This window comes from Convolutriloba macropyga, chromosome 4 (genome assembly GCF_964194025.1).
Source record: "Convolutriloba macropyga chromosome 4, txConMacr16.3, whole genome shotgun sequence".
NCBI lineage: Eukaryota > Metazoa > Xenacoelomorpha > Acoela > Convolutidae > Convolutriloba > Convolutriloba macropyga.
This window is the reverse complement of record NC_134471.1, coordinates 26,995,409-27,139,587: the sequence shown is the minus strand read 5'-3', so window position 1 is coordinate 27,139,587 and position 144,179 is coordinate 26,995,409. Positions and strand designations below refer to the sequence as shown.

At 36.4% G+C, this 144,179-nt stretch overlaps 2 protein-coding genes across 2 annotated transcripts; both read left to right on the top strand.

Moving 5' to 3' along the window:
• Nucleotides 1-28,344: 28,344 nt before the first annotated feature.
• Nucleotides 28,345-102,095, top strand: LOC142337565 (sister chromatid cohesion protein PDS5 homolog A-like). The gene is made up of 9 exons (XM_075386890.1): nucleotides 28,345-28,621; nucleotides 28,684-28,881; nucleotides 72,704-72,790; nucleotides 72,875-72,981; nucleotides 86,124-86,331; nucleotides 86,757-86,990; nucleotides 96,088-96,447; nucleotides 96,753-98,891; nucleotides 100,680-102,095. The coding sequence occupies exons 1-9, from the start codon at nucleotides 28,538-28,540 to the stop codon at nucleotides 101,856-101,858; spliced, it is 4,596 nt and encodes a 1,531-aa protein (XP_075243005.1). The 5' UTR covers nucleotides 28,345-28,537; the 3' UTR covers nucleotides 101,859-102,095.
• Nucleotides 102,096-126,784: 24,689 nt separating this feature from the next.
• LOC142337564 (protein MCM10 homolog) lies at nucleotides 126,785-140,134 on the top strand. The gene is made up of 3 exons (XM_075386889.1): nucleotides 126,785-127,457; nucleotides 130,624-131,857; nucleotides 139,705-140,134. The coding sequence occupies exons 1-3, from the start codon at nucleotides 126,800-126,802 to the stop codon at nucleotides 139,979-139,981; spliced, it is 2,169 nt and encodes a 722-aa protein (XP_075243004.1). The 5' UTR covers nucleotides 126,785-126,799; the 3' UTR covers nucleotides 139,982-140,134.
• Nucleotides 140,135-144,179: the final 4,045 nt, after the last annotated feature.

Genomic DNA, 144,179 nt, shown 5'->3' with positions numbered 1-144,179 from the left:
GTTCTGGTTTTGTCGCAGAATAGTTTCGTTGACTTTTGCAGAGCGTTTCGCTTGCGTATGCAATAACTCTTTTACCCCATTGTTGTCTTTGGGAAATAATTGCGCCAATGCTAAACAGAGACGCGTCGCTGGTTAACGTATAGGGATCCGTGCCATTCGGATAACCCAATATTGGTGCTTTCTGTAGTGCTTGTTATAGTTGTTCAACTGCTGACTCACACTCTTTGCTCCAAGAAAAAAGTTCTTTTTTGTTTAATAGCTTATAAAGCGGCTCTGCTATTTTTCCAAAATCTTGTATGAATCTTCTGTAAAAATGAACTAGTACTAATATTACTCTAAATTCTTTTTATTGTTCGCGGTCTTTTCATTTTACTGACTGCCGCTACTTTCTCCGGATTCACTTCTACGCCTTGATTTAACACAATGTCTCCCAGGAAATAATTTTTTCCTGAAAAAACCAACATTTTCAAAACCAACTTTTACTTTCAATCCAGCGTCTTCAAGTCGTCTAATTACGAGATCTAAACGGTTGAGATGCTCCTAAAAGCATCTACAGAAGATGATTATGTCATTCAGGTATACTAAAGCCAAATCATAGGGGATTCCTGCCATGATCAATTCCATTAAATTTTGGAGAGTTCTTGGCGCTGACGTCAAACCCATTGGTAGTCTCTTCCACCTGTAGAGTCCCATTGGAGTTACAAAAGCTGTCACGTTCTAAGACTTTTCAACCAACGCCATCTGAAAATATGCCTACGATAAATCGATATTGGAAAAGTAACATTTTCCGTCTATAGAGTCAATATTCATTTATTCTTGGTAGCGGCAAACTGGTTTTCTCGATTTGTTTGTTCAAACCTCTGTAATCTACAACTGGTCTGTAGCTGCCATATTTCTTTTTTCACCAATCTTGATGGTGCTGCATAATAGGAATGGGTTGGTTCAATTAATTTTCCATCCTCTAGATCTTCGACAATTTTTTTCATTGCTATTCTTTTATCAAAGCTTATACTGCAATAATTTCTTTTGAACGGCTGTGCATCTTTGTTGTGTTTAATTTGGTATTTAATTTTGTCACAATATCCTCAGTCTTTCAAGTTTCGGGATAAAACTTGTTGATGTCTCATGAACAATTCTTGTACTTTCTCTTTCTGCTTGTTATCCAGATTAGAACCTCCCAAATTTGCGTGTTTTCCCATTTGAAAAGTTTCCAATGGTTTTGGCTTATTTTGATATATGAAAATTCCATTCACAACTATGTTCTGTTTGTTTTCAAAATAAGTTCCTACTTTCGTGCTTTTATACACGGTCGCTGGTGCGTCCGTTAGATTTAAGACTTTTATCAAACTAGAACCATCTTTCATTGATATCGTATAGGCGGCTAAAAGCAAACCAATCTTTAGTTCAAAATCTTCAATTGCCTCCACTAATCCTTCCATTCCCGGAATTTCTCCTCCGTTTTCATCAGCTAATCTAATTCTCATTAGACTTTCGTTTTTACTCTGTATATAAGTGTTTTGTCCCGCAACTGCAAAAACCTGAACACTTTGCGTTTTCTCAGTGGTAAGCGGTATTGAAATTTTAAAGTGACTGCTGTATGGTTTCTCTTCGTGTATGTTCAATACACAATTAATGGTTTTCAGGAAATCAATTCCCAGCAGACATTCTATACCTTCGTCTGCCGTTATCACAAATTCTTGTTCAACCTCCGGTAGTCTTGGTTGCAACTGTACCAACAGCGTTACTCTTGCTATTATTTTGACAGCTGAGTTATTGGCTGTTAACACTCGTTTTGTGTTTGTTTGCACAATTCCCGGTTTGCCCCGTTTTTCGTATGTGGGCCAGCTCAAAAGCGATATACTACTTCCACTGTCTTTTAATCCAACGCATCTGTTCCCTTGAAGTATGATTTCTGCGTTTAGACATTTAATTGTAATTTTCGAACAAACTCTAATGACATTACAGTTCTCGTTGGTTTTTTTTTTGAAAGGCAGTTTCTTTTCAAGTGTTGGGAACTTCCACATAGGAAACAATTTCGACAATTCCTCGAAATGTGTCCTTCTTGTCCACAGGTTCTACACTTTAAACCCTGCCTGTTGTTCCTCCTAGACGGTTCATCTCTTCCGAAAGATCTGTCTCGGCGACTGGATCCTGGCGTTGGAAATTAGCGCCGATCGTTGAACCCACAATTTTGTTGCTGTCCTCTATCACGTCGTCGTCACCCCACCGTCACCGGGAATTGCTTCGCTCCCCAGATTGCTTTTGACGGTTTTCTCGCTGTTTGTCATCTACTGACAATTGGTTCACAAGCTTGGTGACGGCCTCCACTAAATCTTTTGTTTCATCCCGTCTAATTACCTCAGCTTTTGGTGTTTGCCCTTCCTCCTCTATTCTTGGTACAGCTTCTAGATGCAATGCTCGTTCCAAAACTGTTTCAAATTTCATATCCTTGCCGCCGATTTGCTTTCTGAGATCTAACCTCACCTGACTATGGTTGATTCCTTAAAGAAATCCTCTCAGAACGAGATGGTCCCTAATCTCCTGAGACTCCGTTGGGTAAGCTTTCAAAGCCAACTGCTTTAAATCTCCAAGGTTCCCTAGTCCATCTGGGCCTTTAGCTTTCCCAAGGGGCAGATTTTCGAGAGCTGTTTCGACTTCCGTTTGTGTGAAATGCATTTTGTCAATTTTCATCACGGCATATGGGTCGAATCTCTTTTGATAGAGCTCTTGAGTGACAAATATTTGAATTGACAAATACTTGAGCGTAAGTCTTTTACGTTTTTCTTCATATTACTTATGTATATATAGGATGTTTTTATTTACAATTTTGAATTGCGCTCAAAAGAAGTTTAGCAATTTTATTACTCCTGTTGGTCGTTTTTGTGCCATTTTTCGCCTGACTGATTTTCCATCTGACCCATTCGACTTTTTGTCCTCAAAAATGGGATGAATATAAAGCGCCCAGCGGGCATTCATCTCTCCTAGAGTCTTTCACCTCACTAGTCTCTAATCATAGGAATCATATAAACTGCTTTCGGGATATACATATGGTGTGAGGGCGATTCTTAGAGGTTAAGCCCCAACCCCTAATCAACCCTCCTCACTTCATCCCCCCATTCCCCACCCCTTGCACATCGTTCAGTTCTTTTCCACTTTTGTAGTTCCTCCAATAACTCAAAACGCGTCACGTAGCTGTCCAAGTCGTTTGAACCGGTAAACGCTTCTGGTAATAGCATGCTAGAGTTCAAGCCCATTGCCATTGCTTTTATCGTGCCCTTTTAAAACTTTGTTTAGTTGTTGAAAATAAAAGATTCCATAAAATAATTACCGAGTAGATCGTCACTGGTTGATACTTTCTAATTTTATCTTTGAGTTTCTATAACACTGTCTTACTTTAATGTTTAAAAACTTTTGTTTATAAAACTTAACGCTTATTTCAATATGGTGTTTCCTTTTTACTTATTTTTTTCTTTATTTCAACGAAATTTTAATTTACAGTCTTATAGATGACTGTCCCACCTAAATTTTCTTTATAATTTTTTTATGATATCAGCTGAACTCCGATTTTTCCTGTTTTATTGATGCTTATAACAATTTTTTTTCTAATTACGACAAAGATTATATTAGGTGCTTTAATTTTCTTTTACTTTCTCCTGCTTATTGTTACCTCATCAATTTTTTTTCGCTCTTTTGTTTGTTTTTTTTCTAATTAGAGGAAGTTTCAGAAAAAGCCAATATCTCAATTTCAGCGTACAAAACAACGCAATTGCTTTAATTGATTTTACAACGCAAATATCCTGCAGTATTTATTTGTTCCGATGGTTATGCCGCTCTTTATCTACAAATCAATTTCGCAACTAAGATCGAAAGAACGAAAATATTCCCAAGACAAACCAGACTAACGCAGTGGCGATCAGTTTCAATTACCAACGACAACAACTAGAGAAAAATCTTTATTTCTACTCACTTGGACTAACGCGGTCTTTCCACACAAACAATTTTCTCTCTTCACCGACGAGTAAAAGTTAGCCCCACGCGATTAAGCGATATACTATCTCCACTGTCTTTTAATCCAACGCATCTGTTGCCGTGAAGTATGATTTCTGCGTTTAGACATTTAATTGTGTTTTTCGAACAAACTCTAATGACATTACAGTTCTCGGTGTTTTTTTTTAAAAAGCAGTTTCTTTTCAAGTGTTGGGAACTTCCACATAGGAAACAATTTCGACAATTCCTCGAAATGTGTCCGTCTCGTCCACAAATTCTACACTTGAAACCCTGCCTATTGTTCCTCCTAGACGGTTCATCTCTTCCGAAAGATCTGTCTCGGCGACTAGATCCTGGCGTTGGAAATCAGCGCCGATCGTTGAACCCACAATTTTGTTGCTGTCCTCTATCACGTCTGTCGTCACCCCAACGTCACCGGGAATTGCTTCACTCCCCAGATTGCTTTTGACGGTTTTCTCGCGGTTTGTCATCTACTGACAATTGGTTCACAAGCTTGGTGACGGCCTCCACAAAATTTTTTGTTTCATCCCGTCTAATTACCTCAGCTTTTGGTGTTTGCCCTTCATCCTCTATTCTTGGTACAGCTTCTAGATGCAATGCTTGTTCCAAAACTGTTTCAATTTTCATATCCTTGCCACCGATTTGCTTTCTGAGATCTAACCTCACCTGACTATGGTTGATTCCTTAAAGAAATCCTCTCAGAACGAGATGGTCCCTAATCTCCTGAGACTCCGTTGGGTAAGCTTTCAAAGCCAACTGCTTTAAATCTCCAAGGTTCCCTAGTCCATCTGGGCCTTTAGCTTTCCCAAGGGGCAGATTTTCGAGAGCTGTTTCGACTTCCGTTTGTGTGAAATGCATTTTGTCAATTTTCATCACGGCATATGGGTCCAATCTCTTTTGATAGTGCTCTTGAGTGACAAATATTTGAATTGACAAATACTTGAGCGTAAGTCTTTTACGTTTTTCTTCATATTACTTATGTATATATAGGATGTTTTTATTTACAATTTTGAATTCCGCTCAAAAGAAGTTTAGCAATTTTATTACTCCTGTTGGTCGTTTTTGTGCCATTTTTCGCCTGACTGATTTTTCATCTGAACCATTCGACTTTTTGTCCTCAAAAACGGGATGAATATAAAGCGCCCAGCGGGCATTCATCTCTCCTAGAGCCTTTCACATCACTAGTCCCTAATCATAGGAATCATATAAACTGCTTTCGGGACATACGTAAGGTGTGAGGGCGATTCTTAGAGGTTAAGCCCCAACCCCTAATCAACCCCCCTCACTTCATCCCCCCATTCCCCACCCCTTGCACATCGTTCAGTTCTTTTCCACTTTTGTAGTTCCTCACATAGCTGTCCAAGTCGTTTGAACCGGTAAACGCTTCTGGTAATAGCATTCTAGAGGTCAAGCCCATTGCCATTTTAATGTTCTCCTGCTTTTATCGTGCCCTTTTAAAACTTTGTTTAGTTGTTGAAAATAAAAGATTCCAAAAAATAATTACCAAGTAGATCGTCAATTGTTGGTATTTTCTAATTTTATCTTTGAGTTTCTATAACACTGTCTTACTTTAATGTTTAAAAATTTTTGTTTATAAAACCTAACGCTTATTTCAATATGGTGTTTCCTTTTTACTTGTTTTTTTCTTTAATTCAACGAAATTCTAATTTACAGTCTTATAGATGACTGTCCCACCTAAATTTTCTTTATAATTTTATTATGATACTAGCTGAACTCCGATTTTTCCTCTTTTATTGATGCTTATAATAATTTTTTTATTCTAATTACGACAAAGATGATATTAGGTGCTTCAATTTGCTTTTACTTTCTCCTGCTTATTGTTACCTCATCAATTTTTTTTCGCTTTTTGTTTGTTTTTTTTTCTAATTAGAGGAAGTTTCAGAAAAAGTCAATATCTCAATTTCAGCGTACAAAACAACGCAATTGCTTTAATTGATTTTACAACGCAAATATCCTGCAGTGTTTATTTGTTCCGATGGTTATGCCGCTCTTTATCTACAAGTCCATTTCGCAACTAAGATCGAAAGAACAAAAATATTCCCAAGACAAACAAGACTAACGCAGTGGCGATCAGTCTCAATTACCAACGACAACAACTAGAGAAAAATCTTTATTTCTACTCACTTGGTCTGACGCGGTCTTTCCACACAAGCAATTTCCTCTCTTCACCGACGAGTAAAAGTTAGCCCCACGGGATTAAATTCTCACTTGTGAAAACTGATTTCATGCGACTGCTTCCGCTGTGACTTCTGCAACTGACTCCCACAAACATTGGTGGAGATTGGTGGAAATTAGTGATTTGTTATCCCAAATCTTTTGTTTTGTGTACTCTGGATTAAAGTGCTTTCTATTTGCGTCTTCATACCGAAAAGTTTGTTAAAGTTTTCAAAATGTTAAAATTTTTTTTAAATCTCTGTCGCCAGTGTAATATCCGTGCACTGTGTACGAATACAGGTTGGGTTGGGTGTTTTTCTAAAGCGCTTCAAACCTCGGGGTTACTGATGAAAATCCTCTAAGTCTAAGACTTTAATTCAGTTATGAAGATGTAAATATTCAAACGGTTCAATATAGCGTTAGAATTATTGATTGGAAATAATATAAGTTTCAAAAGATGAGAAGGTGTAAAGCTCTTAAGAGAAAAGCAGCTCAATTATATTAGGTTTAGTTTTGAATATGGTCTTTGGTTTCGGTCCTATCAATGGTTGATTGATCTTAGGTTAATTTTACCCATTTTAGTTAATCTCTTTGGGATTTTCTCATAGTTATTTTCTAACGTACGGTCCCTGTTGGTTGAACTAACAGATAACAGGTTTACTTGCCTGACGAATCCCGTTAAGAACAAGCATTCCTTGACGTCTCCTATCAAGATGAAATTCCGTGATGATTCCCATCATTATTCATGATGCTTTCTTTATATTGTTAAATTCCGGTTTACTCCTGGTAACCATCTCTTTTTGTTCTCCAATTTATTGTGAAATTTTCTAACTGTGCGTTCACTATGTATTTTATGAGTATGTCATACAATAAGTTCTATGGTTTACTACACTGCCTCAATCTTAGAAAATGTGAGTGTTTCACTCACTCACAAGCAAGAGTATCAAAGGTCCATTTTCGAGTTCATATATTCCTCTGCTTTTTCAATCCCACACTTGTCATAAATATTACAGGATTCCTCATCTTCCATATGAGGTTAATATAGACCGCAACTAACAGCTCTTTGGTGTCCCCTCTAACAGTTTTAACAAAATCGTCGACATATCTTTCTAAAACCTTTGTTTCGGACGAATGGTTAAAATCAGTTTTATCATTTTCACGGCATATTGAGCACATCCAGTTTTGGTTTTCCATGCTTTAAAAATTATGTGTTACTGATTTTGCGTGGAATCATCTATTGCAATTTTCAAACTCATCACCCCTGGTCCATGCTGTCACATGGTCTAAGCGATTGCGATAGGTGCTACTTTGTGCGTTGGTTTTGCATTTAGGTACCTGTAGTTTCAATTGTGGCACCCACGATTTCATCCAGAGGTTAGCCAAAATCACTACCAAGGACGCATCCATTGCCAACCCGTTTTTCTGGCAAAATCAACTTTCACTGCATTTGAAATGGACGTTTGTAACGGCTAATTCAAGCAGACGTTTCATTGTTGTTCTAGATATGTCTGGCTAATCGTCCCTGGCATAAAGTGATCGCAGGGCATTGTCATTGGCTTCCTTTACGAAAACGTTGATGTATAAATTTTTTGCTTCTAATGATAGGATTTGTTCATCTTTTTCAAGTTTTATTTGCCCCAGAATCTTTCGTGCGTCATTGGTGTTATTTTCAATGTTTGCGCTTTCAATTTTTTGGGAAAAGGGCGTTAGAAACTTGTTAATTTGATGGTAACAATTTCCTGAGATAGAGAGAACAGGTCTCAGAGAGGTTTCTTTTTTGTGAACCTTAGCTAATTCATACAACATTTCCGGTTGTGCTCTAGTGGACCTTGAAACTTCGTAAACCTTAACCGGTATCTTCTCTTTTTCCTCATAACCAAAAATTCTCTGTTTAGTTCTTTTTCATTTTTCATTAACAAATTATCAGAACTCTTTTCAAGCGTTCTGACCTGATTGCAATCTAGTACTTTTCCAGTTTTTCTGCGTACGTGCTCTTTTTCATAACACAGAAACCTACACCCTTGTAAAGAGGAAGAGCAATCAGTGGGTTGTCACATAATGTCAAATAATGGGTACCCATTAAACTGAGGCGGGGGTGGGGGAGGGCACAAACGGAAAATTTCCAAGGTTTCTTGTGTTCCTTCTTCTTGAGCTTACGCAAGTTTTGAATGTGACGCCCACTAGTTTTTTCATTAGTACTGTATTTAGCTGTATTCTTTCTTTGCAATAAATAAGAGTAACAATTACGAGAGTCAGCGCCCAGGGACAAGAATGTTTCCGGAGTTTCAGTTTTCTCAAAGAGTTTATTTCTGTTTAATAAGCTTTCTGCAAAGTGCACATAGACAAGACAATCTCCATGTGCACATAATTTCAGGATAGTAGTGTTTGGTGACTTCTGTTATCTTCTCTTTCCTGCTTGAGGCTGGTATAGAGTCGACACTTTGACCAATTTTTTGACCAATGAGGTTCGCAAGGTAGACGACTCTAGTCGAGAAATCGCTCTCCTGTTTCTGTCTCGAGATTCCTGGTCATGAAACGTCCTGTATCTCCCGTTCGTTTGTTCTGGTCATGTCAATAGAAGACTTGTATGAAATTTTGCCATTCAATGTCGTATCTGCCACTGACAATGTCCAGGAATGAAAATAGCACGTGGAGCTCATGATAGAGCGATAGAGGAAGGATATCTAGTCTGCGCAGTCTGTCTTTTTATGTCAGCTGTCCGGTGGATAAGATCCATTTCGTAGCTTTCATCAGGATTGGTTCAACCTTTTTTTGCAATCTTGTTTGTTTGGTTTCCAGAGAACTGATCTGTATGAGATGATTTGTACGATATAACTCCGATATAAATTTTTCTTGGCCTGGAACGCTGTTCTTTTTGCAACGTTCCTTTTGATGGTGAAGAAAGCTTTCAACGCCTTTTCGCAGCGGCGATTGGCGTCTGCTGTCCATGATCTTGTGGATCATGATTCCAAGGTCCTTTTTTTTCTGATTTTCCAAGCTCCCATCCATTTAATGTAACCTTGGCTTCTCCTTCTATACAGAGGACTTTGATTGACTGACTGTTGACTTTTGGGTGACTGTTGACTTTTGTTTCGTGAAGCCGTGCTGTTCAGGACGTATAACAATCCCAACTGCGCTGTACAATTTATCGAAAATTAAGGACTTCAGAGCTTTAAAAACACAAACTAAGGGCGAAACGAGGCAATAATTCGAGATGCATTGTTTGTCTGCGTCCCTGTAATGTAGAATGATGTTGCTAGTTTTCCCACTCGGCTGCAAACCTATGCTTGTTTGCGATTGTGTTAAAAAAACAAGCTTGAGAGAGACAGATAGAAATCGGGCTGTACGTTTGAGAAGCAGGTTCCTTAGTCCATCTGGGCCTTTAGCTTTCCCATGGGGCAGATTTTCGAGAGCTGTTTCCACTTCCGTTTGTGTAAAATGCATTTTATCATTCTTCATCACGGCATATGGGTCGAATCTCTTTTGATAGTGCTCATGAGTGACAAATATTTGAATTGACAAATACTTGAGCGTAAGTCTTATATGTTTCTCTTCATATTACTTATGTATATATGAGGATCATTTAATTTACAGTTTTGAATTGCGCTCAATTGAAGTTTAGCAATTTTATTACTCCTGTTGGTCGTTTTTGTGCAATTTTTCGACTGACTGATTTTTCATGTGACCCATTTGATTTTTTGTCCTCAAAAACGGGATGAATATAAAGCGCCCAGCGGGCATTCATCTCTCCTAGAACCTTTCACCTGACTAGTCTCTAATCATAGGAATCATATAAGCTGCTTTCGGGACATACTTATGATGTGAGGGCGATTCTTAGAGGTTAACCCCCCCTAATCCACCCCCCTCACTTCATCCCCCCATTCCCCCACCCCTTGCACATCGTTCAGTTCTTTTCCAATTTGTAGTTCCTCCAATAGGTCAAAACGCGTCACGTAGCTGTCCATGTCGTTTGAACCGGTAAGCGCTTCTGGTAATAGCATTCTAGAGGTCAAGCCCATTGCCATTTTAATGTTCTCCTGCTTTTATCGTGTCCTTTTAAATTTTTGTTTAGTTGTTGAAAATAAAAGATTCCATAAAATAATTACCAAGTAGATCGTCACTGGTTGGTATTTTCTAATTTTATCTTTGAGTTTCTATAGCACTGTCTTACTTTAATGTTTAAAAATTTTTGTTTATAAAACCTAACGCTTATTTCAATATGGTGTTTCCTTTTTACTTGTTTTTTTCTTTATTTCAACGAAATTCTAATTTACAGTCTTATAGATGACTGTCCCACCTAAATTTTTTATTATTATTTTAATATGATACTAGCTGAACTCCGATTTTTCTTGCTTTATTGACCTTTGTAACATATAGTTTTTCTAAATACGACAAGGATGATATTAGGTGTAATTTTTTTTCACTTTCTCCTGCTTATTGTTACCTCATCAACTTTTTTTTCGCTTTTTTGTTTGTTTTTTTCTAATTAGAGGTAGTTTCAGAAAAAGTCAAGATCTAACTCTCAGAGTACAAAACAAGGCAATTGCTTTAATTGATTTTACAACGCAAATATCCTGCAATATTTTTTTGTTCCGATAGTTATGCCGCTCGTTATCTTCATGTCAATTTCGCAAGTAAGATCGAAAGAAAAAATATATTCCCTAGACTAACAAGACTAACGCAGTGGCGATCAGTTTCAATTACCAACGTCAACAACTAGAGAAAACTCTTTATTTCTACTCATTTGGTAGGATGCGGTCTTTCCACGCAAGCATTTTTCCCTCCTCACCAACAAGTAAAACTTAGCCCCACGCGAGTAGATTCTCACTTGTGAAAACTGATTTCATGCGACTGATTCCGCTTTGACTTCTGCAACTGACTCCCAGAAACATTGGTGGAAATTATTGGAAATTGGTAATTTGTTATCCCAAAACTTGTGTTTTGTGTATTTATCTCGAGATTAATTCGATTCTCGAGTTCTCGGGATTAAAGTGCGTTTTATTTGCGTCTTCCTACCGAAAAGTTTGTTAAAGTTTTCAAAGTGTTAATTTTTTTTAAATCTCTGTCGCCAGTGTAATATCCTGCACTGTGTACGGTTACGGTTGGGTTGGGTGTTTCTATTAAGCACTTTAAACCTCGGGGTTACTGATGAAAATCCTCCAAGTCTAAGATTTCAATTTAATTATGAAGATGTAATTATTCAAACGGTTCAATTTAGAGTTAGAATTTTTGATTTAAAATACAATAAGTTTCAAATGATGAGAAGGTGTAAAGCTATTAAAAGAAAGGCGGCTCAATTATATGAGAATTAGTTTTGATTATGGTATTTGGTGTCGGTCATATCAATGGTTGATTAACCTAAGGTTATTTTTACCCATTTTCTTCGATCGCTTTGGAATTTTCTTCTAGTTATTTTCTAACTTACGGGTCCCTGTTAGTTAAACTAACAGATAACAAGTTTACTTGCCTGACGAATCCCGTCAAGAAGAAAAATTCCTTGATGTCTCCCGTCAAGATTAAATTCCGTGATGATTCCCATCATTATTCATGATGCTCTCTTTATATTGTTAAATTCCGGTTTACTCCTGGTAACCATCTCTTTTTGTTCTCCAATTTATTGTGAAATTTTCTAACTGTGCGTTCACTATGTATTTTATGAGTATGTCATACAATAAGTTCTATGGTTTATTACCTTGCCTCCCTCTTAGAAAATGTGAGTGTTACACTCACTCACAAGCAAGAGTATCAAAGGTCCATTTTCGAGTTCATATGTTCCTCTGCTTTTTCAATCCCGTACTTGTCATAAATATTACCGGCCTCCCCATCTTACATATAAGGTTAATACAGAAGTTAATGACCGCAACTAACAGCTCTTTATCGTCACCTCTAACTGTTCTCACAACATCGTCGACATATCTTTCTAAAACCTTTGTTTCGGACGAATGGTTAAGGTCATTCTTATCTTTTTCACGGCATAATGAGCACATCTATTATTGGTTTTCCATGCTATCAAATTATGTGTTACTGATTTGATGACATTTTGCGTGGAACCATCGATTGCAAATTTCACACTCAACACCCCTGGACCATGCTGTCACATGGTCTAAGCGATTGCGATAGGTGCTACTTTGTGCGTTGGTTTTGCATTTAGGTACCTGTAGTTTCAATTGTGGCACCCACGATTTCATCCAGAGGTTAGCCAAAATCACTGCCAACGACGCATCCATTGCTAACCCGTTTTTCTGGCAAAACCAACTTTCACTGCATTTGAAATGGACGTTTGTAACGGCTAATTCAAGTAGACGTCTCATTGCTGTTCTAGGAATGTCTGGCTAATCGTCCCTAGCATAAAGTGATCGCAGGGAATTGTCATTGGCTTCCTTTACAAAAAAGTTGGTGTATAAACTTTTTGCTTCTGATGATCGGATTTCTTCATATTTTTCATGTTTTATTTGCCCCAGAATCTTTCGTGCGTCATTGCTGTTATTTTCAATGATTGCTTGTTCAATTTTTTGGAAAAAGGGCGTTAGAACCTTGTTATGTTTATGGTAACATTTTCCCGAGATAGAGAGAACAGGTCTCATAGGGGTTTCTTCTTTTTTGTGAACCTTAGCTAATCCATACAACCTTTCCGGTTGTGCTCCAGTGGACCTTAAAGCTTCGTAAACTTTAACCGGTATCTTCCCGTTTTCCTCATATCCAAAAGTTCTTTGTTTAGTTCTTTTTAATTTTTCATTACGAAATTATCAGAAATCTTTTCAAGCGTTCTGACCTGATCGCAATCTAGTACTTCTTCCAGTTTTTCTGCGTACGTGCTCTTTTTCATAACACAAAAGCCTACACCCTACACCCGGAGTTTCAGTTTTCTCAAAGAGCTTGTTTATGTTTAATAAGATTTCTGCAAAGTGCAGATAGACAAGACAATCTCCATGTGCACATATTTTCAGGATAGTAAGATTAGGTGAAAAACCTTGTGTAGAATTCCGTTATCTTCCTTTTCCTGCTTGCGGCTGGTATAGAGTCGACATTTTGACCAACTTTTCGCCCAATAAGGTTCGCAAGGTAGACGCCTCTAGTCCAGAAATTGCTCTCCTTTTTCTGTCTCGAGAGATTCCTGGTCATGAAACATCTTGTATCTCCCGTTCTTTCGTTCTTTTGTTCTGGTCATGCCGTTAGTTGACTTGTATGGAATTTTGCCATTCAATGTCGTATCTGCCACTGACAATGTCCAGGAAAAAAAATAGCACGTGGAGCTCATGATAGAGCGATAGAGGAAGGATATCTAGTCTGCGCAATCTGTCTTTGTACGTCAGTTGTCCAGTGGATAAGATCAATTTCGTAGCTTTCATCTGGATTGGTTCAACTTTTTTCAGATCTTGTTTGTTTGGTTTCCAGAGAACTGACCTGTATGAGATGATTTGTACGATATAACACCGATATAGATCTTTCTTGGCCTGCCAGGCTCTTCTTCTTGCAACGTTCCTTTTGATGGTGAAGAAAGCTTTCAACTCCTTTTCGCAGCGGCGGTTGGTGTCTGATGTCCAGGTGAGATCCTTGTGGACCATGATTCCAAGGTCCTTTCTTTTTCTGACTTTCCAAGCTCCCATCCATTTAATGTAACCTTGGTTTCTCCTTTTATACAGAGGACTTCGCATTTGCTGACGTTTATTTTCAATAAAAATTCACTGCACCACTTCCAGATTTTAGCAGCATCAATTTGCATGGTGATGTTGTTTGTGCCAATGATTTTATAATCGTTGGCATATCCATAGCAATCAGACATAACGCATTGAGTCAGATCGTTGATGAAAAGAACAAAAAAGTAGGGGCCCTAGTACTGAGCCTTGTGGCACTCCACTTTGAACATCGAGCTCAGATGAAACTGAGTTTCCTATTCGTACTCTTTGTTTCCGTCCCTGCAGGTGGTTTTCAATCAACTCAAGAGCTCCTCTCCTTACACAATAGTTGTTTAAATTCTCAGTTAAATTTCCGTGGAAAACTTTATCAAAAGCTTTTTCAAAGTCCAAATAGACTGTTGCCAGAGTGTTTGCGTTCAGATTGTCAAAGAGTGTTCTTAGATAGAGAACCATTTAAGTGACTGTTGACTTTTGTTTCGTGAAACCGTGCTGTTCAGGACGTATAACACTCCCAACTGCGCTGTATAGTTTATCGAAAATTAAGGACTCCAGAACTTTAGAAACACAAGCTAAGAGCGAAACGAGGCAATAATTCGAGATGCATTGTTTGTCTACGTCCTTGTAATGTGGAGTGATGTTGCTAGTTTTCCCACTCGGCTGCACACCTATGCTTGTTTGCGATTGTGTTAAAAAAACAAGCTTGAGAGAGACAGATAGAAATCGGGCTGTACATTTGAGAAGCAGGTTCCCTAGTCCATCTGGGCCTTTAGCTTTCCCATGGGGCAGATTTTCGAGAGCTGTTTCCACTTCCGTTTGTGTAAAATGCATTTTATCATTTTTCATCACGGCATATGGGTCGAATCTCTTTTGATAGTGCTCATGAGTGACAAATATTTGAATTGACAAATACTTGAGCGTAAGTCTTATATGTTTCTCTTCATATTACTTTTGTATATACGAGGATCATTTAATTTACAGTTTTGAATTGCGCTCAATTGAAGTTTAGCAATTTTATTACTCCTGTTGGTCATTTTTGTGCAATTTTTCGACTGACTGATTTTTCATGTGACCCATTTGATTTTTTGTCCTCAAAAACGGGATGAATATAAAGCGCCCAGCGGGCATACATCTCTCCTAGAGCCTTTCACCTCACTAGTCTCTAATCATAGGAATCATATAAACTGCTGTGGGGACATACTTATGGTGTGAGGGCGATTCTTAGAGGTTAACCCCCTCTAATCAACCCCCCTCATTTCATACCCCAATCCCCCACCCCTTGCACATCGTTCAGTTCTTTTCCACTTTTGTAGTTCCGCTAATAGCTCAAAACGCGTCACGTTTTTTGAACGGGTAAAAGCTTCTGGTAATATCATTCTATAGGTCGAGCCCGTTGCATTTAACTGTTCTCCTGCTTTTATCGTGCCCTTTTAAAACTTTATTTAGTTGTTGAAAATTATAGTTGCCATAAAATAATTACCAAGTAGATCGTCACTGGTAGGTATTTTCTAATTTTATCTTTGAGTTTCTATAACACTCTCTTTACTTTAATGTTTAAAAACTTTTGTCTATAAAACCTAACGCTTATTTCAATATGGTGTTTCCTTTTTACTTGTTTTTTTCTTTATTTCAACGAAATTTTAATTTACAGTCCTATAGATGACTGTCGCACCTCAATTTTTTTTATGATTTTAATATAATACTAGCTGAACTCCGATTTTTCCTGTTTTATTAATTTTTATAACATATATTTGTTCTAATTACGACAAGGATGATATTAGGTGCTTTAATTTTTTTTTCACTTTCTCCTGCTTATTGTTTCCTCATCAACTTTTTTTCGCTTTTTTGTTTGTTTTTTTCTAATAAGAGGTGATTTCAGAAAAAGTCAAGATCTAACTCTCAGAGTACAAAACAACGCAATTGCCTTAATTGATTTTACAACGCAAATATCCTGCAATATTTTTTTGTTCCGATAGTTATGCCGCTCGTTATCTTCATGTCAATTTCGCAAGTAAGATTGAAAGAAAAAATATATTCCCTAGACTAACAAGACTAACGCAGTGGCGATCAGTTTCAATTACCAACGTCAACAACTAGAGAAAACTCTTTATTTCTACTCATTTGGTAGGATGCGGTCTTTCCACGCAAGCATTTTTCCCTCCTCACCAACAAGTAAAACTTAGCTCCACGCGAGTAAATTCTCACTTGTGAAAACTGATTTCAGGCGACTGATTCCGCTGTGACTTCTGCAACTGACTCCCACAAACATTGATGGAAATTATTGGAAATTGGTAATTTGTTATCCCAAATCTTGTGTTTTGTGTATTTATCTCGAGATTAATTCGATTCTCGAGTTCTTGGGATTAAAGTGCGTTTTATTTGCGTCTTCCTACCGAAAAGTTTGTTAAATTTTTCAGTGTTAATTTTTTTTAAATCTCTGTCGCCAGTGTAATATCCGTGCACTGTGTACAGTTAGGGCTTGGGTTGCGTGTTTTTCTTAAGCAATTGAAGCTTCGGGGTTACTGATGAAAATCCTCTAATTCTAAGATTTCAATTTAATTATGAAGATGCAATTATTCAAACGGTTCAATTTAGATTTAGAATTATTGATTGAAAATACAATAAGTTTCAAATGATGAGAAGGTGTAAAGCGAAAGTGGGCTCAATTATATGAGAATTAGTTCTGAATATGGTATTTGTTTCGGCCATATCAATCGTTCATTGATCTTAGGTTATTTTTACCCATTTTCTTTAATCTCTGTGGGATTTTCTCATATTTATTTTCTAACTTACGGGTCCCTGTTAGTTAAACTAACTGATAACAGGTTTACCTGCCTGACGAATCCCATCAAGAACAAACCTTTCTTGATGTCTGCCGTCAAGATTAAATTCCGTGATGATTCCCATCATTATTCATGATGTTTTCTTTATATTGTTAAATTCCGGTTTACTCTTAGTAACCATCTCCTTTTGGTTCTCCCATTTATTGTGAAAATTTCTAATTGTGCCTTCGCTATGTGTTTTATGAGTTTGCCATACAACAATTTCTATGGTTTACTACACTGCCTCCCTCTTAGAAAATGTGAGTGTTTCACCCACTCACAAGCAAGAGTATCAAAGGTCCATTTTCGAGTTCATATATTCCTCTGCTTTTTCAATCCCACAATTGTCATAAATATTACAGGCCTCCTCATCTTCCATATGAGATTAATACAGAGGTTAGTGACCGCAACTAACAGCTCTTTGGTGTCACCTCTAACAGTTCTCACAATATCATCGACATATCTTTCTAAAACCTTTGTTTCGGACGAATGGTTAAGGTCATTTTTATCATTTTCACGGCATAATCCAGTTAGCACATCCATTATTGTTTTTCCATGCTATTAAATTATGTGTTACTGATTTGATGACATTTTGTGTGGAACCATCTATTGCAAATTTCACACTCAACACCCCCGGACCATGCTGTCACATGGTCTTAGCGATTGTGACAGGTGCTATTTTGTGCGTTGGTTTTGCATCTAGGTTCCTGTAGTTTCAATTGTGGCTCCCACAATTTCATCCAGAGGTTAGCCCAAAATCACTGCCAAGGAGGCACCCATTGCCAACCTGTCTTTCTGGCAAAACCAACTTTCACTGCATTTGAAATGGACGTTTGTAACGGCTAATTCAAGCAGACGTCTCATTGTTGTTCTAGGTATGTCTGGCTAATCGTCCATGGCATAAAGTGATCGCAGGGCATTGTCATTGGCTTCCTTTACGAAAACGTTGATGTATAAACTTTTTGCATCCGATGATCGGATTTGTTCATCTTTTTCAAGTTTTATTTGCCCCAGAAACTTTCGTGCGTCATTGGTGTTATTTTCAATGTTTGCTCCTTCAGTCTTTGGAGAAAAGGCGTTAGAGAATTGTTAAGTTTATGTTAACAACTTCCCGGGATAGAGAGAACAGGTCTCAGAGGGGTTTCTTTTTTGTGAACCTTAGCTAATCCTTACAACCTTTCCGGTTGTGCTCCAGTGGACCTTAAAGCTTCGTAAACCTTAACCAGTGTCTTCCCTTTTTCATCATATCCATAAGTCCTTTGTTTAGTTCTTTTCCATTTTTTAATATTTTTTCGATATTATCACAACTCTTTTCAAGCTTTCTGACCTGATTTCAATCTAGTACTTTTTTCAGTTTTTCTGCGTACGGGCTCTTTTTCATAACACAAAAACCTACACCCTTATCAAAAGGAACACCAATCAGGGGTTGTCACATAAAGTCAAGTAAAGTGTGCCCGCTAAGCTGAGGCGGGGGGAGGGCACAAACGGAAAAGATCCAAGGTTTCTTGTATTCCTTCTTTTTGAGCTTACGCTACTTTTAAGTTTGACGCCCACTAGCTTTTGCGAAAGTTCTGTGTTTAACTGTATTATTTCTTTCAAATAATAATAATATTAACAGAATTTAGAGTCAGCGCCCAGGGGAAGGAATGTTTCCGGAGTTTCAGTTTTCTCAAAGAGTTTTATTTCAGTTTCATAAGATTTCTGCAAAGTGCACATAGACTAGGAAATCTCCATGTGCACATATTTTCAGGATAGTAAGATTCGGTGAAAAAACTTGGGTAGACTTCTGTTATCTTCTTTTTCCTGCTTGTGGCTGGTATAGAGTCGACACTTTGACCAACTTTTCGACCAATGAGGTTCGCAAGGTAGACGCCTCTAGTCGATAAATCGCTCTCCTGTTTCTGTCTCGAGAGATTCCTTGTCATGAAACGTCTTGTATCTCCCGTTCTTTTGTTCTGGTCATGCCTATAGGTGACTTGCATGGAATTTTGCCATTCAATGTCGTATCTGCCACTGACAATGTCCAGGAATAAAAATAGCACGTGGAGCTCATGATAGAGCGATAGAGGAAGGATATCTAGTCTGCGCAGTCTGTCTTTGTATGTCAGTTGTCCGATTGAGAGAGACAGATAGAGATCGGGCTGTACGTTTAATAGGCAGGTTCCCTATTCCATCTGGGCCTTTAGCTTTCCCAAGGGGCAGATTTTCGAGAGCTGTTTCGACTTCCGTTTTTGTGAAATGCATTTTGTCAATTTTCATCACGGCATATGGGTCCAATCTCTTTTGATAGTGCTCTTGAGTGACAAGTATTCGAATTGACAAATACTTGAGCGTAAGTCTTTTTTGTTTTTCTTCATATTACTTATGTATATATGAGGATGTTTTTATTTAAAATTTTGAATTGCGCTCAAAAGAAATTTAGCAAATTTATTACTCCTGTTGGTCGTTTTTTTTTTGCGATTTTTGGCCCGACTGATTTTTCATATGACCCATTTGACTTTTTGTCCTCAAAAACGGGATGAATATAGTAGTAGTAGTAGTAGTAGTAGTAGTAAAAGACTCAATTCCAAAACAGGAGTGAGGAGATCATTTAGTCCAGGCATCAGGAGAAATTAAGAGCGACAATTTTTACAAAAACATTTTACAAAATAAGAACAAGAGATATCAATGTTAAAATGAGTAAGTTTTTCAACTAGAAAAATATGTAATTTAGTACAAAATATGCCCAGCGGCATATCGAATTTAATAACATTTAGCTTTAGCAGTTCATTTGCACATCTGGTGGCCCTGACAAAAAAGTTATCTTCGGAGCAGAACTTCTTCGTTTTAGGCACGCTAAACAATCCAAGAGTCGAAGACCTTGTGTTGAAAGAACTACTTTGTGTTTCACTCTCCGCCTCGGCTTGTTTATTGATCATTTTCCAAAGTAGGACCATGTCCGACTCAATCTTCTGGTAGCAAACTGGTAAGAAAGAAAATCTTTGAAGTTTAGAAACATAGTCGCGATCAGAATTAATCCTCTGGTACGGTTGTACCATAATTTAGTTCTCATTTATTAAAATGTACTTAATTACTCTATATTTGTCCTTGTAAAACTAAAAGTCAATGTTCACATAATTATTAATTACCGCCGACTAAAAAGTCATTATTTCATACTGTTCACATCTCCCACTTTTACTCAACTATTCATTCTTTTGAATCTTCTTATTGAATTCAGTCGTTCGCAATCTAATCTCTTTTCCACTAGATAAAATCTTAGCGGATTGGAAGGAGAAATCCATCCTCATTTAATCTATCTACATTCGCACCCAATTCTAAAAGTAACAATCCATTTGACGTTGAAAACTTGGATTCGCACCTCGAATCCATACATCTAAATCTACCTGGATTCACAGCACGATTGTACCCTATAGTCAAGGTTATCACATGGCGCAGTCAGCTACAAAAGAACGCGCACTCTTGGGAATCGAGCCCTTTTGGGAAAAACCGACGTTGGAACCTCCACTGCAATGGGACAGATGGCAGGTCGTGTTAAAGTTAGCCATCATGGCTAAAGAAGGAATATCAATCGATACTCTTCTTGACAACCCCCCAGACAAGGTTACTCTACCTCCAAAATCCATCTACGAGGAGGACGTTCAAAACAGCACAGCTCAAAGCGAAAGAGACAGACGTACTAGGAAAGAACAGCTAAAAAACGCATGGCTTAACCGATGCCGGAAAGCAGAACTTGTCGGCATACTATGTGGGGAAAAGCCTTGGAAATACTGCGACAGTAAAGCAGTATCCCTAAAGTATCTCAGCCTGGGAGTTGAGGGGAGACGAATTTTTGGTTCACAGGAACCAAGTATTCAAATTGACAGAGTGATCATGAAAGTTCTTTGGGAATGCCTTGATGAAGTGTTCACCAAACAAAAGAATATTACATTTGACAGATATACATTCTTATCTCGAAAACAAATGAAAGGCGAACCAGTGGAAAAGTTCTACGGGTGCCTTCGAGAACTCTCCCTAAATTGTGATTTAGGAAGCCATGAGGAATCGATAATACGGGATGTGTTTATCGCTAACAAGCAAGATGGAGAAATCCAAAGAGAATTGCTAAAAGAAACACGAGAACCCAAAAAGGCTCTCGAAGTTGCGATCAGTATCGAAATGGGCATACAAACACAACTAAAAATCTCCGGAACCCCAACAACCAATTCAACTAACGAAGTTAATTCGATAAAAAATGTCCAAGGATCGTGGAATAGAAAACGACCATCTACAAATCAGTTCGCAAAACCGACAATCTGTCCAAATAGTGGATATGGTTGGACTCCCTCTCATAGACAAAATTGTCCCGCCCGTGGGAAAATATGTAAAAATTGTGGAATCTCTAACCATTTCGCTAAGGTTTGTCGAAAACCAAAACAAGCTAGCAAACCTAGATCTCGAGTAAATTATGTAGATGACTCAATTTCGGAAGCGGCTACAGTCGGCACCACGACATCAGTAACCGAACAAGTAAACAATATAAGCAAACCCTTACAACAAAAGAGCATATACGATGCCAATTACGATTCAGACTACGACGATTACGACGACAATTGTGTAGCGGCAATTTCATACAGAACTGACACCCGTGAGGTCGAACCTGTAAATTTAGACATTCGAGTTGGAAATACAAGCACGAAAGCATTGGTGGATTCAGGAAGTGTTTGTACAATCGTTAACAAAAGTCTGGCAGACAAAGTGGTATCGGAATGTAAAGATAGCTATTGGATACAGTCTCCTGAAATACACGATTTAAAAACTTTCTCAAATGACATAATCAAAATAATAGGTATAAGCAAGACATCAATAAAGTGTAACGACTGGATAGCCACAGATGTTGATGTAACTGTCGTTGAAGATGGTCACCGACCGATCATTGGACGAGACCTTTTCCCAAAACTAGGTTTCTCAGTAATTCAATAAAAACAAGTGGCAAACATTGATCAAAATCAATGCCCAATTAAGAGACAGATTTCTTTTGACTTTCCTGAACTCATCACTCGTGTTGGTAAATCTTTAAAACATTCAGTACAGTCTACATTTCATAGTGAATTTACACCTACTCATCAGAAAGGAAGACGAGTACCTATCAATTTACAACCATTAGTTAATATAGAACTTAAAAAATTAATTGATGAAAAACACATCATAAACTTAAACAGTTGCTCTGACAAAAATTTCATCTCACCCATAGTCATTCAAGTTAAAAGAGATAAAACAGTTAAATTAGCTCTAGATTCAAAAATTTTAAATAAGTCTATTCACAAAAACAAATATCAAATGCCAAATATTGATAATTTGATTGACACAATTCAGCAAAACTTAAATACATCCGCATCACAAGAAAAAGCATATTATTCCACACTGGATTTGAAGTACGCATACAGCCAACTTAAATTAGACCCGGAAATGGCCGGACATTGTAACTTTAATATTATTAGCGGTGAGAGAACGGGAACATATCGGTTCATTACAGGTTTCTACGGTTTAACTGATATGCCAGCAGCTTTCCAAAAAGTAATGGACTATACTTTCGTCGGACTAAAAATACTTACTGCTTTCTAGATGACATTATAGTGGTTAGCCGTGGGTCCAAAGAAGACCATTTAAATTTTGTCTATCAATGCTTTCAAAAATTAGATGAGGATAACCTACGAATCAACTTACCTAAATGTCATTTTGCAAAAACCGAAATAGAATGGTTGGGACATAAATTCAGTCAATCTGGAATAGCTCCACTTGAGTCAAAAACAGCGGCAATCGCATCACTAACAGCACCTAAAAATTTAAAACAACTCCGATCATTTTTAGGTTCTGTACACTACCTTGGTAAATTCATTCCTAATTTATCCCAATTATGTCATCCCCTTCGTCCATTATTAAAAAAGAACACAAAATTCATTTGGAACACGGAACATGACACATATTTCCAAGCAATTAAAAATAGAGTAGCAAACGCCACAGGAAACACACACTACAATCCTCACTTGGAAACGCGGATCAAATGCGATGCCTCTAGAGCAGGGTTAGGAGCAGCATCAGAACAACGTTCACCTACAGGTTGGCATACAGTTGCATTTGCATCTCGATTCCTTAACTCCAATGAGGAACGTTTTAGCATTAATGAACTTGAATTACTAGGTGTTGTGTGGTCCGTCGAATATTTCAAATATTATTTATTTGGCAAATCATTTACAATCATCACAGATCATCGAGCATTACTCTCAATCATGAAAGAACATAGATCAAATAATTTTTATAATAGTAGATTAACGCGATGGATTGATCGTCTTTTACCTTTTGACTTTAACATTGAACATATCCCTGGTGCAAAAATGGGGCTGGTAGATTATATTTCTCGTCAACCAAATCAGAAAGCAAAAATTACAAACAAATATGACGAGGAATTTGCGGTAGCAACAATTACCCGCATTCGTGACGCACTTGCACCAATTTATGTAAATACCACACCACAAACCTGCCAATCACAACACTTTAACAGCGTCATTAACACACATTCCACACGTGCCTCACATCCTCGCTCAACAAACTATTCCAAATTGCTTTCTGCCATTAATCGAAACACAAATCAGTTGCTTCTTAAATACTCTGCACACGCAGCACAATTGCAAACTCATTCTAATACCAGTACAAATCCAACTCAAATCCACTCACAATTAAATACAAAATCCAACCAGACTCATATCCACGTAATTGAAAACCACAAAATGAGTACTTCTCCTTCACACAGCCGAAACCCGCAAACTCCCCCTACTCACAGCCGAGTGACATTTCAATCCACTCCAAATTCAGGAACGACTCGATCCTCAAATGACGGACACCCTTCCCCTAGTGTAGAATTGTCCAAAGAAGAGGTGTTCGAGAACAACTTGACACAGTTGTTCACAAAAGGCTTTCTGGCAGTACTGACCAGCAAAGACGCAGTTCTGAAGGAGGTACGGGACTGCATACTCCAAGATGACCCCCAGAGATGCAAGGAAGTCAACCCGTACCTATTCTCGTACTGGCGAGACTTGCACGTCCGCTCGGGATGTGTTTGTGTGGACGAACGCGTTGCGATTCCACACTCTATTCAAGACGCGGTCTTGGAAAGCCTCCACTTAACGCATCCAGGAAGTTGGGGGATGATAACGCTTGGCCAATACGCGTTCTGGCCGTACATGCATCGTGAAATTCTAAATAAAGCGGCCACGTGCAAGCCTTGCACTGATATTGGTAAGAACCTTAAACCTGTTACTCCGGCGTCTAATTGGAAACCTTTATTGCCATGTACAGAGCCTAATGAAGAAATACAGATTGACTTTGGAGGTCCTATCACGAATGAAAAAGATCAAGATACATATTTCCTTGCATGTATAGATCATTTTTCCAAATATCCTTCTGTAGAAGTATTTGATAAAGCAAATGGACCAAATGTACTAAAATTTTTAGACGATTACATTCAAATTCACGGTGTTCCCCGAAATATTAGACTCGATCAAGCACGGTGTTTAATAGGTTATACAGTTAAAAACTTTTGCAAACAACATAATATTAACATACTACCTGCCCCTGTACACGATCATAGAGCCATAGGATTAGTGGAGCGTTTGATACAAACAATTAAAAGACGCTTAGGCTGCATGAAATTAGACAATAGAAACAAAACATTCACAATTAAAGAAGCAAAAAAGTCAATTGTATATCAATTACGTATATGTAAAGAAAAGACAACAAATGTAACACCTTTCCAAGCACATTTCGGACGAAAGCCAAACACACCACTAAGTAATATAAGTACAACACCTAAATCATCTAATCTGTCATATGAAAACATTCTTCACCACTATTTAGACGCCGATACTGTCCCTGTTGAGGACTACCTGGATGACAATGGATGGGTGACGGGAGACAGAAGCGACATTCTAATTGAAGAGGCAATGCAACGCGCACAAGTTGACGCCGGACGCCGCTACAACGGCGAACACAACAAATCTGTCTCTCGCTTCATATTACACCCAAAACTAAATAACCCCATCCCCAGATCGGAAAAGTCACTGGATTTGAAGCTCGCTCGCAAGGTGACTAAACGCTCAAAAAGAGACCTTCGCGGTCTTTGGGAAACACTGGCGCCAGGAAGTACGGTTGTTCGTACATCGGATACGACAACCGTCATCAAAGAACCAGGAGTACCCGAAGTTAGTGTTCGCTATAGCGATATCGCTAAATTCGGTACTCGCGCCGAACGGAACACAGAATTATGGCAATATGCGCAACGTCGACCCCTCCCATACGACAAAACCACGGAAGAAAAAATCGCGCAGCACACGAAGGATTTAAAGAAAAAGTTTCGTGGGGAGATCAAAATTCGACACCGCCCAACACAGTCAGATGCAGCATCAGGCGTGTCATCAGCAAATAGTAACATCTCAAAAGCAATGTTGGCAAGAAAACCACGAAAGCCACAGGCCGGAGGAAAACGGTCACGCAACACATCGGTGAGTCTGAACACATCAAATGCATCGTCTGTTGCTGCCCCTTCAGTAGCGTCTTCAACCACATCCCCATCAACTACTAGTACCAAACGAAACCGAGGAGCCCCAGAATATTACGGATTCGAAAGTTCGGTCAATTCGGTCAGTGACGACTCAACAGCTCCGGTTTCCAAGAAACCGAAACGAACAAATCCGGTGATTGAGACAATTCTGCAAGAAGAAGCTACACGGCCGCAAGTTCCTGATACAGACTATGAACTGACAATTGCAAGCCCCTCTGCACCACCACCAGTGGGAACTTGGTCTCCTGAAGAGTACAATTCGAAGACTACGCTCGGGAAGTTAGCATGAGTGTATTCGATGCGGAAAACCAAATTTAAACTAAAACTATTTCAAACTTTCATTGTTAATTTATTGAATTATTTCCAATCTGTAATTGATAAAATCATTTTGGAATTGCTCTGCTTTTCCATTAATTTTGTGTTTTTGTTCAATTTTAATTCTCCATGTGTGTTAGTTCTACATTCCTTTAATTTGATGTTGCATTTGTAACGCTAATTCGCGTATAATAAGTTGGATGGATTCGCATCACGTTTGTGCATTAATTTATATTGCGTGCATAAAATTTATTGCATATGTTGTCAGCTTCCGTTATGTTAATTTTCTCTTACATTCGAGACTCAATTACATTAATTTTACGGCACTTATTTGTTGCTACTCACTATGTATACTATTTATAATAGCCAGTACATATTTTATTATTATTCCAAATTTTAAACTGATGCAGTTTAAAATTTTTTCGCTCAGCGCAGGATATGTGGTACGGTTGTACCATAATTTAGTTCTCATTTATTAAAATGTACTTAATTATTCTATACTTGTCCTTGTAAAACTAAAAGTCAATGTTCACATAACTATAAATTACCGCCGACTAAAAAGTCATTATTTCATACTGTTCACATCTCCCACTTTTACTCAACTATTCATTCTTTTGAATCTTCTTATTGAATTCAGTCGTTCGCAATCTAATCTCTTTTCCACTAGATAAAATCTTAGCCGATTTGAAGGAGAAATCCATCCTCATTTAATCTATCTACTTTCGCACCGCGATTGTAGTCAATTCTAAAAGTAACAATCCATTTGACGTTGAAAACTTGGATTCGCACCTCGAATCCATACATCTAAATCTACGTGGATTCACAGCACGATTGTACCCTATGGTCAGGATTATCACAAATCCATCTGAAAACTCTTGATTGAAATTTCTCCAGCTTGCGCATATAGGTTATGGAAGGCTGCCTTACAGAACAACCATAAATAAGGATGGAGAGGACGAGGCTCTCATACAATAAAAGTTTCCTCCTTGCTGATATCGTGAAAGGCACGTTTCGCTTTATTAAATAGAAAATCTTTTTGCATTTAACTAATTTTGTATCAATATGACGTCGCCAGCTCAAATTACTCGATATGGTGAAGCCAAGGTCTTCAATATAGTCAATATAATCCAGTTCTGTCTCACCAAGTTTTAATACTTGCGAACGGTCAAAATTGAAAGATAAAATTTTACATTTGGACGGATGAAAATTCAAGCCATTTGAAACTGACCACTGCTGTAAGGCGTTAAGGTCCTGTTGTATAAGTTGTGACTCGCAGCATGTGAAAATTTTCAATTCATCAGCGTACAGAAAATACGATCCATGTGAGATTACATTTGGCATATCATTGATAAATAACAGAAAAAGAAGTGGCCCGATGACACTGCCTTGTGGTACACCAGATATCACATTACAGAAAGAAGAGAAAGTTTCATTCACTTTGACGCACTGTAAACGATCAGAAAGATAAGACTCAAAAAGTAACAAAAAACCAGGACAGAAGCCAAGAACTTGAAGTTTAGATAGCAATAAGTGATGAGGAACAGTGTCAAAGGCCTTCCTGATGTCAAAATAAACTGAAAGTGCAGGAGAGCTTATGTCTTGAGATTTATAAACAATATCTAAGTAATCAATCATTTGAGTTACAGTGCTCCTTAATTTCATGAATCCGTGTTGCTGTTTGCAAATTAGAAACTTCACCTTTGGATAAATAAAATCAAACAAAATACGTTCGAATACCAACGAAAGTTAACATAAAATACTTATTGGACGATAGTTCTCAACCAGGTTCAGTGGTCCCGTTTTATGAAAGGGCGTAATATACGATACCTTCCATAACGAAGGCCAGGTGCAATTTTTGGTAACCCAGTAAAAGAGTTGTTGAACTGCTGGAGATAAAATAGTTGCACACTCACGAAGAACGAATGAGGGAATATTATCAGCACCCATAGAGCTCGAATCATCACAGCGCAATAATAAGGTTCTTATCTCTGAAACCGTTACGTTGTCTATACACAACTCTGGCAAAAATTCATAAGATGCTGGCACATCGTATTTAATTTTCGGAGAAAAAACGGAATCAGAACACTTTGACTAAAACTTTCATGCAGATAAAAATACCAGTGCTCAGGATAGTCCAAAGTCTTGATATCGTTGAAACTTAAAAATTTGAACAAGTCAGAAAGATAAAAGTTGAAAGCTTGCGCATTGAATGACGAGCGTGAAAAACCTGATTTAAATTTACTAAAACCTGATTTAATAATTCCACCCACAACCCAGCTCTATAAAGCGCCCAGCGGGCATTCATTTCTCTTAGAGCCTTTCACCTCACTAGTCTCTAATTATGGGAATCATAGAAACTGCTTTGGAGACATACTTATGGTGTGACGGCGATTCTTAGAGGTTAACCCCCCCCCCCCCCCCACATCAACCCCCCTCACTTCATCCCCCCATTCCCCACCCCCTGCACATCGTTCAGGCCGTAACGGCTCGGTGCAGCCAAACACCCCCTCCCGCCGTCCCGCCCATCAACCCCCCTGCTGCGCTCACCTCACGCCCCTTCAATTAGGCTAGTGGGATCTATTCTGTTTCGGCCCCCAGTGTTTTTTATGCCCCCGACTTACAAATTATATGTTGAAATATAGCATGTTACTATGTGAAAAAATAGCACGTGCTCCTGGGGGGCGTAAAAATTATAAGCCCACTAAGCTGGGGGGGGGGGGCAACATAGAATAGATCCGGCTAATGCTACCCTCACTAAACCGTGGCTAGCTACTGACAACGCCAACCGCTCGCCGGTCGCTTGAGAGCAATTCACCCGACGTTGGTCGGTTATGTTTTTATCTCTTTTCCATCTCAATGCATGTGATTCACCGAAACTATTTTGGCGACATGATTTCATGATGTGAAGAGTGGTTCTGAGAGTTCTTACTATCCCCACATCTGCACATAATTCCACCCACAACCCAGCTCATTAGCTTTTGTTTTCAGGTATGGAGGGCAATGTTGTGTATCCTCCAAATGCTAAACACGTTGATGTAGAACAATCGAGCGCTGAGATTACCAAAAACCTAAAGGTTTGATATCAATGAGTGCTTATATCATTTTATTACTCATATTTATTCTAGTGTAACTTCAGGCGCTCAGTGAGCAGCTGCAAGATATGGATATTGCTAAAGACAACACTAAATATATGCCACTTGCCGAACACTTGGTGCAGTCTAAATTGGTTAGGCATGCTTCAAAAGACGTTAGATTATTAAATGCTTGCTGCCTTGCAGATCTTCTCCGGATTTGTGTTCCTCATAATCCAGTCAGCAGAGACGGGAGCCTAAAAGTAAGTTTACCTCTTTGAAAGAGTTTTGCGACTGGACATCTTAATGGCTTCTAGAAGTTGAGTTGTAACGACTATCAGAAAAATACTGCGCGTAAATATTACTGTAAAATGTAGAGCAGGCGGCGGGAAATATTTGTGCTGAATAGTTCAGATCAAAGCATTCATGTGTTAAGTAGCGAAACAATGTTGACAATCGGTGATCTAAGCACTGTGGTTAAGAGGAATCGTTCCTCCTTTGTATATGTATTTACTATTTTTCGGCTTAATGCACCGGCAAATAGTAAATACATATTTAGAAAGTATGAATTCGAAACAGTTTACAGTATATAGACAACCAGTTCGGCAATCTACACCCCGGATACTCTGTGGAGATATAAATTTTCCTAATAGAAATTGGGGCATAATGCAATCAGGTATCAAGAAGGAACAAATTGTTCTTTTTTTCCTTGCAATAATTACGCGTATAGTGCAAACCAACACTTACTGCTGCTTTTTACACAGACTTTGCTAAGGCTTTACAAAGTCCCATATGACATACTACTTAAAAAGCTAGCCTGGTATGGAATTGGACGTCGACTGCTAATCTTATTGCCAGTCACCAGTGTTATTCCCCAGATATCCAGTCTAAGGCCAGTTCTATTCCTCTACTTTAACAACGATCTCGCCAATGTGTTCAAAACTGCTATGCTTTTTTTTGCTGAACTGCAACTCCTCATTAATGAAGACGATAGCTGTTTTCACTAAGTTGCTCAATTGGAATTCAGCAAGCTATCTAAATGGGTCCTCGAAAACAAAATGGAACTATCTATCCCGAAGTGCGGGCTAATAATCCTCAAGTCCCCAGATGCCAACCCCATTGAAGAATTGAAGTAGTGGAATGAAACCGTCCAATCTACCAAATTTGTGTGACCCTGGTGTGTACTTCGACCAGAAATTAAATAGGAAGCTCTATATCCAAACAGAAATCAAGAAAGCGATGTCATCTTTGGCAATGATTAATAGGAATGTTTCGCCGAAGACTACAATGCTAACAAAACTTTGCTTGTACAAGTCAGCTATTCTCCCGACAATTGGTTTTGGTGTGGCATGTTGGTGGGACAGCAAAAGGAGTTCAAGGGTACTGGAAAATTTTCAAAAACTATTACAAGTTGATATCTATCCGTTCTTCTACCGATTACAAAGTAACTCCTTCACTCGGGACTCCCTCCTCTTCCAATGCTTACACAATTACTGCATCTGCTATTGCTATCAAAAATTGCCAGGTCTCCGGGGTCTGAATAGGTTGAAGCCTGCGCAAGAAAAGAGAACTGAGAAGACAAGCGCCAACACTTTCCACATACCCTACTTCAAAACACGCTCTACCTTAAATTGGATGGCGTTGCAATTAGCCTACCTGAAGAGATTTACATCAGTGATCCAGTGGACTTGAATATGGCTCTCCTGAAATACTTCACTGTGTTTTTCTGGGCACGTACAATGAGTCGATACCGTGCACTTGGCAGATCCTTTAGGACTGACCCAACTGCAAAGGGCAAAAAACAGCAATCTGATGCGTGGACGATTCGAGGCTAAGTAGTTGAGAAATTGTTGATGTTTTAAAAGCAGTAGAAATGTGGTTGAACAATACTATTCGAGAACTTTGTCTTTCTGAGTTCAAAATCATTCGTGCAGACGAGCAAAAGAATGAATATCGCGACACGGAGGAAAACCAAATCTTACTGCTGCTTTTAACACAGACTTTGCTAAGGCTTTACAACGTCCCAAATGGCATACTACTTATAAAGCTCTCTTGGTTTGAATTTGGATGTCGACTGCTGAAACTTCTTGAAAATTACATTACTGGACGAAAACAATTTGTAAAAGCGGATAGTATTCCTCTACTTTATCAACGATCTCGCCAATGTGTTCAAAACTTCTGTTTTTTTGCTGAACTGGAACTCCTCATCGATTAAGACGATAACTGTTTTAACTAAGTTGCTCAAATGGAATTCAGCAAGCTATCTAAGTGGGTCCTCGAAAACAAAATGGAACTATCTATCCCGAAGTGCGGGCTTATGATCCTCAAGTCCCCAGATGCCAAGCCCATTGAAGAATTAAAGTAGTCGAATCAAAACAGTCCAATCTAACAAACTTTTGTGACCCTCGTGTGTACTTCGACCAGAAATTAAATAGGAAGTTCTATATACAAACAGAAATCAAGAAAGCGATGTCATCTTTGGCAATGATTAATAGGAATGTTTCGCCGAAGACTACAATGCCAACAAAACTCTGCTTGTACAGTTCAGTTATTCTCCCGACAATCGGTTTTGGTTTGGCATGTTGGTGGGACAGCAAAAGGAGTTCAAGGGTACTGGAAAATTTTCAAAAACTATTACAAGTTGATATCTATCCGTTCTTCTACCGATTACAAAGTAACTCCTTCACTCGGGACTCCCTCCTCTTCCAATGCTTACACAATTACTGGATCTGCTATTGCTATCAAAAATTGCCAGGTCTCCGGGGTCTGAATAGGTTGAAGCCTGCGCAAGAAAAGAGAACTGAGAAGACAAGCGCCAACACTTTCCACATACCCTACTTCAAAACACGCTCTACCTTAAATTGGATGGCGTTGCAATTAGCCTACCTGAAGAGATTTACATCAGTGATCCAGTGGACTTGAATATGGCTCTCCTGAAATACTTCACTGTGTTTTTCTGGGCACGTACAATGAGTCGATACCGTGCACTTGGCAGATCCTTTAGGACTGACCCAACTGCAAAGGGCAAAAAACAGCAATCTGATGCGTGGACGATTCGAGGCTAAGTAGTTGAGAAATTGTTGATGTTTTAAAAGCAGTAGAAATGTGGTTGAACAATACTATTCGAGAACTTTGTCTTTCTGAGTTCAAAATCATTCGTGCAGACGAGCAAAAGAATGAATATCGCGACACGGAGGAAAACCAAATCTTACTGCTGCTTTTAACACAGACTTTGCTAAGGCTTTACAACGTCCCAAATGGCATACTACTTATAAAGCTCGCTTGGTTTGAATTTGGATGTCGACTGCTGAAACTTCTTGAAAATTACATTACTGGACGAAAACAATTTGTAAAAGCGGATAGTATTCCTCTACTTTATCAACGATCTCGCCAATGTGTTCAAAACTTCTGTTTTTTTGCTGAACTGGAACTACTCATCGATTAAGACGATAACTGTTTTAACTAAGTTGCTCAAATGGAATTCAGCAAGCTATCTAAGTGGGTCCTCGAAAACAAAATGGAACTATCTATCCCGAAGTGCGGGCTTATGATCCTCAAGTCCCCAGATGCCAAGCCCATTGAAGAATTAAAGTAGTCGAATCAAAACAGTCCAATCTAACAAACTTTTGTGACCCTCGTGTGTACTTCGACCAGAAATTAAATAGGAAGTTCTATATACAAACAGAAATCAAGAAAGCGATGTCATCTTTGGCAATGATTAATAGGAATGTTTCGCCGAAGACTACAATGCCAACAAAACTTTGCTTGTACAGTTCAGTTATTCTCCCGACAATCGGTTTTGGTTTGGCATGTTGGTGGGACAGCAAAAGGAGTTCAAGGGTACTGGAAAATTTCCAAAAACTATTACAAGTTGATATCTACCCGTTCTTCTACCGATTACAAAGTTACTCATTCACTCGGGACTCCTTCCTCTTCCAATGCTTACACAATTACTGGATCTGCTATTGCTATCAAAAATCGCCAGGTCTCCCGGGTCTGAATAGGTTGAAGCCTGCGCAAGAAAAGAGAACAGAGAAGACAAGCACCAACACTTTCCACATACCCTACTTCAAAACACGCTCTACCTTAAATTGGATGGCGTTGCAATTAGCCTACCTGAAGAGATTTACATCAGTGATCCAGTGGACTTGAATATGGCTCTCCTGAAATACTTCACTGTGTTTTTCTGGGCACGTACAATGAGTCGATACCGTGCACTTGGCAGATCTTGTACGACTAACCCAACTGCAAAGGGCAAAAAACAGCAATCAGATGCGTGGACGATTCGAGATTAAGTAGTTGAGAAATTGTTGATGTTTTAAAAGCAGTAGAAATGCGGTTGAACAACACTATTTGAGAATTTTAAATTACTGGACGAAAATAATTTGTAAAAGCGGATAATGGCCAATCAAGCTTATTGCCAGTCACCATTGTTGATCCCCAGATATCCAGTCGAAGGCCAGTTCATTTCCTCTACTTTATCAACGATCTCGCCAATGTGTTTAAAACTGCTATGCTTTTTTTTGCTGAACTGGAACTCCTCATCAGTGAAGACGATAACTGTTTTAACTAAGTTGCTCAAATGGAATTCAGCGAGCCATCTAATTGGGTCCTCGAAAACAAAATGGAACTATCTATCACGATGTGCGGGCTGATGATCCTCAAATCCCCAGATGCCAACCCCATTGAAGAATTGAAGTAGTCGAATGAAACCGTCCAATCTACCAAACTTTTGTGAGACTGGTGTGTACTTCGACCAAAAATTAAATAGGAAGTTCTATATACAAACAGAAATCAAGAAAGCGATGTCATCTTTGGTAATGATTAATAGGAATGTTTCGCCGAAGACTACAATGCCAACAAAACTTTGGTTGTACAATTCAGTTATTCTCCCGACAATTGGCTTTGGTTTGGCATGTTGGTGGGACAGCAAAAGGAGTTCAAGGGTACTGGAAAATTTTCAAAAACTATTACAAGTTGATATCTACCCGTTCTTCTACCGATTACAAAGTTACTCATTCACTCGGGACTCCTTCCTCTTCCAATGCTTACACAATTACTGGATCTGCTATTGCTATCAAAAATCGCCAGGTCTCCGGGGTCTGAATAGGTTGAAGCCTGCGCAAGAAAAGAGAACAGAGAAGACAAGCACCAACACTTTCCACATACCCTACTTCAAAAGACTCTCTACCTTAAATTGGATGGCGTTGCAACTAGCCTACCTGGAGAAATTTACATCAGTGATCCAATGGACTTGAATATGGCTCTCCTGAAATACTTCACTGTGTTTTTCTGGCCACGTACAATGAGTCGATACCGTGCACTTGTCAGATCTTGTACGACTGACCCAACTGCAAAGGGCAAAAAACAGCAATCTGATGCGTGGACGATTCGAGATTAAGTAGTTGAGAAATTGTTGATGTTTTAAAAGCAGTAGAAATGCGGTTGAACAACACTATTTGAGAACTTTACTTGACGAAAACAATTTGTAAAAGCGGATAATGGCCAATCAAGCTTATTGCCAGTCACCAGTGTTGATCCCCAGATATCCAGTCGAAGGCCAGTTCAATTCCTCTACTTTATCAACGATCTCGCCAATGTGTTTAAAACTGCTATGCTTTTTTTTGCTGAACTGGAACTCCTCATCAGTGAAGACGATAACTGTTTTAACTAAGTTGCTCAAATGGAATTCAGCGAGCCATCTAAATGGGTCCTCGAAAACAAAATGGAACTATCTATCCCGATGTGCGGGCTGATGATCCTCAAATCCCCAGATGCCAACCCCATTGAAGAATTGAAGTAGTTGAATGAAACCGTCCAATCTACCAAACTTTTGTGAGACTGGTGTGTACTTCGACCAGAAATTAAATAGGAAGTTCTATATACAAACAGAAATCAAGAAAGCGATGTCATTTTTCGGCAATGATTAATAGGAATGTTTCGCCGAAGACTACAATAGCAACAAAACTTTGCTTGTACAAGTCAGTTATTCTCCCGACAATTGGTTTTGGTTTGGCATGTTGGCGGGACAGCAAAAGGAGTTCAGGGTTACTGGAGAATTTTCAAAAACATTTTTTCAAGTTGATTTCTATCCGTTTTTCTACCGATTACAAAGTGAGACTCATTCACTTGGGACTCCCTCCTCTTCCATTGTTTACACAATTGTCTCCTATTGCTATAAAAAAATCACAAGGTTTCCGGGTTCTGAATAGGCTGAAGCCGGCGCTAGAAAAGAGAACTCGAGAAGATAAACGCCAAGACTTTCCTCATACCTACTTCAAAAGTCAGTTTGATCGCTTTAAAATTGTATGGCGTGGCAACTAAGCAACGACCTACCTGAAGAAATTTACATCAGTTAACCAGTGGGCTTGAATAAGGCTCTCCTGGAATACTTCACTGTGTTTTTCTGGCAACGTACAATGAGTCGATACCGTGCACTTGACGGATCCTGTGCGACTAGCCCAACTGCAAAGGGCAACAAACAGTAATTGATGCGTGGACGATTCGAGGCTAAGTAGCCGAGAAATTGTTGATGTTTTAAAAGCAGTATGTCACGCCCCTATTTCGTCCCTCATAGTTACGTGATGATATTCCTTAAAATATCCATAATTAAGTGCTTTATATTAATTAATATTCAGTTAGTTTCAAGGCCATATATAGCCAGTATTTCCATCTAGGCCTGTAACCTCTAATTTGTTTATGTTTACGAGAAACAACCGCAGATTGACAGTTTTACTAGCAAACACTTCAAGTGCCTAAAAGCCTCAATATTTACTTTTTTGAGTTTCTTGATGATAAATTCACATAATCAGTAAATAACTTCATGAGAGATTATGTACTTGGTGAAGTAATTATTCTGATAAAGTAGGTGCTAATACGGAATTGTATATGTACTGAACAAACACCAAGAGACGTACAAAAGCCGGAAATCGCCCTACTTGAAAATCAGTAAATATTTACGAAGGACCAATACAACTCAAGGCACAGTCCTGCGGAACCCACTATCAGCAGAACACCGGAGAACCAGCCTGACAATCAGTTGCCTATCATCTCATAAAACTCGATAAACTTGAGAAACTTCTTGTTAAAATTATTAAACAATTCTTGCTAAAATAATTAAAGATTGAACTGGAAATTCTCTTGAAAACCTCCAAGTTTGATAAACTTAGTTACAGAAGAAATAGCGACTAACTTAATACTAAAATGCAAGGCAAACTAGTGGATATATCACGCATCCTAACCGCTCAATAAAAGGCTATTACTAGCTAATTTTATTCAAAATATATCTGCTAAAAATCGTACTGTGAAACATCAAAATAAGTCCTTGTAAAATGGCAATTATCCAAGCTAATTACTCCTCATATAAACCTCAATAACACCACGAGGAACACTATTAAAAATCAGTGCGTAACATGGTGACAGGAGTTACTAACTGTTTCCCAGTTTAACGGACCGAAATTCCAAATAATTCTTTGATAAATTCGACATTTTCTTCCTTCTCCCCGACATTTTCTTCTTTCGCTTTTTCTTCATTACCTTAAGAGCCTCCAATCATCCAGAACCACATCCAGCACTTCCTTTCCGAGCAAGATGATAAAGTACAAAGCAGTAACGAAGGAAAGAATGGGTGGAAACTGTGTTTGTGTCTCTGTGGACTAAATGCAACGGCAATGCAAAAGTGTTTGAGTGCACAATAACTGGAACAAACTCAACCACAGCCGCCACAACGGACAAAAACAACACAGGGTATTTGCAAACGAGGATATTGTGAGTAAATGATTTTGTAAAATTAACTTTGGTGCTTTATTTATGTCAATTTATAAAGAACAAATTCTCCCCGCTATTAATAATTGCCGAGCTTCCCCCAATTTTGTTGAACATATTGAAAGAAATAACATCAATTATACCCATAACAGCAATAAAACACAAGCTCAGATAGTAAGCGCTTTTTCCTCTTCAGCTTATAAGTCCATCGTTATTTATGTGCTAGATAAAGATGATAAACGTGTAGCAATTTATTGGACAGCAAAAAGATTAAATCAGAAATCTCGCAAATTTGGCCTTATCCGTCACAAACTTCAATCTGATAGAGACATTAACCTTGACAACATCATCACTGATTATCAAATAACATCAGAATAAGCTAAATTACTGAAACCATCACTTAAATATTAACTAAAAGAGGGCAAAACAAAAGTTTAAACAAAAATAAAAAACAATTATATTTTATTTCCCCGCCCAGCTCCGGAGGTTAATGAATCAAACAGTGACTTCGGTCAATTATGCTGTTGCCTATCTGAGTGCAGCTTCCACAAGGCCTGTGCGGTCGTGGTCCCCACGAATTTTCCTAAACTAAGGGGCACTCTTTAGAGGTGAGACTTCGGCGGCCCATACGGCTTCAACGATATAAGTCTGACGATTCGACCGGAGCTTTAGGAATTGGTTTATAAGCAGCCCATCTTTATTATTTTCTGAACGAATGGTTTCAGTAGTTTCTTTTCTGATATTCTTGTGCTATTCATTTAACTGTTTTCATCTCTTAAAACCCCTAAATCTCTCCATTAAGTTAAGTTAAGTGTGCTATTTAATACTTTAGAACGAAAATAAGACTGATTGAACGAAAAGTATATAATCTAATTGGGTAAAAAGCAAAATGGCACACGCGCAGATCAACATCACGCCTTTTTCCGGATCAGAAACGGACAATTTTAGCGAGTTTGAACAACTAATAACAGGTGCAATCGGAGTCGCAGCAATCGCAAATGCACAACAAGCGAACTTTTTGCAATTACATTTAAAAGGAGATGCCTTGCGATACTTCTTGACCTTACCAGAGGCTACCCGACTAGTCTTTGAAGACAGTATAACAGCTCTAAGGAACAGATTCACGCAGGATGACTTGAGAGAGATCAGAATTATAAAGTTAGAGAATCAAAAGTTTAATCCAAAAACAGACACTGTTAAAAATTTCTTAGTAAAGTTAAGAACTGAAGCAAATAAAGCATATCCAGCACCTGAAATAGTAGTAGCGCCAGCTGGACATGGTGACCCAGAAGCTCGTAGATTTGAAAGAGAGACAGCAGCAAGAGATTCTGCCCTTCAGATGTCAGAAAACAGAAAAAACGAACAAATAAAGCGCTTCTTTATTAAGTCTATGCCAAATTGGCTTAAGCCTAAGCTCTTAGAAAGGCCAGATACAGATACCATTGATCAGTTATGCACCTTAGCTAGCCAACAAATTGCAATAAGGGAGATGTGTAATAGAGAAGAGTATTTTGACGACGGATTTAATGAAATAACGGAAACAAATACTGATAAAATGTTAAAAGCAATAGCTACTATTTCAAATAATCAGAAAGAACTTGAGCAGAAACTTGAGCAGAGAACAGCACCTAAAAATGAGCCATCAGAACAAGGCCCAGTTAATATTTTTACACCACATTATCCACAGCAAGTTTATAAACAAAGTTATAGACAAAATTTCCGCCCCCAATACCAAAATTATCGACCAAATTACCCTCAATATCAGTCTAATTACCGTCCAGTTCAGCAAAACTATCGGCCCCAGCAACAGTATGCCCCTCGTGCTAATAATTACCGAGAGTTTAGACCACAATTTAATGCCCCTAGACCGTTTCATTATAACGAACAGCCACAAACTCGTAATTATTGGACCGAACCTTCAGACAGTCCCCCATTTGTTCATCCAGCTTATGTCAATAGACCAGTTTACCGGTTCCCAACGAAAAATACCCCTCAAAACCTTCTTAGACAGGGTATAGTTTACGATAGTCCAGCACAAGAACGATATGGTATGCAAAAAGCAAAAGAATTTAGTCGTGCTGGTGCACTCCAAAGCAGAAATATGAGAGGTATGAATTTCCCATTTAATCAACAAAAAAACTAATAAAGCCACCCAACTTTAAAAAACAAAATAAAAATTATCAAAACTCAGTTAACCATTATAACGAAAGCACGTCTAGTCCTAGTTTAGATAAAGTAATAGAGCCAGTTTATATTAAAAGTAACAAAAAGCGTAGAAAACGCAAAAGTAATAATAATAAAAGTAAAGTTAATAATTCTGTGCAACTCCAAACGCAAGTACCTCAACCCGTACCAAAGCCAACACCACATGTTCAGCAATTATTCAGCATTGTCCCACTTTTAGGCAGAACATTGTCCTATGTTAAAGTTAAATTTAATGGAGAATTAGAAAGACGCGCACTAGTTGATACAGGAGCATTTGCAAATGTGATAAGTCGTGAGTTTTACAAGGAACTAATTAATAGAAATATCAGTTCAATAACAGAAATAGAAAAGCCAGATCTAGACAAAGTTAAAATGGCAAACGGCAACATAGTTAAAATTGATAAAGCAATTAAAATTACATTTAAATTGGGCACACAAACATTTACAGAAGATTTCCTTGTTTTAATTGTCACAACTCCTGTAATATTAGGCAACCCATTCTTCGTTAAACACAAAGTTAGCATCTGCCCAGGACAAAGTTACATTAAATTCCCTGATCAAACTCTGCAAATAAATGAAATAAAGCCAGAAAAGCAACCCAGAAGAGTTGTAAAACGTAAAAAATTCGGAGTTTATACACAGAAAAAGCAAGTCTTACAGCCAAATCAACAAGCAGTATTAGAATGCAAGCTTTATGATAAACTAGAATCATTCACTGACCTCTGTGGGGTAATAATTCCAAACGAAATATTTGAAAAAGACAGTGAAGTAATATTAACATCCTCTTTAAGTAAAGTTGCTGAAAATAACATCCTGTACATCTACGTCCTGAACATTACTGATCACCCAATTAACATAAATAAAGGCGAAGAAATAGCCAAATTCTCGTTCTTAACGTCTGATCAAGCAGAAAAGTTGTTAGAAGTAGATCCTCAATTAATAAATGTAGCAAAAATGAGTGTAAATTATTTAACAGAAATAAATCAATTAATTCAAGTTACAGACACCCCAAAAAGAAAGGCTCAACCAGCGAAACCAGCACCAGAATATGAAAAACTAGGGTTCCCAACGCCTGAAACGTGCCCAGATCCGACAAACTTGTCGCCTTTGCAGAGAGATATTTATGAGCAACTGCTAAAACTGCAAGAAATGGAGAAATTAGATCCAAAGGGTAATAATCAGGATAAAATAACATTTTTGAGCAAGTTTCCGTGGGAAAAATCAGCCCTCAATGATGAGCAAAAAGCAGTAGTAGGTGAACTACTAGTTGAATTCAGTGATATCTTTGCGAAACACAGATTTGACGTCGGATATAATACAGATTTAAAAATAAAGTTAACTCCAGAAAGAAGCATACCAATTTACGAACAAGGCCCTCCAACACCCGTCCATTTGAGAAATGAGCTACAAGTAGAGCTCGCACTACTGCATTATTACGGACTGATAACAACTTTGTCTCAATCAAGATATAGTAGTCCACTTTTCGCACAACGAAAGAATTCAGGAAGACTTAGACTATTAATTGACTTGAGAAAAGTAAACCCCTTGCTGAAAAATGACTACGTGAATACCAACTTCCCGATTTCCAACATGAGTGACGCAATAAATTACTTTGCCGGGAAAAAATTGTTCACAAAACTTGACTGTTCTCAAGCATATCACTGTGTGCAAATGGCAGACGATGTATCAGTGCAACTGCTAGCATTTAACTTTGCTTCGAGAACTTATGCTTATAAATGTCTTGCACAAGGATTGAATAAGTCAGTAACAGGATTCAGTTCCTTTATTAGACATTACTTGGACCCATGTTTAGCATCAGGAAACTGTACCCAGTTTATGGATGATATTGGAAATGCAGTAACAAATTTTGAACAATTGGTACCCTCTTTACGAGAAATTTTTACGTGTATACGTCAATCCGGAGTGAAACTGTCGCCCGAAAAGTGTGAAATAGCAACAGATACGATGAAATTCCTTGGAAATAACATCAGTGCAGAAGGAATATCACCAGAAAAATCAAAAATAACTAAATTTCTTGATAAATTCAAAATGCCAAAAACAACAAAGCAAGTAAAACGACTAATTGGCTTCACGCAATTCTTCCGTAATTACATACCTAATCTAGGTGAAAAACTAATGTCATTTTACAAGCTCCTGAAGAAGGATGCAGTAATAGAAACCACAGAAGAACATGTAAAGGCATTAGAAGTAATAAAGAAAGATTTAATGGAAGCAACGAATGTAACTTTGCGATTGCCAAAACCAGGTCTACAGTATGTAATTCTTTGTGATGCTAGTTACCACGGTGCAGGTTTTGTACTAATGGTGGAAGACTACGTAAACGAAACAGGAAAGAAAGAAAAGAAAACATACGCTCCCGTATCGTTTGGATCGCATTTGTTTAATGCTACGCAATTAAAGTTCTCAATTTATTACAAAGAGTTCCTAGCCTTGTACTATGCACTGGACTACTTTTCACACTACATTTGGGGATCAAGCAAACAAGTAATTATACTCACCGACAACAAAAGCCTTACACAATTCTTTCAGTCAAAAGTAATACCGCCATCTCTTTGGAATTGTTTAGACAGAATACTCGCCTTTAATATAGTAATTGCTCACATTCCTGGACGCGCTAATTACGCAGCGGATTTTCTCTCGCGAATGGAGAATGACAAATCAGCAACAATGTCTTTAAAGTTAACAGATAGAATTCCGGTTAAAGAAATAGAAATTGACACAGAAGCACAAAACCCTGATGTAGAACTAAATGTGTTATTTGATACTGAAGGCCTCGGTGACGAAATAAACGAAGACGAAGTTAACTTTCTTAAAAAACTAGGAGTTTATGAGGATTACAAAAAGCGACAAAATAATGTTCCAATCACAGAAATTCAAGGGCTATTAAAACTTAAACGAAAACACGAAATAAATTCAATTGAGTACCCAAATCCATTAGATGAGTTCCCAGACCTTACAGACAACTTAATTAGCCTTAACTTAGCAGATGAGCAGCAAAAAGATGCAGATATTAGAATGGTAATAAGCTGGATTCAACAAAACAATCAACAACCAGACTTAAAGTATGCTACAACCAACTTAAAAAAGTATCACAAACATTTAAATAGATTAATTCTTGAAGGGAATGTCTTATACAGGAATTTTTATGATGATACTGGAAAAGTACTTCATAAACAATTCTGTGTACCTAAGCATTTGTGGAAAGAGACTATATATAGGCTCCATAATTCACAAACAGCATGTCACTTAGGCATCAAAGCAACAATTCAGGAATTTAGAAAGCGATTTTATTATCCAGGCTTCACTGAACATTTCATTAGCTTCATCAAAAACTGCCTTACTTGTCTCCAATTGAACAGAGTACCAAAAAGCCATATTACACCAAAGCTACAACCAGTCAGTTCACTACAATCATATCCAGGAGATATGCTACAAATTGATTTAGTAGGCCCCTTAAAGTCATCGCAGTATAAGTATGTTTTGAGTGCAATAGATGTCTTCACAAAGTACCTATTCGCAGTTCCATTAACAAATGGATATGCTGACACAGTAGCCCGAGAACTAGTAAAGGTGTTCTTCCAACACAGCTACATTCCTCAAACAATACTTAGTGACTTAGGAACTAACTTTACTTCTGAATTAATGTCAGAACTAGCAAGTTTACTTGAAGTAAAGTTAAAACATGCCTCACTAAAGCACCCTCAGACTATCGGAGCAGTAGAACGATCTCACGGACCACTGAAACGAATTCTGAAACTTAATACAGAAGAACAATGGAAAGACTGGCATAAATATGTTCCTCTTGCAACCTTTATCTATAATACTTCATATCATTCAGCAACAAATTGTTGTCCTTCAACTCTATTCCATGGCAGAGAACCCATAAAACCCCTTGACATACGGTTCTCCAGAAAAGTAATGGATGCAGTAGCAGTAAATTCCGATTTTGTAAATGAACTGCAAGATGCCATGATGCAAAAGTTTGGAGAAAACAAAGAAAAATTAACAACTGCATACTTGAAGTACAAAAAGTATTATGATCAAAAAGCATCAGCAAAACCGATTTTGGAAAAATCATTCTGTTTACTTTTAAACCCTAAGCTATTAGAGCAATCAACAGTAATAGCTTCCCAAGTTCAGAAATGGCTACCGCTATATAAAGTGGAAAAAGTCCTTACTGATTCTAATTACATCATTCGAAAAGTAAATACGAATTACACCCAATGTGTTCATCGAATCAGATTGAAACCAATCCAACCAAATGAAACTCCTGAAGACCTCGAAGTCATCAACCCGGTAAACTTTCAACCAGATCCATCTAGAAGACAACACATGGAGCCAGAGCTTTTTGATAAACACATTCCAGAACTGATAAATGAACAAGAAAAGGAAACAAAACAAGCTACAAAAGAGAAACAAGATACAGTCAGAGTGACCATAAATGTTCCCCTAGGTGGACCATTAGCAGGACCAGCAGTAGCAGCACCTCCAGCAGCCCCACCAAGGGTAGTAGCACCAGCAGTTAGACCACGAACTGCCCCAGTCCATCTTCCAGTATTTGATTCCTCAAGTTCAGACGAAGCAATCCCAAATTTATTTGATGAAAATAGCAGTTCAGATGAAAATTTAGCTGACCTAAACCTGGACGCAGAACAAATTGCCCGAATACCAGTTAATCCGTTAATTGCTGACGAAATTAGACAGCAAGAACCAGAAGTTCGTGTTCCTCTTGTATCATCCTCATCAGACGATGAAATGTTTCTACCATCTCAACAGCCACAACCGTCAATAGTACCATTCGATATTGAATCGCCTCCAGAAACACACGAAGAACAATTTGCTTTAACTGATAGAAAAATAAGAGCCAGACCTTATAACCCAAAACGAAAACCAGAGAAAAGTTCATTCAAATCAACAGAATACCAACAGCGGAAAAATGTACGCGGATTTAAACGTGATAGAGAAATAATGTTGCATAAAGAAGATAGAACAAACCCTTACCTAACCAACAGAGTTAGAAGACCAGGCAGTCCTAGACCAAAAAATGCACGTGCCAGACTGGAACAAGAAGAAAAACGCGAAGCAATAAAAGCATCAGCACAAGCAGCACAACAGTCAACTACCCCAAGTAGAGAGACAAAATTAGATCAAGTAAGAGCTAGCATAGCAAAATATTCAGGGAAAAAGCCCAGCAGTTCCACAAACAAACCAGTAACCAGATCTCAAACAAAAAAATCTTCACCAGGCTCATCTAATCAAAATTTAAACCATTTTAGTCAAGAAATAAATGCAACATATCTAAGTTCTCCAACAGATATCTTATATTCACCACACTCTTTTGCACACTGTATATCATCAGATCTTGCAATGGCAAAGGGATTAGCCCGACAAGTCAAAAGCTGGTACCCAGCAGCCCCAAGTGCAATTAGAGTTAGATATCCACCTGATATTGGCTCAGTTTTAATCTACTTCGACCCCATTTCCGAACATTATATCTTCAGCTTAGTTACAAAATTCAGATACTATCACAAACCAACTTACGAATCTGTATTAGCAAGTCTCTATGAGCTGAGAGAAATAGTAATAGATGCAGGAATTTCACACTTAAGTCTTCCAAAACTCGCCAGTGGCTATGATAAATTAGATTTTAACATCATTTTTGAGCTTATATGTCAAGTCTTCGACCCTCTACCCATAACCATCTATATCCATTAGTATGTACAGACCCAGTACAGTCCAGCAGTACCCTTCATCCGCCCCAAAAGCCCAACAAGCCTGAGCAACTTAGCCCTAAAGCCCAAAAATTGCCAAAAAATAGAAAATTTTTGACCTCAAAATCCAGTTATTTTGATATATCTCCAAAACTACTTGTCCGAACCTGGATTAACCTATTGTTCTGAAAAGCCCTTATCCAGCAGAAGCGATTCCAGCTATTATTGACCCCATTCGACCCGTTCTAAGTACCAAAAACTTAGCCTAAAATTGACCCTTCCGAAAATCCTAGGTTCACTTCAGAAAAATAGTCATAAAATTGTGAAAAATGCCCTGATCACCCCAAAATTTTGCGCTGCAGCATTTTTCAAGCCGAGGAACCGACATGCAAATTTTGATGCGATTTGGAGAACTTTAAAAATTGAGTGACGCTGGAGCCCTCAGTTCTTGACACTTTTCGAATCCGCTCGAATTCAATGATAACTCCCACAAAAAACACCCAATTGACCCATTTTATAGCCCTAGACCATCCTACTGCTCACGCTTGACATCCCAGTACCCAAAAATCCCGTCAAAAATCAATAAAAGTTGAGTTATGACAAAAATACCGAACCCTACCAAAGTGTGCTAAAATTGATTAAAATGTAGTGTAAATTATATCCCAAAAACATGCTAAAATCTGTCCCAAATGCCTCCAGCAGCTACCCCCAGCTGCCACCCACATGGTACAACCTCAGACAACCGTTAAAACCCAATATTTCCAAGTATATGTTGAAAAATGATGAAAAAACGAAAATTGCGCTTCTGCTTCAATCCTCCGCTTCAAAATTTTTGTCATTTTATTCTCCACCTGACCCGATAAAAGCCACCTATACCCCCTACAACCCTAGTGCGACCCCCCACTAGCTTTGTAGTACCATAAAAACCAGTCCCAGCTCATCCCAGTATCAACCCTGAAGACTTAAACCCAAATAAGCTCTCAAAACGCCACAACTTTGTCAGGAAAAATTCAGTTATTTCCCATTAAAGTCAAAAATATTAACTTCTGACAAAAATTAACCATACCATCAGCACTCTCACATCTATATCTCTCAGAATATGCACTCCCAGGTCCCTAGTGCAAATACAAGCTGAGAAAAGACTGCCAATGTAACGAAAATCACAAAAAATCGAGTGTAATTTCAAGAAAAAGTGATCAAAAATGCATCTTAATACACAAATATGCCCAATTTTATTGTTAATACAGTTAGCCCCACTCATGAGCAGTCCAACCATAGCAATATCAATCATTTTGAACAAGTTTTTCATAACCTCATAGCCAATAACCTATCCCCTATCTGGGCCTTTCCAAAAAACCCAGGTTCACTGCAGCAAAAACGTTATAACTCGTGAAAAAATAGTCAAAACTGCCCAAATTTTTGCGCTGCAGGGTTTTTTGAGCCGATAAAGCGATTCACCAATTTTGAGCTCAATCGAAGCATTTTAAAAATTGAGTGACGCTGGGCCCTTCAATTTTGGAGACTTTTTGAAAATTCACGAACATGTTCATAAAATCCAAAATATTGATCGAAAACCTGATATTATTAGCTTAAAACATCCGCATGCTCAAGCTCTACACGCCCATATCAAAAATATTGAAAATTGTTCAGCAAAATGTTGAAATAATAGCAAAAAACTGAAGCCTACCAAACTCTTCTCAAATTCGTCAAAACAGAGCCAAATTTAGAATATAAAAATAGTATCAAATAGCCGAATTATGAGCCCATATCCAATATTCAGTCTCCCTAGTAGTTGTCTAAGCCTAATAATTCCATACAATCGCATAGAAATTCATAAATGTTGAAAAAAGTGAAAAAATTGAAAATTGCACATATTTCACAAAGTTTGGTCCGAAATTCTAAAGTGAAAAAGTCAACATATTATAGTCAAATCATGCACCAAACTGCACCAATAGTTGCCACCAACATAGTACTCACTAGTATGACACACAATTACTGTCAAAAATCAATTATCTTCAATCTATGTCAACTTATGCACCAAACATGACGCTTCACAAGTAAAAATTCAGTACACTTCACAGCAAAACTGGTATAAAACCTAAGTTAATCAACTCCAAACCTACGAAAATGCTACACCTGATAGCCACAGATATCAGTAACAACAGTTAGCACCTGATTTAGGCCACTAGAGAATCACCAGACTGACACATGTCTCGAAGAAGCTCAATTAGTGGAAAAATCATGCCTGAAAATTAGCATTTTGGACGCAAAAATCAATGTTCTGACCCGATAAATAGCTTCAAACCCTATAATTCAGTAACATACATTAGTACCAAGCACAGGCAATACCATTTTGACCATCCAATAGCAAAAATGTATGAACAGTGAAGACTTATTTAGACCGAAATTTGATGAGTCAAAAATAGCCAGGTTCAGATCACGAAAAAAGTCATAACTTTGCGAAAAATGCTTAAATTGCGCCAAATTTTTGCGCTGCAGGGTTTTTTAACCCCCTGAAACGATCTACCAAATTTGAGCCCAATCGGAGCAATTTAAAAGTTGAGTGACGCTGGAGCCCTCAATTTTTCGCATTTTTCGTTTTTTCAGACATTAGTAAAAAAGTTGACCAAAAAGTGTCCAAAAACCTGAATTTATTGCATAGGTATTCCCCATCGATGTCTACTGAGTGGGTCAAGCCAAAAAATTTGCCCAAAATTCAATAAAAATTGAAAAATTCACATATTTATCACACCAGCCCTCATGCGGAAAAATCACCAAAATTACGAAAAAATTACATGTGAAAATTAGTACCAAATACTCTTTCAAACCAGTTCAAATTACACAAAAGTGCTGCTAACAACCAGATTAAGTATCTAGAACCATTAGAACCAGTCTATGATCAATAATTGACAAGTAAATTAAAGTTAATGCCCAAAAATCAAAAAAGTCGTTATGTCACCAAAATTTCACTTTCACAAATATGTCATTATAAAGTCACACACTGCAATTAAAATGTTACCACACGCTCACACACTTCACAGCTGCTAGTCCCAACAGTCAAAACCAATTAACAAAGCTACAATTGACAAATAATAAGTAAAAACTCACCTATAGATGAAACTAAATTGCATGATGAATATAATTGCACCGACACTAGTCAATTCTCATCGGCGCTATCCTCAGCTACGGTACCACCACCACTAGTACACTGACCGGACTGACCCCTTGTCCTAGTTGAACGAGTCACGTACCGCTCAGCATCGTCCAACCTGTTTGAATGTCATTATAATAAACAAAAAGCCTCAAAATTATATGAAAAACGATAAATATTCACAAAAACAGTTAAATACTCACTTTGGAAAGTCCACAATTGGCTCACAATGGTACCGATACTCATTGTCGATGAATTTCCCGATGCACTGGATCAGTACAGCAGGAGCGGTGGTTTTAGCATTGATAGAATGCCTGTAACACACCCAACCGCCCCCCATTTCCTCAGTATACTGCCAATAAATATTGACGTTGCATCCCAGGAAAGAAGCCATTTCGACAAACTAAACAACAAAACCTCAAAGAGTACCTCCCAAGACATGCACATATCAAAATTAACAGTAATTACGACAAAACTTTACCCAGAACTCGGCCAACGACCCATTATCTTCACTCTCAGCAATCTCATACTCCGACACAAAGTACCCTAACTGGTCCTTTACAAGCTCAGAGAACCCAGGCGAACGCATCTTGGCCACAATAGCCAAGCGTAGAGCGCGAACATTATGCTTGGGAACCTTCTTGTCTGCAACAAACCAAACAAACGTGAATTAAAGTAACAAAACTTAGTGAAAATTGCGACAAAACACAACAAATACCTGACTTCCGACCAGTTAAAGTGTAGTACAGAGCACTGAGAGCACACAGACCACCAACTTCGGCCCTCACACCAGCCGCACCAAGCAACTTTGGAGTTTTGAATGACACTATGTCCACATGCTCAGCATAAATGTCATTGTAAAACTCGTACCCCAATTCGGCACACACATTTGCACGAAGATTTGCACGGAAAAAAGTGCAGTGCACCTCTTTGCCGAACATCTTCTTCACGAAACATGGCACACACTCACGATTAGCTCTAAACAATAAGCATACACCACTTCACAACTAGTAAAATACTACAAATACTACACAAACTAAAGAAAAACAAATAAAAATATAAATAATTATTATAAATATATGCAATTACCTTTCAACAGCGGCCTGCAATCCTCCCATTGACCGTGGAAAGAAGAACCCAGCAGCCTTCAGGCGATCGACTTGTGACCTCACACGAGTAATGTGCTTTGCAGAAGCACTAAAACCAACATGAAGCGAAGCCAACTCCTGAGACACCATCTGCTGAGTTGGAATTTCCTTCTCCTGAACTTGCATCTCGTTGCCCACCTTCACTTCCACTTTGTACATCAACACCTCCCGATGTACGGCCAATTCTGATGTTCCCATGTTCTTTGTCCCCAGTACCATATGTTCTGCTTTGTCCCGATAAGCTCGTCGCTCCTCAGATGACCGAACAAATGATGGATACATCCATTCAGACTGAGACAATGACTTGCTTCGCAAGAAAGTCAGAAAATCCTCATACTGGGCAACATCCATGATTCACAATAACTATCTGAAAGTTTCAAAATTGAGTCAAACTAGTTATTAAGCGAGCAGAAAACTAAAGTGTTAAGTCAAAAATGAACAATCACAGGAATGAAAACACAAACAGAACAATTTATGCAATAAATGCCAAGGACATTTAAATACCATGCTATAATGACCGCTAATAGTTAATAACACATGCCGCAAAACACACAACAACGCTCTGAACACACAATTACACCCTTCACTAGCATTCACTTATTTACTACGCCTCCCTAATCCTTCCTTTTGTCCCCTACTTATATCCTCAACCCCCCCCCCCCCACAAAACAAGTCTTGATATATTAATTACTACCATATTACTAGCACCATGTACGAAGTATATTAGTAGCACCAGTCAATATTACATGTAAAACTACAATATTACAGTCAGTCACAATAGTCCTTACACAGTCATATTAATATTACTATTACACAATATTACAACTATTAAAAGAGTTAAATAAAATAAAAATAAATAATAAGTCACACTGAATCTTCCTCGACAGCCTCCCCTGATCTTCCCACTTCCCTCCTCCTCCTTCAATTTGCCCACACTCCCAACAACCCAGATACTAATGATAATAATAAAAAGAATACTGATATAATAATAATCCACCACTCAGTCCCACCACCACTCCCATTATCAATAACTATATCATCTACTGCTGTCATATTGCACTTTGGATGTTTCAATCTTGACCAGTAAACAGCGTTCCTTCCAACAAACCTGGTCCCATTCACACAGCACCCAATAATTATGGCAGAAACAGTGATATTAAAGCACATGGTGCAATATTGTGGGCAAAATAATCTGAAAAACTCGAAAAAACATGTAAAGACTGCATAATTCGACCCCCCCAACCACTATCCCCATCATCACACACCCATCATTCAACCAAATAACCACACTTCAACATGTTTAAACACCATATTCAGTAGTAATATCAATAAATACACACATCAGCACACATCACCTAAAAGTAAAGTACACCTGAAATAAATAAACATCACATAAACAAGTGCCATATTGAGAAAACTAGATCTAGAAGCCCGAGTAAAGTAACTAAATGAGCAAATAAACACCGGAAGACCAAATAGAGCCAGTTGAAACACTCAGAAGAACCACATCAGTAGAAGATTGTCCTGAAACATAGTCGATATTATTGAAATATGAAAATGTTACTCACAATTGTGTTGAATCTCTTACTTTTCGGCGCCACTTTTGAAACTCCGATTAATACAGAAGCAGCTCTGGATAAAGAGATCATCTTCCACAAAGAAGGAAAGATTCTGATTACCGAAAAGTTCATAAATGTGGAATTTTTAGTACCGTTTCCTCGCTATAATTTCACTATCAGACAACAAGTAGAGACTCTACTTAGTGAACTCTCGAAAAAATGGATCACGCAATCGGAATTTTGCAACCTTACCCATAGCACTACTTACCGGAACCAAACAGCTGCCTTCAATGTTGATTGGCTTTACACGAAAATACTCAATGAAACCATAGAAGCCGAAATTGAAGTCCTTAAATTACGCAACGAGACTGAAAAACTCCTTACCAGAGTCGAAGAAGACCCTCACACTCGACAAAAACGAGCGGCCCCGCTTGCAATAGCAGCCGCAGTTGCTGGAATTGGACTCTTTGGTCCAGGAATCGCAATGTGTAGCGGAGGATGCGGTGGAATTACAGGAATTTTCGGATCTTGTCAGCGAACGTCCCAAAATGCTGAGAACATCGACAGATTAGCCAACAGTTTCAACAGCCTCAATGACTATGTAATGGAAATCGGCGCACAAACCGATGAGAAATTCTTCCTAGTTGCTGACGAACTTGCAAAGGTTTACAAAGTTCAAAACGAAATGCAAGAAAACCAGAACAGAAACTGGAAACTAGTAGAGGAACAGTTTGCAATTATAGATCATAATCTGAATGCACTAGCCACCTGTATGGAAATTCAATTATCACAGCAACAATTGAACTTTAACTTTGATACAGCAGCCTCATTACTTCTCACTCTTTATGCAGATATTAAAAGTTACAGAGCAGCCTTATATTCTTTTCGAATTAATGTTATAAACGCAATTCCTACTTTGCTTGACAAACGTCTTCCAATCTCTTTAGTGCCTCGTAAATCTTTGATAAAGATCCTTGATTCAGTCCATGATAGCCAAAAGAACGCCCCAGATCGTCTAACTTTGGCAATACCCATGACTGACATACTTTCGTACTACGATGCGAAATTAGTACAAGAGATTTCGACAGTTGAAGACGGACTTTTACTGACACTAGCCATTCCCCTAGCCTCTAGCCAGACAGTGTTCGAAGTTTATCGTGCAATAGTAATCCCTATGCCTCAGAAGGACTCCGTAGACGCCTTACGATATGTAATAGAGGGAGAGTACTTAGCAATCTCAGAAGGACAGATGGAAACCACAGTACTGACGAAAGCTCAGTATGACAACTGCCTTGGATCGCCGCGATACAGAATCTGTCATGAGTCAATGGAAACCCACCTAGGATTCTCCTCGTGTCTAGCAACCCTCAAGTTTCACCACACAATCTCAGCATTGAAAGTATGTGATACAGAGAAGGTTGTGTTACCCAACCCAGAACGAGCACAGAACCTCGGATATGGAATTTGGCTCCTCACATCAGCTTCAAGTGATTATACCCTTAGTGAGATTGGTACGGATGAAAATGGCCGACACATCAATGTTCCTCACAAAGGTTGTAACATCTGTTTAATCACATTAAAATGTGGACATACAATGTTCAGTGACAACATTAAGATTAGAGCTGATTTACAAAGTTGTCAGTACCTTCCAGCAACCAGAATTAATGTTAAGTTACCAGATCCACTTGCCCATTTAATTGATTCAGTGCCTAACATACATGAACTTCCGAAATATGACTCTCCCACCGAAGCAAATCTCGATTTATTGAAGAAAGTTAAAACGGAATTTATTTACTCGAACAGAAAATTATCAGCAGAGTCACTAGATGCCATAGCAAAGCCAATTACCACTGAAATGAAGACATTCAAGCCAGCACTAATTGATGAACTTGAATCTTACGTACCGATCAAACTTTCTCTTTCTTTAACCATCATTGTTTTTATCGGAAATCTAGCCCTACATATTCTCTTCATGTTCTTATACCATAAAGTAGCCTTTGTACGAAGAATGGTACCAAATTTCATGAAGCTCAACGGAACCAATGTACCGCTAAACCCAGTAGTTTCCGTGCCCAAACATCTAAAAGCAGATGTAGTCACAACTCTTGCCAAACAACTCAAGCAACCGCCAACAGTCATCTCTCCAGAAGAACTTGGAACCCTCAAACGACAACGACGTAATTCCATGCCTGCAACTTCTACCATATCACTCAACACCATGGACCGATTTAACACAGACGACGAACTGGACCATCAAGCTCAATCCCGAGAGGAGAGTATGCTTTAAGTTCTTGATAGTCTTATATAAGTTTGACAAGTATTATTCCTCCCACATATTATCTCTTCATTCATTAAGCTTAACTAATCAGTGCTTCATAAGTTCAAACTAGTACCCCAATTCACAACCTAAACCAGTGCTTTAAACCAACCCTCCAGTTTGACCATATGTGTCTCCTCCTCAAAAGTTTAGAGCCATTATTCACAGAAATAACCATGATTATTCCCAGTGCTAATTTCCGCTGTTCTTTTAACCGTCACTTTATCTATGTCTTCACTCTTTTCTTCTAAATTAGCGCATTTTATCTCCCCTAAATGTTTCTTTAAAGCCTTTAACCTTGTCTCAACCTTCTTCATTTTAAATTTATCTTAACTTAACCTTTATTTCTCTTAACTTCTTTAATTGTCTTTAACTTAAATGCTTTCGTTCCTAAACACTTTTCTAAGAAAACATAAATTGGGTGGCTCCAACAAAAATATGTTTATAATCTTACACTCGTGCAGATTATACGTTTTATAGAAAATTTGTAAAAACCCAGTTCCTTCTCAAAATTTTCATGGAAAATTTTCATAAAGTCCGGTAGTGTCACGCCCCTATTTCGTCCCTCATAGTTACGTGATGATATTCCTTAAAATATCCATAATTAAGTGCTTTATATTAATTAATATTCAGTTAGTTTCAAGGCCATATATAGCCAGTATTTCCATCTAGGCCTGTAACCTCTAATTTGTTTATGTTTACGAGAAACAACCGCAGATTGACAGTTTTACTAGCAAACACTTCAAGTGCCTAAAAGCCTCAATATTTACTTTTTTGAGTTTCTTGATGATAAATTCACATAATCAGTAAATAACTTCATGAGAGATTATGTACTTGGTGAAGTAATTATTCTGATAAAGTAGGTGCTAATACGGAATTGTATATGTACTGAACAAACACCAAGAGACGTACAAAAGCCGGAAATCGCCCTACTTGAAAATCAGTAAATATTTACGAAGGACCAATACAACTCAAGGCACAGTCCTGCGGAACCCACTATCAGCAGAACACCGGAGAACCAGCCTGACAATCAGTTGCCTATCATCTCATAAAACTCGATAAACTTGAGAAACTTCTTGTTAAAATTATTAAACAATTCTTGCTAAAATAATTAAAGATTGAACTGGAAATTCTCTTGAAAACCTCCAAGTTTGATAAACTTAGTTACAGAAGAAATAGCGACTAACTTAATACTAAAATGCAAGGCAAACTAGTGGATATATCACGCATCAATAAAAGGCTATTACTAGCTAATTTTATTCAAAGTATATCTGCTAAAAATCGTACTGTGAAACATCAAAATAAGTCCTTGTAAAATGGCAATTATCCAAGCTAATTACTCCTCATATAAACCTCAATAACACCACGAGGAACACTATTAAAAATCAGTGCGTAACACAGTAGAAATGTGGATGAGTAACACTAATCGAGAACTATGTCTTCCTGAGTTCAAAACCATTTGTGCAAACAGGCAAAAGAATGAATTTCGCCTCACGGAGGCGTGCCCATTGCTATCTGCCGAAACATCATACACAGTAAATTTGATTTCTAAGTGTTGCCCGAACACATCTTGTCTTGTGTGAAAATCGTTGAAATTGAAGCTGTTAAAACGTGCTATATCGCAACAATGTACAATCCGCCTGAAGGGAGTTTTTATCGATCATCCAAAATTGACATCCAAATAGCCCTCAACTTTATAATAAAGAATAATTGTCTAAATATTTTAGCTATCGCACAGAGCTGCAATTCGCAGATAATTTTGGCGCTATACAGGCGCTTACACAGACTTCACAGACAATTGTCTAAATGAAGTTCTTACCGGAGATTTCAATATGCCAGACACAGACTGGTACACAAACACGTAGAATATCGAATATGAGGACATCATACAATGTAATAGATTTGAAATCCCCACCCCTGCACAGCGTTCCACCCGTAATGTCGAATAACGAATGTGACATCATACCATATGTGATAGAATTCAATCGGAAACAAATAGTTTCTTCACAACAACAGGTTCTTCGCTAGATTTGGCTTAGGCTCAGGACGAAAACTTGGTTCTTAATGTCCTAAAAGAACAAACTGTTACAAGTTTCTCGACTACAAGCCCATTACCGAAATTGAGAGACAATCGCTTCAATTCCTACTGTTAATCGAACAGAAGTCATGTTTAATAATTGTAATGTATGGTTATTGAAAACTACCCAGGAGCAGAAACCAGTGTGATCCAAAAGAAGACAGATGTTATCCCCATGGATAAGCAGAAAAAACTCTTCATTTGTTGAATAAAATCAGAAATGTCGAAGATAAACAGTGGTGGTAACGTTAAAGTAAAACTTAATCGAAAAGTTTTATTCTCTGAGAAAGGACTGTTCAACAGCTCAGTGGAAGATAGAAACGAGCATGAAAAACACATTTGCCACTAGAAATCGATCAAGTGCCCGAAAAGTTGGTAGAATGATTACGTACCCCATCGCATAATAAATGAAAGTTCAAAGCAAGAAGCAACCATTTCAGAGCAGAGATTTTTAACAGCTACTTTTGCTCCGTAGTTAGAGATCGAAAAAATTGGATTTCGAAAAAATTGCTTCTCCCGGCAGCCCTTGTTATGGAAATGTCGAGCTGAAGATAAGTGACTGAGATGTCGTGCTGGACTCATGTCGATAAACGTTACCCAAAGCCGAGGACATGATCAAATCCACCACTCTTGTACAAGCAAACTTACAGACAGGTGGCTTCACCACTGAAAACGTCTTCCTTAGCGTGATGGCATTCAAATTCCATCCTGATGCCTATATACAGTGCGGGGGATCGAAGAGGCTTCAGACTACGACCTGTTACGCGTTTTGACATCGGTCAAAAGTCTTTTAAAAGTTGATATTCAGGATTTTCATACGTAGGTTCTTGAATTTTGTTAGCTGGCTCAAGTTTTGAGTTATTTTTCGGAGATCTGTTGTTTCACAAAGGCTTTTGATGAAATAATGCTTCTATCAAACTTATCAAAACTTGTTTTTCTTTATTAATAGCCGCCCTCATCTCAGCCGGCTATTATAGCGCTCCTATTTTTTTTACTTCGTCAAACTTTTTTTCGATTTACCCATTTTGCCGCTTTTTCGACATTTTGCGTGAAATCTTTTCTAATTGCTCTTGAACGCAGTTCATAGCAATTATTGTCAACGTGTGTGTCTTTTTTATGCAAATTTTTCGCTTGACAATTTTGCGCTTTTCCTCAAACATTCTTTGACTTCTCTAGTGACTTTTTCATGCTTTCGTTCATCATTTTTGAGTGATCTCTTGTGCTCCGAAGTAAAGCTTGTTGCTAATATAAATTCGGTTGCAGCGTAGGAAAATTAAGTGACTCGTAGCGCAGTTGTTAGTGCGGGTAGCCATAGATCGGGAGGTCAGTGGTTCGAATCCCGGTGGGGCAAGGTTTTTCGCAACCATAAAGAAAAATGACCATGAATTAAATTGCCTCGCCTGTCGTTCAAGAGCAATTCTTCCGACATTTGTCGGTTTATGTTTGACTTCTCTAGGCTAGTTTCACTCTTCTGTCATTCTGCTCAAAGTCCTCTTAAACAGCAGCTGCTCAGCAAAGCAATTCAAAATGAAGAGAGTCAGTATTAAAAAATCAAAGTCAGAAATAGAAACGGGATAAACCCATAAAGCCCTTTTTAGATGCCCGGTACTTGAACTTTGTTCTCATAAGTTTTAGTTACTATCTATAATGCTTATTGGTATTGATACTAGACCCTGTAGCCTCTCACTGAGACAGGAGTATGTTCAATTACGAAATGACATCAAAATAAATCGCTCTTAAAAATGTTTTCATACAAAAATCAATTTCTGTTGATATTTTCTTTTCTTTCAATCTCAATAGAGTTATGGGAATCAACGGCGGCTATTTTCCGGCAATCTGCCGGGCATGTTTCATGATTATGCCTCAATGAGCACTTAAGTTAGTGCACTTCATCTTTGCAGTTTATATCTTCTGATGTTCCTAAAAGGGTTCATTCGTGGAGCCCTCTCTCTTTGTTAAGGCGAGCCTTAAGTGCTCTTAGAGCCTTTCAGCTATGTTTCAGCTCAAACTGTTTTGGAGACTTATACTTATGGTGCGAAGGGCGGTCGTTAGAGGTTGAAGACACCCCCATTGTTGACCCCCACCCCATTGATGACCCCCCTCTATTGCCCCCACCCCATTGTTGACCCCCCCCACTATTGCGCCCACCCCCCACCGCGCTGTTGCCCCCATCCCACTGTTGCCCACCCCCTCCCTCCCAGCCCCCTTTGGCTACCTTCGAACAACTGATCGCTAAAAACACGCAATTTCATACTAATTTTAACAATTTTCAAATTTTTTGAAAATGTTTGTCATTTTTTTTAGTTCTTTCAGCCCTAGGTGTCAAGGAACCTCTAGGGTTTTATATTAGGTTACTGCATGCAATTTAAGCATTTTTTGGCAAAATGTGCAAATTTTTTTGAAATTGATTTTTCATTATTCATGCTTTCCAGACGTAGGGGCCAGAAAACGTCCTTAAGGGTTTGATAGTAAGTTAATGAAAAATTTTATTTGCTATTGAGTAGTTTTCAATCTTTTAGTATGACAAATTTTTAGCGATTTTTTTGATAACTTGCGTTTTTTTTCCAAATTTCCAATATTATGTTTCTCCAGCCTCAAGAGCCGAGGAACCTCCTCTAGGCTTCGACAATAGACTACTGTATAGTTTCTATAGTTTCTACATGTAATGGAATATTTTTCAAGATTTCTTGCTATTTTTTGTAAATTTTTTTTGACGTTTATTGTCATTATCGAGGTTTTTCAGCCTGGCAGGAAGTCTCCATTAGGGTTTGATAATAAGTTACTGGAAAATATTTTTTGGCCATGGATTAGTTTTCAACTTTTTTTTATCACAAATTTTATCAATTTTTTATCCATTTTGCAATTGTTTTTTCAAGTTTTTTGACATTTTTTTTAGGTTTCTCCAGCCTCCTGAGCCACATAATATCCTCCAGGGTTTGATTAAAGGTTACTGCATAGCTTCCAGATGTAATTGAGTGTTTTTCAAGATTTTAATATCAGCAATTTTTAAAATATGTGCAATCTTATCAAGTTTTTTGAATCTTTTTGATTTTTTTGTGGTTTTCGGCACCAGGGTCCTGGGGACATCCTCCAAGGTTTGGCGATGAGCTGTAACATAGTTTCTAGAGTTAATGGTTATCAATATTTTATTGACTCCAGCTCTAGCAATTTTTTGATAAAAATTATTTTTTACATTTTGAAGGTTTTTTATGTTCCAAGTTTATGGATCTTTACGAGTCAGTGAAACCCTTTAAAGCTTAAAATAGGGATACTGGATAGTCTCTTGAAATAATGGAATGTTTTCGAAGATTTTAATATCTTGAATTTTTTTCAAGGTTTTGTTGAAATTTGCAATTGTTTTCGAATTTTTTGTCCTTTTCTGAGTTTAACGATCATTACTGGTCATCGATGCTTTTCAAGTCTTGGGTTACTTGACATAACTCCAGAGACAAAAAATAGTTTGGAACATTTTCACTGCGAAATCTGGAAGCTTTTCTTTCTAATTTTGCAATATGTTGCAAATTTTTAAAATATCAATTTTTTATTTGATTTACTAACAAGGCTAGAAAACTAAAAATTGCAGAGTTGAATCAAAGTAAAAAGCTAGCTTCACTAATCCGTGGCTAGCTACTGACGAAGCCAACCGCTCGTCGGTCATTTGAGAGCAATTCGCCCGACGTTAGTCGGTTGGTTATGTTTGATATATATTAACGATTTGGAAGTTGAAGTTGGAATTGTCATGAACTCAAGAATCGCTGATAGATCTGAATAGTTTTTATGACGGGAGCTTTCAAAACTGCCAAATTTTTAACTTCGAAATTGTTCAATCACTGAATACAATATATCCAGAAAGCAAAATCTGCCCATTGATTACTATAAATTACTGTCATTTGCAAACGAATAATCCAGCCAAAGACGTAGGTTTAATTGTTAAAGACCATCATCTCGGCTGGCAGGAACACGTTGAATTCCGTATTTACGCATTTCAAAGGCCATGAACTCTTTCTTCTGACGCTGAAAGCACACAACCAATCTAATTTTACAACTAAGCAAATTCTGTCTTTTCCTATCGATATTGAGCCCAACATTGTTTTTTGCATCAGAATGTCGGGAGCTAAAGTGTCCCCATTTTCACGTATTTGAATCTTTGAATAAACGTTTCACGACAAGCAGCAGATAGCAATGAAGAAGGCAAACTTCCTCCTCTTTTGTTCAAAGTTTCGTTCGTGTTTCGGTAAAAACGTTTACGGTTGTAGGGTTTTGTAGGGAATGAAGAAGATCACTTTTTTCTTCCAAATATTTTTATTGACGCGATTATTGAAGTATTACACGCCAAATCTCTATGAATCAAAGTTCAGTGGTATCGCTTCCGAAAAATATGACGTTAATTTTTGGAAGTACTACGAACCGAGCTATCAATTGCGAAGCTCGGCAACTCAGTTTCTTATCGAACAGGATATCGAATAAACGCCCTCCAACAACAGACTTTTTGGATCCCTGTTAATTTGAATACCAGCTGTTAAATTATAGATGGATTTACTTTGATTATAACTGGAACGCAAATACCCTGTTCATGGATATTTATTTGCCTTTGCAAACGATGTGGTGCTAATCCCTTGGTGATTTAAATTTCGGGGGCTGAAATCCCCACGGAACAGCCCACGAAGCCATAACAATACATACGGACATGCAATTGCTAACTTGTAACCATGTCAATTATAGATGGATAAATTCAACGGGGGATGAAAATCCATTGACAATGCTACAAAACAGTTAAAAGGTTTTAGTGTTGGGGAATGAGAAGGAACGCATTTTCGCGGCTCTTTTGTTGGCGGTCAGGATAAATAAGTGTTTTAAATTTTGTTGGTTTATTAATAGCCGCAAAGCCATAGCTGAGGCTATTATTGTCCTTTCTTAATTTTTATTTCGTTGTCAAGAATTTTTTTACGACCATATGACGTCACACTCACTTCAAATTTGCTTTTCTGCCCATTCGTTCATACAATTTCAACGGAGTTGCGTGTCTGACGTCATTTTTCAACCCTAGTGGAGCCATTTTTTTCAGTTAAAGTATTTGGATTGTATTGGTGTGCTGTCTTACGATCATTTCACACTTTTCGGCTCTCTCACCTCAGTGAAAGTCAAATTAGAGAGGTAAATTTAGAGGGGTCATGCTGATGTAGTAAAGGGATTGAAAATCGAGTAGGTCTGAGGCGTGATTTTTTCCACAACTCGCTTTAAAGTGCAGCGAGTAATTGCATTTTGAACAAATTCTGTTTTTTAGAGAGTAATTTCGATTTTCGGGTGCATCAATTTGACTCCTGTTTTCAGTGTTTCTTGTCTTTCAGTGCTATTCAAATGATACATGTGTGTTTTATTTGCGCCTATTTGCAATCTTTTGAACTCATCAATGGGTAAGTGTAGCTTTTTACGACTTTGACAATATTTGTCATAAAATATTTGTGAATATTTGAAGTTTGCCCCCTTCATATTACTCATGTCCTATCTTCTAGTATCATTAATGACAAGTCTTGTTGGTTGCTAATAAGACATAAATGAACCTAATTTGAGATATGAGTTCGTAGCTTGCGCTTTTGGTGACGTGTATTTATTAAATTTTTTGTGGTCTCATCATATAATCGCATTAGGGCAATGGCTCATAGGTTTCTAGCAAAAATTTACGTTATCGATTTAATTTTTCATTGTATATCAATCGATTGCTCTGATTTTGACACTTATTCCTTTCATGAAATTTTGTCGGTTTTTTCATTTACGAGTTTTTATTTTCACTTTGTTGTCTTATCTCTACGTTTTATTAATGACAGGTCTCATAAGTTGCTAATTATGCTTAAATGGTTCGGGATAATCGTTAGAGGCCATAGTCATTGCTCTCTTTGAATTAAACGCTGTTCAATTTCAAAAATATTGGTGATTTTTTAAGTTTTTGCACGCATTCGTTGTACTCGTTGCTGTTTAGTCACTTTTTCTCAGTAATGGCAGGTCTCCTTGGTTGCTTATGAGGATGTTTTAGAATGAGAATTATATATGTTCGTACTAATTCTTTTGATGACGTTTATGCTGTTAATGATCAAAAGTAGAATCCAGTTCTTAGGTTTTTGCAAAAAATGGTATTTTGTCTTTTTATTTGGTCTCTTTTATGACAGGTGTCATTGGTTGCTAATGTGGAATGATTTTGACACTTTAAAAGTGAAAGTTGATTTTGAGTCTTGCATTTTTGTTTGACTGGCCTTTCATATATTTGGTTCTCAATGACATTTTTCATTGGCTTTTTAGTGCGGCGTGATTTTGCGCTCAATTCATTTTCTTCAAGTCTAGCTAAGTTTTTTATTGACTGAGACAACGTTTGTTTTCGAATTAATTTAACGTGAATGTGTGAATTTTCTCATTTCTTTAGTCTTGCCTCAGTTTTGAGTTGCCTGCCATTGATTCCCATTAATTTGATGTACTATGTACTCATTTCAAGGATGCGTAGGTTCAGTTATTTCAAAGTGTTAAAAGTATTCTGTTTTGCAAAACACTAGATCTTTGAAAACGAATTTTTAATGTTTCTAGTTTTTTTTTGTTAAAGTTTGCGCATGATCATGGGTTTTTTCCCTGATTTAGTTTAATTTTGCTGTAAAAATGGTAATTGTCAGGCCGATATTTTATTCAATTCTTCGGATTGTATTTCAGGGTTTTTCCTGCTATGTTTTGTTCATTCGTGTTAGTATATTTTTGGTCAAACGTGACTTATATCACTCGCGAAAATGACTTCCTCTTTCCGAAATTGACTGTTCTCCACTTCAATTCGAAGAGATAAGATTAAGTGAGTGCTTGTTACTCTAGTTGAAGGCTATTTTAGAGTTTAGAGCTGCTCTTATAAGCAGAATTAAGTTAAACAGATTCTTAATCAAAATTAAACATAGCATTTAAAAAAGTTTTTTTTGGTCCGTTTCTTTTACTTTTTGATAATCTTTTTTAAACTGCAGATCTACGAAGCTATTGCGGCTATTTTTTGGCAATCTGCCAGCTATGTTTGTTATAGCTCACCTAACACGTGCTAATGTAGTCAATATTCTTGACTTCAGAGATTCGCCATACCTGAATTCTTAGTTAAATTAGGTGTCGGCATACTGAGAATGAATAATTGCTTGCGATTGATACTAGGCTTACCATTTTATTGATTGCAGTTGTTTCGCAAAACCAAGTATTTGATTGCCAAGATGCACGATAATTGCAGCACTTGAGTGCTCAAAATTCTTGCCAATTTGAAGAAAAAAGATGATAGAAAAGCCTGGCATTATCTGGATCTTTTCAAACTGCATAATGTTAAAAGAGAATGCTGTTTTGATCATAAAACAAATAAAGTCATTTAATTTAGCTTATTCGAAGAGGGTTTTTACGTTTATTAAAGGGAATTTTGAGGGTAATAATTCAATTATTTGAAAAATTCACAATGGATTGATTTGTTTATCGACAGTCAATTAAATTGCAATCAGTTATTCCAATTCTCTATCCACCACTTTTCTGCGCAATTCTAGGACAGTAGATGGGAGGACTATGTCAACCCAATTTTTTTGGTTGTACCAATTTTTCTGTATCATTGCTCTCAAACGACGTTTTTACCAATTAAATTAGTCATGTTGAATTGAATTGAATTTGAATTTCACCATAACAGCAATAGAAATTATGGTAAATAGTAAGTATTACTGAATGGTGGGCATCCCAAAAAGGCTTACGTCTCATTGAGTGGGTAGCCCCCAGATATACTGAAGGAGACCTCAAGCATGTCAAAAAAATGAGGTCTTCGTGCGACTCGAAGAGGAAAATTGGTATTCCGAAGGTTTTCAAGCTGAAGCAAGTTTGTTTATGACTTGAAGTCGAGGACTTCTTTCTGATTGACCATTTACCTCCGTTTTTGAAATGTGGCAGCTACTCCTCCAACACCAATTGCCGAGCCCCCCACCCCATCTACGTACCCCCACAATAACTAAAAATAGTGTTCTTTAAGTTGACTCTTTCCGAAATTGACTTTTTTCCCTTTCAATTCGAAGCGAAAAGATCAAGTGAGTGCTTGTTACTCTAGTTGAAGGCTATTTTAGAGTTGCTATTATAAGCAGATTTAAGTTAAACAGATTCTTAATCAAAATTTAACATAGCATTTAAAAAAGTTTTTTTCGTCCGTTTCTTTTACTTTTTGATCATGTTTTTAAAACTGCAGATCTACGAAGCTATTGCGGCTATTTTTTGGCAATCTGCCAGCTATGTTTGTTATAGCTGACCTAACACGTGCTAATGTAGTCAATATTCTTGAATTCAGAGATTCGCCATACCTGATTTCTTAGTTAAATTAGGTGTCGTCATACTGAGAATGAATAATTGATTGCGATTGATACTATGCTTAACTATTTAATTGATTGCAGTTGGTTCGCAAAACCAAGTAGTTGATTGCCAAGATGCACGTTAATTGCAAGACTTGAGTGCTCAAAATTCTTGCCAATTTGAAAAAAAAGATGATAGAAAAGCATGGCATTATCTGGATCTTTTCAAACTGCGTAATGTTAAAAGAGAATGCTGTTTTGATCCTAAAACGAATAAAGTTATTTAATTTTGCTTATTCGAAGAGGGTTTTTACGTTTATTAAAGGGAAATATGAGGGTAATAATTCAATTATTTGAAAAATTCACAATGGATTGATTTGTTTATCGACAGTCAATTAAATTGCAATCAATTATTCCAATTCTCTATCCACCACTTTTCTGCGCAATCCTAGGACAGTAGATGGGAGGACTATATCAAACCATTTTTTTTGGTTGTACCAATTTTTCCGTATCATTGCTCTCAAACGACGTTTTTACCAATAAAATTATTCATGTTGAATTGAATTGAATTTGAATTTCACCATAACAGCAATAGAAATTATGGTAAATAGTAAGCATTAATGAATGGCGGGCATCCCAAAGAGGCTTACGTCTCATTGAGTGGGTAGCCCCCAGATATACTGAAGGAGGAGACCCCAAGCATGTAAAAAAATGAGGTCTTCGTACGATTCGAAGAGGAGTATTGGTATTCCGAAGGTTTTCAAGCTGATGCAAGTTTGTTTATGACTTGAAGTCAAGGACTTCTTTCTGATTGACCATTTACCTCCGTTTTCGAAATTTGGCAGCTACTCCTCCAACGCCAATTGCCGAGCCCCCCACCCCATCTACGTACCCCCACAATAACTAAAAATAGTGTTCTTTAAGTTGACTCTTTCCGAAATTGACTTTTTCCACGTCAATTCGAAACGAAAAGTTCAAGTGAGTGCTTGTTACTCTAGTTGAAGGCTATTTTAGAGCTGCTATTATAAGCAGAACTAAATTTAACAGATTCTTAATCAAAATTTAACATAGCATTTAAAAAAAGTTTTTTGGTCCGTTTCTTTTACATTTTGATCATCTTTTTAAAACTGCAGATCTACGAAGCTATTGCGGCTATTTTTTGGCAATCTGCCAGCTATGTTTGTTATAGCTGACCTAACACGTGCTAATGTAGTCAATATTCTTGAATTCAGAGATTCGCCATACCTGATTTCTTAGTTAAATTAGGTGTCGGCATCCCGAGAATGAATAATTGATTGCGATTGATACTATGCTTACCATTTAATTGATTGCAGTTGTTTTGGAAAACCAAGTAGTTGATTGCCAAGATGCACGTTAATTGCAAGACTTGAGTGCTCACAATTGTTTCCAATGTAAAGAAAAAGATGATAGAAAAGCATGGCATTATCTGGATCTTTTCAAACTGCATAATGTTTAAAGAGAATGCTAATTTGATCCTAAAACGAATAAAGTTATTTAAATTAGTTTATTCGAAGAGGGGTTTTACGTTTATAAAAGGGAAATATGAGGGTAATAATTCATTTATTTGAAAAATTCACAGTTGATTGATTTGTTTATCGACAGTCAATTAAATTGCAATCAATTATTCCAATTCTCTATCCACCACTTTTCTGCGCAATCCTAGGACAGTAGATGGGAGGACTATATCAAACCATTTTTTTTGGTTGTACAAATTTTTCCGTATCATTGCTCTCAAACGACGTTTTTACCAATTAAATCATTCATGTTGAATTGAATTGAATTTGAATTTCACCATAACAGCAATAGAAATTATGGTAAATAGTAAGCATTACTGAATGGCGGGAATCCCAAAGAGGCTTACGTCTCATTGAGTGGGTAGCCCCCAGATATAGTGAAGGAGACCTCAAGCATGTTAAAAGTGAGGTCTTCGTACGACTTGAAAAGGAGTATTGGTATTCCGAAGGTTTTGAAGCTGAAGCAAGTTTGTTTATGACTTGAAGTCAAGGACTTCTTTCTGATTGACCATTTACCTCCTTTTTCAAAATTTTGCAGCTACTCCTCCAACACCAATTGCCGAGCCCCCCACCCCATCTACGTACCCCCACAATAACTAAAAATAGTGTTCTTTAAGTTGACTCTTTCCGAAATTGACTTTTTTCCACTTCAATTCGAAGCGAAAAGTTCAAGTGAGTGCTTGTTACTCTAGTTGAAGGCTATTTTAGAGCTGCTATTATAAGCAGAATTAAGTTAAACAGATTCTTAATCGAAATTTAAAATAGCATATAAAAAAGTTTTTTGGTCCGTTTCTTTTACTTTTTGATCATCTTTTTAAAACTGCAGATCTACGAAGCTATTGCGGCTATTTTTTGGCAATCTGCCAGCTATGTTTGTTATAGCTGACCTAACTTGTGCTAATGTAGTCAATATTCTTGACTTCAGAGATTCGCCATACCTGAATTCTTAGTTAAATTAGGTGTCGGCATGCTGAGAATGAATAATTGATTGCGATTGATAGTATGCTTAACCTTTTAATTGATTGCAGTTGTTTTGCAAAACCAAGTAGTTGATTGCCAAGATGCACGTTAATTGCAAGACTTGAGTGCTCAAAAGTCTTTCCAATTTAAAGAAAAAGATGATAGAAAAGCATGGCATTATCTGGATCTTTTCAAACTGCATAATGTTAAAAGAGAATGCTAATTTGATCCTAAAACGAATAAAGTTATTTTAATTAGCTTAATCGAAGAGGGTTTTTACGTTTATTAAAGAGAAATATGAGGGTAATAATTCAATTATTTGAAAAATTCACAGTTGATTGATTTGTTTATCGACAGTCAATTAAATTGCAATCAATTATTCCAATTCTCTATCCACCACTTTTCTGCGCAATTCTAGGACAGTAGATGGGAGGACTATATCAAACCATTTTTTTGGTTGTACCAATTTTTCCGTATCATTGCTCTCAAACGACGTTTTTACCAATTAAATTAGTCATGTTGAATTGAATTGAATTTGAATTTCACCATAACAGCAATAGAAATTATGGTAAATAGTAAGCATTACTGAATGGCGGGCATCCCAAAGAGGCTTACGTCTCATTGAGTGGGTAGCCCCCAGATATACTGAAGGAGGAGACCCCAAGCATGTAAAAAAATGAGGTCTTCGTACGACTCGAAGAGGAGTATTGGTATTCCGAAGGTTTTCAAGCTGATGCAAGTTTGTTTATGACTTGAAGTCAAGGACTTCTTTCTGATTGACCATTTACCTCCGTTTTCGAAATTTGGCAGCTACTCCTCCAACGCCAATTGCCGAGCCCCCCACCCCATCTACGTACCCCCACAATAACTAAAAATAGTGTTCTTTAAGTTGACTCTTTGCGAAATTGACTTTTTCCACTTCAATTCGAAACGAAAAGTTCAAGTGAGTGCTTGTTACTCTAGTTGAAGGCTATTTTAGAGCTGCTATTATAAGCAGAACTAAATTTAACAGATTCTTAATCAAAATTTAACATAGCATTTAAAAAAAGTTTTTTGGTCCGTTTCTTTTACATTTTGATCATCTTTTTAAAACTGCAGATCTACGAAGCTATTGCGGCTATTTTTTGGCAATCTGCCAGCTATGTTTGTTATAGCTGACCTAACTTGTGCTAATGTAGTCATTATTCTTGACTTCAGAGATTCGCCATACCTGAATTCTTAGTTAAATTAGGTGTCGGCATACTGAGAATGAATAATTGATTGCGATTAATACTATGCTTAAACATTTAATTGATTGCAGTTGTTTTGCAAAACCAAGTAGTTGATTGCCAAGATGCACGTTAATTGCAAGAGTTGAGTGCTCAAAAATCTTGCCAATTAGAAGAAAAAAGATGATAGAAAAGCATGGCATTATCTGGATCTTTTCAAACTGCATAATGTTAAAAGAGAATGCTAATTTGATCATAAAACGAATAGAGTCATTTTAATTAGCTTATTCAGAGAGTGTTTTTACGTTTATTAAAGGGAAATATGAGGGTAATAATTCAATTATTTGAAAAATTCTCAATTGAATGATTTGTTTATCGACAGTCAATTAAATTGCAATCTATTATTCCAATTCTCTATCCACCACTTTTCTGCGCAATGCTAGGACAGTAGATGAGAGGACTATATCAAACCAATTTTTTGGTTGGACCAATTTTTTGTATCAATGCTCTCAAACGACGTTTTTACTGATAAAATTAGTCATGTTGAATTGATTTTGAATTTCACCATAACAGTAATAGAAATTATGGTAAATAGTAAGTATTACTGAATGGCGGGCATGCCAAAGAGGCTTATGTCTCATCGAGTGGGTAGCCCCCAGGTATACTGAAGGAGACATCACGCATGTCAAAAAATGAGGTCTTCTTACGACTCGAAGAGGAGTATTGGTTTTCCAAAGATTTTCAAGCTGAAGCAAGTTTGTTCGTAACTTAAAGTCAAGGACTTCTTTCTGATCGACTTTTTTCCTCCGTTTTCGAAATTCGGCAGCTACTCCCCCAACCCCAATTGCTGAGCCTCCCACCCCACCTACGTACCCCCACAATAACGAAAAATAGTGTTCTTTATGTGGACTCTTTCCGATATTGACTTTTCTCCTTTTCAATTCGAAGAGAAAAGATTAAGTGAGTGCTTGTTGCTCTAGTTGAAGGCTATTTTAGAGCTGCTATTATAAGCAGAATTAAGTTAAATAGATTCTTAATCGAAATTTAAAATAGCATTTAAAAAAGTTTTTTTTTGGTCCGTTTCTTTTACTTTTTGGTCATATTTTTAAAACTGCAGATCTACGAAGCTGTTGCGGCTATTTTTTGGCAATCTGCCAGCTATGTTTGTTATAGCTGACCTAACACGTGCTAATGTAGTCAATATTATTGACTTCAGAGATTCGCCATACCTGATTTCTGAGTTAAATTAGGTGTCGGCATACTGAAAATGAATAATTGATTGCGATTGATACTATGCTTACCGTTTAATTGATTGCAGTTGTTTCGCAAAACCAAGTAGTTGATTGCCAAGATGCACGTTAATTGCAAGATTTGAGTGCTCAAAATTCTTGCCAATTAGAAGAAAAAAGATGATAGAAAAGCATGGCATTATCTGGAGCTTTTCAAACTGCATAATGTTAAAAGAGAATGCTAATTTGATCATAAAACGAATAAAGTCATTTTAATTAGCTTATTCAGAGAGTGTTTTTACGTTTTTTAAAGGGAAATATGAGTGTAATATTTCAATTATTTGAAAAATTCTCAATTGAATGATTTGTTTATCGACAGTCAATTAAATTGCAATCAATTATTCCAATTCTCTATCCACCACTTTTCTGCGCAATGCTAGGACAGTAGATGAGAGGACTATATCAAACCATTTTTTTTGGTTGTACCAATTTTTCTGTATCATTGCTCTCAAACGACGTTTTTACCAATTAAATTAGTCATGTTGAATTGAATTGAATTTGAATTTCACCATAGCAGCAATAGAAATTATGGCGAATAGTAAGTATTACTGAATGGCGGGCATCCCAAAGAGACTTACGTCTCATTGAGTGGGTAGCCCCCAGATATACTGAAGGAGACCTCACGCATGTCAAAAAAATGAGGTCTTCGTACGACTCGAAGAGGAGTATTGGTATTCCAAAGGTTTTCAAGCTGAAGCAAGTTTGTTCATGACTTGAAGTCAAGGATATCTTTCTGATCGACCATTTACCTCTGTTTTCGAAATTTGGCAGCTACTCCTCCAACACCAATTGCCGAGCCCCCCACCCCATCTAAGTACCCCCACAATAACTAAAAATAGTGTTCTTTAAGTTGACGCTTTCCGAAATTGACTTTTCTCCATTTCAGTTCGAAGAGAAAAGATTAATTGTGTGCGTGTTACTCTAGTTGAAGGCTAATTTAGCATAGCATTTAAAAACATAGCCTTTAGAACATTTTTTTGGTCTGTTTCTTTTACTTTTTGGTCATCTTTTTAAAACTGCAGATCTACGAAGCTAATGCGGCTATTTTTTGGCAATCTGCCAGCTATGTTTGTTATAGCTGACCTTACACGTGCTAATGTAGTCAATATTCTTGACCTCAGAGATTCGCCATTCCTGATTTCTTAGTTAAATTAGGTGTCGGTATACTGAGAATGAATAATTGATTGCGATTGATACTATGCTTACCATTCAATTGATTGCAGTTGTTTCGCAAAACCAAGTAGATGATTGCCAAGATGCACGTTAATTGCAAGACTTGAGTGCTCAAAATTCTTGCCAATTAGAAGAAAAAAGATGATAGAAAAGCATGGCATTATCTGGAGCTTTTCAAACTGCATAATGTTAAAAGAGAATGCTAATTTGATCCTAAAACGAATAAAGTTATTTAAATTAGTTTATTCGAAGAGGGGTTTTACGTTTATTAAAGGGAAATATGAGGGTAATAATTCAATTATTTGAATAGTGTTCTTTAAGTTGACGCTTTCCGAAATTGACTTTTCTCCATTTCAATTCGAAGAGAAAAGATTAATTGTGTGCGTGTTACTCTAGTTGAAGGCTAATTTAGCATAGCATTTAAAAACATAGCCTTTAGAACATTTTTTTTGGTCTGTTTCTTTTACTTTTTGGTCATCTTTTTAAAACTGCAGATCTACAAAGCTAATGCGGCTATTTTTTGGCAATCTGCCAGCTATGTTTGTTATAGCTGACCTTACACGTGCTAATGTAGTCAATATTCTTGACCTCAGAGATTCGCCATTCCTGATTTCTTAGTTAAATTAGGTGTCGGTATACTGAGAATGAATAATTGATTGCGATTGATACTATGCTTACCATTCAATTGATTGCAGTTGTTTCGCAAAACCAAGTAGATGATTGCCAAGATGCACGTTAATTGCAAGACTTGAGTGCTCAAAATTCTTGCCAATTAGAAGAAAAAAGATGATAGAAAAGCATGGCATTATCTGGAGCTTTTCAAACTGCATAATGTTAAAAGAGAATGCTAATTTGATCCTAAAACGAATAAAGTTATTTTAATTAGCTTAATCGAAGAGGGTTTTTACGTTTATTAAAGGGAAATATGAGGGTAATAATTCAATTATTTGAAAAATTCACAATTGAATGATTTGTTTATCGACAGTCCATTAAGTTGCAATCAATTATTCCAATTCCCTATCCACCACTTTTCTGTGCAATGCTAGGACAGTAGTTGGGAGGACTATATCAAACCAATTTTTTTTGGTTGTACCAATTTTTCTGTATCATTGCTCTCAAACGACGTTTTTACCAATTAAATTAGTCATGTTGAATTGAATTGAATTTGAGTTTCACCATAACAGCAATAGAAATTATGGTAAATAGTGAGTATTACTGAATGGCGGGCATCCCAAAGAGGCTTAGGTCTCATTGAGTGGGTAGCCCCCAAAGAAGGAGACCTCACGCATGTCAAAAAAATGAGATCTTCGTATGACTCGAAGAGGTGTATTGGTATTCCAAAGGTTTTCAAGCTGAAGCAAGTTTGTTCCTGACATGATGTCAAGGACTTCTTTCTGATCGACCATTTACCTCCTTTTTCGAAATTTGGCAGCTACTCCTCCGACACCAATTGCCGAGCCCCCCACCCCATCTACGTACCCCCACAATAACTAAAAATAGTGTTCTTTAAGTTTTTTAATTGTTTTAATTTTTAATGGCCGGCCTCAGCTTCTCAGCCGGCTATTATAGCGCTCCTAATTTTTACGATACAAAGAATTTGACTTGCATCGGGGCGCTATCTTTAAGATCTGTTTACACATTTTCATGATTTTTGAAGTCAAATTGGAATAATGATTTTGGTCGCAACGGAACAGGAAGTGGAGCGAAGAAGTGAGTGGTTTATCGGCGTGAAATTTCTTTGCTCTATTTTTGAATTAGGGTGGCAAAATGGTGTTTGAACAAAAATTGGCTTTCTCGCTTGTGGTTTTTTGTTCACATGCGGCAATTTCACTTTGATTTTTACTGTTTTTATATTTTTTGGATCGGATTTTTTTCTAAATGGTTTTCTCTATCCATTCATAGTTCATTCCAGGCCTAGTTTTTTTGCTTGAACCAAATTTCAATTTCTCGCTGGTGGTTTGTTCACAATTTGATATGATTTTTTGGTTCTTTTTAAATGTTTTTGTCTGATTTTTTAGAAATGGTTTTTTGAATTCACTCATAATCCGTCTAGTTTTTTGCTTAGTCAATAAAAATTCTTTGAATTGTACGTCAGGACTTGTCCTGCTATGTTTTGTTTTGTTTTTTGACTTCGTTGAATAAAATTTTTTTGCTTTACCTTAGTTCTTGGCTTGTTCAACCTTTTGCGTGAATATTTTGACTTCTCTAGGCTAGTTTTGTTCTTCTCTCGTTCTGCTACAAGTGTTTTTAGACAGCAGTTGCTCAGCAAGGCAATTCAATTGCAAGGCAAAACAGTCTGTATCAAAAAACGAAATCAGAAAGAAACGGAAAAAACCCATAAAGCCTAATTTTAGTTGCCCGTTACTCGAACTTTGTTTTTAGTTACCATCTTTAATGCTCATTGGTATTGATACTAGCCCCTGTGTCGTCTATCTACGAAGAAAGAGTACGTTCAGCTCCAAAATGGACATCAAAATAGTTCGCAGCACTTTCAAATTGTTTGTACAAAAATCATTTTTTTCACTAGTTTTTTCTCTTCGTTCATTCCCAATCTTGGTTATGGGAATCAACCGTGTCTATTTTCCGGAAATCTGCCTGGTATGTTTCTTTTTGCTATTGCTGAATAGTGTAATGTTAGTTATATTGCATGACTCTTTGAGTCGTTTCCGATATTCTGTATTCTACCCCCTGTCTTTATGCGATTTTTCAATGGACCGATTTTTTGTCTGACCCATTTGACTTTTTGTCCTCAAAAACGAGATAAACAGTTAGCACCCAGAGGGCATTGAAAGGTCGAGGGCCTTCCTTGTCTCTAAGGCCGAGCGCTTTCCTAGTATGCGACTGACCGAAACTGTTTTTAAAGACAATTTCGTGGTATGAAGGGCGGTTTTCAATTTTGAAATTTTGACCCCCCACCCCACAGCCTCCCCCCACTACCCCCCCCCCGCTCGGCGGCCGGTTGAGAGCAATTCGCCCGAATTTAGTCGGCTATGATTTCGATCTATTGTCCGGTCACCTCTGCGCACTTACAGCGGAGGTTATTTGTTTCAGATCAATTCGTTAGGCAAGAGTTGGTTGTCTTATGGCTTTTGTTAATTTTAATCAATTCTAAAGTGGATATCGTTCATGTTTAACGTTATGGGTAGAAAGGTGAACCAATAATGTGAAAAAGACTTTTAAAATTGTCTTCCATAACTATAGTGCCGTTCACATCAAAGTAGGTAATTTAATTTTTCTTTTTCTATTTGATAGCTGAGGCTGTAGTTGATCTCATCTCCCTCTTATGATTCCGTAAAATAGGTCTGCATTCGTACAGTGGTTAGGAAATGTTTTGCTACTCCGTGACTATTGGTGGGTTGCTTTGCTCGCTTTGGCTGTGTCTCATGCAGATCAATTTTAAGGAGTTCCTAGTTGCTCTATCGTTAATTATTTATTGGTTGGTTCGTAGAGCTTTCAGTCATTAATCAGAGGTGAGAAGAAGACTTGGATGATTAAGGGTTAGTTTGTGCGTCATCAACCTTCAGACCGGCGTATATCAACTTCCTGTATTCAATTAAGAGGAAAGAGTCGGGTCAGGCGCGGATAGCTTCCGAGAATCGGTCATTTGGTTACTGTTAATCAAGTGAACTTGAACAGCTGTGTTTAGGAGTTGTTCTCTTTCTTCATTCGGGTGCTGAGGGGTTTGGAAGATGTGGAAGGCAGCAATTATCATCGATATTTCTACATTCTCGAGGTAACCAATCTCATCAACTATTTCGACTCGATTGTTTTTTAAATGGGGATCCTCTTCCTTTTTTTGAAAAAAATTATGTTCTAGAGCCTAGCAACGTGCAAATCCTTTCTGTTACTGGGGAAGCTGAGATCCGAGGAAACTGCAATCACGTTGACGGGAAAGTTGTTCAATTTATTCTTCCATGTTGTCAGGTTAGTTAGTACCTTGGGTTTCTGAAATTGGAAAGAATCTTTGAACGATTTGTTGCGATGATTTTTTGAACGTTGTGTCTTACGCAAAATTTTGGCTTGACCGATTTTTGACTTTTTGAGTGACTTTTACGCCCTTGCGTTTTGCGTGATCTAATAGTCTCTCTCATTCACAATTTCAAGCAGCTGAACTCAATTGGCGGCAAATCGATACTCAAAGTCAAATGAAAGTTGCGCCGAAACTGGTCCCATTTCTTCACCTTAAATCTTCATAGTGGTATATATTAACCTCTAATGAGCTTATTTGAAGCCCCTTGGTGAATTTTTTAGTCGCATTAGGGCTATACCCATCCCCCCCCCCCACTGAAGCAGGCTGTTGCTGGTAAATCAGTTGGTAAATCACGAGGGTAAATAAGTTGGTAAATCACGAGGGCAACAAAATGCAGAGCAGTTTTACGAGCTTCTGACTATGATTCAGCTAAACTTTTTTATAGCTGCGAAGTTGTGAGCTTAGCGGAGCTATATTGCGGTGCTCTGGGTTTTTTTACAATTCAAAGAACTTGAATTGTATTGGGGCGCTGTCTTTTTAAGATGTGTTCACAGTTTCATGATTTTTGAAGTCAAATTGGAGTAGTGATTTTGTTCACGACGAAACAGGAAGTGGAGCGAAAAAGCGAATTGTTTTGCGGCGTGAAAGTTCTTTGCTCTAATTTTAAAGTGGAGTGAGAAAACGGTGTTTGAACAAAAATTCGCTTTCTCGCTGGTGGTTGTTTTGTTCACATGTGGCAATTTCACTTTGATTTTAACTGTTTTTTCAATGTTTTGGATTGGATTTTCCTAGGTGGTTTTCCCAATCCATTCATAGTTCATTCTAGGTCTATTTTTTGTTTAGTCAATGAAAATTTTTTGAATTGTACTTCAGGACTTGTCCTGCTATGTTTTTTTTATTTCGTCGTCTCCATCGATGATTCCTGCGACCTGACAGCTTGGAATTGACTTTGATTTCTACTGCTCTGCAGTTAAAATTTGTGTGCGTGAAGTCATGTGTTCTGCTTTTAGGTCAATTGCGTGACTTACCTCACTCAAAAAATGACTTCTGAACTCGCTTAATGAACTTTAAACTGTATGAACATTTACTAGTTAATGGCCAATAGTGTGCATCTATGTAGTGCAAAAGGCATATGCACTAATTCTTGAGGATTAGAGTCTTGAGTTTTTGATTGCGAATAATTATTTTGGAAAAGCTCTTTTAGGGCTTTTTTCTTACAGAGCGTATGTGTCTCATAAAAATGACAGTCTGAATCTAATCCAAAAAGTCTGGTGATCTAATCCAAAATGTCTAGTGGTCTATTAAAGGACTGGCGGTTGATCTGTTTATCTTATTTCTTAAGTTGTTTCAATTCCTTGGAAAACCACAAGCGTCTATCGCGGCTATTTTTCAGCAATATGCTGGCTGTGTTCTGAGATTTTTTTCTGTTTTTCTTTCTTGTTTTTACCTACTTTTAAGTGCTATCAAACGATATTTCTAACAGTTATGCAGGCCTTGTTTATTCTTAATGTACTTTTTTTCGACATTTTTTTAAAAATGGTTTGCCTTTGTTTGGAAATGGTAATTGTTTGAATCAGAATCGGAGTAAAAGTGCTGCAAGTTCACGTCCCTGGGGCTAAAGAAACGCGAAGCTCAGTTGAAACGACAAAATGGTAAGTGAAAATTGGCATTTCTACCAATTTGTTACCTTTCTGTTGATATCTCAATATCAAACCAATTGAGGAGATATGTTCTGAAATGATGGTTGTAGCAATTATATTAGTCCTGGTGGTCTTTGTTAATGCGATTTCTCCACCGACCTTTCGTCTGATCGTTCTTTTTAGTTTAAGCATTTGGCTTTTCGTCTTCAAAAACGGGATAACTAGGTAGCACTCGCAGGGCAATAAAATCTCTGAGAGCCCTATGCTTTACTGTGATCTAAGAATGCGGTTCACTAAAACTGTTATGAGGAGGAGACAATTTCATCGTGTGAATTTCGTTTCTTAATCTTAAAAAATTGAACAAAAAATGAAACACCCTCAGTCATTTATTCCCCTTCAGTCACCCCCTCACCAACGCTCCCCCTGTTTCAGTCTCCTTGTCTCAATATTGCTTTTGGACTTTGAGACTATTCGTTTTCAAAATTTTAAATAACTTTTTAAGATAGCCCGCATTTTTTGATACTTTGGTTAATTGATACCTTGGTTGTATCGTCAAATTTTCCAATTGCTTTTTAATAAGTGATGTTGACGGTCTTTAAACTAAGGTATTTTAAAAATTACGTGGGCGATAATTCAGGGCTTGTCCTGTTGTTTTTTAATTACTCTCGAACGAAGTTCGTAGCAATTATTGTAAACGTGTTGGTCTTTTTTATGCAAATGTTTCGCTTGACCGTTTTTCAGTTTTCTGGAGCTTTCTTGGACGTCTCAAGTGACTTTTTCACGCTTTCATACTTCATTTTTGAATGATCTCTATTGTTCTCACTCGTAGTAATGCTTGTTGTTAAAATAAAATCAATTACAGCAAAGTTAAAATAAGGCCCAGTTAAAATAGCCCAGTGGGCAGTGCTTCTGGTGAGGGATCGGGAGGTCAATGGTTCGAATCCCGGCGTGGTTAACTCTTTTTGCGCCCATAAAGAAATTTGTCTAGGCTACGCCCCCTGAATTAAATTGCCTTGCCTGTCGTTCGAGAGTTCGTCCGACATTAGTCGGTTTATGTTTGTACTTCGTCAATCAGAAATATCATTATTACGTTATTACTTAATTTGACCTGATTTTATTCTCCGCTCATTCTACCCAAAGCGCTTTTAAACTGGAATGGTAAGACTGCTTTAGAAGCCCTTTATTTAAGTTTTGTTTTAATTAGAGTTAGCTACCAGGTCTAGTGTTTACTATAGTCGAAGCACTTAAAGTATTAAAAAATGGTGGTGTTACGCGTTTATTTTTCATCTTTTAGCTGGCTTGAAATTGGAAAACATTAGCGAGTTGGCGCGACTTCTGTTTTGGCTGCTTTTTTTGTGTTGCATTCGGATTGTTGTCTTTTTAAAGCTGTTGCTCAGGACTTTTCCTTATGTTTTATTATCTGTTCTAAATGTCCGAGGACAATGTATTCATGCCATTTTCAGGTGAAATGTTTCGTCTTCTTTTATGCTGTTTTTAATTGCTCACGATTGAGAAGCAATTGTTGTAAACGTGTGTCTTTTTTATGCAAATGTTTTGCTTGACCGTTTTTGCGCTTTTCTTCTAGGATAATCTTTGATTTTTCAAGTGACGTTTGCACGCTTCGTCCATTTTTTTCTTGATTTTGGAGTGATTTCAATTGCTCTCCTTCCGAAATAGTTTATTGTTCAAACAAAACCGATTGTTAGAGTGACGATGACAAGGCAAGGGTAGCCGAGTGAGTAATGCCTCTGTCGAGGTGACAGAATCGGAATCAGGAGGTCGGGGTTCGAACTCAAACTTAGTCTGTTGTTTTTGCGCCCATAAAGAAAATTTTATCTAGGCTACAGCCCCTGAATTAAATTGCCCCGCATGTCATTCGAGAGCAATTTGTCCGACGTCAGTCGGTTTATGTGTTGACAATTGCGAGCTTGGCTCTTTACTTTTGTTTAAACTTTAAGTGATTTTCCTCCCCAACTCTCAAATTCGTCTTTTGCTAACTTTAAATGGAGTGTTTCAGGTCACTGAAGACATATCTTTGTGCTGAAGGCTATTTGATAGCTGTTTTCAGCAGCAGAATCTGACCAAATTTGCTGAAAATGTTCATTCTGTTTCTTATAGATTTTTATTAGCCGCTGTCAGCCTCTCAACGGCTTTTGAGATTCCGTATTGCTGCTCTGTCTATTTTCGTGGGATGTTTACCGTGAGTCTGAGATTTCAAAACGTTATAGACACGTAACCCGCAGTGGGGATTAAGTTTCATTAGAGGCCCTCATCTACCTTAAGTAGTCTTTCAGATGCTGAGAGCACCGAACCAGATGGCTAAATACAAGTTAAAGGTTATTCAGCCCAAAATGGTTCAATTTTCCAGGTTTATGTCGTTGTCAGTTTTTAATAGCCGCACAGCGATAGCTGGGGCTATTATTGGCCTTCTCTTGGTTTTTTTACAATTCAAAGAATTTGAATTGTATTGGGGCGCTGTCTTTTTACGACTCGAAGAGGAGTATTGGAGAAGTCCTTTTTTTTTTTTAATCAATTTTATTGGAGTGAATTTTTAAGCGGGAAATGAAACGCGTGAAAAAATTTGGAGTGATTTGGTTGCTGAACAAAAGCGAAGAGCGGAGCGAAAAGAGAGTGGTTTTTTGTTCATACCGCTGTTTTTGAGAGAGCGAGAAATTGATGTGTGAAAAAATTTTCTCTGAGCGAGCGAAATTTTTTTGTTCACATGCGGCTTTTCAAAGCAGTTTTTTGCAATTTTTCTTGTTTATGAGGTCTGATTTTGATATTGTATTGGATTTGGGCTCGTTCTGAAAGGAATTGAAGGTTTCAAGTAGTTAATTGGAGTTTTATGCAAATTTCGAGGTTTTTGATCAGTTTTGCTGATTTTTCGACGAAATTTATTGTATTTTGGCCTTTTGTTTTGTTTTACTGCGTTAAGTGCAATTTGCATAGAAGCTCGTTGCTCAAAGAATATCAAGGATATAAATTGATTACAATTTTGTTGGTATAAAACATTTTTTTCTGAAGAAAAATGACAGAGAAATAGAAAATTTTTTAACCAATTTTTTAATTTTTTGCTTTTTTTCGTTCTTTTTTTCAATCGTAGACAATTTTTTTAGCTTGTTATGACTTGCCCATTATTTGCTCTTGAGCAATTCTTTGCTCTATTTGCTCAAAGTAACTTTATTTGGCGTTATTTTTTCTTGTAAGATTTAAAAAAACACCTTACTTTTTCTCGTTTTTTTTTTGTTCAATTTGGTTTTAAATGTCGTTTCTTTTCTTCCTCAACCTTTGATAGCATTTGGGGAGTTTTCTAGTGGAATTCAGTTGTTTTAGTTCTTTTGGATGTCTCTCATTTCGATTGATAATAGTTTTGAGTTGTTTTTGTTAAAGAAAATCGAGTAAATCAGAACAAATTTTGGCCACTTTTTGTCTTTTTTCTAATTTTTTTGCCTATTTCTTCCAATTTAATGTTTTTTTGTTTTTAAGTTATTCCCAATTAGAAGCATTTTTGTAGGTGTTGATTCTTTGATTTTGCACTTGAAGGCTTAGCAGGGCAGTTTTCATTTAAACAAATTATACAAAACTCTAATTCGTTAAAGAGTTTTTCTTAGTCTTTTTTTAGTTTGTTGTTCAACGTTTCTCTGCAACTACTAGGTGGGCGATTGATCAAGCCAAATTTATAACTAATTGATTTCTATGAGTTATGGATGGGAAGCTGCATGTTATCTTTTTGTAGAGAATTTTGAATTTTGTTTGGATTTTTAGAGAATATTATTTTTTGCTTTTGTTCTTTGTCAAGTTTCCACTTCTCCAGTCTTTTATTTGTGAATTGGTTACAATGTCTGTTGATTGGTAATATGCTTATGATGCATCTGATTAGTGAGAATAGCCTGATTTCTACTTCGAGTCGTTTCCGGAATTCTTCCGGCTATGTTTTTTTTTTTTTTAAGATCTGTTCACACATTTTCATGATTTTTGAAGTCAAATTGGAGTAGTGATTTTGGTCACGCCGAAACAGGAAGTGGAGCGAAAAAGCGAGTGGTTTTGCGGCGTGAATTTTTTTCGCTCTAATTTTAAAGTAGAGTGAGAAAACGGTGTTTGAACAAAAATTCGGTTTCTCGGTAGTGATTTTTTGTTCACATGCGGCAATTTCACTCTGATTTTGACGGTTTTTTCGATTTTTTGGATCTGATTTTTTTCTAAATGGTTTTCCCAATCCATTCACAGCTCTTTCTAGGCCTAGTTTTTTGTTTGAATTAAATTTTAATTTCTCGACAGTAGTTTTTTTGTTCACATGCGGCATTTTGACATTGATTTTTTGTTTTTTTTTATCTGATTTTTTTAAATGGTTTTCTCAATTCACTGATATTCCATTCTAGGTCTAGTTTTTTTTGTTTAGTCAATGAAAATTCTTTGAATTGTACGTCAGGACTTGTCCTGCTATGTTTTTTTATTTCGTCGTCATGATTTTTGTTGCGACCATATGACGTCACAGCCACTTTTTGTTCATTCGTTCATGCAATTTCAACTGAATTGCATGTGTGACGTCATTTTTCGCTCTTAGTGGAGCGAGTTTTTTTGTTCATGCGCGTGATTAAATTTTTGGTCACACTTGACTTACCTCACTCTCAAAAATGACTTCCTCACTTTGAAATTGACTTTTATTTACTTTAATTCAAAGAGATAAGGTCAAATGGGCGTGTGTCACTCTAAATGAAGGTTATTTGAGATCAGCGAATAGAGGCAGCAATAACTTATACAGATTTTTAATCAAAATATAACAGATCAGCCCTCAATGAAAAGACGAATTTTTTTGTCTGTCTTTTTTACTGTTTTTTTAGACTGCCGATCTACGAATCTATTGCGGCTATTTTCTGGCAGTCTGCCAGCTATGTTTTTATAGGTTTGTATTATTTTTTTCAAAGTTCATCAAGGTCTTTTGCAAGCCATAATTTTTTTTCATGTATGTTTTTGTGCTATCTGCATTGCAAACCTAAACACCCAAAATACTAGTGATTTTTGCAAATTTTTTAGTAAATTAAAAATTGTCATTTTTTGGGTTCATTGATATTTGAATTGCCTGTGAAATTTGAATTGCCAGAGAAATGAATGGCTGCGAAGATATTAATATCATGAATTGTAGCAACTTAATAAAATTTGCAAGTTATTTAATTTGAAAATATTTGTCATTATTCATTGTTTCAAACTTTAGAGGCCTTTAAACACCTTTTCAAAGCCTGTGCGTGAGTTAATGGGGTTTTAACTGGATAAAATTTGGTATTCAGGATATTATCTTCGAGAAGTTTAGCAATGCTTACATTTCTCTTTTTTATATGTTTGGGAGACTTTGACTGGCATTGTGCAATTCGGGTATAATAGTTTTCAGTCAATTCTTTGGGTTGTATTTCAGAACATTCCCTGCGTTTTAAATTTCGTTTTTTCCTTTCGATCAAGTTTTTTGTTTTACATAAGACACGACATTCTCGTTTGAATCCTGAGTTACCTCATTAATAGCCGCATCATCAATTCTAGGCGGCTATTATAGCGCTCCTAAATTTTTACAATCCAAGAATTGGATTGTATTGGTGCTCTGTCTTTTTTTACAATTCAAAGAATTTGAATTGTATTGGGGCGCTGTCTTTTTACGACTCGAAGAGGAGTATTGGAAAAGTCCTTTTTTTAATCAATTTTATTGGAGTGATTTTTGAAGCGGGAAATGAAACGCGTGAAAAAATTTGGAGTGATTTTGGTGCTGAACAAAAGTGAAGAGCGGAGCGAAAAGAAAGTGGTTTTTGTTCATACCGCTGTTTTTGAGAGAGCGAGAAATTGATGTTTGAAAAATTTTCTCTAAGCGAGCGAAATTTTTTTGTTCACGTGCGGCATTTTAAAGCAGTTTTTTTCATTTATTTTGGTTAAGAGGTTTCGTTATGATTGTTTATTAATTTTAGGCTGGTTTCGGTAGTGGTTAGAAGGTTTCTGGAAATTAATATGAATTTTAGATAATTCGGAGGTTTTTATTGTATTTTGCTGATTTTCGGGCTAATTTTTGCGTTTTTTTGACGATTATTTTGTTTTACTGGCTCAAATGGGTATTGAAGAAACCCCTTCTACTTGAGCGATTTTATGATAACAATTGGTTACAGTTTTGTGGGTAAGAATCATTTTTTTTGTTGAGAAATATGACAAGAAATAGCGAAAATTGGAACTATTTTTCTTAAGTTTCTTTGCCTATTATGACTTGACTCTTGTTTTGCGTGCATCTGGATACCCTATTGGCTGAAGGGAATTTTTATTTGGATTTATATGTTTTTTTAAATACTAAAAAGTAATTTAGTAATTTTTTCTAGTTTTTCAGTGAAAGTTGTTTTTAAGAGCTTTTTTTTCATAATTTAGCCTAAAGTATTTTTTTCAAAATTCACAGAAGTAGTTTTTGTAAGTACTAGTTGTTTTGGTGAAGTTATTTTGGCAGAGATTGTTTTTTTGGGATCTAAATTTATGACAAAATTTGATCAGATTTTTCATCATATTTTAACAGATTTGATTTTATTGTTTTTACTTTTTCGTTTCATGACTTTGTTTCAAGATAATCATAAATTAGTGAAGGCACGTTTTTTTGACGAGTAGTTGGATGGCGTTTAAATGGATTTTCACTTCGAGTCGTTTCCGGAATTCTTCCGGCTATGTTTTTCTTAAGATCTGTTCCCACATTTTCATGATTTCTGAAGTCAAATTGGAGTAGTGATTTTGGTCACGCCGAAACAGGAAGTGGAGCGAAAAAGCGAGTGGTTTTGCGGTGCTCTAAATTTAAACTAGAGTGAGAAAACGGTGTTTGAACAAAAATTCGCTTTCTCGCTAGTGTTTTTTTGTTCACATGCGGCAATTTCACTTTGATTTTTACTGTTTTTTCGATTTTTGGATCGGATTTTTTCTAAATGGTTTTTCCAATCCATTCATAGTCCGTTCTAGGCCTAGTTTTCTGTTTAGTCAATGAAAATTCTTTGAATTTTTTGTCAGGACTTGTCTTGCTATGTTTTTTTTATTTTTGTAAGATGTTTTCACACATTTTTTCATGACTTTGAGCTTTCAAAACGGGATAAACAGGTAAAGCTCAGCGGGCATCAAGTTTCATTAGAGTCCCTTAGCCGCGTTTAGTAGTTCTTCAAAAAGTTGTTAAAGTTGGTAAAGGTCTTTTGCAAGACGTAATTACTTTTTGTGGCCATTTCAAGAGCTATATGTATTGCTACACCAAACATAAACACGGTAATTTACTCTAATTTTTAAATTTTTTTCGAGTTTATTTGAATATTTTTGTGGTTTCAGCTCTTGGTGTAACAATAATAGGTTATTTTATAGATTCTAGGGTTAATGGAATGGTTATCAATTGCACGAATTTTACCATTTCTTTGGATAAAACTTGAAGTTTTTCCAATTTTCTGACATTAATTGTTATTATTCAAGTTTTCCAGCTCCAGGGGGCAAGAAGTCTTGTCTAGGATTTGCTAATAGTTTACTGCAAAACTTTTATTGGCCATGGCATAAGCCAATTTTTTGCAAATTTTTTAAAATTGTTGTCAATTTTCAGGTTTCTCGAACCTGAACAGCCAAAACATTTCCCTTAGGTTTTGATAAGAGGTTACTGCATGGTTTCTAGTGGTAATGGGGAATGTGTTTCAAGATTTTAGTATTACAAATTTTAGCGACTTTCAAATTGTAAGTTTTTCTTTGACTTCCTGAAATTTTAGTCTTTTTCCTCAGTGACCAGGGGTTTGCTGACATTGAGTTTGCTAGTATGTTACTGCAGAGTTTTTAGTGGCAACAAAATAGTTTTCTGTTTTTTTAGATTGCAAATATAAGTAATTTTTTAAATAAAGCTTGCAATTTAAATTTTTTTGATTGTTTTCAAATTTTGATTTTTTGTCATTTTCTGAGTTTAACTATTTTATTGGCCAACGAAATCTTTTAAATGTTGCAGATGAGTTACAAGACAGAACTCCACAGAGAAAAAATGAATTTGAACATTTTTTCCAGACACATTACCGAAAAATGTCTTTAAATTTTTCCTTTTCATTTGAAGCATTTTTCACATTTCTTTTCGAAGCAATTGTCATTTTTTTCGAGATTACCTACCTTTAGTGTCAAATTAATCTCTTTCAGGCCTTTTGCGTGTGTTAATGACTATATTGCATTGTGTGATAAATGGCCTTCAGGTTAAAAGCTTCAAGAGTTTTAGGAATAATTGTTTTTTGTTTAGTTTGATTCTTTTACTTTCGAGATTTCGTCTGTTTGGCTGGGATTGTTCAATTGATCTGCTGGTCAGATACATTAGGTCTGTTTTTCATTCAATTTCTTGGATTGTCTTTCAGGACTTGTCCTGCTATGTTTTTTTTTCAAGATGTGTTCAGACATTTTTTCAATGACTTTGATCTTTCAAAACGAGATAAACAGGTAAAGCCCAGCGGGCATTTAGTTTCATTAGAGGCCCAAAGTGGGTTTTAGTTATCTTTCAAGTTCTTAGAGTGGTGGAGCTGCTGGGATGGCCTTAATTCAAGGTTGAAAGGTCATTTTTAGGAGTTTTTGGGCTCAAAATGGTGCAATTTTTCATTTTTTTTGTAATTTTTTGAATTTCGGTTTGATTAGTCTTAGTTTGAAGTTTTTAAAAGTCGATGAAGGCCTTTTGGGAGACAAAATTACGCGTTATGACCATTTTATGAGCTATGTGATTTGGTACTACTAACACAAACACGCAAAATCATACTAATTTTTTCAATTTTTTTCAAGTTTTTTGAAAATTTTTGTCATTTTTTGAGTTTTTCCAGCTTCAAGGGCCTGGGAATCTCCTTTAAGGTTTGACAATAGGGTTCTGTTTATTTTCTTTGGATTGTTTTGAAAAAGGGATTGGTTTTCAACATTTTAATGTCTCGAACTTTAGAATTTTTTTGGATAAAATCTGCAATTTTTTTGAGGTTTCCTAAAGTTTTTGTCAATTTTTGATATTTGACCACTCTCAAGTGCCAGAAAACTTATTTCAAGGTCTGATAAAAAGTTACTGCATTGTTGTTAGTTTCAATTGATTTGTTTTGTTTTTTCAAAAGTTTAACCCCTCGAATTTTAGAATTTTTTTGGTAAAATTTGCTATTTTTTCCAGTTTTTTCAAAACATTTGTCTTTATTTCATTTTTCTTGTATCAGTAACCAGGTAACCTCATCCAGGGTTTGATAGCTTGTTATTAATTACTTGCTCTCGGCAATTGAATGGCTTTCAACATTTTAATAGAACGAATTTCTATTTTTTGAAATTTGAAATTATTTCTAAAAACTATTGCCTATCGATCTCTGAGCTAATGAATTTTTTAAGGCTTGGAATTGGGTTACTGAATAGCCTCTAGAGACACAGAAATGATTCCGAAGATATTAATATCACGATTTTTAGCACCATTTCTTTAAAATTTGCAATTGATTTCATTTTTTAAAAAAATTTTCGGTCATTGTCAAGTTAATCGATCTTCAAGGGGCAATGAATTTTTTCGGGTCTTCCAGATATAACACTGGACCGATCTCAGAAACAAAAATTGATTTTTAACATATTTTTGAAATAGGTATATTTAAAGGGATCAATTTTTGCCTTTGGGTTAAATGCTTAAGAGTTTTAGCAATGAGTATATTTTTGTTTAGTTTGTTTGATTAATTTAGTTTCTCATTTTTCTTGATGATTTTGTCTGTGTTTTGGCTGGTATTGTTCAGTTAATCTGCTGCTCAGGTAGAGTACTTATAATTTTTTTATTCAATTCTTTGGATTGTATTTCAGGACTTGTCCTGCTATGTTTTTTTTACTTCGTCTAACAGATTTTTGTTTCGTCTTACCGTGACTTCTTGGAATTGACTTTTTCAATGACTTACCTCACTCAAAAAAATGACTTCTGAGCTCACTTTTGAAACTTTAATTTTTATGAACATTTACTTAATAAAGGTCAATAGTGTGCATCTAATTAGTGCCAAACATATGCCCTAATTCTTGAATATTAGAGTCTTGAGTTTTTGATTCCGAATATTAATTTTGGGATCTTTTCCGTTTTTACCCCCCCCCCAAATATTGCACGTGCATATGGGGGGTGCAAATAATATGCGCCCACTAAACTAAGGGGGCACAAATGGAAAAGGTCCTAATTTTGAAAAGCCCTTTTAGGTCTTTCTCCTTATAGAGCTTATGTGTCTCATAAAAATGACAGTCCGAAGCTAACCCAAAAAGTCTAGTGGTCTATTAAAGGACTGGTGGTCGATCTGTCTATTTTATTTCTATAGTTGTTTCAATTCATGTAACGCCACAAGCGTCTATCGCGGCTATTTTCCGGCAATCTGCCGGCTATGTTTTTTTTGTTTCGCCTGAATGGGTTTTGAATTCTTTCACTCATTGAATTAGTGAATATGGCACAGGTCAAAAGAGCAAAATCAAAAGAAAGGGGTTAAACCGATAAAGCCGGCCCTTAAGTCAATGTGCATTAGGTTATCAAAGTTCATTACAGCCGTTGCCAGCTCTCATTAGCAGTAAGCTTACACTCTTTAGCAGTAAGCTCATTAGCCTTCACTTTAGAAGCTGAATTAAAAATACATTTGGAATCTAACTGAAACTGCACACCAATTTGGAGCTGTTTTTGACACTTCTTTCATCTCTTCTTTTCTTTTTCATTGCCGCCGTCAGCCTCTCAACAGCTATTATTTAAGCGCTCTCCTTTTTACAATTCAAAGAATTTGAATTGTATTGGGGCGCTGTCTTTTTTTTTAAGATCTGTTCACACATTTTCATGATTTTTGAAGTCAAATTGGAGTAGTGATTTTGGTCACGCCGAAACAGGAAATGGAGCGAAAAAGCGAGTGGTTTTGCGGCGTGAATTTTAAAGTAGAGTGAGAAAATGGTGTTTGAACAAAAATTCGGTTTCTCGGTAGTGGTTTTTTGTTCACATGCGGCAATTTCACTCTGATTTTTACTGTTTTTTCGATTTTTTGGATCAGATTTTTTTCTAAATGGTTTTCGCAATCCATTCAAAGCTCATTCTAGGCCTAGGTTTTTGTGTGAATTAAATTTTCATTTCTCGTTAGTGGTTTTTTGTTCACATGCGGCATTTTCACATTGATTTTCTGTTTTTCTTATTTTTTATCAGAATTTTTTAAAAATGGTTTTCTCAATTCACTCTTAGTCCATTCTAGGTCTGGTTTTTCTGTTTAGTCAATGAAAATTCTTTGAATTGTACGTCAGGACTTGTCCTGCTATGTTTTTTAATTCGCCTGAAGAAAAGTGATCTCTTTTTCCACGTGATGAAATTTAACACGATGCAATTCATAACGCTTTTTCATAAAGAAAACTGCCATATTTTGGATCAAGAGGAGTTGAGAAGAAGCGTAACTGAATAAAATAAGTTGAATGATTAAATGGTTATTTTTGATGCCTAATGTCAATTTCAGCGATGCTCATGTTGGAAAAGCACAGAGTCTTATGCTGGACATAATGAGTGGGCTGGTGAATGAGACGAATTGTATGGACAACGACCTGTTAGAGCTGATCTATCAACACATTCTGCCTCCCTTCAAACATCAAATGCCAGCCGCATACCTTCTCGCCTCCGATCTGTTGAGACTGACAGCAAACACTATTGAACCTCACGTTCTCAATGTAAGAAAAAATCAAACCGATCTCTCTTTGTACTCAGCTAATGTATCACACCTGTTTATCAGTAAATATCCAGTGTAGCAATTTCAGTCAGCCATTATTACTATTTAAAAGTTTTCCGTGTCTCTTAATTTAATTGAACACGGTACAATTTCCGGTGCAAAAAAGGTCTATCACCTATCAAGTACCTGAAAGAGAAGTAGGAGGAATAAGTCTCAAAGCGCTATAGTAACTAAGTTCAGGTTAACTACCGACCGCTAGTTAGCTATAGTAGATTTTAGGTCTCCCTTATTGCCAAAAATTGCATCAACTACAAATGAAGTATCTATGAATTCTAATGTTGCCTTCAAATTTTAAAACTACTAAACCAATATCATGAACTAATTCCTTTGTTCATTGTAAATTTTGTTGATGAAGTTCTTGTTTAGTTTTTTAATGACGTCATGTCACCATTGAACGGAGCAGATGATGATGATTTCACGCCCTCTAAAACTCCCAAAAGTTCCTCGAAGAGCGGCAACGGTGCTGGTGTGAATGGTGGCGGATCTCGGAAAAAGAACTCATTGACAGTACAGAGAATATATGAGCTGATGTACGAAGTGTATGCTACAGCACCTGCTACGTTATCACCTGTGCTGCCACTAGTTGAAATGAAGCTAAAGGTGAGCGAATTTCATACTTCAACACTTCATAATTATTTTCACATTTCTCATAAAAATATTGCTAACCGCTTCGTTCAGTTTCCGACTTAGCATCCTAGGCGATTTGTGTGGTATCATTTTCAAGTTTTATCTGTCTGAAATTCATTTTTGGGAAAAAATATTAGCTCCAAAGTTTTTGAGGTGAAATTTTAGATAGCCGCAAAGCGAAAGCTGGGGCCTCTTGGTTTTTTCTCAAATTTTTTTTGTTTATTTTGCTTTTTGATTGCTCTCGAATGAAGTTTTAGTCAATTATTGTAAAGGTGTGTGTTCTTTTTATGTACAATTTTGCTTGACCAATTGTGCTTTTGTTCTAGAATCTTTGTCTTGAGGGGCTTTTTCACGTTTTAGTTCTTCATTTTCGAGTGATATAAGTTGCTCGTTCTGAAATTAAGTCTTGCTGAAAGCGATTGTGAGAGATAGGAAATAAAACCATCGTAGTTGAGTGGTTAAGATGTCAGACTGCCAACCTGGAGGTAAGTTGTTAGAACTTGTGTGGGTTCGTTTTTTTTGCACCCATAAAACATTTCTGAGTTACGCTCCGCTCTAATTTAAATTGCCCCGCTTGTCGCTCGAGAGCAATTTATCCTAGGTTAGTCGGTTTGTTTTTAATAGACGCAAAGTGATAGCTGAGACTATTATTGGCCTTCTCTTGGTTTTTAATTGCTCTCAAACGAAGTTTGTAGCAATTATATTAGTCCTGTTGGTCTTTTTTTTATGCGATTTTTCGCTTGACCGATTTTTCGTCTGACGCTTTTGACTTTTCGTCCTCAAAAACGGGATAAACAGGTAGCGCCCAGCGGGCATTAAGTGCTCTTAGAGCCTTTCAGCTCTGTTTCAGCTCAAACTGTTTTGGAGACTTATACTTATACTTATGGTGTGAAGGGCGGTTCTGGGAAGTTGAGAACCCCCCCCCCCCCCGTTGACCCCCATCCCCACGGCGCTGTTGCCCCCCCCCAACCCAGTGTTCCCCCCATCAGCCCCCAGTGCACCCCCCCCGTGGCTAGCTACTGACGAAGCCAACCGCTCGCCGGTCGTTTGAGAGCAATTCGCCCGACGTTAGTCGGTTATGTTTTAATTGCTCTTGAAGAGAACTAATTATTGTAAACATCTGCGTTTTTTTTAATGCAAAATTTTTGTTTCACCGTTTTTTGACTTTTCGAGTGACTTTTACGCCTTTGAATTTCTGCTTTTTGTGTGATCTAAAGTTCTCTCATTCACAATTTTCAACCAGCTGAACACAATTGGTGTCAACTTAATACTAAAAGTCAAATGGTAAGTGCGCCGAAACTGGTGCCATTTTTTTCCTCACTTTAAATCTTAATAGTGGTATATATTAACAACCTCGAATGAGCTTATTTGAAGGCTCGTAGTAAATTTTTAAATCCCATTCCGGCTCCCCCACTGAAGCAGGTTACAATTGATTAGAGCTCACACTAGTCGCTTGAGAGCAATTCTTCCCACGTAGTCGGTTATGTTTTTATTTCGTCAACAGGATTTCTTTTATGACAATATGATGTCACAATCACTTCAAATCTGCTTTTGTTCATTCTTTCATGCAATTTTAACTGAGTTACGTGCGTGAAGTCATTTTTCAGCCTTAGTGGAGAGTCAGTTTTTGTTCATTCGCGTGATTAAATTTTTGGTCACACGTGACTTACCTCACTCAAAAATGACTTCCTCACTCTGAAATTGACTTTTCTTTACTTTAATTCAGAGAGATAAGGTCAAGTGAGTGACTGTCTTTCTAATTGAAGACAGCTTCAAGGTATTGGAAGGCAGCTACCAGAAACAGCTATAAGTTAAACAGATTCTTATTCAAAATATATCATCTCAGCATCTAAAAAACAGTTTTTTAGTATTGTTTCTTTCACTATCTTTTTGAAACTGCGGATCTACAAAGCAATTTTGGCTATTTTATCGCAATCTGTCAGCTATGTTTGAATAATTTCTTTGTTTTGGTTATTTGACTTGTCTTTTTTAAACAGTGTACATGGCAAAGTCGTTCTGTTCAATCTGCTCGAATGCCTCCTTCTTAGGTGAGGTGTTTTCGTTTTTATAAATTTTTCAAAACTAATAGGATTTCGGCGGTATTTGTCCCATATTTCTTTTTTTTGTATTTTGGTTTTATTTACCAGAAGAAGATTTTCTGTATACGGCCAATAAGACTTTATTTTGTGTTTTGTATAATTCGATTATTGTTTGTATTGGGTTGTTGCCATATACTACAGTATCATTAGATCTGCCTTTATGGTCTGAAAAATATTCAAGAAATTAGCTTTTTTCCCTTAATTTAGCATAGTTAAGTTCTGATATTTTGTTGGAATTGCTATTATAGCATTTTGACGAATATTGGTGTCTGAAGTGGCTAATATTTCTTTTCTGTGAAATTTCATGGGTTAGGTTTTGGTATTAACCATTTTGTCACCTTTTAGTTTTAATCTGTTTCCTTTGTCTTTTTCCTGTCCTGAAAAGTTCAGCAGTAGTTTGAAAATGAATTCAGTTTAAGGTATTCATTTTATCTCCAAAACGAGAATTATTTATTAACTTTCTTGAAATGCTGCGACCCAAAAACGAAAGTTTCTTTACCTTGTCGTTTTTTTTCAGCTGCGAGGCTCTTACAGTGTTTGTGGTTTTTGTTTGGTCTGACACTGGTTTTCGTTTTAAATTTGTTCACGCAGCAATGGTAAAGTTTTTTGATTGAAACAAAATTTTCTGATTGACGTCTTCCTCTCATTAACGGCGTTTGCGCACGTGACGTCATTTTTTTCTCTCTCTATTAAATGCTATTGAGATCTTTTGCATGATTAGATTTTGATCATACCTGACATACTTCAATTTACTTCTGCACTTCAAAAGATAAGTTTAGTTCAAATTAGTTTGAGGTCAGAGGAACTCATTTGTGTAATAAAGTCCTAATAAAAAGGCTTCTGCGGAGTGAATATTCACAAACCTTATTAATGATTCGATGAATAATTTTTAGCATAGTTTCTCGAGCGGCGTCGGTAATTTCTTCAACTTTTATCTAGTTTTTATCTGAATTATACGGCAGGTAAGTCTATTTCGCACCTATTCCGTCTTTTTTCAACATTTCCAGATATTATTAATACAAATTTTTGCGGCTTCAAATTTTCAGTGAGTTTTTCTCAAAGTTTGAAGATTTAAATTTTGCGGCTTTTGTCTATGATTTCTGAATGTCATCGTAACTGTTTTATGTTCGCTGGCATCGATGTTGTTGATGCTGAACTTCTCTCGTTAAGACTTGAGCTGAAAGTTTTGAACAATTTTTTAGTTAACTAGGTAGAGACAACGCATAATTGTTTTCAGACAACGTATGAATTCGGTAATTTAGTTTTGGAGGATCCGATGGTTCGAGTCGGTTTCGGAATTCTTACTGCTACGTTTTTTTTCGTCCTCAACTTTTGTTTCGACCATATGACGTCACAATTACTTCGAATATTCTTTTTCTTCATGCTTTCAATTTTGCCTCAATTGCTTGCTTGATATTATTTTTCACTCTTGGCGGAGCGATTTTTTGTTCATTGTCGTGATTAAATTTTTGGTCACATGTGACTTATTCCTTTCTCAAAATTAACTTCCTCACTCTGAGCTTTGCTTACTGTAATTGACAGGAGATAATGTCAACTAAATTTATGTTACTTTAACTGAAGGTTTTTTTGAGAGCAGCTAAAGGGAGCAGTAATATTTTATTTATATGTTTAATCAAAATTTAACATTTCTGCGATTAATAAGAATTTTTTCGGTCTTTTTTATTATTATTTTTGAGACTGTAGATCTACAAAGTTTTCACCGCTGTTTTCTGAGAATCTGCCTACTATTTGCATTTCATTTAATTCATTTCGTTTAATGCTATTTGCTTTCCATTTTTTGGTGACACCTTTTATTTCTTACAGTTTTCACGTTTTATCAGTTTTTGCCGTAGCAGTTTTCATTTGTATTAGAGACCATAGTAAAGTTCTGGCAGTTGGTAGTTATATTGTAGTCGTTTGTTTTTAATGCAAATTTTTGTGCCTGCCAGTTTTGACCTTTCGAGTGACCTTGATCGCGCTTGGTTCCTTTCAAGGTATCTAGATTGCATTCTCATAATTTTAAGCAGCTGGGCTCAAGAGGCGACAGTTTGATACTAAGAGTTAAATAAAGAGTGCACCAAAAATTGGTCGCAGTTTTTCGGCTTAAGTCTTAAATATTTGCTTAAATAAGCTGACTTTTGAAGCCTATTAGGAAAGCCAATACCAGCTGCAACACTCGGTTGTTATGATCTTCAAATGAGTCGAGCCCCTAATAGTCGTCGCGGAGGGTCGTCATTGCCAGGTTTTGTTTTTTTTAATTGCTCTCAAACAAAGTTAGCTGCCAATATTTGGGTCATTGTCTTTTTTAATCGTTTTTTAATTTTAATTTTTTTTGTCTGGGCAATTTGAAATAAAACGGATGCACTGGTCAAGCCTGATGACATTGGTCGTGGAGCAGCTGCTAGTGCCGTACTAGTATCGGAAGTGCCGATTTCACCGAAGCTGCCGATTTCCCTTGATTTAATCCCACAGGGTGATGTTAGCCGCCCTCATCTCAGCCGGCTATTATTGCGCTCCTGTTTTTACAATTCAAAGAATTTGAATCGTATTGGGGCGTTGTCTTTTTTACTACTCGAAGAGGAGTATTGGTGGAGCGTCTTTGTTTATCAATAGTATTTGGAGTGTATTTAAAACAGGATGTAAAAGTCAATGCTGCACGTGAAAAATTAGTGTCAAGGCTGAAAGAACTGAAAAGCAATTTAATGCAGTCTTATTCATGCTGCCTTTTTGAGAAAAGTAGGCGTGAAAAAATTTTTCGTTAAGCGAGTGAATTTTTTTGATAACGTGCGGCTTTTAGAAGTGGTTTTTTTGTTTTAATCCTGTAATTGAACGTTTGCGCGTTTCTGCAATCGTGAGCAATTTCTGTGGTTTCGCCATTTTAAGCGCTTTTTTAGGGGTTTTGTGCTCGATAGCATGTTTTAAGTGTCTGGGGTACATTTACACTATTTTGTTAAAATTTGGTTTTTGTTGGATTTCGCGGCCTTTTGATTGTCAATTTAAGTTTTATTGTATTAGTTGAACAAAATAGGCAAAATGTTATCAATTCTTGTCTTAATTTTTTCTGTTGAAATTATTTTTGCCTTTCCAATTTTTCTGGCTTTCAGAATATTTTTAATAGCCGCACAGCGATAGCTGGGGCTTTTATTGGCCTTCTCTTGTTTTTTTTTATTTCGTCAAGATTTTTGTTACGACCATATGACGTAACAACCACTTCAAATCTGCTTTTTGTTCATTCGTTCATGCAATTTCAACTGAAGTGTGTGCGTGACGTTATTTTTCGTTCTTAGTGGAGTGAGTTCATTCGCGTGATTAAATTTTTGGTCACACTTTACTTACCTCACTCTCAAAAATGACTTCCTCACTTTGAAAATGACTTATTTTCTTTAATTCAAAAAGATAAGGTCAAAAGGGTGTGTGTCACTTTAAATGAATGTTATTAGAGAGCAGCTAATAGAGGCAGCAAAAACTTATACAGATTTTCAATCAAAATATAAGATATCAGCCTTCAATGAAAAGACGAATTTTTTGGTCTGTCTTTTTTGCTGTTTTTTTAGACTGCAGATCTACGAAGCTATTGCGGCTATTTTCTAGCAATCTGCCAGCTATGTTTTTCTGTTTGTGATCTTTTTGCTGTTTAAATGGATTCAAATTGTATCTTTTTGTTTTTAAGTAAAAACAATTTAAGTTTTTAGGGCACGTCTATTAACAAATGATCAATTTGGCAGTTTTGTAGTTCTTGCTGATGGTTTGTGTTTTCCTGTGCATTTGAGTGTCGTGTGAGTACTCAATGAATAGGTAGGAACTGTTTCTTAAGGTTTGTTGAAAACAGTTATTAGTACTTCTCAATTTTTAGAGAATATTTTAAACTGTAACAGGTTTTTAATTGCTCTCGTAGAGAAGCATTTATTGTAAACGTGTGTGTCTTTTTTATGCAAATTTTTTTTTGTTTGACCGTTTTGACTTTTCGGTGACTTTTAAGCCCTTGACTTTCTGCGTTTTGCGTTATCTGAAGTTGATGCGTGATCTAAACTAGAGCCAAGCAGCTGAACTCATTTGGCGGCAATTTAATACTCAAAGTCAAATGAAAAGTGGGGCGAAACTGGTGCCATTTGCACTCTAAATCCCAACAGTGCAGTGCTATATATTAACCTCTAATGTGGTTATTTGAAGCTCACTATTGAACTTCTTAATCCCATTCCCATTTAGGCTCCCCTCTCCCTCCCCCAGACCTAAATAGGCTGCAAATGATTAGAGCTCCCACTAGTTGTACGAGAGCAATTCTTCCGAAACTTAGACGGTTATGTTTTAGATTTTGTCCTTCAAATCTATTCTTTTTGCTCAGTTTTTCTTTTCGAGATGTATAGTTCATTGTTTTCCCATATTTTGATATTCAACTGTTGGAAACAATTAAGTCATGCCAGAGAGTCTGTTATCAACAATGTTTCTGGAATGGCAACTTATGAAGGCTTCAAAGATTTTATTTTAATGTACTTCTGATTTCTTTCCTCCGTTTTTTGGTTGAAATTGAGTGGTGTAATGAAGTTATTAGTTTCATCAGTTGACGGTTTGCTTGGACGAATGCTAAATTTTACTTCGAGTCAATTCCAGAGTTTTTATGGCTGTTAAAAAATCTGTTCAAACAAAACATTTTTGATTTTTGAAGTCAAATTAAATTATAAAATTGATTTTGGCTACGCCGAAAGAGGAAATGGATCGAAAATGCAAGTGGTTCTGCGGTGTGGTTTTTTTAATTGTGGTTTTTGAATATGCGACAATCTGACTTTGATTTTAGTTTTTTAAGTTTTTGTGAGATTTTTTTTCTGATTGGTTTTGCCGATCTTTTTACTGTCCTTTATAGGTCTAGTCTTCTGTTTGGTCAATAGAATTTTTTTGAAATATGCCAGAAAATGTCTTGTTATGTTTTTTTAATTCGTCGAATCCAGATATATTTTGCTTTACCTTTTTGAAGTTTTTCCGATACTTTGCGTGATATCTTTTTGACTTCTCTCGGCTGATTTGATTTTTTGCGCTTTCTGCTGAAACTATTTTTAACAGCAGTTGCACAGCAAAGCAATCTAAAACGACCAGGGTCATAAATCATTGAAGACGATGATAAATGTTTTTACAATAAAGATGTTTTTGCATTTATCAACGAACATGTTGATAAATTTGAAAACGAAGACGTTGATAAATGTAAAAGTCCATCGAATCAGCAATATGAAATTTATTTGAATACTTTAATTATAATAATTTTCAAAGTAACAGAACAAAACTGAAATACTTGCTTTCAAATGTGGTAATGGGCAAAAGAAGCAATTTGATCTACAGGTAAATAACCGGAAACTTTGGAAAAAGCAGCATGTAAAATATCTGGGAGTTATTCTTGACGGTAAACTTAACTATCAAGAACATGTAAAAATGCTATTTATCAAAGCGGCGCTGGGAATAAGACCTTATATTTTTTAAGAGACTGTGTTCTTAAGAAATTGAAAAAAGTTATAGATGTATTAAGTCCTCTGTAATACTCAGTCGTAGTTCTGTCAATTTTTGATAAAAAATTACTTGCTTCTCTCGAACTTCAATTGAACTGGGCTTTCAAATCTTGTTTTAACAATGAAAAATATGACATATCCATAGATTTGAAAATGAAATTTTCGATCTTACCAATAACAAATATGCTGAAGTACAGCTGCTTATTATACAAAACAATTTCTAATTTTGAACAAAAACAGAAAATAAACTCACTTGGAATATACTATTGTCATGAGCGCTGAAGTGATGTATACATTATACGGTTAACTGTAATTTGGCCTGAAAAAGCGTTATTTGTCAAGATCAAACTTTGGCTAAACCTAAGCTTCGGCGAATCGAAGTACATTTAAAAAAATGCTACAAAAACTTTTCGTGAATTTTTGAGGGACACAAGAAATCTAATACATGGTCAGATTCCTTGGAACGACATTCGATTCGCAAAAAGAACGAAATAATTATTTTACTTTTCTTTGTACATTGATAAGAATTTGTTGTTATATTGTATACTTCTTAGTTAATTTACACTACTTTTTCTAATTTCACTAATTTACACTAATTTGACTATTACGATTATCTAATGCGGTTTTTGGTAATTAAGTGTTTCTTTTTTTTATAAAAGAAAATGAAATCAAAAATCGAAACGGGATAAAGCCCAATTTTAGATACCAGCTATATAAGTTTTGTTCGTGTGAGTCTTAATTGCCATCTCTATTGTTTATTGGTATTAATACTAGCCCCTGTATTCTCTCATTAAGGAACAGGAGTATGTCTAACTACGAAATGAAATAAAATTATCGTACTTTGAAACTGCTTTTGTTCAAAATCAATGTTCGTTTTCTGTTTTTTCAATCCCATTGGGGGTTATGGGAATCAACGGCGGCTATTTTTCGGAACAGGAGTATGTCTAACTACGAAATAAAATTATCGTACTTTAAAACTGCTTTTGTTCAAAATCAATGTTCGTTTTCTGTTTTTTCAATCCCATTGGGGGTTATGGGAATCAACGGCGGCTATTTTTCGGCAATCTGCTGTATCTGTTTTATTTTGTGAAGTAAGTTTTGTCTTCCTGATAGATACATTGAGAGGAGAACAGTTGTTCAGCTAGAGACGAGAAATTATGCGTTCAGTTATTGTAAATTTCAACACCTTATGAGCTCTTTTGTTTTCCTTTAATTTTGCGAAATTTGAATTTTTGGCTAACTTTCTGTTCCTCGATTACCAAGCAGTCTAATTCTCGAATGCTCCTCTTCACCTCTGTCCCGTCTGATTTCTTTTCCAAATCATTATTTTCTAAATCTTTCATGTTGACTCCATTAACTTCCGGAGAAGTTAATGGGAGAAGGTAATGGGCCGGAGAAGTTTTTATATTCTTTGTTGTGAACATCGATATTTTCGTGACACGGCCATCATTTTTTACGTAGGGTGTTTTAATGGTTTAGAGTTTGGAAACGGATGACCGAGTTTTGGCTGTCGAGTGTCTGGGGAAAATGTTTGGACATGAGAACAGCCAGCTATATCTGGACAATAACAATCTGTGGTCTGCATTTTTGTCACGTGGCCGCGATGCAAGTGCAGAAGTGAGACTGAAATTTCTAAAGGCTGTGCCCAAAATACTCGAGAAGCACTTTGACGATGTAGGAAGTGATGTATGTGCAATGTTGACCAAATTATCGCGAGATACGAGTACGGATATTCGTAAAGAGACAATCAAAACAATCGAAGTTGTGGGCTTCGTTAACTTCTCCTGGGTGAATTTGGAGTTGCTTGCTGCTGTGAAAGACAGAACGCGGGATACTAATGTGAGTGTTTGAAATTTTGAGACAACTGTGTTTTCTAATAAATTAGTAATTTAGTATCTATGTATGCATTAGCTAAACTGCTTGATCGAGAGTGAAGTGCTGTTTCCTATGTTACCGTTCTGTCACCGTATTAATCATCCACCTCTTATCTAGCTTAGAACCAGCGCCTATTTTAAACGTCTTTCAGAACTCTCAGAGCCAAGCGATGTCGTGAAGCTCTCTGAGACAAGACTTGTTGATTGAGTTGGCGATTTAGATAATGTTCAAAATAGATTGGTTTTGACTAGTATGGGTGTTTTTTTCAGTGGTCGGTGAGAAAAGCGGCAATGACAGCAGGAGCCAATTGGTACCAACATTGTTTCTCTTCTTCCGAGAAATCCCTCTCCCCCACCAGTTTGTGGTCTCAAAGTGGACCAAGGGTCAAACTGTCTTGGGTCGCTCCTAAGCTGCTCGCTAATTACTACTCGGCCGGTAATGATGAAAAGGTGTTCGTGGAGGACCTTCTTTTCTCAAAAGTGTTTGCAGACCCGAGTGAAGAAACAACTGTATCATGTTTGAAGTTTTTGGAAGTGTTTTGCGAAATTGATGAGCAAAGCTGCCAGATATTTCAAGCATTGCTGAAGAATGGAGCTTTGAAGAAGCGAGGTTTTGATTCGGAATTGGGCAAAGAGTTGATATCAAAGATCTGCGCGTTTCTTGCGCGGCCAGAGCAGAGTGTTTTGAACAATAATTATTACAGCTGGGAAGAAATACCTCAGAATAAGTTCAAAGAGAATGATTTGAGATCTGTTTTTGACACTCAAGATTCACTAGTGGCCATTAGCTCCTCGGACGATAAAAAACTGAGAGCTCTTGGCATGTGCGAGTTTTTGTTTCTTTGTTATCCAGATTTGTTTTGTTCATCCCATTGTGTTTGCCAGTTTTCGAATTTACTTAAATTTGTGATACAGCGAAAAGTTTCCGTCAGTTACGACGTGATAAAGTTGATCATGCGTTGTGTCATTTTACTTACGAACTCTGTTCAGGAAAAAATGAAGAATCCAGACGCAACAAATGATAATGATAAAAAGGATTTGGATGGTTTTGAGGCTGTTAAAAATAATTTACTCGAGTCCGTCAATTCTATATTAGCCCACTCAAATGACCCTAAGTTGTGCAAGTACTCTGTGGTACTGAGCTGGGCTATAGTTACGGAAAGCGAGGAGAGGTCTTCCATGTTGGCAAAATTGTTCAAACAGCTCACCAGTAAAATGTCTCTGGCTAGTTATAATTTATTGGGTATTTTGGGAGCTGCAACACAACTAGCGTTTGTTGGAGCGCAGGAGTTACACGGTGATTTGCAGAAGTTTATCTCTGATTTTGTAACAAAGCAATTGATTAGTTTTGATATTTGTGACTTGAAAGAGGATGATCAAGATCGATTCATCACAGCCAAAGTCTACGGCTTGAAAATGATTACACGTTGGTTAATAGGCCTTAACGGAGCTAATTTGAGACTTGTAGAATCTACTTTGAAAATGCTGTCGACTGGAATTATAAACGGTGGGTCATTTGCGGAAAGGTCGGATAACAACGAAACTTCAGCTAACGATGCAGAAAAAGAGTGCTCTATGATTCGCCTAACAGCTGCTAAAATGATCCTCAAACTGAATGCTGTTAAAACTTACGCCAATATTATGACTGAAGAACAGTTCCACGTTGTTTCGTCTGTTATGTTGGACCCTTGTCAAGAAGTTAGATCAGCTTTTGCAGCGAAACTTGATCGCCATTGCAGTTCACAACGTTTGCAGCTTAAATTTCTAGCTCCCTTTGCCTTTTGCGGGAGAGAGCCGAGTTCAGATCTCAAAGAAAAATTTCGAGTCTACTTAAGGAAAAATTTGATCAAACGCAAGCATTTGGTGAAGAATAGCAAATTGTTTAAATCGAGCGATAGCACTGCTGCAGATCCGAAACAAAAACGTCAAGCTATATTCTCAAATGTTGACAATGTTATGCTGCATGTTGTCCATTTGCTGGCACATTTTCATGAGTTTGATTCACTGAAGAATGTGGAAGTCCTGAAAGCGTTGAAAGACTGTTTGTGGTTTGTCATGAACATACTCATGTATGAACTGGACGAATTTTCTTACACTTATCACAAGTTTATGCTTGATAATCTGAAAATGTGCAAAGATGCAACTGTTGATGATATAGACCAAGAGAGTAATGAGAAACTCTACGCTATATGTGACCTTGCTCTGACAATGTTGAACGCACGTGTGAAGACTTTCGATTCGATTGCAGTGACTGAGTTGAGTTTGGCAATTCCTGCTCGCTTGTACAAGACGGACGAATCAGTGAAAGACATGAACAGGAAGCTGTATATTCCCAATGCACTGACGGAGAAACCAAAAATGACTTTGGATGTTTCTCAAGCGGAAAAGGCAAAGAAGAAACCACAGAAGGTAAATTTAAAAACTTAATTGCTCTTAAGCGAAATTTGTAGCAATTATACCTAACTACAAAAGTAAATTAGTACTCCCTTAAGTTTACGAAGTAAAAATTCAATTTTTGGCGCAATAATACTTTCTTATCAAATTTGCAAAACAGTATTTAAACTATTTATCCACTGCACTAGTCCGCTCCTCTACTTATGAAATTCAGATAAAATGAAACGTTCACTTTCCAGAAACTCCAATGTAAAGTTGATGAACTCCATCCAAGTTTCACAGTAAGAAAGGTGTCACAAGATCACAAGTTATTCACATCTTTTCTCTCTCTAATGTTTAACACAAGTGCAAAGATGAAATATGAAAACATGTCCGATCTGACAACTTTTCTTACTGTGAAATTTCGATCAAAGTCATCAATTTTATACTGGGTAAAGTTGCTTTACCCACTTTCTGGTAAAGAAGCGTTGCTGTTTATCTGATTTTCATAGTAGGAGAGAGGACTAGTTTAGGGGATCAGTGGTGCAAAAATTGTATCCAAAATGTGATTTAGTTGCAGTAATATTGTCTCAAATATTGAATTTCTACTTCGTGAAAATAGGAGGTACTAACTTACTTTTGGCGTTCAGTATGTATCACCCCACGTTTTCACAAAGTGAAAATTTATTTTTAAAGCAATGTTGCTCCCAATTAAAATCCCCTTTTGAAACAATTTTTACATCATTGATACCCTAAACTAGTCCTCTCGTGTGCCTAGTAAATTCAGATAAAGCACGTCGTTCACTAACCTGAAATCCCAATGTAAAATTGATGAACTGCATCCAATTTTCAGTTAAAAACAGTTTTCTTAGGATCACAATTTATTCACATCTTCTCTCTCTCTCTTTTAACACACGTGCAAACTTAGACATAGGTGAACAAACCTGAAAACATCTCACATCTTGTGACAACTTTCTTTTTACTGTGAAGCTTGGATGGAGTTCATCAACTTTTTATCGGGATTTCTGGTAAGTAAACGTTGCGTTTTATATGAATTTCATAGATGGGTGAGAGGGCTAGTGTAGGGGACTAGTGGTGTAAAAATTGTTTTCAAAATGTGATTTTAATTGGGAGTAATTTTGCCTCATAAATTGAATTTTCACTGAAAACAGGGGGTGCTAACTAACTTCTGCCTTTCAGGATAAAGAATCCCTGGTAGCTGACCTCTGTTTGTCACGCATGACATCTGACCTGTTTCTGTACATATATTCAGCTTACAGAAAAATATTCGCATTGAGCGTAAGACCGTCCAATTCAACCGCCACGTAGAATTGTGATTTTTGAGCGTTGAAAAATAAATATCAATATCGAAGTGTGTATGTAATATACTACTGTTCTTCGACTTACCAATTTTAAGGATTAGAAACAGTATATAGGAGAAAGTGAATTTTTGATATTAATTGTCGGAAAAGCTGTTTTTTTGAAGTCAAACAGTTTCGCCTATGTATAAAGGTGATCTAAAACATTTAGAAAACTACTTTTGATGCCCCACTGATTAGAGCCGGGCTTCGTTTCAACTCGGCTTCGCTTCGTCTCAACTCTGCCCGGTACACTAATCTTTTTGTACCTACAAAACTAGTTCTCTAATTTTTACTGAGACCCTGTTTTTGTTGCAGATAAAAAGAAACCCTAAAGTTGACCTAGAGCACTAATTTCAAGGATTTTTCTTCAAGAAATGATTCACGTTTCGCTAATGCATTTACATACGTTTTCATTTTTCACGAGTTTTCGTAAGGCATATGTTCATTGAGTATATTGTTTTAGTCAAAACAACTACAAAAAGACGATCAGACATCTAATCCCGATACAGTAAGCGAGGAGTCAGAAGTGAAAGGTTCCAAAAGCAAACAGACTAAAATCAGTGACCACGTCATGACCTCCTTTGTTGCTCCAAGGTCACAAAGACAAGCTAAGAAACGATACAATCTGTCCTCAACTGAGGAAAGTGGCGGTGCTTCCAGCAGTGAAAATGACCCCGGATCCCCCGATTTCAAGGCCAATATCAGCCGAAAGCGAAAAACTAAAACCGATGATGCTGAAAACAATGAGTCGCCGAGTGCAAAAAAAGTATACAGCACAAGAACACGAAATAGAAAAGCAGAGAGCAATAATGCCAATGTACTGGTGGAGAAAGTGGTAAATTATGCCGACGATAAAACGTCAGAAAGTGATGCTAGTCCTGCAAAAAGCGAGGTCTATAATTCGACTCCAGCCAGGAAGCCAAAAGCATCTCCCGTCAGTTCGAGAACCCCGGCTAAGATACCGCGCAATGCGCAGCCATGGGACGCAAAAATTGCGCAAAGGTCCGCCGAAATTGTTGCAAAGGGAAAAGAGAGGCAAGGAAGTGCTAAATCGCCAACTCCACAAAACAAAATGACGCAAAGTTTGAAATCTGATAAACAAAATTTACTTAAACAAGAGAAGAAGAACAGCCTTTCTCCTGATAAACGCCAATCGACTATTTCAGATCTTTTTGGATCATCAAAAACTGGCAGAGCAAAAAGCGGGCAAGCTGAGGAAAGTAAAAATCTTCCGACTAAAAGTCAAGAAGACAAAAAACCGAATCGAAGTCGAAAAGCAGCTCCCTATAAAGATGCGATTGTAGAAGTTGAACCGAATACAAAAGAAGATTCTAGTAACAAGAGAACTGAGAAAAATCGAATTAAGAAGACGCCTGAAGCGGAGGCACCAACTCCAAAGCGAAGAACTCGCGCAACTGTTTTGGAATCGGATGACAATGAATCCGAAACGACATCTCAGAGCAATTCTCAAAAGAAGTCTGAAACTCCTGCTAGTCGAAAAACCCCAAGAAACAGGAAAACGCCTGTTAAAACTGGATCGGTGTCACAGGGGTCTAGCACGGTCGTGTCGCCAGGTTCTAGTCTCGATGAGGGGACTCCATCAAATAGAACGAGGAACAGGATTAGATCAGTTGTACAATAAGTGTTGAATCATCGTGTCAATAATGTTTTCAAACTAGATTGCATAATACTCTCTCCTAGTGGTAAGCTACTCCCTCTTTTTATATTTGTTAGTGAAGTGTATTTTTGTTTCCAATGTTTCTATGTTTATACGTGTTATTTTCCTCATCACGTTAGAAAATGCGTGCAAGTTGTACTACTTTGAGTGCCTTCTTGTTTTTATTTTGATTCAATGTGTAATTTGAATTTTCCAATGCCATTTATTTTTTGAGGTTAAGATGCGCTCTGACGTTGAAATTACTTGGATAATTTAGTGCGTAACGTGTGAAAGAATCCACAGCCTCTCTCGCAACTTAATTAGAATTGCGACTTGTTTATTTCATTTTTTTTTAATTTTACGAAAACAACCGTTTGCTTCGAAGTTGTCCCGCAGAAGTTCTTAGGTTCGTCCTGAAAGCTTAGAATCCGTTTTTGAATATATATATATATATATATATATATATATCTCCAAAATTATATTGTTTTCGCCTAAGTCCTTTGTCGCTAATGCATAAATTATCCGCTCTAAATTGAGCTCATAATTATGGAGAAGTTTGGAGGTCAACAAATCTCAATAGAAAACTTTAATTGTTGCAATTTTCCTCAAACAGCTAAATTTTGACTGTAAAAAATACCTCAACGACACATATAAAATGAACTTTTGAATGTGTTATATGGCTGGGTTTGTGTTTGTGTTTAAATCTTGTGTAGTTAAATCTTTAAGACTTCCATCAACTTATTAATTGCTCTCAAATAAAGTAGCAATTATTTGAGCCATTTTTATTTGTGGTCCCACACGCACTTTGGTGTAATTACATTAGGCATGTGGTCTTTTTTAAATCCTTTGGTCGATTTTTTGCTTGACCCATTTTTGTCCCACGCTTTTAACTTCTCGTCCTGAAAACGGGATAAAGCCCAAAGGGCAATAAGTCTCCGAGCAGCTGTCTTAGAGGCCTGCACCTTACTCGTCTCTAAGTATGCGATTAACGCAAATTGACGACCTCAATACCCCGATCCCGCTTAAAATCCCCACGCTAATGCTAGCCTTCTTAAGCGCATGCTGGCTTATACCAAATTTAACTGCTCACCCATCGTTTGAGAGCTATTCGCACGACGGTAGTCGGCTATGTTAGTCTTTTTAAAGCATTTTATTTGCTTGACTAGTTTTTCGTCTTAACCATTTGACTTATCAGCGAGATAAACGTGGAAAGCTGAAGAGCATTGGGTCCCGTTGGAAGTTCTGTTTAAGATGATGAAGATCATTTTAGATTGAGTTAGTACTCTAACTTCTCTCCCACGCAAGTTTCTTGCCCCAACACATCCAGTGAAACGAGCCCCCTATGCTTATGCTAGCAACTACCAAAGGCAGCCTTTCGACAGTTTTGGGAGCAATTCGTCCGGCGTTAGTTGGTCACGTTATATTTTATGTTTCGGTTGTCTCATTCAGATGATTAATTGCTCTCAAACGAAGTTTATAGCAGTTATTGTAAACGTGTTATTCTTTTTGATTAAAAATTCTCACTTGACCGTTTTTGCTCTTTTAATCTAGAACATTCGGTGACTTCTCAAGTGACTTATTCACGCTTCTTCATTTCTAGTGATCTTATTTGCTCTCACTGTTTGTTGCTAATATAAAAGCAATTCTGAGTGGTTGAAGATCAAAGCCATTGTAGCTGAGTGGTTAAGATATCAGACTGCTGTACGAACCCCTATTAGGTCAGTTTTTGCACCCAAAAACATTTCTAAGCTACAGCCTTAAAATAAATCCCCATCCTGTCGTTGGAGAGCAATTAATCCGACATTATTCGGCTTATGTTTTTCTTGTACTTAATATTCGGACCATTCTCGGTAGTTTACACTTTTGTTTTAGGACCAAGGTGTATAGTCCTAATAGTTGCACAATGGTTAACAATTTGAACAGTACAGAAAAACTTTTGATCAGCCTTTCTTGGATCTCACAAGATTTGTTTCTAAATTTTAGATTAGTATGTAATAAATTAATAATTAAGGATTTTGAATGTGTTTTGATATCTAATTACGGAGATTCAATGTAGAAACATGAATATAACAAATAGTAATTTCTGGAGGGTTAGGAGTAGAAAATTGTTGCTTAGTCCGCAAAAACAGATTTGCTTTAAAAACAGATCTTCTGACAGTTCCTCCAGTATTAGCAATGTAAATGCACGTCCGTCAAGTAAAGCGGTGTAGAAACTTAATAATCTGACGTAAATTTTTGTAACGTTTTTTTGGTATAGTTGCTCAAAGTTTTATCAGTGGTTTTATTTAATGTTTTGACTAGAACTTTTCGAAACGCTAACTGTGTTTTTATATGAAATTCTGCGCCCAACATCGACCATAGAGTAATTAATTGAAGGGTTTACGAATGTCGGCGAAGCTGTTATTAGCCGCTGTCAGCTTCTCAACGTTTATAATTTAGTCACAAAAAACTTGGATTGTATTGGTGCGCTGTCTTTAAGATGTTCCATTTTTTCGACTTTTTGGAGTCAATGAGAATTCAAATTAGAGCGTTGATTTTAATCACGCTGGAGTGGTAAAGGGAGCAGAAAGTTAGTCGATTGAAAGCGTCTTTTGTTTCAAACCAACGTTAAAATCAACGTTAAAATCGATGAACGCAAGAAATTGATGTTTTAGCAAATGTTCGGTTTGTGAGGTGATTTTTTTTGCACGTGTGGCCTTTTGATTTGATTTCAATGATTATTCTCTGCCGGAGTGCTAATAAAATTTTAGAAATAAATTCCAATCGTGCCTTATTGTGGTTGACTGAATCCCTCAATGGGCAGCTAACGCTCTTCCGGACGTTGACACATTTGGTGTCGAAATATTAAGTGAGTTATTGATTTTTGCCCGATTTGATATTTCTGTTGTCTTGTCGCTTACTCTTATCAAGGAGAGGTGTCATCGGTTGCTAATATTGCATTGGGGAGTCTAATAATTTTTTTGAGTTCATAGCTAATTTTTTTATGACTTTAAGCTTTCAAAAAATATTGGCGATTTTCTGGGTTTCCAGTTTGTTCATTTTGTTCTCGCATTATTTAGTGCCATTCATGGCAGGGCCATTGCCTGCGAATCAGTAATAAGTGAATTAAAAAATGGTCTCATTAAGCACAGGTCTTCTAGATCACTAATGAGGCATAAATGATTTTAATGAATCTTTTCTGTTTAAAGATATACGTTTCTATGATACGAATTAAACTTTGACTGTTTTCCAAGATTGTAACGAATTCTTCATGATTTTGCAGTTAAACACGATTTTCTTCATTTTCTTTTATCTGCTCGTCTCATTTGTGGCAGGTCTCATTGGGTGCTAATGAGCATAAGCCATTATATAGCCATATACTTAATAGCTTGACTCACAAATCGGTTGTTTTATTATGTTGACATATGTATTTTGCTTGTGGCGTTATAACAGTTCTCATTGGCCTTCTAGTGCGCCTATGTTGGGCAGTTAAGCGGCTTCTGACTTCAAAATTTTCATGGTTTCATCTGGTCAAAGAATTTAGTAAGCATTTATGTTCTTACTTAGACGCCACTGGTTTTCAAAACAGTTCTGATTTTTGCCAGACTCCTCATTTTGGTTGACCTTTTTTTCTTTGTCTCTCATTCATTTCCGCAATGTTGTTGCATGGACGTATCGTAAGCTAAGGGCGTTGTATAACGCATCCCAAAGACGTATAGTTTCAATAGTTGTGATTGATTAATAGCGGCGAAGCGATGGCGGCTATTTTTTTAAGGTCTTGGCACACATTTTCATGATTTTTGAAGTCAAATTGGAATAGTGATTTTGGTCACGCCGAAACAGGAAGTGGGCCAAAAGCGAGTGGTTTTGCGTTGTGAAATTTTTTACTCTAATTTTAAAATAGAGTGAGAGAAAGGGTTTTTGAACAAAAATTCGTTTTCTCGCATGCGGCAATTTTCTGTTCGCATGCGGCAATTTACCGATCCATTCACCGTTCATTCTAGGCCTAGTTTTTTGTTCGAACCAAATTTACTTTTCTCGCTAGTGGTTTTTGGTTCAAATGCGGCATGTTAATTTTGATTTTGTTTTTTTAAATTTTTTCCCAGTTTTTTTTTGGAAATGGTTTTCCCAATTCACTCATAGTCCGTTCTAGGTCTAGTCTTTTGTAGGCGATGAAAATTCTTTGAATTGTACGTCAGGACTTGTCATGCTGTTTTTTTAATTCGTCGTCTCAATCGATAATTCTTGCGACCATTGACTTTTCCAATTTCAGTTACTTCGACTGCTTTCCAGGTAAAATTTGTGTGCGTGATGTTTGTTCTGTTTTTAGGTCAGTTGCGTGACTTACCTCAAAAAATTGACTTCTGAACTCACTTAATGAACTTTAAGTTTTTTGAACATTTACGAGATCAATGATGTGCATCTAACTAGTGCCAAACGTATATGCCCTAATTCTTGAGTATTAGAGTCTTGAGTTTTTGATTTCGAATATTAATTTTGAAAAAGCTCTTTTAGGGCTTTCTCATTGAGCGTTATGTCTCATAAAATTGACAGTCCGAATCTAAAACAAAAAGTCTAGCGGTATATTACAGGACTGGTAGTCAATCTGTCTATCTTATTTCTTTAGTCGTTTCAATTCCATGGAATGACCACAAGCGTCTATCGCGGATATTTTCCCGCAATCTGCCGGCTATGTTTATTTATACTGAATTTTTTTATTGTTTGCGCGTTTAGTTTTGTACTTGTTGCCTGTCAAAGTTTGATGTTGCTGGAAAAGTGTTGATATTGAGTTCAACAATAAATAAATTGTCTGGTTTATAATTCATGACTTATCCTGCTGTTTTTCACAATTCAAGGAGTTTGAATTGTATTGGGGCGCTGTCTTTTTCAAGATCTGCGGATATTTTCCGTGATTTTTGTAGTCAAATTGGAGAAGTGATTTTGGACACGCCGAAACAGGAAGCGGAGCAAAAAAGCGAGTGGTTGCGGCGTGAAATTTCTTCACTTAAATTTTATTTTTAAGAGAAAACGGTGCATGAACAAAAATTCGATGTATCGCTGTCATATACAAATTCCTAATCCAGATTTGATATGAATTACACTTTTGTATTGGTTGAAATTATGGATTGGTAAAATGAATATTTAGATTGTAGAAAAGGCTTGTGATTGGTTTATTAGATTGACTTACTAAAATAATTGAAGAAGTAGTTGCATGAAGGAGTTGGAAGAGTTAGACGAATAGAATAAAGTTGCAAACAGTTGTTTTGAATTTGAGGGAATCTGCTCAGAACCAGCATCTGAAATAGAAAAAGGATAGATTTAATAGTATTAGAAGATGGTGACAGGAAAAGAGCAGAGAGATATACATTCACGATTCACAAGTTGAAAAATGATTTCTTAAAAAACACATAGCTTTCGCTTCAAAATGTTTAAAACTGTTAGTGTGCGACGGAAAAAACTTAGAATACGAATTGGCGAAAAAGAAGGACTATTGAATAGTTATATCATTAATTCTACTTCTACAAACTTACATTTAATTTATACAATTGATAATCGTAAATGCTTTTATTTTACGGATACCACTTGCCCCGACTTCCATTCGATTTTATCAGGATTAGATTTAGCAAACATAACAATTGACTTAAACCCCCAGATGAGCTTCAAACTTGATTAATTGCTATACTTGACTTATCATTTTTCCCCCAATTGCTCTTCTTGAAACTTTGAATACTTTTTGAAAAAAATTTTTTTTTATTTCTTTAACATTTTTCAATATCAATATCTACACTATCCTTCAATTGTTCCAGTTCAGAAATTTCTAGTGATAGTTTTGTCTTCTGAGATAAGATTGTTACAACCTTGATAAAATGGCAGATGTTGCAGCAGCTGCAAATGCTATCGCAACAGCAATAAGAGGAATTGCTCCACCTCCACCAGCAGCAGCGCCACAAAGCGTTAACTTAAATCCATTTACGGGAGCGGTTACAGAAGATTTTAGAGTATTCCGTGAGCAACTGGAATCTTCTATCGCACTTGCCCAAGTACCGAATGCCCAGAAAGTTAGATTTTTAAAACTTCACTTACAAGGTGGTGCTCTAAATTATTTTCTGGAATTACCGGCTGCAAGTAAAAACACAATAAACAATGCTTTGCAATCACTAGAAAATCGATATTTGAGTGCAAATCGTGTGGAGCTCTACAAATTAAAGTTCCAAGAACGAAAATTTAATCAATCAAAGGAGACGCCTGAAGATTTTCTGACAGACGTCACAAGACTTGCTAATATAGCGTTTGCAGATTCAGGAGGAAATGACTATTCGGCAGAACGAACAAGGCGAATACGAGACGCATTCATTTCGGGAATGCCTACACAAAATCGACTCAAATTGTTAATGCAACCGGAAACAACAAGGGTAACCGATTTATGTGCATCAGTCTCAAAACGACTAACATTGAAAAGTATCTTACCAGATGAAGAAACACAGGCCACAGGATTCAATGCTATTACTGACAATAGCTCAAGTAATCTTGCAACAGCATTAAACAACATCGCGGCTGCTAATAAAAATTTGGCGTCAAGTCAGAGAGAACTTGGAAGACAAATGAACAAGATGCAAGTCTCTGTGGACAGATCAAATAGTAGGAGATTTCACAGAGGTAATCTTCGAGGCCGACGACAAATCCAATTCAACTCAAACCGCGGAAATAACAGACCTTCAAACCATCAAGGTAACCAACGACAACAATTCGGTCACGCTGGCAGTAGTTTCTACAAGCAACGTGGGCGTAGTTACAGATACAGTCCAATTATCTGTAGGAACTGTGGTCAACCAGGCCACATACAAAGTCAATGTTGGTTTAAACCAGCACCACAGCGAGGAACACACGTGCCGTTCGATACGATCCCAAAAAACTAAATACGCAGCAGCAGCCTTTTCTTACAGCACTAGCTAACAGTAGTCATAATTCAGTGCCGATAACGGGTACGAATCTTTTCTATTTACCATTACACTTTCACAAATTCTGCTTTAAAATACTAATTGATACTGGAGCATTTTCAAGTGCACTTTCAAAAACTATATTACAAAAAATTAAACTAAATAAGCCAGCATGTGTTACTCAACTATCGAACAATTTTCCTGAAAAAGTATACGTTGCTGATGGCAAAAAAGTGCGAGTAATGGGAAAAGTTATCATTGAACTAAATGTCGGATTGAATACTTATAGCGAAGAGTTTCTCATTCTTGATCAAATGAGTACTGCAATTCTAGGAAACCCATTCTTTATCAAAAATCGAATTGTTATTGATCCGTCAAAGAAATTACTATACTTTCCAGATGTTACCTTGAGTCTTAATTCCATAGGACATCAGGTTAACCCAAGACAGCAAGTAGTCATCACGGTTAGTAAAATAACATTGAAACCAAACCATCAAGATATTGTTGAAGTCTCCATTTTCAAACCAGATATTGCATTTAAAAATGCTATTGGAATAATTGAGCCGTCTTCCCTATTCGAAAAAAAATCAAGCTTATGTGTTACTTCGTCAATATACAAACTTGATAACCATCAGAGAACTACAGTTGGGATTCTGAATCTAAACCCTTTTACTGTTACTATTAACCCACGAACACGAATAGCAAAATTCATTTTATTAACGCCAAATCAAGCAAACTATATTTATCCTTTTGAACCATCAATTCTATCGTCAATTACAGAAAACAAAGTTTTTCCTGAAAATCAAAACAAACCAATCTTTCAAACATGGGTGCCGACAGACAACTTTTGGTTCCCAACACCTGAGAACTGTCATGACAATTCAAAGCTTACCGGAGTTTGGAAAATAATTTATGACACTCTTGTAAAATTAAGAGCGGATGAAAAATTAGACCCCACAATGGATAAAGAAAGTAGAGCAACGTTTCTTTCCAAATTTGACTGGACTGATTCGATATTTTCGCAAGAGCAAAAGAAACTTATGGAGAACTTGTTGGTCAAACATCATAAAATATTTGCTCGACACAGATTAGATCTTGGAAAAAACTATTCAACAAGTATAGTATATATAGAATAACTACTCGGACTGTCCAGTTAAACTAACACCCGAACATAATAGACCAATTTACTCACCAAACCCCACAACACCAATACATCTCAGAGACGAGCTGATTGTAGAGTTAGCTCTTATGCAATACTACGACATCATTACCACTCTACCTTTCTCACGATACTCGTCTCCTGTCTTTGCTCAGAGAAAATCATCGGGAAAACTGAGAATCTTAATAGACCTTAGACGCATAGACCACTTGCTACGCCATGATTACAACAACCATAATTATCCTATACCAACAATGGCCGACGCAACTGCGCATCTAGCAGGCAAAACGATCTTCGCAAAAATGGATTGCAGCCAAGCTTATTTCTCTATGCAAATGGCGGACAATTTGAGTGTTCAACTTCTGGCCTTTAACTTTGGAGGAAGAACCTTTGCGTTCAAACGACTAGCCCAAGGACTCAGCCGATCACCAACAGCTTTCAGCTCTTGTGTGAGTAAGCATTTACAGTCATGTGTTGCTAGTGATAAGTGTTTTGTTTATTTTGATGACTTGGGAAGTGGCGCAAAAGATGGAAAAACGTTGATCGATAATTTGGAACAGATTTTTCTATGCATTCAAAATTTGGGTTTTAAACTGTCAATCGAAAAATGCCAATTTGGTATTCCAAAGATCCAATTTCTTGGACATGTTGTATCTGCAGCTGGCATTAGTCCTAACAAACCGAAAGTTGAAAAGTTTCTTGAAAATGTTAGAATGCCAAAAACCATAAAACAGGTTCGCCGATTAATCGGATTTATGCAATATTTCCAAAAATTTATACCAAATCTTGCACTTAAACTGCATCCTTTCTTCAAACTGTTGCGAAAAGAAACTCAATTTAACATCACAAACAACCATCACGAATCCCTGGCTACTCTGAAAAATGATTTAATTAAAGCTTGTTCAATGTCGTTAAAATTAGCTCAACCAGGTTGCCAATTCATAATCGTTTGTGATGCCAGCTTTTACGCTGCAGGTTTTATCCTACTAATTGAAGACAATTTAGAATCTGAAGAACCAAGCAAGGATAAAACTTACGCACCTGTTTCCTTTGGTTCCCATTTGTTTTCGCCTGCGCAACTTAAACACTCAATTTATGCTAAAGAATTCCTGGGAATATATTTAGCCTTTGAGTCGTTTGAGCATTACATATGGGGAGTTTCAACTAAACCAGTAATAGTCCTAACAGATAACAAAAGTGTCACACGTTTCTTCCAGACGAAGAAATTACCGGGAAACTTATGGAACGCTGTTGACTATGTATTATCTTTTAACTTTGTATTAGGACATATTTCTGGCAAAGCTAACGCAGCCGCAGATTATCTCTCACGCATTCATGTTAACCCTAGCACCAAGCTGAAACTGAAACTGAGCGATCGAATTCCTGTAAAAGACATTGAAGTTGAAGTACTAGCACAAACACCAGACAATAGCCTTACAGCTTTAAAAACAGCCGTTAACGTCCCTCTTATAACTATTGACAGTGAGGAAACTTGTACCACAATTCATTTAAGCTCCTTCTTTGAGCCGAAAGATCAGAGTTTAAACAAATTGTCGGAAGAAAATCCCTTGGATAAATTTGAATTGAGTAAGTGCTTAAAATCAATTGATATGTTCAATGAACAGTCAAAGGACAACGATATTCAGAAAGCACTGAACTGGCTAAGAAAAAAGGATTCACCGATAAGCATGTATGGTTCATATGACCTACAGAAATATCATAAGCAACTTGGTCGGTTAATCCTTGATGGAAACATACTTTGCCGAAAATTTTATGACCATTCAGGCAAGAATTTTATCAAACAGATTGTCATTCCAAAACAACTGCGAACAGAACATATATACCGAATTCACAACTCTAAGCTTAAAGGACATTTAGGCATACAAAAGACCATTCATGAGTTCCGAAGGAAATTCTATTTCCCGGGCTACACAGAATTTCTTATTACTTATATAAACAACTGCCTAACATGTTTACAAGCTAAATCTCCCAAACATGAAACATTGACTATGCCATTATCTCCCGTTAGTTCTAATACTAGCCTACCTGCAGATATGCTTCAAATCGACATAGTCGGTCAATTACCAAAATCAGGAGGCTACTCGTATATACTAACAGGAATGGACGTATTTTCGAAATATATGTTTGCACAGCCCTTACCTTCAATCTCAGCCGACACAGTTTGTAAATTCTTAATGCAATGGTTTATGCGGCATTCCTATATACCATTAGTCATACTTACAGATCAAGGCTCGCAATTTACTTCGCGAATGCTAGAAGAGCTTTCAACGCTTTTAGAATTTAAAATCGAACATGCGACTGTTAAACACGCTCAAACAATCGGAGCTTTAGAAAGGTCCCATGGCCCACTCAAACGATACTTACGAATTTATGAAAACCAAATGCCAAGGGACTGGCATAAATATGTAGATTTAGCTGTGTTCCAACACAACACTAGCTACCATTCTACATTAGCTTGCCCCCCAACTCTTATCTTTCATGGCAGAATACCGCAAAACCCTTTAGATCTACGCTTCAGTAACAAAAATATATACCACCAGCAATGCCAATATGATTATATTTCTGATATCCAAAGCAAAATGGCGACATTATTTAGCCAAACTAAAGAAAACTTAGTTAATTCATTCAACAAATATCGCGAATATTATGATAGAAAAGCCAAAGCTGCACCATTAAAATTACATGACTATTGCATGTTGCTCAGTCCAAAACTTTCTAAAGAGCATGAAAAGATAAGTAACTTAGAATGCAAATGGACAGCATTGTTCAGAATTGAAAAAGTTGAACTCGAAGTAACTATTTAATAAGAAGAGTGAACACAAATAATACGCAAATCGTCCATAGAGTCAGACTCAAACCCATCAAACCACAATATAAAATTCAAGATCTGCAGAATATTGATGAAAAACTATTTAAAGCAGACCCAATAGCCGAGGCATTGCGTGAACCAAACCTCTTTGACCATGCATTAGAGGAATTGACTTTTTCTTACGACAAAAATCGACGAGCGAAAGTTTACTCCAAACTAGCAACAGAACCTGAGTCAAAAAGTGTAACGGAAATGGTACAAAATACGACTGCAGAAGAGCCCCCACGAACACCTGAAATGGAAAACACAGGGGACACCTCTCCGTTTTATACACCAGAGTCGGAAAAACTTTCCAGCAGATCGCATACTCCGCAGTCCAGTCCTAAGTCTGACCAAAATAATGATATAGTTACTGGACCTCCAACAACATCAAGCATACCAGTTTCAAATCTAGCTAAAATGCTAAAGGAAAAGCGGCATGAACGTGAAACAGCAAAACAGCAGGCAGCAAACACAGCTCCTACACTCCAAACACGCATACCACAACCACAAAAACCAACATCAAGTTCCCTACAAGTGGCAGACACAGTCTCGCGATATGGTCGCATACGCAAGCAAACACAGCATTTCCAGTCGTCCTAATGGTTTAACTTTCCTTAATCTCTTTTCATAATTAATTGCCTTTCATAATTGCTAATATTCATTCTTTACTTGCAATTACTTTACTTATACCAAAGGCCAATTCAAACAGTGACGTTTTGCTTCAATGAACAAATCATTCCAAATTAGCCTGAGGGCAATTTGGAATAAATACGATCTAGACCATTACAAGTCCTAAGTTCATGAATGTTTACGCATGAACAACAAGTTTCTCAATGTTAACACATTAATTAATCAAAAAAATGCTAATTATACAGAACCAAAGTCAAAAATCAAAAAAGTACATCCTAGGCGCTTCTTGGCACAACGTTAGCTTTACAATAATATATATTTCAACTATATACCTTTACAGACGGACAAGGGGATTTAGAATTACTTACTGTAGCAACATTTCATAAGTTGGACTTCCCGTCCAAAACTGTTGTTTCCTGACATTTTGAAACAGCCACATGCATGCTCCTTCTATTAGCAAGCGTAGAACAGAACTCTTTACAATGTAGTTGAACAACTTCCGGCAACCCAACGCTTTGCGTTGACTCACATATGCGCCAACTGAATTTCTTTATGTGTTTCTTCCATGATTCTAAATATAAAATTCTATTTTTCGTAAGGAATTAATCATTTGAAACACAAAGTTATGAACCTTCTCTCCTTGAAGAGTCGTTTAGGTACTTGCGCTTGTTGTTGGGAGTCCTGAAACTACGCTTCATACGTTTATTGGCTCCAGCTATACCAGCTTTTCGACCACACTTTTTTACAATATTTTCTAAATACTGTTGCCCAGACTTCTTAAACGCGTACAAATGTTCCGACAAACCACTGTAACCAGCGTTACGAGCTTTATCCATTTCTTTACTAATTTGCAGAGCGCCTTCTAGCCCAGCATAACTTAACAAACTTTTATAACCACCGTGCTTTATACCAGGACCATAATGATAGAGGGTGCGATTAATTCTATCTGAGTCGCGTAAATTACAGGCTTCCCATCCCCATACAAAAGATACACCTAAAGTTGAAGTTAGAACAGCGTGGGAGGCCAAACTGGGCTGACAAAGAATAAGATCGGGTTGTGGAATGTAAAATTTGATATTAGATTTCACAATAGAATTTTCGGGACCAGCTTCAACAAACGACATAAAATCATCAACATTCCGAATTAATTTTTCAAACTTTACGGAATGCGTTCCAGGAGCACAGATAAAATACAGCTTTTCACCAAATAGGGTAACTGAAATAGAGTCATCACCGCCAGTTTCAATATGACCATCTGTGAGCCAACTATTGTATTGGATAATTCCATCAATTTTTGTTTCTTTGAGAGAGTTCGGAACAGAATAGTTTACTAAACCGTTAACTGACATACTGTAACACCACGAAAATTTATTGATGTCAGAATTCGGACAAAATAATTTCTCGTAAATTCGAGACTCTCGACCATTTGATATAATACTGGAACGAACGTGAAAATAATTATCAATTTGCTCGATAAACTCGGTTTCATTATTAATGTCATTTAAAGTGTTTATAAAATTATTATCAAAATGAAAAAGCCGGTGATTTGGTAAGGCAATTGGTTTGTTAACCCAATCGTTATTTATGTAGTGAGAATATCCACAAGATGATATTACATTTGTAGCTTCGATCCACGAAGAAGAACATTTTACATCAACAATTGGGACATCCTCCCAACCTAATTGTTTCAATGCTTCTGGATTTTGGAATTTATTATTGAATGCTGTTATTCTTTCATGAATACTTGCTAAACTCGATTTGGATCTTGTTTGAGCCATTATCTAAAAAAAACATTGTTGTTAAATTTTCCAAAATTAAAAACGCAGTTCCTTGACATCTTAAAAAAAAGAGGAAAGGAAGAGCTTTACCAACATCTATTAACATTTTGCCATTATTACAAATGCTATTAGGCAAGGCCAGCAACAAACACAGAAAATAACACCCAACGGCAGCAGCACAACCCAAAATGTATTATCGCTGTCAGAAGTATCAGATTCCGGGCAAGGATATTCCACAGAAGTCGCTTCATACACGATCACTTCACCTTCCAAGTAAATCATCTTATCAGAACAACAAATTACTTCTAAGTTAGTTGACACATGATGTTGGATACAACCGTAACTCAAAGTGATGAATAAACACACCATAATGATATTCATTCTCAAACTAAAAACATCCTTACCATGTTAACCCAATATTGGAATTTGAAAATACATTACCACTATACAGAACTACATAGTGCACATTTCAGGCGCACAACATTACAGCCCTTAAACAATCAGAATCACTCAGAGTATTCTATTATTGATGTGCCTCGCAAAAAAAATGCGCCTCTAAATATTCAAAAAAAAAATTAGTTAGTTCAAGTTTTGCAAAGATGGTTGCAACTTCAGTTGCAATTTCAGTTCAAAGTTAAGTTTTCCCATGTTCATGAAGCTAAATATAGAGCTCCTCAAGCAAAAACAGGGTGGCTCGAGATCTTATGACTCCTACATATAGGGATGTCTCAGACAAAGCTTGATAGTTACACAGTCGATTTACTACCGACAAAATATTCCTGAGGAAAAAAGAACACTTGGCTTGACAATTAAGACCGCCAGAACAACATCGTTTGAGTTTTTGTCTTTCAAAAACGCCTCTTTGGCTTTGGGAGTATTATTGCACCCAGCAGCAGTCATAAAAAGTTTCCTAACATTGCCTCAAAATGTTCAAAAGCCACGAAAAACTGAAAATTATTGCCTACTTAATATTTAATTGTCTATTTCTACAGGCAAAAAATATTTTTAGACTGGCCACCTGAAAGTAATTGTAAGCCCTGTAGCCTTCAATTTCTCGAGACAAGACTTCCAAAATGACTTCTTGGAAATACCTCATATTTCTCGCAATAATAGTGCACATTTGTTATAATGACAACAAAATGGAATCACAGAAAGGTATTGATTTTATATACCAGCAAAAGCTACTAATTGCTGAAAAATTCATAAACATTCAATTTCTAGTTCCCTTTCCAAGACTGAATGTCTCGTTGGAAAATCAATTCAGAAATCTTTCGTTACTTTTGAAAAACTCTTGGAATGACTACTCATTTGGTTGTCAGCTGGATCATATGAACACAAACGAATCGAGCTTAAACTTCGACTACCTCCTTCGTCATACGGAAAACGAATTCAAATCAGTTCAACTAGACATTTTGAACATGAAAAAAGAAATCCAGAGAACATTTGGAACAAAAGAGCAAACAACTAAACAAACTGATAACGAACGGACAAAAAGAGGAGCCGGCCTAATTGCTTTAGGCGCATTAACAGCCGTAACAGCAGGAGCAGGAATAGCATGTTCTCTCGGTAGCATTTTTGGAGCTTGCGGAGGATCCAGTCAAGATCGTGAAGACATCGACTTGGCTTTATCACAGATTGAATTGAACAACCACCGGTGGGTGGAAGTTAAAGGCAAAGTTAACTCAAAAATGTACCTAATTGCTGAGCAACTTGAAGATGTAAACTCAGTGCAAAAGCGAATTATTCAAACGCAGAAAAATCACACAATGGTACTGATGAAAGCAGTGGATATTATCCAAAACAATTCAAGAGCATTAATGGCATGCTCTCAACTGTTTTACGCAAGGGACCAAATGCTTCAGGTACAGGCAAGTCTTCTGGGATCTTTTTCAGCTTTACTAAATGAACTAAAAATGTACCGTGTTGCCATATACAGTTATAAGTTAACAATTTTGAATTCAGTAATGATTATGGTGAATAAATTGATTCCCATGGCACTTCTAACAAGATCAGATTTAGAGGAAATACTTCGAGATGTAAACCATTGGCAATCAGACACGAATGAACGTCTTTCATTGGCTATACCAATAACACAAATTCTAACTTACTATGAAACAAAAATCTTGAGAAATGTCGACATTGTTGACAATGGGATGTACTTCATTAGCCATTCCATTTGTTAACGCAGCGACAGTTTTAAATTTATATAAAGCAGTACCAATACCCATGCCTAATGACGGAACAGACGGACACGCATCACAGTATGCCATTGAATCTGATTTTATAGCAGTGTCTTCTACTCAAAAAATAGCATTACTTTCACAAGATGAGATTAATAGATGTGTCGGGTCGAGTAGCTTTTCCGTGTGCATAAACGGTTTCTCTCTAGAAACAGCCCAAGATACATGTCTCCGATCACTACTTATTAACAATCATTTAACTGCTCTGCAAAAGTGTGAAATCAAAACTGTGAAATTACCATTAAAAGAAAAAGCGAGAAATTTGGGAAATGGGAAATGGTTAATAACATCAGCATCATCGAATTTCAAAATGTATTTAAGCCAAACAATAAACAATGATCCATTGAAACGAACAGCTTTAACCAGGATGCCAAGTTTGCATTATTGAACTCCAATGCGGAACTAAACTGGAAACTACCTTCTTGGAAATTCGAGCAGACATGTTTTCGTGCCATAACACATCGCTTCAAAAACTGGATATTAAACTGACTGATCCTTTAAAACATCTTCTCTCAAAAGTTCCGGCAATCGACAACTTACCACATTTTGCTACTATTACTCAAGCGAGACAACAGTTCATTGAAGAAATACAGATCCAGATGTCAGAAATTCCGGACCATCAGAGACCCTCGTTAAATAAATTAGATGAAATTGCACAACCAATTTTAATGGACATGCAGAGTATTAGACCCAGCCTAAAGAACCGTTTCACACAAAGTGACACTTGGAAAATGTCTGTCATTATCGGCACAATCTGTTTCATTATCTCAATGATATTACACTCACTCATAAATTATGTTTGTCAAAAGTACGGTCGACGATATGCGAAAATGAGAAAATTTGTGGTGGGCTCTTTCGGAATTATCCACGACAAATACTTGTTGTAACAGAAGATGAAAAACAAACACTAATGCTTCAACCTGGAAATCGACTTACAGCCGAGAATATTGTCATCACGGACAAACAATTGTCAAAAATTCTTGGACCGACCGCTCCACAACGAGAGGAACTCAACCACGTGATTCAAACATCATACGACGTTGACTTATTTTGTCAGCACTTGGCCAATAGTCTCAAGTCAGCCTATCAAAACAAAAAACACATTAAAGAAGAATTTATATAGCTCACATAAAAAAAAGGAGGTTGCTGCAAGGAGCTTAGTGATTTAATATTAAGCTAGTGATTTAATATTAAGCTTGCATGAAAAACTTAGAGGCGCAGTGTTCTTTTTGAGAGGCACATTGTTCTTTTTAAGAGACCTATTGCTATATTGTTCTCTTAAAAGAGTCACGTTGTTCTTTTTATAGAGGCGCAGTGTCATTTACAAATTCCTAATCCAGATTTGATATGAATTACACTTTTGTATTGGTTGAAATTATGGATTGGTAAAATGAATATTTAGATTGTAGAAAAGGCTTGTGATTGGTTTATTAGATTGACTTATTAAATAATTGAAGAAGTAGTTGCATGAAGGATTTGGAAGAGTTAGACGAATAGAATAAAGTTGCAAACAGTTGTTTTGAATTTGAGGGAATCTGCTCAGAACCAGCATCTGAAATAGAAAAAGGATAGATTTAATAGTATTAGGAGAATCGCTAGGGGAATTTTTTTGTTCACATGCGGCATTTTCACTTCGAGCTTTATGGTTTTTAATTTTTTGCTATGATTTGTGTAAATGGTTTGTCCAATTCTTTGATAGTCGATTCTGGGTCTAGTTCTTTAATTACTCATTGAAAATTCTTGAATTTGTAGCTCAGGATTTGTCCTGTTATGTGTTTTTAATTTTTAATAGCCCCACAGCGATAGCTGTGGCTATTATTGGCCTTCTATTGGTTTTTTTACAATTCAAAGAGTTTGAATTGTATTAGGGCGCTGTCTTTTTAAGATCTGTTTACACATTTTCATGATTTTTGAAGTCAAATTGGAGTAGTGATTGTGGTCACGCCGATATAGGAAGTGGAGCGAAAAAGCGATTGGTTTTGGGCGTAAAATTTTTTCGCTCTAATTTTAAAGTAGAGTGAGAAAACAGTGTTTGAACAAAAATTCGGTTTCTCGGTAGTGGTTTTTTGTTCACATGCGGCAATTTCAATCTGATTTTTACTGTTTGTTTTCGATTTTTTGGATCGAATTTTTTTTCGAAATGGTTTTCCCAAACCATTCAGAGCTCATTCTAGGCCTAGTTTTTTGTTTGAATTAAATTTTCATTTCTCGCTAGTGGTTTTTTTTGTTCATATGCGGCATTGTGACATTGATTTTCTGTTTTTTTTCCTTATTAATTGCTCTCAAACGAAGTTTGTAGCAATTATATTAGTCCTGTTGGTCTTTTTTTATGCGATTTTTCGCTTGACCGATTTTTCGTCTGACGCTTTTGACTTTTCGTCCTCAAAAACGGGATAAACAGGTAGCGCCCAGCGGGCATTAAGTGCTCTTAGAGCCTTTCAGCTCTGTTTCAGCTCAAACTGTTTTGGAGACTTATACTGATACTTATGGTGTGAAGGGCGGTTCTGAGAGGTTGAGAAACCCCCCCCCGTTGACCCCCATGCCCACCGCGCTGTTGCCCCCAACCCAATTTTGCCCCCATCAGCCCCAGTGCACCCCCCCCCCCCCCGTGGCTAGCTACTGACGAAGCCAACCGCTCGCCGGTCGTTTGAGAGCAATTCGCCCGACGTTAGTCGGTTATGTTTTTTTTATCTGATTTTTTAAAAATAGTTTTCTCAATTCACTCATAGTCCATTCTAGGTCTAGTTTTTCTGTTTAGTCAATGAAAATTCTTTGAATTGTTCGTCAGGACTTGTCCTGCTATGTTTTTCATTTCGTCTTCGCGATTTTTGTCACGACCATATGACGTCACAACCACTTCAAATCTGCTTTTTGTTCATTCGTTCATGCAAGTTTAACTGAAGTACGCGTGTGATGTCATTTTTTGCTCTTAGTGGAGCGAGTTTTTTTGTTCATTTGCGTGATTAAATTTTTGGTCGCACTTGACTTACCTCACTCTCAAAAAAGACTCCCTCACTTTGAAATTGACTTTTATTTACTGTAATTCAAAGAGATAAGGTCAAATGGGTGTGTGTCACTCTAAATGAAGGTTATTTGAGAGCAGCTAATAGAGGCAAAAAGAACTTATACAGATTTTTAGTCAAAATATAACATATCAGCCTTCAATGAAAAGACGAGTTTTTTTGGTCTGTCTTTTTTACTGTTTTTTTAGACTGCAGATCTACGAAGCTATTGCGGCTATTTTCTGGCAATCTGCCAGCTATGTTATATTTTTTAAATCTATTTCTTTCCTTTTACATAAGTCACCGCTTACACGTGGCATCTGACCTACCTCGCGGTTTTTCAACTGAATGGAATTTAAATATCCTTCAGCAAATTTATTTAAACAGGGCAAAGGTCGAAACATGAATTCAAAAGATCACGTGCATTAAGACTTATTGTTTAAGACTTATTGCCTTACCAATGTTACAAATGTTCCATAGAGTATACTGTTGAATGTTATTAGCATTAAGCTTATTGTCCTTCAATTTAGAGACTGTATTCGCAATATTTCTGGAATCTAATGAAACTACGTACCAAATTGGAACAGTTTGACTCTGAGAAAAATTAGGCTGTCGTTAATTCTTTTTTTTCTCTCTTTTAACCGTTTCAATAATTAAATCGGTCAGTAGTTTAAACCGCTATTGTTGGGCAATCTGGCGGGTATGTTTGCGGTTTCCAATTTTGTAAACCTTTGGCTCGGAATCCGGTAATTCTACCAATTTTCGCTGTTTTTAAATTGCTTCCACTGTATGAAAGAGTCTTCCTTTTAAAGAGTCTTTGATCAGTGGAAGCGATTTAAGGATCTCTTAACATCAAGAAGTCAAAAAATAGAAATGAAGGGAAATTTGTCTTCACAACGTTTACAATCCTATTAAGCCTTTTTCGTTACTTTTTCGATAGAATCATGTAATTGGTTTTGAAAAAAATCATAAAGCAGATATCCTGACAATTTTTATTGTCGAGGTATTAAATTTTAACTGATTTATTTTAGGCAAATTACAGCTTTTACAATTTCAGCTTAAGTTGACGATTTTTTGTCAAGTTTGTTCTGCAAAACTACTGGCCTAAATTACTAATACTCCGAGGAGGGCGTTTGCGCATCAATTGAGTCACAGAGCTAGCGATGTACATTTTTGTATTAATTAATCAGTGCTTCGATATAAGTCCTTTTTGGTTAAAAGTGCGGCTTATCTGGTTGAAAATTGTTTGTTCCAATTCAAACTTTTCTTAGAATTAACTATATAATTTATCAATGATTGTTTCATATTTGTTGCCCAAAATTTTATCATATAAATACGTGGAGATCTGTAAGGTTTCGTTCGGAAGTCGCCCACCCCGCCCCCACCAACAGCAAATGCAAAATTGACTTGCGCCTGAGCAGTTTTTTTGTTCAAAGTCATCATTATGCTTAATAATCAATGATCAGATTCTTCGACCATTTTAATTGAACTTACTTGTTTATGGGTACGCGTTTAAAAGTTTCTTAAAAAATGTTTTAGCTGTCCATCAACTCAGTAATTGAAAAGTTAGATTTTCTCATATAGTTGGAGACAAATTGCTAAGTTTATAGGGCTGTTCAAGTTAATTTTTTATCAGCTACGGGAGAGTGATTTTTTTTACTTTAATAAAGTAACGAAAGCTTGAAAAAGAAACATAATTGGCCTGTTGCAAGTGTCAACTTTTGTAAAATCCGTATCATGCAAATCTACTAAAGTTTTGATTTTGCGATCTAAGAGTTTTTGGAGGGAAATAGATTGGTAAACGAGGGTCTCAATCTTTTGCCAATTCATAGACTTCGGCTTAAACATATTTTCAGATTATTAAGGTCAGTTGGTCTCAGGAAACGTTGATGTTTAGGAAAAAAGATGAATTTGTTTTGGATCAGAGGATGTTTTGCCGTGGTTTTAAACAACGATACGCGGTAATGTGCTGAATGCGCATATGTTCGGACTCCTATCATTTCAAATATTGGCTCTTCTAAAGTATTTTTGCCTGCTATAGAGATTTATCTAGTGTTCTCTCAAAGTCGATTTTAAAAAATATTAAGTGTGCCAATCTTGCATACGGACCTGTTGACAAACTAGGGGCGTAAGTTCTTGTTATCTCATTCTTCAAATGAAAACTGTCTTTTTCAATGCCCCTCTTACAAACACAAGCAATGTTTTTTTGAGATCTCTAGCTCAATATTGCTAAAAGTTTGTAAAGAAATTGCTCAAGTTGACAATCTTTTGCAGGAAGAGAAAAAGACAATATCTTGAAAACCCAATATCTTTTAATGAAACCCTTGTGTGGCATTCTTTAGTGGTGCCTGTGTAGAATGGAGAGGTTCAACTGATCGCTTTTATTGATAAAACAATGCAAAACCGTCAAAAGAAATAAAAGCTGTACAGACAATTGGATATCCCAGATCTGACAAAACAGCCAAAATTTTTAAGCTATTAACTTATTGAAAAAGAAATTGCAACAGAATGAAATTGGTATTTTCGAAATTAATGTGAAAATGGCCATCGATAGCAGCAAATAGTGGAAAGTTAACCGATAAGGTTTTAATTTTGTAAAAAATTTGCAAAAATCCGGAGCACCAAACGCCAACAATATACTTTACATTGAACTTGCGAAAGTTTTTGCGCAAGTAAATTGAACTTATGAGCCTATATATAAAGATAAAAGTGAGGAGGACAACTCTTCTATGGCGGAAAAGACTTGAAGTGGTTTAGTACGCTGTTTCTAACCAGTCATGTTTGTCAACGATGGTTAAAATTTTTCTTAGGCCAGTCAAATAAACTAACGTTTTGTCCTATGGACTCTTAAATATAGTTCAATATCAAAAACAATATTTCACAATGAAAAAATAACAAATTTTAGTGCTAATTAATAGCCGCCGTCAGCTTCTTAAACGGCTATAATTTAGGCGCTCTTCTTTTTTTTAATTAGCTGTACCTTTCGATGACGTTTTTCGTTTTACATGAGTCACGACTTTCACGTTTGACTTCTGACTTACCTCACTCACTTTTTCATTTGAATGGATTCTAAATTCTTTCGCGAATTGAATTACGCAATGTAGTGAATACGGTCAAAGTCAACAGAGCGAAATCAAAAGAAACGGGTTAAACATATAAAGCCCGGTCATTAAGTCATAGTGCATTAGGTTATCAAAGTTCATTAGAGTGATTGCTAGCTGATATTTGTATTAATCTTAATACTTCAGTTTAGAAGCTGAAGTAAGTATAGGTTTAGAATCTAATTGAAACTGCACACTGAATTAGAACGATTTTTTAAACTTAGGAAATTGTTTTTAAAATTTCTATCTCTTCTTTTTTGTTCTGTTTCAGTCCCGATGTGCGTCTAGCGCGTCAACGGTGGCCATTTGCCGTTAATATGCCGGCTATGTTTTGTTAAAACAATTATTAAAATCAAATACTTGTCACATGCTTCTATTTGCACAAGAAATATGAAAAACTAAGAAAGAAATTGATTTGCTATTGTCTTCAACCTCAAATGAATCTAGGATCTTCTGACTGACGAAAAAATTACATGAACACCTTTTAGTTTTTTTAATATCTTTTTTAGTAATTTAAATAAAAAGAATAAGAATTGATCGGTTGTTTGCCTGAAAATCAAAATTAAGGGGCACTCAAGAGGAAGCTAACAGGAAGAATCAAAATTTCTACAAAAACTTGCAATGAGCAAGAATTTGCTATAAAAATTGTGTCATTTCTTTTTTTAAATGAGACATTGCTCAAAAATGGCATAAAACGACGAGTTTTTCCAATAGTTTTTGTAGGAAAATCAGAAGTTTGATAACTGAATAATTGGGCTTTACATTGAGACCAATGAAAAATGAAAAAAAAAATGAAGCAGAAAACGGCATAAATTACCTTAAATTAATCACTTAGATACCAGAATGTGATCAATTGAAACCTCAACTTTGTCACACGAAGCTAAGCGATCGCTTTTAGATTACTAGTGATTACTAGTTATATACTAGTTATACTAGAAAAAATTACTAGTTATATAGAAAATTACTCCAGTTTGATCAACTATTTCGTACAAAAGTTGAATTACATCAATAATTAAACGCACAAATGTGTCAATTTGCTCGTTAATACTTGCTGTATAAACGGAAAACTGTAATTTTGCAGATGATATTGTCAAAATGGCAAGCATTAGGTGAAAACTTGGAAAATAAACTGATGACTCTGATAATGTTTCAAACTGGATTTATAAGTTCACAGAATTTTTGAAGACTAAAGATCCATAGAATTCTTGACAATAGACCAAAGTTTAGGCTCTGCACGCTGTTGCAAATAAATTGATGAATAATACTATAATAACAAACTGATAACTCCCAAGAAATGATAAAAATATGTTTTACATTTTAAATGACTGGACTTTGACAACGATGGTTGACTTTTTTTGGTGATCAGTTGTGTTATACAAGCAATTATACTCTAAATGTACGTTGTAAGCAGAAATTTTGTTTGGAAAAGTGATTTTTGAAAAAAAGTTTGCAATTTTGTCTTTTAAAAATTTATCGGAACTATTTAAATGATACATATTTCTCCTAGGCTAAGCCAATATTTGCAAAATTAATGACCGGTTGATTTTACATTGTTTATCGTGCTGTTCAAGGGCAAACTAAGATAGAATGTTTTGGCAGGTGAAAGACAGTGTTTGATGATTTTTTTCAAACTATGTTGAATTTTCGTTAAAAGTTGTTGACAATTTGAATAAATTTTCTCATAAATCGGTTTTGCGGTGCGCCAAAATTCATTTCTCTGAAAATTAAAGGGCACCAAAGTCTAAACAATTGAAGAGAATATTGCAATGAGCAAAAATGGCTGAAATTTATTGTCAATAGTTCATTTTATTCCATTGAATCTGCTCTTTTCAAAAAAAGAACAAAAATAGTGGAAATCAGCCGAATGTTGACAAAATTTTATTTTAGTTACAACGGTAAAAGTTGAGAGGCCACTTGTGTTCGTTGAAATTAAAAGTAATGTTCTGATACAAATTTGAATAAAAGGTAAGAGTAAATGGACTAAATTATACCAAAAATAACCCAAAAGATAAACAAATTTAGTGTGAAATTTTCATATGTTCACAAAACATTCAAACCCGATAGCTCCTAGAAAAAACGAAGTTCGGAAAAGCCTTCCGTTGAGCTATCTTGTGCTTCACGGGCTCCCTGATGGTAACAATAATGTTTTTCTGCGTCAATTGTATCGATCGCTAACGCACGTTATCGAGCCTCCTTGCTTTTTTTTACCTGCGTTAATTGTTCTATGTTACTTGTATTAATAGCCGCCCTCATCTTCTCAGCAGGCTATTATAGCGCTCCTATTTTTTTACAATTCAAAGAATTTGAATTGTATTGGGGCGCTGTTTTTTTTTAAGATCTGTTCACACAATTTCATGATTTTTGAAGTCAAATTGGAGTAGTGATTTTGGTCACGCCGAAACAGGAAATGGAGCGAAGCGAGTGGTTTTGCGGCGTGAAATTTTTTCGCTCTAAATTTAAATTAGAGTGAGAAAACGGTGTTTGAACAAAAATTCGCTTTATCGGTAGTGGTTTTTTGTTCACATGCGGCAATTTCACTTTGATTTTAACTGTTTTTTCGATTTTTTGGATCGGATTTTTTTCTAAATGGTTTTTCCAATCCATTCATAGTCCGTTCTAGGACTAGCTTTCTGTTTAGTCAATGAAAATTCTTTGAATTTTACGTCAGGACTTGTCCTGCTATGTTTTTTTACTTCGTCGAACAAAAAAATGTTTCGCTTTACCTCATTTTGTCGCTTTTTCAACATTTTGTGTGAAATCTTTTTTACTTCTCTAGGCTAGATTCTCTCTTCTCTCATTCTGCTAAAAGTGGGTTTGAACATCAGTTGCTCAGCAAAGCAATTCAAAATGAACAGAGTCAGTATAAAAATTGAAGTCAGAAATAGAAACGGGATAAACCCATAAAGCCCAATTTTAGATGCCCGCTATTTGAACGGCGTTCCTATAAGTATTACTTACCTCTCTCTAATGCTTATTGGTATTGATAGTAGCCCCTGTAGCCTCTCTCTAAGAAACAGAAGTATGTTCAACTACGAAATGCCATCAAAATAAATCGGACTAAAAAATGTTTTTGTTCAAAAATCTTTTTTTTTTCAATATCTATTCTTTCAATCTCAATCATGCTTATTGGAATCAACGGCGGCTATTTTTCGGCAATCTGCCGGGTGTGTTTATTAATTGCGTACGAATGAATGTTTCGCTATTCTTAGCGTTTTTCCAGGTTTTCCATGGGAGATTTTGAAGACGATGACGCTTTAGATGCAGAATTGATGCGAGCATTCGCATCTTACGAGGACGAAAACTCGAATGAAGCTCAAACTGTTGAAAGCAATTCATTAGTTACTCACAGCTCTAAAACCGACCAAAATTACGAATCGGAGGATGAACCTTTTCTTGACGAAATAGATCCTCAAATCGAGAGTTCTGAAAAATCAGAATTAAGTTCGATGACTCATCAGACTAAACGGATGTCATCAAGTGTCCATGAGCAGTTAGAACAGAAGAAAGCTCGCGTCCTTGAAAATATCCGTAAACATGAAGGAATATCAGCTTCCAAATTTGCGGAGAATTATTCTGGTCCGAAATATTTTGATGTGCATTCAGGATTCACGATTGGAAATCCTCGTTTAACTCAAGAAGATTTAAAGTCCAAAATGGAGGGCAAGCAAAATGTGAAACTGGGTTACCTGAAAGATAAAATCAGAAATCATGCTTTGTCAGATATTAATTTTGTTGTGTTTGGAGTGGTATCGAAACGATATCAGCCTAAAAAAGGAAATAATGACAAATCTTGGTGTACATTTTTGGTATCAGATTTGCGATGCTGTTCTCTTCGATTGACTGTGTTTCATCCTGACCACGTAAATCTTTACCGCGAAGGAGAAGGTACGTCTGTATATGTTAAACTATACGATTGTTTTGTTACAACAGCGCAATTGTTTTGTTAGGTTATGCACCTTCGAACAGTGGTCTAAAATGTGCTACGTGTCTAGAGTTCTTCGCTCAACTTTTGTGCTTTCTCTGAAATAATGCAGTTAAGCTATTGTTGTTTAGAGTTGTGGCCTATTTCCTGTGGCTAATGCCGTTTGAAGTCCCATTTAGTGTTGGTAAAAAGTGTACTTCTGCTTTATTATGAATATTTGTGCTGAATTTCCATCATTAGTCAATATTGACTGAATGTGATGGCGGTGATGCCACCAAACGTAATCAGCATCCTTTACCGACGTCAGTCATAGAAAATCCTTGTCTGAAAGTTCGGTTTGTTACGATATGCCTGGGCCTGTATTTGCCCTTTGTTCTTCCTCGGCAGAAGTCGGGTTTGCATCACATCTTTTGTTTCGCATAACGAAAAGAGGCCATCTGTTTAGGAATGATAAGTTTCATGGAAAATCGACATTAAGCTAAGGCTGAAGAGTGCCCACTTTTCACGTGTCACTTGTTTCGGCGTAACGTCAATATGTATATTATGCTGCTGCTCTCCCGCATATGGAGTTAATGATGGGCTGAATTATGGTGAATGAAGCCATCAAAAAGGATTGTCGAAATCGTTATTCTAATGCTCTTAATTTTCAGTTTTCTGCGTGCGCTTATACAACTTTTCTACGAATAAAGTTGTTCATTGATTCATCTGTGAATTAATACGTGATAGGGAGTTATTTTTAAATGCTATCCATTAAATTTCAGCCAGTTTTGCGGGCCCTGTTGATATTTTTATGCTTATTTCTGGACAATTTTTATGAATGATTTGGACTTTTTTGGAATTGTCATTGTTTGAAAGTCTGAGTAAAGGTGCTGAAAATCTAAGTCCATGGGGCTTAACAAACGCGCAACTCAGTGGAAATGACAAAATGAAGAGCAAAAGTTGACATTTCTCCTAATGTATTACCTTCCTGTTATCTCAAAACCAAACCAATTGAGGACTTCATGTTTTCTTGATAAGTCTTGTGATTTTCAGACAATACGTCTTACTTAATTGCTCTGAAATGATGTTTTCTAGCATTTACATTAGTCCTGCTGGTCTTTTTAATGCGATTTCGTGTGACGCGATTTCTGCGCAAATAGCATTTTTCCAATGCGATTTCTACCGACTTTTCGTTTGATCGTTCTTTTTAATAGCCGCACAGCGAAAGCTGGGGCTATTATTGGCATTATCTTTGTTTTTTACAATTCACAGAGTCTGAATTGTATTGGGGCGCTGTCGTCTTATTTTTTAAGATCTATTCACACATTTATGATTTTTGAAGTCGAATTGGAGTGATGATTTTGGTCACGCCGGAACAGTAAGTAGAGCGAAAAAGCGAGATGTTTTGTGGCGTAAAATTTTTATGCTCTAATTTTAAACTAAGCGAGAAAATGGCGCTTGAACAAAAATTTGCGTTCTCGCTAGTGGTTTTTTTTGCTGACATGCGGTATTTTGACATTGATTTTTACTGTTTTTTCGATTGTTTTGGGATCTGATTTTTGGTTCTGAATCACTTCAAATCTGCTTTTTGTTCATTCGGTCATGCAATTTCAACAAAATCATCATTGGAGTGATGATTTTGGTCACGCCGGAACAGTAAGTAGAGCGAAAAAGCGAGATGTTTTGTGGCGTAAAATTTTTATGCTCTAATTTTAAACTAAGCGAGAAAATGGCGCTTGAACAAAAATTTGCTTTCTCGCTAGTGGTTTTTTTTTGCTGACATGCGGTATTTTGACATTGATTTTTACTGTTTTTTCGATTGTTTTGGGATCTGATTTTTGGTTCTGAATCACTTCAAATCTGCTTTTTGTTCATTCGGTCATGCAATTTCAACTGAATTGCGTGCCTGACGTTATTTTTCACTCTTAGTGGAGAGCGTTTTTTTCTTCATTTGCGTGATTAAATTTTTGGTCACACGTGATTTACCTAGCTCTCAAAAATGACTTCCTCACTCTGAAATTGACTTTTCCTTACTTAAATTCAGAGAGATAGGGGCAAGTGAGTGATTGTCACTTTTATTGAAGGTTATTGGAGAGCAGCTAATAGAAGCAGCAATTACTCATACAGATTCGTAATCAAAATATCACATCTCAGAATTTAACAAAAAGAATTTATGCAAAAAGAATTTATTTGGTCTGTTTCTGTTACTATCTTTTTGAGACTGCAGATCTACGAAGCTAATGCGGCTTTTTCTGGCAATCTGCCAGTTATGTTTTTTTTTGAACATTTAACTTTTCATCCTAAAAAACGGGATGAACAGGTAAAGCCCAGAGGACATAAAGTTCTCTTAGAGCCTGAGAGATCTTGTCTCACGGTGTGCAGAGAGTTTGACCCCTTCCCGCTTATGCCCGCGCAACAATAGTTCACCTCACTCTACCTCATTCAACACGTAACCCCGAACGCTCATAAGTATTAATGATTATTACCCTCAATGACTTTAGAAGTGGTCAATTGATATGACCCCAAGGTAAAAGTCAATACAAGTTTCTTATCTTTTAATGACGATACAAGTTATAAATCAGGGGGTCATAATGGACGAAGAGAACAATATGGCTCTACGTTATTTTACATCAATCCGCTAAAAACATTCTTCTTTAAATTATCTTTCCAAAATTCTAAATAAACAGAAATAAAGGTTTCCGTCGGAGAAAGTCAAAAAGAATTTGTACTTTTTAGAACTTTCAAAATGACAGCAGAAAGAAAGGAAAATTTTGAGGTCTTTTACAATGATCTCTTCCTAGTTTCTAATTTTACTTTTACTAAATTCTGAGTTTTAGAATTTTTCCAATTAGTTTCAGCCGAAAATTGTATTTCTTGTAAATGTTCTTTCGCCAGAGTAATTTTTAGGTCTTTTAGGTTTTTCTGAATATCATGGTCTGTTAAGTCGTATGGCTGATCTATGAATCCCGGCTATCTTATGTAATCTTTAATTTTGAACGAATACAGAAGTTTTAATTAAAGTTAACTAAATTACTCGTATATCGCACATAGAACTCTAGTTTCAATTAAATTCGGATATATTGCTTTAAGTTTGCAATCTTATGCAGTTTGATATTTCTTGCATTGATAATTCTGGATTTTGTCTGACAGGTGTTCTTATCGGTGTTCTCAACCCTAACTTGAAATTGGAGGACGAGCCAATCATGAGTGTGAACGATGCCAGGTGTATTCTGGTGCTTGGTAGATGTCTGGAGTTTGGATTCTGCATGGCCACTGCTCAAAAGACTGGGCAAAGATGTCAAATGCCAATAAATCGAAAAATGGGAGATTACTGCGAGTTCCACATTTTAAAAGCCTATAAACAATCGACGTCTAGAAGAAGTCATCTGCAGACTTCTGTGCCTATAGAGCCTTTAAAAGAGCGAGAGAAACGTGCAAAAATGATAGAGAGCAATCAAAATAAGTTTATAATTCATACAGGGAAACAACGACTGTATGAAAACCAAACCGTTGGTAATAGGAAGATAAAAACACGTCCCAATATGTCATCCTATTCTATTGTTGTCAATCAAAATTCTGCGCAGAGCTCTGGCCCACCAGCAGTAGGTGCAAGTAGCGGGGTTCAAGCCCGTGATCTTGACATTACCCAAGGTAATTCCAATATTTTGAACCCGGATGGTACTAGTGTTTCCATCGAAGACCTTTTGAAAAGACCAACTTTGGGTGCTCTGAATTTGAAACGCAGTCAGGACGAGGCTGACAATGAGGCGCCCTCGACGCGCAGTTCTGCTATCAAACGTCCGGTTTTGGAGAAATTTTCAGCACGCGATTTGTTGAACCAGCATTCTGACAAACTGAAGACTCAAAACGAAGTTTCTAAAAGTAGTGTGTCTAACACTGACTTGTTAGATCTGAATAGATCTTCGAATACCCTTTGTATCTTGGATAGCTCTACAAGTTCTCACAGCTTGCCGGCTTCTATAAATCAGGTTTCGAGCTCTGTCACTTTGAGCGATTTACGAAGAATGAAAGCTGCTGCTAAGTTGCAATCGAGCGGGGAGGGGAAACGCAAGGAGGACATAATGAAACGTGTTAGTATGAACAGAAGCAACGACTTGCCGACGACGAAAAAGCCAACGGAGTCGGATAGCTCATCGATGCCTGCGATCAAAAAACAGAAAGTGAATTGTGTAAATTCACAGAAAGAGAACCTGATCCAAAATGTCCTGAAATTGAAATCGAAGTTTTCGACGCAGTTGGACGATATGGAGAGGGAGCACGAAGAAAAATATTTTAATATCAGAGAGAAGAAAGAGCAGATTGAAGAGCGGTTGGCTTCCACAATGGAGATCAAAGTCAGAGCTGTCACATGCAGACAATGCTGGTAAGATCCAAATTATTACTCGTTCAATTAGCAATTTCGGAAACTACTTGAAGGTTGCCTTTGCCAAAAAACTAGCCACTGAACTAGTATCCACTGAGAAAACGAAGCAAACAAAACCAAAAAAACTCCCCTGTGGTGTCAAAAACCTACGTACACGTGAAGATTTTTTAAAAACCATTATAAACATCAAATATAATTAACATGTGTTCAAATTTGTTCTCAACGCGTCTAGTTTTTTTTAACGTCTAGCAGACGGTTTGTATAATTTTCAAACAGGTTGCTAACGACATCTGAGGCAACTTCGTTTCAATTTTCCGACAATTTTTCTGAATTTTCTCAACACCTGTCTGTTTTCGTAATCGCTGCTTCAAAATGGCCCATAAACTTCTTAATTAGATCTGGATCTGGGCTATATGCCGGCCTTTGAAGGTTTCTTTCCCTTCTTCTTGAAAAAAGAAGTGCCGATGATTGCTGATTTATGCATCGGAGCATCATTTTCTTGAAAAATAAGGCCCTGAAAATGCCGTTTTTCCTTGTAATTATTTAAAATTTCCAAATAACCGAAAGCTTGTCCGAACTCACCTTTTTGTTTTTTCCAGAAATCTCGTACCATTTCTTTAAAGAAATCAAACAATTCTGTCGCTGGAGATGCGTACTCTAGTTTCATTAGTAAAAGCAACATTATATCAGAAAGAGACAGTCTTCTTGAGCATATTGATACACCATTTTTGAACAAAAACACTTGCTTTTTCTTCAAACTGACTTTTTTGGAGCATTTCTCGAAAAATGTCATATTTTTCCAGAACTCGTCTGACTGTACCCTCGTAGCATGAAAAAGTGTCGTGAGTCAGTTCAGTGAGCTTTTGGGATCTCTTAAACCATCGGTGAATAACTGTTTTTGGACAACTTTGTGGGTCTTCCGCTTGAATTTTTGACCTCGAAACTGTTTTAGGTAAGGTAGATACTGCACTGGATCTTGGTTTCAATTTGAGTTGTTGTCTTTTGGTCAAAGAAAATCCTATCCTTAATTGCACGAGAGAAAGCTTCTCGTTTATATGTGCACGTGTATTATTAAGAACTCATAGCAAAATTTCTTTTTATTTCAATTTATTTTCGTATTATCTGCAGTTATATGCTTTATTATATACTATGGCACACCTAAAAGCTACGTAAAGAAAACTCTGCATTTAAAGCATGATTCGTTCTTCATTAGCGTGCCAAAAAATTTCATCCTCGTTTTCCGCTTTAACAAAAAAGATGTTTAAACCGCTTTGTTCCTTCAATGTGTGCCAAGTTGTTACCCTGCGAGATGTTGCAAATTGCCAACTAAGAATTTGAATTATGCATAATAGGCTCACAAATTTCTCTAGTTGAGAAGAAATTGAGAAAAGTTTCAACAAATGGTTAAATTTTCAGGCCCATTGCCAAAAACATTACCTCGTAACAAAAAAAAACAAAATTAGAAGTGCTAGCGTGCATTATGCTTTCCATTCAATGCCATTGAACGCAATAAAAACAGATAACTTCTTTCAATTGACAAAATTTATCGAAACAACCTTAATGTCAATTAAAATCAGTTAAAATAAAAACTGCTTCAAAAGCAGCTCGTGAACAAAAATTTTGATCACTAACTTTTTCTCTCCTTTTGAGGCTTTTTGCATTTTACCATGATATGAGTAGAGTGCAGCACTGTATGGGCAATATGATTACTTTCTCTTAGCGTCGCTTTTCAAATTTGTAAAGTTTGTAAATCACTACTCACGTGCAGCCTTCCCTCTGATTTCAAATTGACGGAGACTTTATTGTATTACTCGTCGAGATATAAGAACTATTTGAGCAGACAACTGTTGACTGGATACTGCAATAAAATTTGTCTGGCCCAGATTGTTGTGTTGACTTTTTGATAGACAGATTTGACTGTTATACTAGTTTTTAGGGCGATTTATGCTTAACTGGTTTAATGCTGTTAATTTTGGAAGATCGATATATTTGACGTAGAAAGACATGAGTGGTATCATTAGAAAGCGCGTCGAGAGGCGAATCGAAAATTAAGAGATTTTCGAAATCCGTCCTTTTCGAGCAGTTATCCACGTTTAAAAGTTTTTGTGAACATTCGGCATTTTACCGTAACTTTTACGTTCACTTTTAGACTACTTTTTTCCCAATTTTGATATTTTGCGCAGATATATTAACATTAGTGACAATTGCGTGTTTTTAGTAACCGTATTACCTACTGGTCAAGCTGCTTTTACCACGTTTGGTTTTTACGATCAAAATGATTTGCATTATATCGAGGAGCCACAAATTTCCTGACTTTTTTCGACTTTTTAATATTATGAGATGTCAAGTTGAATCAATAGTTTTGGTAACGCTAGAACAATAAAATTAGAAGAAGAATGAGTACTTTTTAAGCGTAACATTTTTTCGAACTACTTTTAAGCGGACAGAAATTTTCAAATTTATAATTAATTGTTTCTCTCTGGTCAATTTGGCTACTATTTTTGCTGTTTCTCTTTTCTGCAAATGCTACTGAATCTGATACATGTATTTTAAAGGTGCTTTGATGCTATTTTTCGAACCAATCAATCGACAACAAATCATTTTGATGGCTTTGTATCTATCTCTATGGTTTCAATAAACGTTTGTGATTGTTTGTTGAATTATTGATATTTTTGTTTTTTTTTTATTGTCGCTTTGGCTCATTTAAAAAAGTCCCATTGACGTTTTAAAAGGAACAAGGCGGCTCGTTAATGTGCGTTCGCACATGATGTTCCGACCCGAGCTCATCTACATTTTTGACTCAACCAAATGAAGAGATAACAAAAATAGATGTTTCAATTTAAAAAAAAATGCTACATTTTAAGTTGATTAAACAAACTAAATTCTGCCTCGATGAAATAGCAATCATAGGTTTCATTCATGTGACATCAATAACTCATCACAATAAGTCGTATGGCAAAGAAAAATACATCAAAACCACGAAACTTTTGAGAAAACCCATAGTATCAAAGTCAAAAAATTCTACAGCTTTCAACGGAAGGCATTTAATACGCTAAATTATGCCTAGATGATGTGACAACTAGGATGTTTGTCATTCAAAATTTATCAATAAGACACTACAACAAGTCATTCACTATGAAAACAACAACAAAAACAGGCAAAATCCAAAAGTTCGGTAGAAAAGTGAGAGAAGAAAGTGTCGAAGCTATTTAAACCATAAGCTTTTTTCTCTGAAAACTTTTTCAACGATCCATTGATCGTCTTCATTAAGCCAATGGGAGCTATCAATATTAGGATAATGTAATACGATTTCAAAAGGAACCAAAATTACTAAAAAAGATCCAAAAATTATAAAAATTATGAAAACTCGTGCACCGAAGTCAAAAAAACCAATAGTTAGAAGACAAAACCGCTAACTAGATAAATTGTTGCTGATGTAGAAAAAAAAGCGGTTCTGTCATTACCGAGACTGACTTACAATCCACGAAAATAAGCTAAAGATTGATTTATGTTAAAAAAATATTTTAAAGTCTTAACATCCATTAAACTCAAAAGCTTTCATAGGAATTCAATGAATACGCTCAGCTATGCCACAATGTGAAAACAAGGTTGTTTATGATGCCTAGATAATCAATAAGACATCACAATATGTCTTATGACTATGAAAAAAACCAACAAATACAGGCAAAAACCAAAATTTCTTTAGAAAAACGGAAGAAAGTGTTGAAGCCATTTAAACCATATTTTTTTCTCAGAAAGTTTTATCTATGATACTTTGGACGTCTTCACTAAAGGAAGACGTAGCCATCAATATTAAGATGACGTGATAAGATTTCAAAATGAACCAATAAAACGAAATGTCCAAAAAATTTTTTTAAAAATTTGAAATCTTGTGGCATTGAAGACGTATAACCAATAGTTATTTGATAAAGCCGCCAATGAGATTAACTTATGTTGCAGTGGTATGAAGGAGTTCAATCCTGTTTTTACTGAGACGAACTTACAGTTCATAAAATTAAGTTTATGATTTACTAATTTTAAAAAACTTTCGAAAATTTATTTTCAAAGTCTTAACAGCCATTAGCTGTCCAGTTACAGCACTAGATAGGTTCACTTTGTGCTCATTAGCAAATCTATTGCACCTTTAGTCAACAAGTTTATGCCATAGGATTATAAAACCTTAGTAACACCCTCAAAAAATAAATCCAAATTTCATTTGAAATTACGAAATTTGAGATACGAGTCCAAAAAAAAAACATGAGCGATCCCTTCGAAACCAATTTTTGTTCATTGGGCTTCATTTGATCGTAAAAGAGGTTTGTCATTAACGGAACTTCGATATTAAAAGTGTCTAGTAGTCTCTAGGTGACTTGAAAAAACATAAAAATTGCAAAATTTTAAAAAAAAGAGCTCCCAAACCTAATTCGATTTTTTTTATATTAAACTTCCCTCTAAGACTAGAACTAGTCTTTTTTATCTCCTTTCGTCTATTAAAAACCTAAAATTGATTTACTTTATGGCGTGAAATGTAGTTTTGAGTTACATTTTTTCGTAGAAAAAACGTTATTTCGAACGAAAATTACGGTAAAAGTGAACCAAATATCCAGTGTTCACATGAAACTTTAAACCTCGATAACTCCTCGAAAAAAACGAAATTCAAAAAAATCTTTTTAATTCCGAATTCTACGCTGGACGAGCTTTTTAATGATACCACGCACATTTCTCTACGATGAATATATCGGTCGGCCAAAATTCACGGAACAAAAAAAACCCATTTGAGTATATAGTTCTTCCCCCCCACAAGTGGGGTCGGAACAATTAATATATAATGTTTTTTGGGGCAGCTTTTTTTCTCTTATGATTTTGACATTAGGGTCTTTTGGTTAATTTTGGTGAATTTTTTTATTTTTCTTATCATTAAATCTCATTAAAGAGGGTACCATTTGGTTTTCCAACGTGGAATAATTGAGTTTACATCATAGTTTCTGTCAATAACCTAAGATTTTGTGGCTTCGATATATTGTTTTTTTTTTGTTTTGCACTTTTGTTTTTCTTTTTTGGTATTATTAATAACTCTTCTCAGCAAAAGAATATTTCGAAGGCAATTTCTGAAGGCTACTGATGAACTTGCATTTTTTTCGTTTCAATAGTTTATGCTTTTACGCCTTCGAAATCGTTTGTTTTCTAATTTTTGATCTTTGCGTTTTGCCTCTTTTCTTGCTTTTATTTTCGACTCTGTGTTTTAGTCACGGTAAGCAGATCCCCCAGCTGCTTTCTAGCGAAACAAAGTGAGTCTTTAGTATTTTAGTCATTGGTGGTTTAAGTTTCTTCACATAAATACTGGTTTTGTCTGAGGTATGACTGTATCTGTTTTTGTTGTCTTGTCTGTGGCTCTTATTAATAACAGATCGCTACAGATTTTTATGGAAATAATGGTTCCTGAGTGGTTTTTTTTGTTGCTGAATTTGCCAACTGAGACATTGTCAACGTTATTGCTAAGTGGAATTAAGAAACGATTCTAGCAAGTTTTAATTATTCAAGTTTATTGAAGTGGCTACTGGTTTTAAAATGCAGTTAGGTTTTTTAATATGAGGTTTCGTGTTTTTTTAGCTTTGATGACACTAGTTTTCAGTAATCTTTTGAGTTTTGGGGATTGGCTGTTTTTTTTTGCGCTTTTTCATTTTTTGCTTGGTGGTTATCCGAAAATTTTTTGTTTGGTGATAATTTTTGTAAATTTGTTTAACGTGATTTTGTTTGAATAAATTTAATATCACTTTGTTTCGGAGAATATGGAGTTTTCATTTGTCCTATGGTGTTTTCTGTTTCTTTTCGTTTTTCTATCTTCATTTCTTCTGCTCTTTATCAAAGGCTGAGGTTTCCTAAAAGGTATTGAAAATTGGGTTGTAGTTTTATTCGGGACTTGTTCGGGACTTTATTCGGGACCTGAACTTTTTTCTTTCTGATTAGTAGTCTGCCTCGATTTCAGTCGGATAATTAGATCAGGTGTCAAGAAATCAAATAATGAATATTATTTGATAAATTTTTCGAGCCCACGTAAAGCTTCTTATTTGAAAATGCAAAATCTAAATAAAAGTTAAGAATGCTGGATAATCACTTTCTAAGTTTTTCCGGTCCGAAGGACCTCTGCGTTGGAAGTTTGGTTTTGGAAGTTAAATATACGTTTAATTCAGAATATTTTTTTATCATCTGACAAAATTAGGTTTTTACTCCATCAAATCGTTGTTTTTCTGCTTGAGAAATTTTATAGTTGTTTGTCTTTTTTTCTATTAAGTGTGAAAACTTGTTACTTGCTTTAGTCTTTGTTCATTCGGTTCGAACAAGAAAATAACAAGAGTTGTCTTAACTCCATTGGTATATGCGGCTGTCCTAATTTGAGAATACTTTAAGGTTTATTTTTCCCGTTTTGCTTAATTTGGTAGATTATTAAGCCAAGGTTGTGGAGTAGCGACGTTGGAAAATTATGATCAGAGAAGTTATTATTTGAATTTGAAGTTGTTTGGTATCGAATACCACTCACGATAAACTTTTATTTTAGTAACATTCACGATTTTTTTAAAGCAGACAAACCTAATGAAAAGTTGAGCATCTCTTAGTTGTTGAATATTTCATGAAGTCAACAGAATTTTGAGAGTTGCTGATCTGATTATGTTTCGGTGGGATAAATGGAGCTTGTTATGAAAAAAAACAATACTTTTAAGTCGGGATTATGAAGTTACTGTTTTTGCTCTCATCAGAATAGTCAATTGCGGGTTTAGGTTCAGGATATCTAGCGAAAAATGGGTAAATTTCAAAAATTGAACTAGATTTTCCTTGCTTTTCTCAATGATAGTCGGTACCCGGATGGCGCTTTTTTTCGATCATGGTTTCTAAACGCGTGGTTCAATTTGCTTTCGAAAAAATAAAATCCGAAAATTCATGTTCAAGGTTAGGGCTTCGTGCAATTTCATTGTAGCAATTGAAAGCTATAGCCTTAACTAACGAATTATTAGTTCAAAATAAAGTATTGAATCAACGTGTGGTATTCTTTTCGTAAACTACTTCTGAAGTTTTCATTCTTATTATTTTCTAAAATAATTTTTAGGTTGCATTTTTAATTCCAACTTTCTTTGGGTTTAATTGGTATAACCAGAATTTGTTTAGTTTTTGCCTTGCTTAATGACATCTCCCATAAAGGTTGATGATGATGATGGTTTTAGCACCTTTTCTAATCTCAAAAGTGCGTTCGTTCAGTTAGTAGGCTAGACAAAATAGTAGAGTTTTGAGCATCGTCTTGAAACATTTGTAATTTGACTCATTGCGAACATAACTAGGAAGGCTGTTCCAGTAGTAGCATCCACTATTCATAAAAGCACGCTTCTCGTAGTTTGTTTTGACTGCTGGAACCCGAAAAAGCTCCCGCCGCGATGGATTCGAAGACGATGAGTTCAATTGAAAAAGATCTTTAAGGTATGTCGGGGGTTTTCCATGTTTGACTTTGTGCATCAAACAGCCAGCTTTATATTGGATTCGTTGCTTTATCGGAAGCCAGTGTAATTTCTTCATTAGCTCGCTTGTTCGAGAAAAACGAGGCTGGTTGAAAACAAAACGAGCTGCAACATTTTGTACGTTCTGTAGTTTCTTCAATTTTGATTCCGGAAGACCAAGATAGAGTACGGTGCAATAATCTAATCAGGTTGATGAAATATAGTTCGTCTTGCAGGCAACTCTCTGATGAGAATAAATGTAGGGACAACAGAAATAGTCAGAAATAGTTGGGCAGGTCTCATTTTTTCTAATTGTCTTCAAGCATAAATTTGGATTCAGAGTTAGGGAAATTGTCGTTTTAGCTATATTGCCCCGAGCCTAGCCATGAAATGCAAAGTGGACAACCACAACTTCACTTGGAGTCAGGAGACGAAGCGTTTCTTCAAATGTTCCGATTGTTCCACCAGGTGCATCTCGTACAGAAGGTATCCTACCCAACCTTGTAGTAGTTGCGGGGGCAGGAGATTCGACAGGACTCCAATGATCGAACAGAATAACAAGCTGCCCATTTTCAACACCGAATATTTCAAAATTGCAGATGCAGAGGATTTTACACAGACATCGTCGTCTTTGAACTGAGGTTATTGAGTCAAGCTTAGAACTTAAAGGAACATGTACCTCTTTCTTATTTTAGTATGAATTATGCTGAAAAAAGTCTTTGAATTTGAAATTGTGAGCTGAAGTTTGATTAATTTTTGTGCTTTGTTTCTTTGAATTGAAATTTCTACTGGATATGCTTAATCTGACTACACAACAGAACAGAAAAGGACTTTGAGAACAGAAAGGGCGAAACTAATATGGAATTTTTTGTACGTAATTCGTGCCAACTCTTATTATTAGATTAGGTTGAAAGTGCATTCAAATCCGGCAACTGAAGAGGTCGTAAAAACGAAATTATAAAATTTATATGAAAAACAGGACAGTAATTATTAATTGAAATCAGCAATATAAACAAGAGGATGAGTTTACAAGTTGCTGCTGCTTTGGGCTTCGAATGTTTCACTTTAGAAATTTTTTTGTGCTATATAGAAATTAGTTTTCATCGGAACTGTGAATCAACGTGGTCCTATAGAAGTAATCAATAGTAGATCTGGCGTTCCAACTGAGATTTGACCAGGATTAATAGCCGCAAAGTTGTACCTGACTGATTTGCGTGCGTGACGTCAAAATTTCATTATTATTGGGGCAAGATTTTTTGCGAGATTAATCTGTTGGTCGCATGTGATTTACCTCACTCTCAAAAATGACTTTCCTCACTTCCAAATTACTTTTCTTTACTTAAATTCAGAGATAAAGCCAATTTATATGTCATTCTAATTGAATGTTATTTGAGAGCAGCTAACAGAAACATCAATATGTTATACAGATTCTTAATCAAAAGCTAACATCTCAGAAATTAATAAAAAAGAAAACAATCTCTGGTCTGTTTATTTTTGAAGCTACCGCCTAAAAGGCTATCGCTGCTATTTTCCTAGTCTGCCAGCTATATTGTATCTCCCGGAATTTAAAAACACGCTCATATGTCAACATTTAATTTATTCCGAGCAGAATGAAAATTAACAGATTGAAAAAAAACTTTGTTCCGACCCTTCTTAAGGGGGGAGGAACTATATACTCAAATGTTTTTTTTTGTTCAGCCAATTTTCGCCGATTGATATATTCATCGTAGAGAGTTGAGACTGGTATCATTGGAAAGCTTGTCCAGCGTAGAATATGGAATTAAAAAGATGTTTCTGATTTTCGTTTTTTACAGGGAGTTATCGAGGTTTAAACTTTTGAGAAAATAGAGTGAATCCCGTTGATTTTATTCACATTTTCCTAAATTTTTTAGAAAAATTTCGCCAATTTTGCTGAAATTTATTAATATTTTCAAGGATAGTGTTGTTGATTTTATTTTTAAGGACAAAAAAGTATAGTTGATTATTTTGAATTAGTTTTCTCAAAAATTTGGGCTAAATATTTCAAAATTCAGCCTTTTTCCTCAATAATAACACGAAATAAGCTTCTTTAGTCCACTTTAATTAAACTTGCCTGAAGTACACCCCCAAACAACACTAATACAATCTTTATAGACTCCAAAGGGGGCTATTCCTACTTCAACTTCTGTTGAGAGTGCCCTGTAGTTAAAACTTTGCCGTTTTCGTTAATTTACTCGTTGATTATCAAAAACGCAGTATTTAATATTGAGTTTTTAACTAACAAATTATCTATATCTATAACATTCACAAAATTAAGTGTTCCTTAAGGGCGATAAGCATTAGCAGCGCTAGCTTTGGACCAATCTTGGACTGTTACAATCCAAAAAGAATTCGGATTGAAATTAATCGGTCTTTTTTTTAAAAAAACGGACCTTTTCTATATTAAATAAAGAACAGAACATATCAAAGCAAATCTCACGAGTGATAGGTCCAATCGGCTTCCTAAGCAGATCCAAGCTAATGCATTTAGTTTTTTTACTTGAAAGCTTATGGTCGTTGTGACTTTTAAAAGTATTTGATTTTTAAATAAATATTGGCTTAATGAATTTTTCCTTTATTTTTTTCTTAATTTGGTCAACTTGTAGCTTAGTGTCATCAAAAAAAGAATGCTTCTTCTTTCTACTGATTTAAAATTTAATCCCTATTGCGGTTTTAAGCCTTAAATTATTGTTTTGTGGCTTTGGTACCATTAGATCTCCGTTTTCTAGTTTTGTCACATCCTATTATTGAGAGTTCTCATATCATATTTATGGCGTTAAAAGTAAGGCACAATTGAACAATTTAAAATCCTGTAAGATAGATTAACGTTTTAACGGCTTCGACACTCGTTTCTCGAAAAATTTATTTGATATTTTACAATTGTCTTTAACTGTCGTTTTTAATGTCTTTTTGGTCGTATGAAATTTCCAGAACAATGAAAAATGTCATTAGCTTGTCATGGAAATTTAGATGAGCCGATATTTTGATATTAGTAGATAGCTGATAGCTTTCATGACTTTGAAAACATTTTTTTTCCAAAATGAAAATAAAAAACTTTTTAAATTCGCAATTTTTTTTGTCTTTTTGCTACCTGGTCTCGTTAATTACATGTCGAATATGAAATTACAATAAAGATTAAAGAATTGGTTATGACCTTTTTGGCTTCGACTTCAGTTTTCCACAAAAAAAGTTAAATTGATTTGTCATCTTTGACTTTTTTTGTAGACGCAAGACATATTCTGGATAATTGCAGTTCTTATGGGCTTACATTGGACGAATAAACGAAGCTATTCAATTATTTCAATTTGTAATTAATGGCTTTCAGGACTTTGGAAGTAATTTTCTTTCGAAAAAAAATCAAAAGTACTTACTTTTGCCCTTTTTTCTTTTTTGTCTACTTGTTACATAGTCTTATTAATGAAAGGATGAAAGGCCACATACTATATTATCGGTGTTTGAGGAGGGCGCAATCGAACGTATTTTGAGAGCCAAAAAATGGCTTTACGGATTCGACAGCGTTTTCTGGAAATCTTTATTGAATTTTTCTTGTTTTTGCTGTTCGCCTTAACTTGCTTTCTTAATATTGGCATATCATTGGGTCATCAATCTAGTGCATCATTTTTTACTCCACTGAGTTATTTGCTTTAGGTTTTTTTGTTCATACACTATTTTTAAATACTTGGGTTTTTTTTGGGATTCAAAAAATAATTTTTTGTGTTTTTCTATCTGTTCCTCATTTGGTAGACAATTATTCCAAAATTGTGGAGTAGCGGGGTCGGAACCTTATGTGCGATTGCACATTACCGAGTGTTACGCACTGATTTTTAGAATAATTAATCTATGGTGTTATTGAGGTAAAATTGAGAGATAACTTGGAATAATTATTGTCATTTTGAAGGGCTTTTTTTATGTTTCACAGTGCGATTTTTAGCGGATATATTTTTAATGAAATTAGCTAGTAACAGCCTTTTACTGAGCGGTTCGGAAGCATGATATATCCACTAGTTTGCCTTGTATTTTAGAGTTTTATTAGTCTCAATTTCTACTCTATCAAAGTCTGTCAAAGTTAGAAGTTTTCGGAGAATTTCCAGTTCAATCTTCAATTATTATATCAGAAAATAAAGACAAATTTTCAATGAAAGAATAAGAAGTTAAAGTTTTTGCTGAGTTTTATTAGCAACTGATAGTCAGCCTGTTTTTCCGGTGTTCTGGAGATTGTGGGTTCCGCAGGACTGTACCTTGAGTTGTATTGGTCCTTCGCAAATATTTACTGATCTACAAGTTGGGCAATTTCCGGCTTTTGTACGTCTCTTGATGTTAGTTAAGTACATATACAAGTTCCGTATTAGCACCTACTTTATCAGAATAAATACTTCACCAAGTACATAATCTCTCATGAAGTTATTTACTAATTATGTGAATTTATCTTCAAGAAACTCAAAAAAGTAAATTTTGAGGCTTTTAGGCACTTGATATGTTTGCTAGTAAAACTGTCACTCTGCGGTTGTTTTTCATAAACATAAACAAATTAGGGGTTACAGGCCTAGATGGAAATACTGGCTATATATGGCCTTGAAACTAAATGAATATTATAGCAATTAATTATGGATATTTTAAGGAATATCATCACGTAACTATGAGGGACGAAATAGGGGCGTGACACTACCGGACTTTATGAAAATTTGCCATGAAAATTTCAGGGAAAGAACTAGGTTTTACAATTTTCTTATAAAACATATAATCTGCGCGAGTATCAGGTTATAAACATATTTTTGTTGGAGCCACCCAATTTATGTTTTCTTAGAAAAGAGTTTTTGAAC

Bases quoted from the DNA above. Each gene is read 5' to 3' on its own strand.
- LOC142337565 (XM_075386890.1), top strand. From the start codon at position 28,538: ATGGAGGGCAATGTTGTGTATCCTCCAAATGCTAAACACGTTGATGTA. The intron at 86,991-96,087 runs GTGAGCGAATTT...TTAATGGTTTAG, and splicing joins TAGTTGAAATGAAGCTAAAG to AGTTTGGAAACGGATGACCG. The intron at 98,892-100,679 runs GTAAATTTAAAA...ATATTGTTTTAG, and splicing joins CAAAGAAGAAACCACAGAAG to TCAAAACAACTACAAAAAGA.
- LOC142337564 (XM_075386889.1), top strand. From the start codon at position 126,800: ATGGGAGATTTTGAAGACGATGACGCTTTAGATGCAGAATTGATGCGA. The intron at 127,458-130,623 runs GTACGTCTGTAT...TTTGTCTGACAG, and splicing joins TCTTTACCGCGAAGGAGAAG to GTGTTCTTATCGGTGTTCTC. The intron at 131,858-139,704 runs GTAAGATCCAAA...TTGTCGTTTTAG, and splicing joins GTCACATGCAGACAATGCTG to CTATATTGCCCCGAGCCTAG.